We start from the raw sequence: 121,896 nt of genomic DNA, 5'->3' as shown, positions 1-121,896 counted from the left end.
TAGAGTTACACCCTCAGGAGGGACTGTAACCTCTGAAGAATCATAGAATAACAGAGTTGGAAGGGACATCCTGGGTCATCTAGTCCAACCCCTTTCACCATACACTCACAACCCTATTGCTCATCTACTGTAACCTGCCACCCCCTTGAGCCTTCACAGAATCAGCCTCTCCGTCAGATGGCTATCCAGCCTCTGTTTAAAAATTTCCAAAGATGGAGAACCCACCACCTCCCGATGAAGCCTGTTCCACTGAGAAACCACTCTGTCAGGAACTTCTTCCGGATGTTTAGATGGAATTTCTTTTGCATTCATTTCATCCCATTGGATCTGGTCCATCTCTCTGGGGCAAGAGAGAACAATTCTGCTCCATCCTCTATATGGCACCCTTTTCAATACTTGAAGATGGTTATCAGATCCCCTCTCATTCGTCTCCTCTCCAGGCTAAACAGACCAAGCTCCCCCAACCTTTCTTCATACGTCTTGGTCTCCATACCCCTCACCATCTTTGTTGCCCTCCTCTGGACACGCTCCAGTTTGTCTAAATCCCTGTCCAACTGGGGTCCTCAAAACTGAAGGTTTTGCCTGCAGAAGGTCCCAGATTCAAACTCCAGCATCTCCAGTTTTAAAAAAGGATCAAGTAGCCAGTAATGTAGGAAAATCACCACCTGACCCCCTGAAGAGCCACTGCCTGTCAGAGGAGACGACATAGATCAGGCTCCCTGGAGAAAATGGTAGCTCTGGAGGATAGACTACAGCAGGGGTAGTCAAACTGCAGCCCTCCAGATGTCCATGGACTACAATTCCCAGGAGCCCCTGCCAGCGAATGCTGGCAGGGGCTCCTGGGAATTGTAGTCCATGGACATCTGGAGGGCCACAGTTTGACTACCCCTGGACTACAGAGTCCTCCTCTCCCACAAGCCCTGCCCTTCCCAGACTCCACCCCAAATATGCCCAGGATTTTCCCGACCTGGAGTTGGCAACTGTATGACAAAAAGAAAGGAAGGGTAGAATAAAGGTATTCTCTTGATTTCAAAAGCAGTTTGCCACAAATTGTGGCCGTGTGTTTTCTGTTCAAGGTGGGGAAACATTTGCTGTCCTTTGGATCCTAAGCAGTGTGGGTAAAATGATTTTTTAAAAAAGAGAATACATCTCACTATTAAAAACATCTTCCACTTCTGAACCATTGACTGATCCAGTGCAGAGGAGAGGACAAAGAAACAAACAAAAGCGGTAAAATATCACTATTAAACCTAGTGGATAAGAAATGCAAAAAATAAAACCTCTTTTTAAAAAAGGAAACGATTTCATGCTGGCAATCAGGACACCGATTAAGTTAGGAGCCCAGTTTAATTGGCATTGTAGGGAATGGCTCTTGCAGGTGTGCCAGGGGGACCCATTTGCATTTCAGAGATGATTAAAACCGATTTGATTGCATTTCCCCTGCAGCCTGGCGTGCGAGGGCACAGCTGCCGCCTTTACGATGCCCAGGGTTCCTAAGAACGAAGGGAAGGCGCTGAGACGCTGTGTGGGCTCTGGGAGGACTTCTCCCGCCTGATGCCCGCCTCGTGCCTTCTGTTGCACGACTGGCTCATTGTCAGCCCCTGAGATCTCATGTTGTAAGGAACTATTTCACAAATACACACACAAAAGAAGCTCGCTCCAATGCCGTGAGCCCGGCTGCATCTGTTTATGTGAGAACCGAGTTGCTTCCAGGTGTGATTTTTAAAAAGTGAGATGAACAGTAATTGAAGTCATTAATTTGTGTTAATTCCTGGCAAACAATGCCACCGTGCCTAATCTTGCGGCGTGGAAAAGCGGGCGCTCGCTGAACAATAAGTCCAAATGAGATTCTCCGTCTTTTCCCTCGAGGCTGTAATTGCTGGGACAGAGTTGCGGATATAAAACAGAAGGAGAACAATAACACTGCTACTATTTACTAAAAATAGAGATGGTAGCAGCTTTGCTTAGAGGAAACTTTCAAGAGTATGCAACTGCTGTGGTTATTAGAAATATTAAACGTGTCTCATAGACACCCAAACATCATAAATACATGGGAGTGCTTGGCCAAATGCTTTAGGTAAATGCTGTCTTAAGATCTCATTTTCCTTACAGAGGAATAGTGTCTCAGATCAGTACTGGGTCCTTGAGAACATAATTGCTGGAGATGAAAATGAAAGATTGAAGGACCCGATAACACCCCTCTCTTGGGTCCTTCTCCCCTATCCTGTTTGGACCCAATAACTTGTTTTGTGATGTTACTTCACTAGGAGTTTCATTGTCCACTCCTAGGGTTGAGGATCTTCAGGGAGTGGCTGGAGATCTCTTGGGATTACAACTCATCTCCAGATGGCAGAGAAAATAGCTGGGAGAAAATAGCTGCTTGGAAGGCAGACTCTTTGCACTGTATCCCACTGAAGTCTCTCCCCCAAACCCACCCTCCTCAGGCTCCACCCACAAGAATTTCAGGTATTGCACAAGCTGGAGTTTTCAACCCTCCCCAGAGCCCAGATTATTAACCGCTGAAGGTAGGTTCAGGTCGGTCACTGGATTGGTCTGAAAACTGGTATAAAATGTTTTACAGATGGTACACAACACCTAAATTAATTGGGAAAATGTCTAAAGAATATTATGTTAAAAGTTGGGAATGTAATGAGAAGGTTGGCTACTTTTATCGCATGTGGTGGACTTGTAGAAAAAAACCAGAAATTCTGGATAAAAATTCATAGTATTTAAGAAGTAATGTTGAATATTAAATTTCCCTCATATGCTGAAAAGATGTTACCTAACGCCAGAGGACATTCCTCAAAAGGCTGGAGACTTCTTCTTCCATGCAACTACAGCAGCAAGAATGGTGGCAGTGAGACTGTGGAAACAACAGGAAACACCAAAAATGATAGACTGGTTGGACAAACTGGGGGAGTTAGCTAAAATGGCTGAATTGACCAGCCTCCTTCTCCTTCTCCTTCTCCTTCTCCTTCTCCTTCTCCTTCTCCTTCTCCTTCTCCTTCTCCTTCTCCTTCTCCTTCTCCTTCTCCTTCTCCTTCTCCTTCTCCTTCTCCTTCTCATCATCATTATTATTAATTTGATTTTACACCACCACTCCCATAACTGGCTCGTGGCAGTTAACAAAATAGGAACATCCATACAATTTACAATCCCCATAAAACAATTAAAACAGTTTACAACAAATGGCAAATGGTGGTGATCTACTATAACCATCCCCCCTCGTACTCGTCCAGGAGTACATTCCACTGGATAGGGGCCAGGGCCGAAAAGGTCGAGGCCAGGTGGGCCACCCGAGGCCCCGGGACCTTCAGCAGATTCATACCCAGAGTGAAGTGCTCTGTGGGGGGCATAAGGAGGCAGGCAGTCCCAGAGGTAGGAAGGGTCCAAGCCGCGTAAAGCCTGAAAGGTCAAAACCAAGACCTTGAACTTGATCTGGAAGCAAATTGGCAGCCAATGAATAATAGACCCTCAGAGGAATTCAAAGAACTATGGTGTTTCTATGCAGATTATATAGACAGATAGTTAATAAATGTATTAGATGAACAGTGAGCCAATAATTATCTATGAGTCAGACCACACCTGGAGTACTGTGTGCAGTTCTGGAGGCCTCACTTCAAGAAGGACGTAGATAAAATTGAAAGGGTACAGAGGAGAGCGACGAAGATGATCTGGGGCCAAGGGACCAAGCCCTATGAAGATAGGTTGAGGGACTTGGGAGTGTTCAGCCTGGAGAAAAGGTTGAGAGGGGACATGATAGCCCTCTTTAAGTATTTGAAAGGTTGTCACTTGGAGGAGGGCAGGATGCTGTTACCGTTGGCTGCAGAGGAGAGGACACGCAGTAATGGGTTTAAACTTCAAGTACAACGATATAGGCTAGATATCAGGAAAAAGTTTTTCACAGTCAGAGTAGTTCAGCAGGAACAGACTGGAAAGGGAAATTGAGGAGTTGCAAGTTATTATAATACTCAACACAATGGAATCCCCAGAACTGCAGGGGATATTGGTTTCTTATCTCATTACATACATTAACCTCATTCAGCCTTTACATTTGCAATTCTAATAATACCCCATACATATCGCTCCATAATGCTGCTCCACGGTATTAATAAAGCCCTAAGGGCAAGTCGGGAGGAGAAAGGGGCGGGCGCTGTCCGTGATAAAAACTTGGAGGGGCGAATCAGGAGCCGCAAAGCAGCTCCTGATTTGCCCCTCCAAGTGCCACTCACTTGGCCCCCAAGTAGCCAATGGGAAGGCGTGCTTTGCGCACCTCTCCATTGCCTCCTTCCCCCATCCTGCACTCTTGCCTCGCTGCGGGGGAAGGAGCAGGGCCACCGCGTGGAAGATGCGGCGGCCCTGCTTCTTCCCACCCACAGAGGCTCCCAACTTCCCCGGGGAGCGGGGAAGGATTCCCCCTCCTCCCAGAGCACCTTCCCCCAAACACGCCCACAGCGCCGGACTCCTGCGCATTGCTGACGCTCGCCTCGCTGCCCCCGGAGGGCCGCCTTGTGCCCCTCCACAGCCACCCTCCAACACAGGCCCAGCTAGGTGACTGCTCGGACCACGTCACCCACCACCAGTCCACCCACCACCACCCAAACACTCTTCCTATCCCGGTGACCCCCCCAAATCTCCCTCTCTACCGCTCCTTCCCACCACCAGCCACTCCAAAACACCGATGTCCCATCCCCCGCGACGCCCCCTTCTCCCTCTAGGTCAGGAGGACAGCTTGGTGGGTGATTTCCCATCTGTCTTTGAGGGAGGCAGGCAGGGCAAAGGAAAACTTCCTGTCTCCCTGTTGGGAAACGCCCTCCTCTCGCCAGTCTTCTTCCTGCCTCACACGAGGGAGCATGCAGACTAGACGTCTCCTGCTTGGAAGAGAATTTTTCTTTACAACCCTTGTTCCAACAATTTTTTCCTGCTCCCCTGCTCGCCTTCCCTCCTGCTATTCCTTTTTTCTTTCCTGCCCTCCCCTTGGTCGGTTGAGAGAAAGAGCAGAGAGTGACCTTGAAGCAGGGAGCTGAGCACATGGCTGCTTGTTAGCAGCGGCCATTTTGGATTGCTTCCCTTTTTGCTTTTTTCCTTGCATTTATTTTTCCCACTGCTGGGAGATGGCCCCCAGCAGGCGGGAACACAATTTTTCACCTGAGGATGAGCAACACTCTCAGGAGGCCCAAGAGGGGCCAGTTGACTCCAGAGATGCCACAGCCCCTGTGGCACAAGGAACCCTGGCGCAAGCGGGCCCCCAGGAGCAAGGACAGCGCTCCTTTTTCGCACTGGGCCGCTTCGGGACTGCGCCACCCCCCCAAAGTGGCTACGGAGAGGGGCCTGATCCTAGCACTTCCCCAGCGGGGAAACGGCAGAGCACCGATCCTGAAGGTCCACAACGTGTGAGACAGAACCAGCCTGAGGAACTGGGTAACGTTGAGTCTATGGGAGAACGTTTTAAATTGCCTGCTGAATTCTTTACCTTCAGGCAAAATTCTATGCAGGCAGAGATTGCTAGATTCGGTAAGCAAAGCCTTGCCTCTTCAGCCAGGATCTCCAGGCCCCGTTCCCATTCCTGCTTCCCTGACTCTCGATCCCACATCTAGATGGCCCACTAAGTGGATTCCAGGTTTCTCCTGTCTCAAGAGCTTGATTTGCCTTCATTTTTTCCTAAGACTCGTTCTGAGAACAAACGCAGATGACACAAGCTGGACGTGAGAAGATGGCCCACTAAGGCAGCACACACACACAAAAAAGGCCCTACTATGCCTCCAATTGTCGGCCTGAATCCTCTGAGGAGGAAACTGAGGCCAGGGAATGGGAAGAAGGATAGAAGGTATTATGGTCCCAAGGGCAGTGGGGAATTTTTCCTAAGATACAAACCAACTTAAAGAACTTCCCTTACCAGAATCCTTTGAAAGAAAGATCAGGGCTGAATGGGGAAAGCCTATTGTAACTAAACAGTTTCCTTCCTTTATCTAGCGTATGTGTGACATGCCAGAGTATGCTGAATCCATGTTACAGATTCCTGCAGTAGATGGTCCAGTGGCAGCATTGCAGGCTTTTGAGGATGGCGAGGGATATCTTCAAGATATCATGGACAGAAGGTCAGAGACTGCGCAGACACAGGGCCATGGCAATGGCAATTAGAGCTGCTACCACTGCCTCAATTGTTGCAAGAGCGTCCATGGCCAGGTGTAAGAAATTGCTCACATTGATTCCTGAATCAGAGGGGCGCCTCCAGGAAGGCACCAACAGGATCCTTAAGGCTTCGGTATATAATGCAGACGCTTCCTTAGATATAGTGGTCTTTGCATCCCGTGCCATGGCTTCTACACTGTGGCTAGACAACTGTTATGGCTCAAGGCCTGGCAGGCCGATCCACACTCTAAGACTCAAGTTACTGCTTATCCCTTCCAAGGGGACAACCTCTTTGGAGACACTCTGGATAGAGTCCTTATTGAGACGAGGGATAAAAAAAAGGCGATGCCACGGCCTACTAGGAGGGATGGCAAGCCCTTTCCATCGACCTTCCAGTCCCAGAACACTGGTCCCAGATTCAGACCGGAAGGAAAGAGGGGATCCTATGGATACAACTGCTTCAAGCAGGGCCGATCCAACAGAGCAGTGGGAGACAGTGGGCCATTTCGCACAGAGCTCAAAGTTGCTATTTGGTTGCCGTTTGTGAAAGCGCTACTTCAAGTAGCGAAATGTAACTAGCCGTGCCCGTAACGCACAGCTGCGGTTTTTGCGGAATTTGGCACTTTCACTTCTCGCCACTTTCGTAACCCACAGGCTTCCGGTTCTCCGTCTTATCGCTACAAAGGAGGTCCCTTTTTAGCGCTTCTGGCCTCCCGTGCCCGTCAATCAAACTGCAGGCACACCTTTGACCTCGACCCTAAAGCCGGACTTGTCGGGGTTCCCTTTTTTTTTAAAAAACCCAGGAAACCCCGTAGCAACGCGTTATCGTCCAATCATTGGCGCCCTTGGAACGTGTTTTCTATTGTTTTCTATGAACCAGATGCATTGACATGTTTGATTGGTTAATCCCCGCCCACAGTACACGCCCACAGGTTACCTGCTTATATGCACCTGGGCAGACACGCGGTCGGCCTCACTCTTTTGTTTGCGTAGCCTACTGCCCGCAGCACAGGTCAACGTTGCAATGGAGAGGCTTATTTTTCAATTGTTGGCTCAGATGCTCGCGGTGGTCCAGCGCATGCATACCGCCTTGTCGCGTCGGACGTCTGCTATCGAGGAGTACCGAGAACGTGTGGCCGGAACGATGACCAGCAGCAGAAGACGTTCTGTAAGGGCAACCATGGCGGCCAAGAAACGCTGGCAAGCTCTGGCAGAGGTCCGGTTCCCCAGACAGTTCTGGGTGGACGAACGATCCTCTGACTGGTGGGAGAATTTTGTGTGGACTCGCTGGGATGATGACCACTGGATTGCCAACTTCAGGATGTCGAGGGGGACATTTTTTGAACTCGTGGAGGCTCTACGTGGCCGCATGGAGAGGCAAGTCACTGGCATGCGGCGCCCCGTTCCAGTTGAAAAAAGGGTGGCTGCCGCATTGTGGTACTTGGCCACCCCTCAGTACTTCCGGACAGTAGCCCAGCAATTCGGACTCGGAGTCACTACGGTTGGCGATATCCTTAAGGAGTTCTGCCTCGCCATGGAGGCGGAATTGTTCAGCAAAGTCGTGTGCCTCGGAGACCGGCTTGGAGCGGTGAGTGTCATTCTATCCCCTTTGCCCCTTAAATTTTTTTTCTTGTTTGACAGGTCAGCAACGAAGACGCGATACACCCCACGCTGACATGCCATGGCTTATATTCTTTTCTTTCCCTTATTCCAGAGTATGGACGGGTTTGCCAGGCTTGGATTCCCGCATTGTTTTGCGGCCGTCGATGGAAGCCACATCCCTATCCGTGCCCCCGGGGGAAGCATAAAAGAGTACGGGAACAGGAAGGACTTTTGTTCTGTTCTCCTGCAAGGAACAGTGGACTTCTCCGGCCGGTTTATCGATGCCGAGGTGGGGTGGAGTGGCAGGAGGCATGATGCCCTTGTTTTCAGGGAATCCAACCTCAGGAAAGCCATGGACGAAGGGGTCTTTGTTCCAGGAAACCCCACCGCCACCATTGAGGGCGTGCGTGTGCCGGCGTTGGTCCTCGGGGACGGAGCCTACCCATTACGACGCTGGCTCATGACTCCCTACAAGCGGCCAAGGACAGACGTGCAGAGCCACTACAACCTCAGTCACTCCCGGGCAAGGAATGTAGTGGAGCGTGCCTTTGGACGTTTGAAGTCACGGTTCCGTTGTTTAATGTCACGACTCCATGTACATATTGACAATGTGACTCCGCTGATAATCGCATGTGTGATTTTGCACAACATATGCGAGGACAAGGGACATAACATCCCCTTCCCTGAGGACGAACCTGAACCTGTAGTCCTTCAGGATACACAGGACATCCCTGAAGCAAGGAGAAAAAGGATATATGCTGAGGGGTGCAAGGTTCGGGACGCCATAGCCACCCACATCTACAGAAACAGGAGGCGTGTTTAATTGTTTTTCCTACTCTGTTGTTGAATAAAGTTTTGTGTTCTTTGTTTAACCTTGTCTTGTGCGGTTTGTGTACTTAGCCAGCAAAAAAACGGGGATTATCTGGTCCAAAAGCACTTTGACAGCCCTAAATGCTAACTCCCCACTGAAATTGACAAACACAATACGGAAGCGCTGAATGGGGAAAGTTCGGGGAGGCGGGTAGCCAGGAAGTATTGGCGACCCCTGTCAAACCGGAGGATCAATCCACTTATGTTCCAAGGAATAATTTTATTGGTGGGCAGCTTTGATACATTTAAAATAGGGGTGGTCGATCGGAGCAACGCACGTTCGTTCCCTAACCGTCATTCCGAAGATGCCGAAGCCACGGAAGGGCTCCTTCTGGCAGCGCGCCGAGGCTGAGGCACTTCTGGAGCTTGTGCTCCAATCGAAAAGTGTTGGCCGCCTTATGGCCAGCACCCACTGCCACACCAAGGGTGCTTACCTGGTGTTGGCATCGAAGCTGAGGGAGAGGGGCTACGTCCGGACCTGGGAGCAGGTCCGGACAAAATTTAAACGAGTGAAGCTGGACTTCCTCAATAGTCTGGAACAGTGGGGGGGGATCCCGCAGCCAAGTGGGAGAACGGTCTTCCACGACCAGATGGTTAAAATATGGGAGAAGGCTGGGAAGCCCCCCCTGGACATGAGGAGGCATATGGGTGAGTGCTGCCCTCGTTGTGTTTTGCCCTTAAACATGCATGGAATGACTAGCTGCCTCTTTCCCCTACTGTCCCCAATGAAATTCAAGAAAGTATTTAGATGCTGTCAACCCCCTCTGACTTAGCCAGCCAGTACTGTAGAACCACAGAGCCTCTTGTGGCGCAGAGTGGTAAGGCAGCCGCCTGAAAGCTTTGCTCATGAGGTTGGGAGTTCGATCCCAGCAGCCGGCTCAAGGTTGACTCAGCCTTCCATCCTTCCGAGGTCGGTAAAATGAGTACCCAGCTTGCTGCTGGGGGGTAAACGGTCATGACTGGGGAAGGCACTGGCAAACCACCCCGTATTGAGTCTGCCATGAAAACGCTAGAGGGCGTCACCCCAAGGGTCAGACATGACTCGGTGCTTGCACAGGGGATACCTTTACCTTTACCTTTTACTGTAGAACCACTTTGGTTATGCGCTTAGACTCTAACTGTGGTGTGTCCACCAGCTGTGTTTCATCTCTAGTTTGTGTTCTTTTACTTATGATTTGTCTTTTTCTTTGCCCAGCCACACAATCACCATCCAAGCTGGCAAAAGCACCTGAGCGTGAGGAGGGGGAGGAAGAGGGACCTTCCACCTCGGGACAGGCTGCAGGTGAGAGTTTTATGTCTTTGAGGGAGACCCATGTGTGTGTACCCCCATGGAGCCATATGGGAGACCGCTGTGATGCTTCCATTTGAAGTGTGATTAAATTCTTTATTTGATTTCTATAGCAGAAACTATGGAGGCAAGGCTGCGTGCCATGGAAGCCAGGGTGACTGCCTTAGAGGCTGAAGTGGCAGACCTAAAAGGGGAGATGGAGCGGCAAAGGCAGCAGAGGGAGGCGGAAGAACGTAGGTTATGTTCCCCACTGCCCAACTCTTCTCACACTGTGGCTAAGGCCACTAAAAAGTGTATGCATGTAAACTAAAGAAATTTGAAAATATGTGTGGCACTAATGTGTACTTTTTCTCCCTCCCCACACAGTTAAGAAGAAGGAGGATGAGGAACTCTTCCGCCGCAAAGTCCGGGGGTCCGTGGGAAGGTTGAGCAGGAGAGTGAGGGAGATGGAAGGGGCTGGGCAGGGGAGCAGTGGGACCTGAGTTTTGTTTCCTGTTTGTGTTTTGGGGTAGGGGTTGGGGGGGGGTCCAAGTTTCATTCCCTAATGTTTTTCCCCTGTTAAATATATACTTTTGTTAAAAAAAATGGTTTTCCAGGGGGGTTGGGGGGTGGTGGTGCTGGTGGGGCTCCAAGTTTCATTCCCTAATGTTTTTCCCCTGTTAAATATATACTTTTGTTAAAAAAAAATTGGTTTTCCAGGGGGGGGGTGGTGGTGCTGGTGGGGCTCCAAGTTTCATTCCCTAATGTTTTTCCCCTGTTAAAATGTTTTTTAAAATAAAATGTTATTGCAAATTTTATTACAAGACTCCAGTGTGACTTCTTAAACTCGCACATATTTCACCCCACACTCCTAAAAATCCTTGAACTAACACCCCTCCAACCTCCAACCCACACAACAGTACCACAATATACACAATCACTAGAGAGGCCGCTTTCGGCCGTCCTGATTCTACAGTAGGGTACACAGAGACAGAGTCAAAAATATAAACTTTATTCAACAAACAACAAAACACAGATAACATGAAATAGAAAAACTGGGCCAAACTAGGAGGGGGAGTACTTGTCCGCTGGTTTTATTTTTCTCTTTCCGAGAATAGTCCTCCTTCTTGTTTGGGTGGAGGCATTCTGAGAGGGAGTCGGTGGGGTGGGTGCTGGAAGTGGTGGTGTTGGTGTGGGTGGGGGGGAGGTTGGCGGCGATTTGTGGAGGGTAGGCCCTTTCCATGACCGCTACCGCCCTCTCCATCAGTCTCCTTATCAGTCGCACCTCCTCCACGCCTTCGCGTAGGATTTGGTTTGTCTCCCTAAGGATTGCCCTCAATTTTCTCCCCTCCTGGGCAATGAGTGTGAGCATGGCTTGGTCAGCGGCCGCGGCACGCCGTGACTCCTCCTGGCAGTGCTCAAGGAGCCTCTCTCCCACGCTTGTCAAGACGGAGACGCGCCTCAGCCTGCCGCGTTCCCTCGTAAGCCTCTCCTCTGCTGGGAGCGCACCTCTAGGTGGTGGGCTGCCTGGAGCCAGGGGTGGTTCCTCCTCCTCATCTGAAAGAACCTCTGTTGGCAAAAAATGAGAAACAAAACTGTTAGTACCATCAATAAAGTCAAAACACACCATGGTGCCCATGGTGTTCTTTTTTGTCCCCGTGTTTTCCTGCCAAGAATTTAAACAATCCCCGGGGAGCACATGGTTATTGTTTGTTTGCCCATGGTGTGCTTTTACTTTTGCCTACTTTCACAGCAGGACGCTCAACAATTAAAAGGGAGCCCATGGTTAGTGCCTAGCGACATTGTCCTGCAGCTATGGCTCGAAAGGAACAGGTCATGCACGCTCACCATCTTGAATCTGTATCCGCCTGCGCCGGGCAGGAGGTCCAAGCACCCCAGGCTGTTCCTCCTCCTGTGTTCCGGGTATGAAATCTGCAAAAAAAGGAAAAAAAACAGATCTAGGACCAAAGGGTGGCAAAGCCAGCTTCAAAGCCTACACCAGCAACACAGAGGGACTCTCTTCTTTCTCTTAGCAGTGCTGCTGCCCTGCACAAACAGAAAAGCACAAAGCAGTTAAAACAGGCCCCCCCCCTATTTTTACTAATACTTACCAATGTTAGTTGATGCCCCCGAATCACTATCCACGTCAGGTGCTGCTGGAGACTCGAGGGGCCCCGTCCCTGGCAACTGTGTCTCTGTGGACAAGAGCAGAAAATAGTGAAAAATGAGCAAGCATACACCATGAACCACAAAGCAAGCTCCCAAAGTAGTGAGCCAAAGTACTGCAGAAGGCCTATGGGCGAGGCATGCAGCAAATATTTTGGGGCTGTTGGTTAAACATGACCGTTTCAAATACTAACCACAGCAAGCACTCCACAGCCTACCATCTTATAAAATATTTTAAAAATTAAAATTAAATTATAAAATTAAAACCGTTTCAAATAGTAACCACAGCAAGCACTCCACAGCCTACCATCTTATAAAATCTTTTAAAAATTAAAATTAAATTATAAAATTAAAACCGTTTCAAATAGTAACCATAGCAAGCACTCCACAGCCTACCATCTTATGCGTTGCAACGAACACACGAGAAAACGATGCCCAAACGTCAGAACACACATTTGCTCAAAATGAAATATAAAATAAAAAGAAAATTACTTACCGGAGGCAAGGGGCGTTTGCTCAGGAGCCTCCTCTGGCTCCCCAGGAGCGATGGCGATCAGGTCCAGCGTTACCGATTCCGCGGCTCGTTGCTGGACGGGGGGTGGAGGCCGAAAGCTGGACGAGGTGCCCTCGCCGGGATCCTCCTCAGCGGGTGGTTCCTCGACCGGGGCAGCCGGCTTCCGAACCACCTTAAGGCTCCTCCCGACGCGCTTCGGCCTGCCGGATCCTTCCCCGTCTCCGTACAGCGGGCGCTGCTCCTCAAAGTAGGGGCAGGTCACCTTTTCGTTGCCGGAACCCTTATTATGATTCACGGCACGCATGTACTCCGCCCTCAGTGTTTTGGTTTTGGACCGGCATTCAAGGCCGGTCCTGTTGTGGCCCAGGGCACGCATCTTGATGGCCACTTGCTCGAAGACCTCCCTATTCCTGTGCGAGGACTGGAAGGCGTCCTGGATTTTCTCTTCCGAGAAAATCGCGAGCAGGTCCCTGATCTCCGCGTCCCTCCAAGTTGGTCCACGGCCGGTTGCAGGGACGGACGACGCTTGCGAGGAAGATTCCATGGTGCCTTCGCTAGTAGCTGAGCAAAATGGTGGTGCAAGGTGCAGGGTGCAACGGATCATATACCTTCCCGCACACAAAGACAAAGGGACTAGCCGGCTCCTGATTGGTGGAGGGCAGCAGAGGACATGCACATTGGCCACATTAGGTCACATGTCACGTTCAAAACTCCTCGCGCGGGAACAGGATCTGCTCCTAATGGCCAGATTGGCGCCCTTGTTGTTTGACTTCTCGCATGCGCTGATTCGTTTACACGCGAGAAGAGCAGTTTGAACATGCAGCGGGAGCCATTTTAGGAAAATGTCTGCCATTACACAAACGCATGCCGGTGTTCAACCGAAAGCAAGTGCAGCAGTACTCTGTAGTTCCCCAATAATATTTACCAGCCACAGCATAAATCAACCAAACATGACATGTTACTGGCGTACGTTCGTTGGCACGCTCAGAGGAATGTTTTTTAAAATGAACGGGGGACGGCGACTCCGCTTGCCGGAGGTCTAGCCGCCAATGGAAGGGGTTGTCCGCACCCAAGCACAACCACGCACCGGGAACCACACAAAGACCCACTACACATAAACCGCCCCTCATGATATCACCTCGAATCATGTCTATTGAACCCCTCTAAGCTAAGCAGGAGACTGCGAGCGGCGAACGTTCGTTGGCACGCTCAGAGGAAAATTTTTTTAAATGAACGGGGGACGGCGACTCCGCTTGCCGGAGGTCTAGCCGCCAATGGAAGGGGTTGTCCGCACCCAAGCACAACCACGCACCGGGAACCACACAAAGACCCACTACACATAAGCCGCCCCTCATTATATCACTTCGAATCATGTCTATTGAACCCCTCTAAGCTAAGCAGGAGACTGCGAGCGGCGAACGTTCGTTGGCACGCTCAGAGGAAAATTTTTTAAAATGCTCCCTGTACGTTGACTCCGCTAGGACTGGCCGATGGTAGACGGGGTTTTAAGCTTTGGGCAAATTTTGGGAACGTGACGGTGTGTGCCACTGTGCTTGTGAAAAACTCTTGTGGTGTCCGGGCAGAATTTCCGAAAGTGATCGTGCTTGAAAGCCAGTCGCTGTCCCGTTGCCTCGTAGATCCCCGCTCGCTCGGAGAAAAAAAAAATGGCGAACAGTTCGCCGGAAGTTTGGAGGACAGGCTCTGGAGGAGGGACTTTGAAGAACCCGCAACAATGGTAACGCACAGGTCTTTAGCGCTACTGTTGCAGATTGGTTGCAGGAGTGTATCGCTATCCGGAGGGTGAATCCACTTTTCTGGATTCCCCTAAAAGCGCTACAACGAAGCGCTTTTTGCGGGTCGGTTTCAGGATTGTTGCAGATTGTTTACGACGTCGTGCGTTATGCCAAATTAGTAGCGTTTTCAATCAGCAACCATTGTGCTATTTTTAAGCCGTGGGAAATGGCCCAGTAAGTCCCCTAAAGCATGACTCACAGACGATTCCTGTAGGGGGGCGACTTCAGCATTTCAAGCAGGCCTGGATAGGTCACACCAATGGATGCTTGGGCCAAGGAGGTAGTACCTCAAGGTTACCTGTTTGCTTCTCTGCCCCCACACAGGTTCCTACAATCCCCAGAATCCAAAAACCCAGACAAGTAAAAGCAGACATTGGGCGCGATAGACCACTTACTGTGGATCAGAGCCATAGAACCAGTTCCTCCACAAGACCAGGGCACGGGTGTGTACATGTTTATTGTTCCCAAGAGGAATGGGGACTGTAGAGCCATACTTGAAAGTTTGTCAACCGGTTCATCTGGCTGAAGAGATTCCATATGGAGACTCTTAGCTCCATCACAGAGCCCTACAGAAAGACGAATACCTTACATCCCTAAACCTGCAGGAGGCGTCCCCATAGCTCAGAAGCACTGACGCAAATTGCGTTTTTGCGCAGGGGGGTGTCAGGTTCAGTACAGGTCCCTACCCTTTGGCCTATTAACAGCTCCGCGGGTAGTCACGAAGGTTCTTGTCACCGTGATAGTACTCCTGAGACAGGAGGTGATTAATGTCCATCCATATTTGATCAGGGGCCCCTCCTGTCAGCTGTCCACATTTTACACCTGTAGAACTATCCAGGTTCTGGAGCAGTTTTGTTTTTCTGGTGAATTTGACAAAGAGTTCAACTGTTCCATCTCAGACACTAGAAGATCTTGGAGTGGTGATTAACACAACCAAGTTAACTCTTTCCTCTGACAGCTGACAGTATCTTCAGGAAGCAGAATGGAGCCTCAACAAGTCAGTATTCCAAATGATTGCGAAACAGTTCGGCTACTCCATCATGGACCTGTTCACATCTCACCTAAACTTGCAGGTGGAGCCCTTCTGCATGAGGTTCTTTCATCCCAGAGCCACATTGACAGACACACTGATGTCCAACTGGCCAACAGGTTTTCTTTATGCCTTCCCGCCGGTTCCTGTCCTTCCCAAGTTTCTACAGGGAGTCAAGATGTTGTGAGCCGAGGTGATCCTGGTGGCTCCTTGGTGGCCCAAGCGCCCCTGGTTCTCCACCATAGTCCGGATGACAGGCAGCCCACATCTGACTTTGCCAACCATTCCGGACCTGCAAGTTCAGGGTCCGGTCAGGCATCCTCGGCCAGAGTGGTGGAGTTTGACCGCCTGGCTGTTGGAAGGTTGGCTTTAAGTAGGAAGGGTTATAGCTCAGCAGTGACCAATATCATTCTGGCCTCTAGGAGAGCTTCCACTACGTGTTTGTATAACTGTACCTGGAAGACCTTTGTACGAAGGTCATGTAGGAAGGCTATCAATCCCAGTGCCCACAAAATCAAATATGTCCTGGAGGTCCTACAGGAGGGCATCCATTCACGTCTCAGGTCTGCGACACTTCGTCGACAGGTAGCAGTCCTGTCTATGGTGTCGGGACAAGACGGGGGGTCACCACTCTTCCGTCATCCTCACATGCTACGTTTTTCTTAGAGGTGCAGCTCTTTCAGAGCCTTCCCCCAGACGTCATTTTCCCACAGGGCAGTTGAAGCCTTGTTTTGAGGCCTTGTCTAAGGTACCATTCAAACCCATTATGTTCATTCTTCTTTCAAGATTGACTCTCAAAACTGTTTTCTTAGCTGCCATCACCTCCGCCAGGAAGATTTCAGAGCTGGGGGCATTGTCTATTGACGAGCTTTGCATGTTTCACAGTTCCCGGACTGAGCTCAGGACAGAGCTGCTATTCAGACCAAAAGTGGATTCCAGGTTTCTCCTGTCTCAAGAGCTTGATTTGCCTTCATTTTTTCCTAAGACTTGTTCTGAGAACAAACACAGATGACACAAGCTGAACGTGAGAAGAGTTCTTAAAACTTACATCAAAGGGGACTGAGATCCTTAGAAAGACAAAAGGTTTGTTTGTGTCAGCGGCGCCTGCACAGGCAGGCCTGGCCATGTCTAAGGCTGCTATTAGCAAGTCCATTGAATCCTGCTTTGTAGAGGCCCATAGAATGGAGGGCAAGATGGTGCAAGAGGACATCACAGCTCATTCCCTCAGAAGTGCAGCTGCCTCTGCTGCTTTTTCCAACAGAACTCTGGTGAAACAGGTCTGTAAGGCAGCCACTTGGGCCACCCCTTCCACCTTTGTCAGGCACTATATGATAGATGCCTTGGAGGTTGTAGAGTCGGATTTTGGCCATAAGGTTCTACAGCGGGTAACTGACTCTGGCTAGAGGGTTCCTTATCCCTCCCAGTTGGGGACTGCTCTTGTACGTCCCACCAAGCTGTCCTCCTGACCTAGAGGGAGAATGACCATTGGATACTCACCGAGAAGGGTCCTTCTCCTCGTAGGTCAGGAGGACAGCTTGTCCCTCCCAGTTTCTTTCTAGCCAGAGCTCTTTTTATCTTGAGGAGGGTCTTCTTCTTGCAGGTGATCAGTTAAAGCAGGGTTGTTACCTGTCTGGTTCTTCGCTTCCTATGGCATTAAAAAAAAAAAAAAGTAAAGGGGGTGTTTCATGTTGGAGACATTGGCAAGTGTTTCTTATTAAACATTAGATGCGGAAGACTTCCTGTACCGTCTTCTTTTTGCCTTTTGTGTCCTCTCCTTATCTTAACCAAGTTTAATTTCCAGATGGACAGGGTTTTTCAGGGAGAGATCTCGGGAAGAATCTGACTGGCGAGAGGAGGGCGTTTCCCAACAGGGAGACAGGAAGTTTTCCTTTGACCTGCCTCCCTCAAAGAGAGATGGGAAATCACCCACCAAGCTGTCCTCCTGACCTACGAGGAGAAGGACCCTTCTCGGTGAGTATCCAATGGTCATTCTCCCCACCCGACCAACGCTGCCACACTCCAGCCCAACATACCCCCACACTAACCTCCCCCCAACCACCCCCGCGACCCTACTTGCCCTTCTCGATGCTGCCCCGTTCTCCGCCCAGCCACTCCACCGCCTAACGACGCCGCGCCCAGGCCATGCGGCCCGCAGGTCTGCTGCCATGACTCCCACTGACACCACGCATGCGCAGACTTCCGCGCATGCCTGGTCTCCATTGCCAATGCTCACCTGGCCCCGCCAAGACACCACTTCCACCCAACAGCCATGCACGCCATCCTGCGCTTGCCTGCCATCTCCGTTGCCCCCCAAACACCACTTGCCTCCTGCCAGCTCTACCCACCGCTGGACCCACCGACCCCCGCCCAACACACTTCCCTCACCCCTCCAGGTGGCTGAAGGGGCTGCGCTCCCTCCGTCGTTCGGGGGAAAACGAAAATGCCTTCACTGCCTTCTTTCCCTTACCAGGGCTGAAACCAACTCGGATTGCGGCACTGCACTGACATCTGGCCTGCATTACACAGGGTCGCACAACTCTTCTGTCTCCCTTTCCTGCCAATGATTCGGCACTCCTCAATTACACGAGGAGACCCACAGATCTTTGCTCTCACTCATCATTGTCTTTATTCCACCCACCCCCCTCTTGACAATGCTGACTTTTCCGGGTGTTCTGGGTCCCTGTGGTCACCTTCAGGAACTTGCCAGGTCCTTTATGCTGCACGACTGTCTCATAGAGACTCCAGGTAAGCCCAGAGCAGCCTGCGCACCCCAACCTTGCTTCACCCATTTTTACAAATGGGCTTTATTCCTAGTCTCTAATAATCCCCCATAAAAGCCATATAAACTCTTTATTTGATTTCTTATTTAGGGTAATAGATTTGAATAGTAGATTGTAAAGTAACATAATGAGTAGTAGAGTAGTAGGGGGGAAATTTAGAACTCTGATTGTATCGCCATCTTTTAATCTTTAATTTTTAATGTCAATGTATTAAGAAGTTTTTAGGAGGTGTACTGTATTTTATGGTCTTACTGTAAACTAGGGTTGTGCACTGAGGCCCCGATTCGGACCGTTTCGGATCCAAATTGGCCCGATTCGGACCGGTTCGGATACGAATCGGCTGAATCGGACCGATTCGGACCGGTCCGAATCGATTCGGGGCCAATGCAAGTCAATGGAGGCCAATGGAGGCCATTGACTTGCATTGGAAAGGCTCCCGAATCAATTTGGAGCTGTCCGAGCCGATTCGGGGCCAATGCAAGTCGAGGCCATTGACTTGCATTGGAGCCTCCTGAATCGTTTCGGACGATTCGGGGCCAAAGCAAGTCAATGTCTCCATTGACTTGCATTGGAAAGCCTTCCCCCGCCTTCCCCAGGGGCTGGGAGGGAGGGGGTGCAAGTTGCACCCCTAAAACCTCTTGGGGAGCTCAGGGAGGGTCTTCCCTGAGTCCCCTGAAATTTTCAAGAAGATTGGATCAAGGGGTCCAATGCTACGGGCTCCCAAAGAGGGTGCCCCTATCCGCTCCATTGGTTACAATGGAGCGTCAGGTTCTCTAGGCTGAACATGTTTCTCCATAGACTTCTATGGGGAATGTTCCTTGGGAGCCCCCAGGATGGGACCCCCTGGTGCAATCTTCCTGAAACTTGCAGGGGATGGAGGGAAGACCCCCCCCCCCAGAGCTCCCCTGCAAGTTTCATGAAGATTGGACCAAGGAGTCCCATCCTATGGGCTCCCAAAAGCGTGAGAAAAAAATGATTTCAGAACAAGGAAATTGGCAATTGGAAGAGGCCACCTGATCTAAAAAGAGCTACTACACAATTAAAGCAAGGCAGAAAAAGGTCACAGGAATATCACGTGACAACCCTGAAGACCGGTCAAGAAAAAAATTACACGGAAAAAGCATGAGGACAATAAACATGTCAACAAGGTCTTGACAAGGACCAGGCAGGGGGTCCAGCATTCCTCTTTATAACATTAGTGGGAGGCTCTGGGCCCATTCTGCACACATAGGATAATGCACTTTCAATGTGCTCCTGCCTCTGGATTTTCCTGTGCAGAACAGGAAAATCTCATTCTACAGGGTGCTGAAAGTGCATTATGTAACATGTGCAGAATCAGGACTGGTGCCATGTTGGTACTGATCTAAAAGAGAGTTCTTTCATGCTCTCATGTAGGCGCATGTTCCTGTTCAATGAAGTGAGGTTACACCAGATAACTTTCCAAGGGGATCTAGCAAAAAAAATATTGAAAACAGGAGCTGTCTTTTCCCACCAGAACGCAAGATACACAAATATTAATAAGAGATACAGATCATGAGTTTGCAGGCTTCGTTTGCATCCTGGGAAAGAAAAATACTCCTTGTTTGAAAGTCAGTGAGCCTGTGCATGCTCGGAAATTGTTTACCACTTTCCCCAGATGCAAACATAAGGCTGCTCTAGGCTTGATCAGCCAAGGCTGTCTGTCTCCTCTCTCGAATGCAAGCAGCAGGGGAGTATAATTTGCAAATGCCATTGGGAAAACGAAGAAGAGCCTCGATGATAGTTAAGACGCTTTTTTCCTCAAATGCAGGAACAAGCCTACCAGATCAAAAGGAAACTCATCACTTAAAGGTAGAGATTGCCTGCTCTTTGCCTGCTTCGGTAATCAACAAAAACGCCTGATGCCATTCTCTCAGACTTCATGAAGCCGGAATCCTGTGATTTAGACAGGCTGTGTTCTTCTCAGCTATTTGCATTCTGGATCACAGTCTCAGACCTAGCGATTTGTAAACTCCTTGGATTACAACTGGTCTCCAGGCAACAGAGGTTAATTCACCTGGAGAAAATCTCCACTCTGGAAGGTGGGCTCTATGGACCATTTATACATGGAGGCGGCCACTCTGGGCCACTGCCGATTCCTAGTGGTGGGGCACCATGCCCCACTGTGCCCCAAGTACACACGGGAGAAGAAATCCCCCGACGCACATTGTCCGCCCTGGAGCTGTCTGTGTGCACACACGACTCTGGGGCAGGAAGGTTCTGCCGCGCCTCACAGCAGCGGTGGCGGGGGGAGGGCATGCAGCTATCCCACCATCCTGGGGGCGTAGAAATGTCCCATTTGCCTCCGCAGCACCACGGAGCTGAATGGGGCATTTTGTGTCCTTGCAAGGATACCGTAGGTGTGGGGATGGAAATTGCACAGGCCTGCCCTGGCTGGGTCTCTGCTGACCGCCGCAGCAAGACAGGAAATGCAGGAGAATCTGTGTTCCTTTGCCATGGGCCACCTGAGGCCCTGATTTGGGCTGGGGTCATTAGGGAGCCCAGAGGACGGTGATGTTGTGCATTTGCATGGATTAGACCCACTGCCCTGTCACTGCCAGCCTGGCATTTCTGACTGGTGCATAATCAATCTACGTAGGCATTGGAACCTACTGAAGTCCCTTCTCTCCCCAAACCCCATTTTCTTCTTCCCAAAACCTCCCCCCAGATTGCCAAAACCCAGCGGTGGCAGCCAGAGGGCCCTGCCAGAGTGGATCCCATCCATTCCAGTGGCATTGTTAAAAGAAATCCTCTTGATTTCTCTTGATCCAGCTTCTCCCTGGTTTCCAACAATCTCTTTGTTTGTTTCCTCTTCTTAGGAAATCTGTAGCCTGCTTCCAATCAGTTCCATTTGCATTAAAGACAAATTTGGAGAGAGAAGGGATAAGGGAAATCTAACAGAAATGAAAGAGAAATTCATATTCTCCCAACCCAGCAAATGATTAATATCCCAGTTAGTTTCTTAAACCAAAAGGAGATGTTTCTCCACCTACAGGTGGAGAATTAACTGAACATTAATGTTCAGTTGTAGATTTAGAGTAAATAAAAAACACAATTAGCTATCTCAGAAACTCTGTTTAATCACCACTGAATTTGTTCTGACTCAAGCCGTGTTGGAGTTTTCATGGTTCTCTTTTTGTTTTTGTTTTTTTGCATTTTTAAACCGAAGAGACTTAACTGCAGAATACAGAGAAAGGAATTGTGTGGTGAAAGGAAAGCACATTATTGTCTCTAATTGTGAGTCTGGGTAGTATATTTGGTGACATTACTACGAACGATATTGATTCATTAAGAGAATTTTCATGGGTACTGCATGCATGAATATGTAAAAGGGAAACAGGAAATGTCGCTAGATGCTCATTTATTTGGCTATCTAATGCATAAACGTGTTCTTAAATGTGTATATTTAATTTGAACACAGCACACTGAACTTCCATACGCTCACACCATCAGTCTGTCGAGATGAATATTGTCTTCTCTGAATTGCAGGAGTCCTCTGGGGTCTCAGGCCAAGGTCTTTTGCATAATATATACAAATTTGCTCTACTTAGGCCTGTCTTTGAGCCTGATCCAGAAGCTACAGCTGGTGAAAAATGCAGCTGCTAGGGTCCTCACAGGAACGTCTTGGAGGGCCCATATCCAGCCTGTGCTGAGACAGCTGCATTGGCTGCCAGTTATGATCTGGATCAAGTTCAAGGTTTGGTATTGACCTTCAAGGCTTTACGTGGTCTGGGCCTCCCATATCTGAGGGACCACCTATCTCTCCCCGGAAAGCACTTTGCTCAGTGGTACCCACAGATTGGTGGTCCCTGGCCCTCATGAAGTTCACCTGGCCTCTCGTCAATTACTTTTGGACATAAAGGTCCAGAAGGAGACTTCTTTATTACCTGCCCCCTACTCTAGATTAAAATCATGGACAAATATTGCCACAGACCCTTATCTGGCAAACCAATATTCCCAATTATAGATGAGCCTTTTCCAGTGCAAGGATGGACAAACTTCCTACTTGGGAGGTGTCAGCAGCAACTTCTACACTTGAGACTTTGTTTATGTAGACAACCGCTGCAGATGTCAGATATGGTTTGGGTTAAAATCTGAATGGGAGTTGAACTCTCAGTATGCCATGCTCAGTTTCATACTGAGGGCAAGCACTGCAAATTGCCAAGCTTGGTCAGGTTGATGATGGGGGTGGAAGTTGCTGAAGTCCTGAGGAAATTTCTCCAGTTCTTCTTTCCAATGTGTCCAAATGATGGCAATATCATCAATAATGTTTCCTTCTGCCTGCAACTTGCCCTGGTGTGATTGTCTTCTGTGAATCTTGTCATCTCATCATATGATAGCCTCATTAAGTCATTTAAGGGAGAGTTCAGGCTAGATTTGTTCTAGAACCCACTTATTTGTCTTTTTAGCAGTCCACGGTATGCATAAAACTCTCTTCCAACACCCCATTTCAAATGAATCAACTTTCTTCCAATCAGCTTAGTTCACTGTCTAACTTTCACACGCAACCGTAGTCATGGGGAATGCTATGGTGCGAATTACCTTGATCTTGGTAATTAGTGAAACATCCTTGCCCTTAGGAACCTTTCCTAGTTCTTTCATGGCTACTCTCCCCAGTCTCAGTCCTAGACTACAAAATCTTGCCCAATTTCTATTTCTTCGTTTCCCACATAGAAGTTGTGTGATGCCCCAGGAGGCATTACTTTTGTCTTCTTGATGTCCAGCAGTAATCCTGCTTTGGCAATTTCTGTTTTAACATTCATAATCATAACAGTACACTGTGTTAGAATTCATGTACTTCATTCTGAAAATAGAATCTCAGTTAAAGTGGAATAGCTCTGAAAACTGCCCTTAAATATTCTCTCCAAGAGCACTGGACCATTTTGACATTAGTGCAGGCCTCCAAACTCCAGTGTGTTGGGATATCCAAATGTGAGCACCTTAACCAATAAAGCTGTATTTCCTAGTAACTGGCCTTCATAGCAAAGGTTTAGTCCTGGCTGAAGGGCCGCCATTGCTGAGCAAGAAAACAGTGGTAGATTTTTATTGAGCAGCCTACATCTCTTAAATGTACAGGGATCCAAAAGTGTAAATTTTAGTTTTCAAGGAAGCAGTAGAAAAGACTGCTGGACAACTGTGGGTGCCAGCTATCTCCACTGGTGCAGAAGGCTATCCCCTCTTGTTGGTGGATCTTGGTCAAGATGGAATTCTTCCTCCTCGTAGCATTTTAGATCTAGTGGTGAGGGAATCTTCCTTTGTAAAAAATAAAATGTCCATGAAAAAAAATTGAATTAAGAGACGAAAAGTAAAGGAATGCAGGTGCTAAATTTGCCCAGATTAGCTAATTTGATAATGACCATGGAAATGCTCCCTCTCTACATAATACAATGAGTGTTTACAACAGAAGAGAGAGCATTCTGCTGTGGGAAGCATTAGTCAATTTGGTAAATGTGGGCTTCTAATTGCTACAGTGTGCTTTTCTCACTGTCGGCATGACTGAAGATCTCTTCCCTTGGAGGGAGAGACCGATGATCTCTGCCAAGTGAGCAGTTCTTTGTACTTTAGCCTTATAGTAAACCTCTCTGTTTAATTGTTAGCCTTCAACCAATAACTTATTACATTAAAATTCCATGCAGGCAAAGAACAGTGGCGCTGTGTTTATTTCAGAGAAGAAATGTTAACAGTAGTCTACCAGAATAGTCTTAAATGAAATCCAGTGTGTGGGGTGGTGGTGGGGAGATTTTTCAGCTCAAAGGAAGCCTAGTTTCATAGAATCATAGAATCATAGGGCCATTCCGCACTGGGATCCATGTTGCAAATTGTTTGCGGAATGAAAAATCACCATTTTAAATAGTGGAATTCGTCATTATGCATACCTGCCTTTGTAGTGGAATCCAGTTGTGTTTCTATCGTTTCCCACAGGTTTCCGGTCTCAGCAAAAATTGCTAGCCAGGAAGCGATATTGCTGAGCTGTGTCCCGCCCCTGGCCATCAAGCAGCCAATGGGCGGCCGTTATCATGCTCCCAAACATCCCCTTTCCCTTTAAGGAAGGTTTAAAAAAAAAACACACACACACACACGTTGCAATGAATCTGCGTTGATTCGTTGCAATGGAGAGACCCATCCAGCTAGCAGGTGGTGTTTGAGCTGCCGTTTCATCGTTGCCACGCTCCCCCTGAGTGAAAAAAAAATACCCCCCCCTCACGGGCGCGATTTTCGGCCTAAAATAGTGTGAAAAATAAAGGGAAAATAAACCAGCAAACGGGCCTCTGTGTTGCTTGTGCTTGGTGACTTTAAACAGAGGGACTGCAGCCGGGGAAGCCTCACTGGGTAAACGAAGGCTTGCCGGTGTGTTGATCTCTGCTCGCTCGGAGAAAAAAATGGCGATCGCTTCGCCGGAAGATCAGAGGAGAGAGCCAGGGGGAGGGACTTTGCAGAAACCGCAACAATGGTAACGCACAGAACTTTTCCGCTAGTGTTGCAGATTGGTTGCAGGAGTGTAGCGCTTTCCGGAGGGTGAATCCACTTTTTGGGATTTCCCTGAAAGCGCTACAACGAAGCGCTTTTTGCGGATCGGTTTCAGGAGTGTTGCAGATTGTCAACGACATTGTGCATAACGGCAGAACTGTAGTGATTTCAATTTGTAACCATTGTGCTATTTTGGACGAATGCGGAACGGCCCATAGAGTTGGGCCATACAGGCCATCTAGTCCAGCCTCTTTCTTTTCTTGAAGGGGGGAGGATGATTGGAGATAGCTGAGGAGAGGGAATAAATCCCAGAGGCATAGAATCATAGAGTTGGAAGGGGCCACATAGGCCATCTAGTCCAACCCAACGCAGGATCATAGAATAGAATCATAGAATCATAGAGTTGGAAGGGGCCATACAGGCCATCTAGTCCAACCTCCCTGCTCAACGCAGGATCAGCCCTAACCATCCTAAAGCATCCAAGAAAAGTGTGTATCCAGCCTTTGCTTGAAGACTGCCAGTGAGGGGGAGTTCACCACCTCCTTAGGCAGCCTATTCCACTGCTGAACTACTCTGACTGTGAAAATTTTTTTCCTGATGTCTAGCCTATATCGTTGTACTTGAAGTTTAAACCCATTACTGCGTGTCCTCTCCTCTGCAGCCAACAGAAACAGCATCCTGCCCTCCTCCAAGTGACAACCTTTCAAATACTTAAAGAGGGCTATCATGTCCCCTCTCAACCTCCTTTTCTCCAGGCTGAACATTCCCAAGTCCCTCAACCTATCTTCATAGGGCTTGGTCCCTTGGCCCCAGATCATCTTCGTCGCTCTCCTCTGTACCCTTTCAATTTTATCTACATCCTTCTTGAAGTGAGGCTTCCAGAACTGTACACAGTACTCCAGGTGTGGTCTGACCAGTGCCGTATACAATGGGACTATGACATCTTGTGATTTTGATGTGATGCCCCTGTTGATACAGCCCAAAATGGCATTCGCCTTTTTAACCGCTGCATCACACTGCCTGCTCATGTTTAGTTTTACAATCCACAAGTACCCCAAGGTCTCGTTCACACACAGTGTTACCTAGAAACATATCCCCAGTTTAAAGGCACTCTTGGGACTGAAATTTCTGGTGGGAAATATGGGATGACTAGAGGCAAAGCCCGTTGTATCCAGGAATACAACAGGCACTAGAGCTTGGCAGTGGGAAGAGGTCTGTAAGGGCATGGGGTTGAATGTGTGTGTTGTGTGGAAGGTTGTGGTGTCGTGGAGGCAAATGAGGGCATGGGTGTGGATATATGGGTGTCAAGAACCTGTGGTGTGGAATGTCCATTGAGTATGGGAGAGGACTGACCTTTGGGAATTGTGGCATAGTGGTTACAGATGAGCTTTCCAAAGCCATGTCTTCAGATATGTGAAGGGGAAATCAGACTGGAGATTCTTCTTAGGGAGAGATTACATGGCAACCAATTCCTCCCAGTTCTGCATTCAACATCTGGATTTTTGTAGCTTGCTGTTTACTAACCAAAGAAGTCTCAAAGTGGTTTACAAACACCTTTTCCCTTTGTCTCCCCACAATAGTCAACCTGTGAGGTATGTGGGGCTGTGAAAGGTCTGAGAGAACTGGGAATGGGTCGCAGTGACCCAGCAGGCTTCAGGTGTCTCAAAGCAGTTTCCAATCACCTTCCCTTCCTCTCCCCATAGCAGCCTCTCTGTGAGGGTGTAGAGAGCCTCACTTGGAAGATGGCAACCCTAAGAGGAGGTCCCTCTGTGCACATCAGTCTTGACCTTAGTTAGATTTATGTACACCTAGGTAGTGTGGAATTCCAGAAGATGAATATACACCAATCTGGCAACCTTACCTCCTCTCTGCAATGTTTTCTTGACCTAAAATAGGTCAGGGGGTGCTAGGTAGCTGAGGGGGCATTACACACTTTTGTGGCCCCACTTTCAGACTTCAAGGAATATGTTCAGACCAGGGACAGCCAACCTCCAGGTGGGGCCGGGAATTGCTGCTCATCTCCAGACTATACGGACCAGCTCTGCAGGCAAAAATGGTTGCTTTGGAGGGGTGACTGTGTAGCATTGTATTCCCCTGAGGTTTACGGATGTCAGCTTCCAGGTGGGGTCTGAGAATCCCCTGCAAGTACAGCTCATCTCTAGGTAGTTAGGCTGAAGGGAAAGCTCTCTCCCCCTCACATGCATCCCTTCAAAAGGAATGCACGTGGCCCCAGAATCCACTTGGTTGCTTGGCTGGTGATATCTGCCCTTCTGAAGCCTGGAACCTACTGTTGGCAACTGCAGTCCCTGTTGTTGTCTGCAAGGCCAACTCATTGCCTACTAAAAGTGGATCACCTAGTTTCCCCCAAAGTCTCACTATCTCCTGTAAAGCTAACTACACTTGAAATTCTGGGCTACTTATGTCTTTGAGTTTTTATTTACCAGGCCCAGCTTGAAAAAAGTCACTTCAGTTTCCATGTCTTGCAGGATTGATATTGGTCTGTCTGTCTGTCTGTCTGTCTCTCTGCACCCCAAAATACAAACAGTTGCTGGTAAGGGCTGGCCAAAGCCCATAGCCCAGGAGGGACACAGCCGCAACCACTCCACCCCAACCACAGTCCCTGAGCCTCTACCATCCTCTCTAGATTGCTGCTCGTTTCTAGATTATAATTATCAGCTCTGCAGGCAAAAATGGCTACTTCGGAGGCCGGACTCTGAGGCATTGTACGATTTTAAGGCCCTCCTCCAAACCTCCAGGAATATCAACCCAGGGGTAGCCAGCCTCCAGGTAGGGCCTGGAGAGCTCCTGGAATTACAGCTCATCTGCAGAGTATAAAGATCAGCTGCCCAGGCAGAAAGGACTCCTATGGAGTTTGGACATGGTTGAGGAGAAGAAAGGTCTCCCACACAAGTTGTTGTGGAGCTGAAACACTTGAGGCCTACTGCACAGGGTTGTTGTGCAGATGAAACAGGAGGCAAAAGATGCAACAGCTTCCAGTTTCACCTGTACAACAGGCCTTCAGAGCGGCCTCACTTAGTTCTGTTTGCATTCTTACCAAGTGGTGCCAAGGCAGGGCTGTCAATTCCAGAGTATATTTCAGTGGGGTTTAATGCCAAAGAGCCATCTTCTCCAGGGGAACTGATCTCTGTAGCCTTGAGGTACTTTCCCATTACAGGGGATAAGTAGGCCACACCTAGGAGTTTGCCAGCCTCGGTCAAAGTACACTGCTTAACCATGGTGTCTTGGTCCACTCCTTCTCTGAGCTCTCTCGGAAACAATTGGATGAAGAACAGACATGGAGATGGCATCTTTAGCTTCTTGTTTTTATGCATCATTGTGATATATCTTGATTTGGAAAGCAGAGAGAAAGAGATTTAATTTGCTCCTGATGAGACAGTGTACAATTTAAACTACAAGAACAAGAACATTGTATGATATCTTGAAAACACACATGGATTTTCATTCAGTACACTATTTGCAACAGTTGGTTTAAAAATACCTGGTGATTTGCAGATGGGAGAGTGGGCTTAGGGATAGAAAGGAGCACTGTGGGCTATAATGGCATGTAGCCCACCTACAGAGGTCAGTTTCCCTGGAGAAATGGCTGCTTCGAGATGATACCCCACTGAGTCCCCTTGTCTCCTCAGGATCCATCCCGAAATCTCCAAAAATTTCCCAGCCAAGAAGAGCAGGCAAATACCGATGGTTTTCATTTGGCATGTTTGTAGTAGGTATTTCTCTTTACTGACCCAATATATTAATTTTATTTCACACTAGGAAAAGAAAAATCCTAATATCTTGACACATTTATCACTTGACAAGTGAGGAATATACAAACAAACCCATAAAGATAGCAATCAAGGAGCTAATAAAATACAAAACTTTATGAAAATAGACCATGATTCCACCTTGCGACCGGGTACTGAAGGAAAACCAGATATGATGTATGATGGTTGGTCTGTTTTATAAAGATCATTCAAACTGATACCGTGCCCCATAACAATATTACTTTTCAGGTGATAAATGTGGCAGTTAAAGCTCATCTAGATTTACTTAACCCATAATGGCCCTGGGAATCTTAACTCTGGGCCGTTCCGCACAACGACCAATGTTGCTAAATGTTTGCAGTATGCAGAAACGGTATATTTAATAGTGGAATTTCGTCATACCGCAAACCTTCAATTCTAGTGGAATATTGAAGTCCCAGTAGCGGTCTATTCATTCCCCACAGGTTTCCGGTCTCGCTGGAATTGCAACAAAAGAGGCAATATTTTTCTGCACTTCTTCCTGCCCCTGGCTGTCAATCAAACAGAACAGCAAATAAACTGTTTTGTTTGTGCTCCCGAAAAGCCCCTTTCCCTTTAAAAACTTCTTTTTAAAAACCCGCGAAACCCATGGGTGGGAAAAAGAAGGGTCTTCTACAGCCCCTGCCTACCCCGTCACGACCCTGGACGCCTGTCACTATGGATTTTATTACGGACCTTCCCTTTAGTCAAGGGAAAAGCGTGATTTGGGTTGTGGTGGACGCTTTCTCTAAGCAAGCCCATTTTATCCCCTGCTCCGGGGTCCCCTCGGCTTTGAAGCTGGCTTCTTTGTTCATCAACAACGTATATCGCCTGCACGGGATCCCGAGCAGGCTGCTCACGGATTGGGGCCCCCAGTTCTTTGCCAAGTTCTGGCGGGAGCTTTTGAAGCTACTGGGGGTAGAGCAAGCTCTTACTTCAGGTTACCACCCAGAGACTAATGGACAAACTGAGAGGGTGAACCAAATCCTGGAGCAATATCTACGTTGCTTTATTAACCATCAACAGGACTATTGGGTCTCCCTCCTCCCCCTGGCCGAATTTGCATACAACAATGGGGTGCACGCATCTACGGGAGTGACCCCTTTTAAAGCTGTCTATGGGGATGACTTATCTGCTGTGCCCACCTGGGACATTTCTTCCCCGGCCGCCTCAGACGTCCAGAAGTGGGCAAGTGGATTGTCGATTGCCTGGAGGAGGCGAAATGCTCCTACAAAGCCCAGGCAGACAAAAAACGGACTGCAAGCCCTGCCTGAATGGTGGGAGACTTGGCCTATTTGTCTACAAAAAACTTTCGGTGTCAGCAGCCTTCGCGCAAACTGGGGGCTAAGTTTGTGGGACCGTTTGTGGTGAAGCGTTTAATCAATGCTGTGACTGTAGAACTGTCCTTGCCTAAGACTTACCGGAATGTACACCCCATTTTTCATTCCAGCCTGCTGAAACGTGCTCCGCCCCCGGATGCCTGGCACCCCCCGTCTGCTGCACCTATTCCCGTCTTTATGGACAAGGACACACATTATGAAGTCGACAAAATTCTAGACTCTCGCTGGTATAAGGGGAAGCTTCAGTACCTTGTTGACCGGAAGGACTTTCCCATGGGGGACAGGGAATGGGCAGAGGCCGGTAACATCCAGGCCCCCAGACTCTTGCGGGCTTTCCATAGGGAATTCCCGCAGTGCCCAAGGCCTAAGGGCGCTGGGTGAGGGGAGGTTGTTTTTAGGTCAGAGGAATGTCAGGATCCGTCCCAGCTCTCTGTCATGATTACTGTTCAGTGAACCTGTCTGACTCCATTTTGTATGCTGTGTCTGTGTTGTGCCTTTGCTGAAACGTTCCCATGTAACCAAAACGTTCCCATGTAACCAAAACCCCTGCTTGTAGTTTTCCTTTGATTCCCCATTGCTTTGATCCTTGCATTTTCACACTGCATATTCTCCCTGCTGTGAAACAATGTTGCCCGGTTCCTGTAAACAGCTTATCAGCTAGCCTGAGGAACCGGCCTGACCAAGGCCGCGCTAACTTCAACACCTTGGCAGGAAGCCTGGGATGGCACCTGGGTGAGGGGCTCCCTCCCTCCCTTGGGAACGCTCACGTTTTGGGTGGGAGAAAAGTATTGATAAGTGCCTACTGTTCTTGTATTGAACAGATTTTACTTCGAACGTTATAGTGAACTGATCTACTGCCAGTTAAAGCTTTCTTCTTATAGAAGTTTTGGTTGTGAGTTTTGTCAGCGCTTGACAGGCCCAAACCATCCATTTCCACCCAAGGCAAGTCTCTTTTAATTACTTCTTTCCACAACTGGAAAAGTGTCTTCCATTAATCACTAACCTTAACATTTTTATATTTTATATATTTTATATATATGTTTTTGTGAATGACAACTTAACCCAAAGGACAGGTTTTGTTATTTTAGGAAAGGACTATCCAATCTTCATAATCATGTGGCATATTTGTTGTGACGCTGTTTACTAATTTACCACTAATTTACTCTCTCATGTCTGTACTTTTATGATTGTTGTTCCATTGTGTGAGGAAGTGCGCATACACACAAAAGCTCACACCTTGAATAAAGTTTGTTGGTCTTAAAGGTGCCTTTGAACTCACATTTTGTTCTGCTACTTCAGACCCACACAGCTACCCAAAAAGAACCAAAACGGCGGAAAAAATCCTGGAACCAGAACCACAAAACCCCAACTGAAGTCAGTCAGGACCTTAAAAGGTTGAATGTCTATATAAGAACATTAGTTAATTACAAAATTATATGACATTTATTGTGCACAACTTAAAATGATTTTTTAAAATTAAAAATATTCATAGGCTGCTGCAAGAACTAAGGACTGGTAAATAGGCATCTTCCATCTCAACTATTTGATTGACTGTGTTATTCTAAAGTAAGTTTCATGACTTTATAATTTCTTTCGTCAATTATTGACTTGGGCTGTTTAGGATAATCTTATTTTTAAATTCTTTTACAGGCTCTCATCTTGGTTGTTTTATTGGCTGCTGTACATAACTTATGTTTTATGAATAAGTGTGTGTTATAATTAGACCTCTGAAGAAGGCCTTACATGGGCCAAAACACGTTAGATTTACAGATGAAATATATATATATAGTGCATATAACACTGTTCTTGTAATAAGCAACTTCAAGTGATCTCCTTCAGCCAACATGGGTCTGTGCATTAAATTATTAGATTGCATTGTAAAGAGGGCTCAGGTGAGACTTATTCAAGTCACAGACGGAGACAGTGTGGTACAGTCATTGATTTAACCCAGCGACGTCTCCATCTGGAAATAATTGCTTTGTCTCCTTCTCATCTTCTCTTGCAAAGGTCTCATTACCTGAGATCAGCAATGTGCAGGCACATCGGTGCCCCTGTTTCCAATGGGGGAAGGAGTGTGGTTAATTTTAATTATTTTTCAGCGATACATACATATTAGAAGCGGAAGAGTGCTGATTTAAATTTAAGCTTGTCTGAAAACTGAGATTGACCTGTTGAAAGGTCCCAGTGTGTTTAAACAGATGACTGTATCTTGGAGAGATTTTGAATGGCTGGCGAGAGACGGAACATTAATCTGCCAAGAAAATCTCATTTATTACATGGTGCATGTGTGTGCATATCTAAACCTCATTTAGCAAATTATCACTCCATTACAATGGCATGTGAAGAATGCAATTTCACCTTTGGGTTTTTGCAGCAATCCTGGGTTTGTTGGTTTGTTTGAAGAAGTTGCCGCCAATTCCCTGGAAGAAGACTTGGCGTATCACTGCTAACTTTTATGGATCAGGCTATCACCAAACTTGAATGAGTAATTCTTATTGACCAGATCACCAACTTAGAAATAGCTTAACTCCCGCAACTAAAGGGATGTTTTAATGGAGACTTTTTTACTTGAGTAAGTTGAATTTATTGCGAATGGCCATAGGCTGGAACAATATAAAATGTTAACAGCATACCTTATTAACTTCATTGATACTCTTTCCTCTTCCCTAATGGAGACCCCAAGTGGCTCACATGTTCTCCTTTCCTCCAGTTTCTTTCTCACAACACTGCGGAGAACCAAATTTGATTCAAGTTGCACTTTTAAGACCAACACGTTGAATTCAAGGTTTACATTCTCTTATGCAAGCACAGGACTCAAACTTTGTCCTGTTGCTTCAGGCCAACACAGACGGCCATCTGAATAAGCAGACTTCCGTGGGAGAGTGGGGATTCAAACGTGGGTCCCCCAGATCCCAGCCCAACCTTCTAACTGCTAGACCAGGGGTACTGAACTGCGGCCCTCCAGATGTCCATGGACTACAATTCCCATGAGCTCCCAAAATAAAAATGGCGCTCTGGCTCAGTTCCTGGCAGTGTCATGCTAAGCAGGTCTATTTTGGCACCCCTCTTGAGTCTATTCAAAGGGGCTTTCTCTCAAGGATGGGTTCTTAGGATTGTGATGTCAGTCACAGAAGTGTGCTTTGGATCCCAGCTCAGGCTTAGAACAGTCAAGCAACATTTTGGCTCTCTTATAGTGTAAGCAGAATTGTTCTCTCTTGACGGACCAGATCCAATGGGATGAAATAAATTCAAAAGAAATTCTGTCTAAACATCCGGAAGAAGTTCCTGACAGTCAGAGTGGTTTCTCAGTGGAACAGGCTTCCTCAGGAGGTGGTGGGTTCTCCATCTTTGGACATTTTGAAACAGAGGCTGGAGAGCCATCTGACGGAGAGGCTGATTCTGTGAAGTCTCAAGGGGGTGGCAGGTTACACTGTCAGTGATAAGGTTGTGGGTGTCGTTCAGGGGGTTAGATGACCCATGAGGTCCCTTCCAACTCTATAATTCTATCCTAGAACGACATTGCTAGGAGTAAACTGCCTTGACTAGACCTGAGTGGGTTTCTGAGTAAATCTATTTCGGAAGGCACTATTGGTGCAATCCATGCTGGCTGCTAAAAGTACCAGAAAGAGGAGAGTTTGCGGACCTCTGCCTTAAAAATAGAGACATGAAGTACTAGTCACTTTTTAAAATCTGAATCTGATATAGATTCAGATTTGAGATTTGAGATGTATGTTGATCTGCAGACACTATGCTTTCTAGCAATGCCAAGAAATAAGGCACTTTTACATTGAACAGTCAAAACATGATGCTTGATATTGGCCTCTTATTATTCACAGTTATTCACACTCAGTTATTCACTAAACCAGGCTTCCTCAATTAGGGTTTCATGAAACCCCTGGGTTTCTTGACAGCCCCAGAAGGGTTCTGCCAATTAGGCAGGAGTTAATTTATGTTTAATATATTTGGAAAACACTTAGAAATGGCACTAGAAATTGCATTTACTTGAATCATCCAGGGCGCTTTTAAAATGTCTTTAATTTTTTAAAAAACTAAAGTAGTCAGTTCTCCTCATGTCAATAAAACTGATTTAAAAAACAACAAAAATAAAGTGTCATTCAATTTTTACATTTTTGAGAAAATGCATTTCTTTCTCAGGAGATCTCCAGCTGCCACCTGGAAGTTGGCAACACTGCAGCGGTGCAGGAGCCAATGTCTCTGCTGAGAGAATAATCCATTCCCACCCTGTAGGGCTGCAAGCTCCAAGTTGGGGGACACCTGGAGATTTGGGGGGTGGCTCCTGAGGAGGGGGGGGCTTCAGGAGGGGGGGGCTTGGCAAGGTTCAAGAGTCCACCTTCCAAAGCAGCCATTTTTGCTTGGTGAATTTATCTCCAGGCACGGCGGCTTCCAAAACGGCTGTTGCAGGCCAACGCCGCCAGCGCCGCACTGCGGGGGACGGGGGGCGGAGGCGCGGGCGCCAGAGCATAACTTGGCGCACACATGCAGGCATGTGTGTGTGTGTGCGCACGCTGAGTTACGCACCAGCGCCTGCACCTCTCCTCCCCCCCTCCACGGCGTGGCGCTGGCTGCGTCAGCTTGGAACAGCCAGTTTGGACACCACCCCGCACAACCCTAATTGGAATCCCAGGAAATCTCCAGGCAGGGCCAAGTTCTCTGTTGGGCACAGTAGGCACGGTGCCTTCGGCCCACACTGCTTTTAGGGGCCCATGAAAACGTTGTAACTTCATTTAAAATCAGAAGAAAAAAATCATGAGTAGAAGAAAATGTTCAAGGCCCATGAAAATCTGTCACATTCTGCCTAAAACAGAAGAGAATGTCGATATCCTTAATGTTATATGAAAAATAATGTTACTATTGATATTATTATGGTGGGAGGGGCCCAGGAAGGCAGAAGTGCCAAGGGCCTAGGCCAGTCATACTGCTGCTGAGTCTCCAGGTACTGCCTGGGGGCCTCCGCCCTCCCCTCGTGCCTTGTTTGGTTTGTGCTCCGACCAAGACAATATGGGGCAGTGGAGTCAGCTGCTTCAGGCCCCATGGCTGGACACCCTCATGGCATGGTTTCCTTCCAAAGAAGCAAAGCTGCTCCAGAAATCCTCACTCAGTCCATCCCAAAATGCAGGCTAGTTTTCCTGCTTGTTTGAGAGAAACTTTACGCTGGACCACACCTTTAATTTCATCATAAACATTTAAATGATCTCAGCAACATTTCTTGAAATTTAACAGAGCAGTTAGATTGGACACAGAGGGTCAGATTCTGGATGCACTTGCCAAATTCAGCCCCAGAGCAAAAACATGCTCAGTGTACAGACCAAAAAAAGAAAAGTATTTTTTCCTCTTCCTTCTCCTTTCTGAAGATCGGAAACTGTGTAACATTTATAGGCACTAGTAGGGGAATAAATCAGTTTTAAGCCTGTGTAACCCATTTCTTTACAGTTTTGTAACAAGGTGTACTTTCTTCGATTTTAATCTGCATACATTTGAGACTGCAGAAGCTCTTCAAAAATCATCTTTTAATGGCATTGCAATTTATAGACAGTAACTAATTTCAAACTTCATAGCACTTGGCTTTTATGATTATTCCAAATCATTTAAATGCAAATGAATTTCCAGAGAGAGAAAACACCGAAATGCCCTTGAGTGGCAACCTGTAACAGAACGGCAAGCGGAAAGCGTGGCAGGGATGGGAAGCAGCCTGGTGGGGTTTGACAGGAGGTCTGGCTAGAAAGTGTTTGCTGAAATCCAATTTACATTTCATTTCACATTATATTCTATTTACCCATTTTGCCATTTTAATATGACTTATTTACTTAATCCCCTGCTCGAAACCTCCTCCTCTGCCCAAAGAGAATCTTGTGGAAGGCCAGGAGAGAACTTTCCGCTTCCATCTCCTACACAAGCCCAGGCGCTTGCACAATTCCCGTGCCGTTCTGTGATCTGGCACATGAGAACATTCTGCTGGAACTGGCCCAGTGCTTCTGGAGTCCTACTAGACCTCTACTCTTGCCTGTGCCAAAATTCAGAGGGGGACGATACATGCAGAATGCAAAGCCAATAGGGTCAGGAATGAAGGGCTTCACTGCCCAATATACTGTCCATTGCTTCATCCTTCTGCCAGCTCCTGGCTCTCTCAAGCGGAATTCTGCTGAGAGTTCCTGTGAGGGTCGCCAACTCTGCACTGGGAAATTCCTGGATGTTTGGGTTGGAGCCTAGTGAGGGGAGGGGAGCAACCTCAAAGGGTATGAGGCCATAGAGTCCATGTGTCATGCCCGCACCACCTGTTGAGAGGCTAGAGAGTGCTATAGAGGCCATAGCTGACCTAGGTGCACTGCCCAGGCCAAGCCCCCCACCCAGGCTGCCTGCCATCAAGGATCGCATTGAGGATCAGGGCCAGCCCAATCCGCTAGATGATGAGCAGCCTGATCCCAGCCAGGCTTCTAACCAGCCTTACCTGCCAGCACTGCTGAGACCCACAGGGAAGGGCCCTTCCAGCCCTGAGGACTCGCCAGAGTGGCAGCAAAGGCAACACCGTGCAGGTGTGACAGCTGTCAAAAGATCAGCTCAGCTGTCAACTCACTGCCAGTAGCAATGGGGCCCAGCTGAGCTTCTTCCTCAGGTGAGGACTAGGCCCAACTGCAGACCCTCTAACTCAGGGGTAGTCAGACTGCGGCTCTCCAGATGTCCATGCTGGCAAATGCTGGCAGGGGCTCATGGGAATTGTAGTCCATGGAAAGCTGGAGGGCCACATTTTTACTACCCCTGCTCTAACTGAAGACCATTCCACCCAGCCAAGGTGTCCTTAAGGAGGTACTTGAGACAAGCCTCTCTACGGGTGCAGTGTGTGTGTTCCCTGCCCATCTGCCTAGATTCTTGCTATTCCAGTTTGCTAAGGGGAAGCCCTGTTTGGTTAATTCCTGGCTCCTGACTTTGGTTTGATTTCTTGAGTTCATTCCTGGTTCCTGACTTTGGCTTTAGCTCTTGACCTTGTTCCTGGTTTTCTGACTTTGGCTTGCTCATAGAATCGTAGAGTTAGAAGGGGCTGTACAGACCATAACATATCAACTAGAACAATATTTTAACAGGAACAGGAACTTTGAGACCCTTAGGTAGGTCAGTATATCCAGTCATGGAGCAGGGTATCTGAGGGGGGACCAGCAGATGTTGTTTGGTCAGTCGGCCTCAAGCAAATGCCTGGTGGAGAAGGTCCCTTTTGCAGGAATAGTGCGGAGTTCCTGCGGAATAGTGGGAGTTCTGGCAGGGCCCTGATCTCTCCATGGAGCTTGTTCCACCAGGTGGGGGCCAGGATGGAAAAAGCTCTGGCCCTCGTTGAGGACTGACATGTTTGTTAGTGAGAATCCTGGCTGCAGCATTCTGCACCAGTTGTAGTTTCCAGATCAATGATAAGGGTAGGCCTGTGTAGAGCGAGTTGCAGAAGTCCAGTCTAGAGGTGACCGTTGCGTGGATCACTGTGGCTAGATGTTCTGGGGCCAATCAGGGCACTAGTAGCTTGGCTTGGCGGAGGTGGTGGAATGCCAGTTGCGCTACCTTTGTGACCTGGGCTTCCATTGTAAGGGAAGCATCCAGGATCACACCAGGTTCCTGCCGTTGTGAATCACTGAGAGCTGTACACCATCTAGGTAGAGAACCATCAGGTAAAAGTAAAGGTATCCCCTGTGCAAGCACCGGGTCATGTCTGACCCTTGGGGTGACGCCCTCTAACGTTTTCATGGCAGACTCAATACGGGGTGGTTTGCCAGTACCTTCCCCAGTCATTACCCTTTACTCCCCAGCAAGCTGGGTACTCATTTTACTGACCTCAGAAGGACGGAAGGCTGAGTCAACCTTGAGCCGGCTGCTGGGATCGAACTCCCAGCCTCATGGGCAGAGCTTTCAGACTGCATGTCTGCTGCCTTAGCACTTTGCGCCACAAGAGGCTCTAGAGCAGTGGTCCCCAACGTACGGGCTGCGGCCCGGTGCCGGGCCGCGAAGGCCATGGCGCCGGGCCGCAGCTCCCTCTCCCCGCCCCCCCCTGCAGTAAAAAACTTCCCAGGCCACAAGCTTGCGGCCCGGGAAGCTTCTTACTGCGGAAGGGCGAGGAGAGGGAATCAGGGCCGCGCCCGCGCATCGTGCCTGTGCGGGCCGCTCCTGTGCATCGCGCGAATGCGCCATGTGTGGCCGAAATCGTGCATGTGCAGCACTTTTGTGCATGCGTGCATCTGCAAAAGTGCCGCGCATCCGCGATTTCGGTCGCGCATGGCGCATTTGCGCAGGCGCGGGCCACAGGCGTGGGCCGCTGCCCTGCCGGTCCCCAGCCTCAGAAAGGTTGGGGACCACTGCTCTAGAGAACCATTAACTTACAGGTAAATTCAAAAACTAAAACCCTGGGACAGACAATTGAAGGATTATGATGTCTCTACACTAATGCACAGGGTATATTAAACAAGCAGGAAGTCCTAATAGAGCAAGGAAACTGTGACCTTATAGGCATTACACTTTGGGGTCAGAGGCAAATTTCCTCCAGGCCAGACTGGCCAGGGTTTTTGGGGTTTTTGAAGAGGGGAGCATCATCTGGACATAGAATTGGGGTCATTGTGGTGACCAGGTGGTTGTGAGTTTCCTGTGTTCTAAAGGAGGGGGTTAGACAAGATTACCCTGGAGGTCCCTTCCAACACGTGATTCTATGACTCTATGATCGAGGAGTACAGTCCACACAGGACAAGCTTTTAAACACTGCCAAGATCACAAACCAGTGTGCAGGATCAAATTAGAAACTCACAAAGAGAAAACCACCCCAATTTGTAAAGAAGGGCATTACTATGCAACTGTTCTAGGACATCAGTGAAAATGCCCCCCAACCCTTTTCAGTTTAGTGATATGAGACTGAGGAAGCACCATACGGCTTCTGCCTGAGGACTCCTCCATACACATTGCAGCCCTGTGCAAAATGTGCCGGGGTTACAGGGGACTTCTGCACATTCATTTCTATGTGCTGGAGTGTTTTCTGAATTGTATTTTCTGAAAAAAGTATAATTATTCTTCTATTGGACTGAAGCAAGTCTGAAGGGCAGCAAAATGCATCCACAGTGGAAACGGATCTGTGTGAGGAAAGAAATTCATTGTAGGCCTTTCAGATGCAACCAGACTGCCTACAGCAGAGCCTCACAGAATTTGTGGCAAGCCATGAGCTTTATGAGTCACTGTTCTCTTCATCTAGCCCATCTTGAGCTATTAGCAAAAAGACTGTAATGCTGGCTTCATTTACTTTTTTCATGGGGGAAAAACAGCCAAATGGCCATTCTGATTATTCGTGGTACATAATCTGCTGCATGATGAAAACATCCATTTGTGAGAACAATGTCTCATTGTCAGTTCTTGGTAATCAGGAAAACAACACAAGCCCATCAGATCTCCTTGTGTCCCTGTGCAGGCATGTGATTACAAATGAGGCTTCTAGCAGTTTAAATTCCAGGTTATGAAGGCTTCATTGTGTTCAGAAAAAATAATGAAGTAGTGACACCCAGGCTCTTATAGGTATGTGGGATATATACGTGCTCTGGAACTCTTTAATCTGTCCACCTCCCCCCTCTCTCCCCCCTCACAAATACACACACACACACGTAAACTCCTTCCCTCCCCACTTCCCCGTCCCCTCTCCTTCCCTCTTCCTTCCCGGACCTGCTCCTGGTCCTTCCCCCGAGAGATACACACACACAAACATGAACACAAAGAGTCCTCCCTCCTCCCTCTTTACCTCTTTTCCCAGGAGTGCCCCTGCCTCCTCTGACCTGAGGGCAGCACCTGGGCCTGCACTGGCATCATGACCTGTGCGCTGGTCCCCGGAGGCCTGGAGGGCAGCTGCCCTGCCCCCAGGAGCCCTCCGGCCTCTGGCCCAGCCTCTAGAAGCCTCCGCACCACCCAGAGTCCCTGCCCTCTCCCCCTCCCCCCCTTCGTGGTGGTGCTGGCCTGCCCGGCTGCCGCGCTTCCCTGCAACTGCCCAGGCCTCCCCATGCAGCGTGGCAGTGGCCCAGCCTCCTCCTGCCATGGCACCCCACAACTCTCCCAGCCTCTTCTGGTGCACTTCCTTGGGCAGGGCTACGGACATCATGCCCATACCCATTTCTGTCCCAGTCACTGCGCCGGAAGATGTGTTCCACTTCAATAATAAAATCAAACCGCAAAGCTCCAAGATATATCTTTTATCCTCTTTTAATGTCCAATAGCATCTGCTGGTTTTTGTTTTGGGAAACAGAGAATTGACTATGCAGTGGGAGAGAGATGAAAAATCTCAGTGGTGTGTAATGGAGTGGCTGCTTTTCGGCCTGCAGCTCTGGGCTGGGAAATATCTGGAGATTTTGGAGGATGGCGCTTGCGGAAGGGGACGGACCTCAGCAAGATATAGGTCTACTGAGTCCAAAGCAGCCGTTTTCTCCAGGGGAGCTGATCACTGCCACTGGGAGGCCAATTGTCATAGCGGAAGATCTCCAGGTGCAACCTGGAGGTTGGCATCCCTATTTAGAGTGTGGTTCCGGAGGGCACAACCTGAAATGAACATCAGATACTCAAGAGCCTTCTGCTGAATTATTGGCTGTTTGTAACCCACTTTTGGCAAAATGCAAGCACTCACTTTGAGGTACTGCTTCTGCTCCCCAAATGTTAGTGTCCAAGATCTAACAGAGTTGTTTTCATTTCGATCATTAAGACGCACCACGCTTGATGGGGACGGCATTGCCTTGAAGCAGCCGAGACGCTGAAGAGGGAGAGCAAGAACCGCGACAAGGTCTCCTGGGGATTTTTAATCTTGTCTGCCTGGCTGCGGTGACATTAATCATTCAGTGATGTGTTCAGGCAAGGGAAGAGTTGCCCACGGGGTACAGAAGTTCCCACAGCGACAGCCAATGCGCATCATTACCCAGTGTGATTCCTGCAGAGGCAGGAATTTCCTCCTCTTTCCTTCTTTCTTTCTGGCCTTGAAAAATTCGACGACATTCACTGTTAGGAACAAGTGAAAGGAAATGCAAAATCATTTTTGAATTGGCCAGATTTGTTGGAAACAGGGAGACTTCTGCGGGGCTCTCGAAAGGACTCAGAGAAAATCCATTCAATGCCCCCTATCAAAGCCCAGCACACGGGGACTTCCTGGACCACACTGCAGTCCTGGAATGCTAAATCAGCGTATCATCAGTCTGAGCTGGTTGGCGAGAAGGCATTTATTAGATTTATTGATCTACGGCTCCAAGCCAGGAACAAACACTTAAAAACACAGAACAGTGCTATAATTATTACAAAATATTGCGAACCTATAAGTACTGGTAAAGATAGGGTCTCTAAAATAATATGAAACAGGAATGGTTTAAAGGAAAAATTAAATTACCAAAATTTGTTACAAGTTTCCAGTGCTAACATGTGTTTGACTTGTAAGCTACAGCCACAATATGTAGCTACATCAGTGTTATCACCTGAGAGGGGCATTTTGATTTTTCCTTCCTCGGATGCTTCAGGAGACCAAAGCAAAAGAGAAGCAATGATATTATTGCAGTGTACCATAAAGAGTAGATACCTAAAGAAAACATCTCTAATCCCCTTGAGGTGGCATGAAGAAGATGCCCAGCCTGGCTGGATCTGGACTTTCTTCCTGAATGAGGTCAGTTAGGAGGCCTGCCATCATAATGCGGGTTAACAGTATCCTCAACTGGCTTTACACCATAATGCTTTGGCCCAGGTAATCTGGTCTGGAACTTCTGATCTATTTCTGGACATCCCCTGATTTATTCTATCACCAATTTTTAGAACAGAATCCTTACTTTTTCTTGGATGCTTTAGGATGCTTTGGGCTGATCCTGCGTTGAGCAGGGGGTTGGACTAGATGGCCTGTATGGCCCCTTCCAACTCTATGATTCTATGATTCTACTGACAGAAATAGGCTCCGAGTTGTTGGGGAAGAAATTATATTTTCAATTATACCACCACTAGTAATTAAGCCCGCTGTAAAAAAAATACAGCGGGCGCTAGCCATTCCCAACCACCCTGGCAGCGCTACCCGGGCGGGTGGGAAGGGCTGCCCCCCCGAACTCCCCCCCCTCCAGGGAGAAAGGCTCCCCTGGGTCCGGGGAGGGCAATCGCCGGCTGTGCAAGTCCGCCCGGCAACCCCAGGCATCTGCCAGGCCCTGCAAGAGCCCCGCCATGTCTGCGATGCAGAGAGGCTCTTGCAGGGGCCGGCAGAAGCCCGCTCCCCCCCACCTGGCCGGCAGCCCCAGGCTTCTACTGGGCCCAGCAAGAACCCCACCGCGTCAGCGACGCAGCAATGCTCTTGCAGGGCCCGGCAGAAAGCCATCCCCCACCCGCCCGGCCGCTCTCGGCTTCTGCTCCTGGGGGCTTCTTCTCCTGGCCCCCCCCGGCAGCGACCCGGGGCCTTCTCCTGGCCCCAGGAGCAGCCTCGCAGCATCTGTGACATGGCGAGTCTGTTCCTGGAGCCGGGAGAAGGCCCCGACCTACCGCAGGGCCCTCCCAGTGGGGGTGGGAAAGGAACAGCTCCAGGCTTCTGCTGGGGCCAGAAAGGAACAGCTCCAGGCTTCTGCCGGGCCCACCCAGCCGGCAGCCTCAGGTTTCTGCCGGGCCCAGCAAGAGCCCCGCCGCATCTGCCTTCTCCGCCTTGACCCTAGGTGGAGGAAAGCCCGGGCCGGAGGACTTACCATGCGGGCTGCCTGCTCAGTCTGCGCGGTGAGTCCCTGGCCGGGCCAGGCAAGGCTGGGCCAAGCAACCAATGGGCGGCTTAGCCCTGGATGGACACTTGGAGGGCCCAATCAGGAGGAGCTTCGCGGCTCCTGATTGGACCCTCCGAGTTTTTATCCCGGACAGGGCCCGCCCTAACTCCTCCCCAGTAGCTCTTACCCTTTTATTTAATCCGCTCCGCAGCAGCGGTTAAGGATATTTGATGGTTCTATATTGAGATTATTGGGAATTATATTGTCAATGTTTTTAGGGATTGAATTCTGTATTTTTATCATATTATACTGTGAACTGCCATGAGCCAGCTTGTTGGGAGTGGTGGTATATAAATTTAATTATGAATGAATGAATGAATGAATGAATGAATGAATGAATGAATGAATGAATGAATCCAGTAGAGCTGCCAGCTCCAGGATGGGAAATTCCTGGAGATTTGGGGAGAAGAGTTCACAGAGGGAAGGTACAATGCCATAGAGTCCACCTTCCAAAGTAGCCATTTTCTCCAGGGAACAGTTCTTTGTCATCTGGAGGTCTTTTGTAATTCCAGGACACCACAGGGAGGCTGGCAACCATGATATCCAGTAAGGCCTAGATTATTGGACTCAAAATGATTTGCTTAAGTCTGTTCAGGTCCTGATTTGGGCATTCCTCCTTGTGTCCATGGGGTCGCGATGGGTTGGACACAACTTCGCACCTAACAACAACACCAACCTTGTGCTCCTAGAAATGAAAACCAGCACCTACAAATTTTAGCGCAGCTCCCATGTTGTAAACACTATTCTTGCATGTGCGTGTGCATGTGAGTATGTGCATATGAAAGAGAATTAAAAAAAAAACTTTTATTGGCATATAAAACTGTAAAAGAATAAAAATTAGGGTCAAAGACAATATTGGTTAGGGCTCAACAGAATAGATGCAGGGAACTCATATACAGAAAGTTGTTCCTATAATTCGCATCTTCATGGCACCTTGCAAAACTGTAGCCATGTTTTTTATTATTTAAGAATTGGTTTTATTCAAAAGGAAGGAAACCTTAAGAAGGAGGGAAGATTGTGCCATCCTCCGATATATGGGGGTGTGGGTGGGGTGTTTAGTTTTTACAGATTTAATGAACTTTAAAATAATGAGCAGAATTTACCAATGTACCTTTAAGATTGATCAAAATGTTCTCAGCTGATTATTCTATTCCATGTCAGAGACTCAGCCCTCTTTACACAGAGTCCAGAACTCCTGTGCCTGCCCTCCTTTGTTCCCTCCCTGGTGTATAGTACATTTTTACCGTTGCCTCATAGAATGTAAGCATGAATTAATGAAGGTTGTTTAGACAATGTGACTCAATCAGTACTGCTTTGTACTGCAGCCAAATTGAATAACTGAGGATATATTGAGTCAGAAAGTGCCAATGGCATCCTAAACTTAAAAAGCTTTGCTCTTATCTCTGAAGGACAGAGGGGTGTTCTGCAGTGAAGATACTTTGTTCACCTGATCCTTGCTTGCTATTCTGAGATGCTCACAATACCGTAGATGAGCTTTCATTATCTCATGCTGGCTGAGCTTTACTGGAAAACTAAAAATGCCATGGTTGAGTGTTGCATTGCATACCAAGCCACGGACAATTCCTGTCCATATAAATGCAGGCATCTGAAGAATCCTACAGTTTTGCCTCTCCTACCCCTGATCCAAGTACTGTAGTTTAACAGTTCCATACACATAATATTTAGGGGCTTTTCGCACGCCTTCAAAATCGCACAATGGTTGCCAATTGAAAACGCTATTGATTTGCCGTTATGCACAACGTCATTGACAATCTGCCACACACCTGAAACCGATCCGCAAAAAGCGCTTCGTTGTAGTGCTTTCAGGGAAATCCCCAAAAGTGGATTCACCCTCCGGAAAGCGATACACTCCTGCAACCAATCTGCAACACTAGCGAAAAAGACCTGTGCGTTAACATTGTTGCGGTTTCTACAAAGTCCCTCCCCCTGGCTCTCTCCTCTGATCTTCCGGCGAAGCGATCACCATTTTTTTTTCTCCGAGCGAGCGGGGATAAACGCACCAACGAGCCTCTGTTTAGAGGCTTCCCCAGCTTCAGTCCCTCCCCAGAGTCACTAAGCACCAACAACAGAGAAGCCCGTTTGCTGATGTATTTTCCCTTTATTTTTTACACTGTTTTCGGCCGAAAATCGGGCCCGTGAGAGGGGGGGGGGATTTTTTTTTTTCACTCGGAGGGAGCGTGGCAACGATTAAACGACAGCTCAAACACACCTGCCAGCTGGATGGGTCTCTCCGTTGCAACGAATCAACACAGATTCGTTGCAATGGGTGTGTTTAAAAAAAAAACTTTCTTAAAGGGAAAGGGGCTGTTTGGGAGCATGCTAACGGCTGCCCATTGGCTGCTTGACGGCCAGGGGTGGGACGAGCTTGGAAATAGCGCTTCCTTTCTAGCGATTTTTGCTGAGACCGGAAGCTTGTGGGAAATGATGGAAACGCAACTGGATTCCACTACAAAGTCAGGTATGCATAATGACGAATTCCACTATTTTAAATGGTGATTTTTCATTCAGCAACCAATTTGCTACAAAGATCCCGGTGCGGAAAGCCCCTTATTTATTTTATTTAGTTTTTTATTTTTATACAGCCACTCTTCCAGTGGTCTCGCAGGGGTTCACAACAGAATAAGAACAATAAAATACAATAAAACCCCTATAAAATACTCCTTATTCTGGGAATTTGCTCAATTGTACAATCATTCTCATTTTCCTTGCTTGGATATTCCTGTTGCTTCAGGGTGGGGGGGGTGTCTCCCTGTTTTGCATGTTTTGCTCTCTCCAGCTGTTTGATTTGTTATTGTATCACTATATGTCTGGGGGCCGGGAACTGACTTGACTGGGTTCGAGGTAGTTAATGCTTGTGTGAGGTAGTGATTAGGAGAAGTGGGTTCTTATCTGGAGATAGAACCAGGTTTAATTTCCCGCTTTCTCACATGAAGTTGGCTGGCTGACCTGGCCAATCACAATTCACTCAGAGCTTTCTCAGCACCACCTACCTCACACGGTGGCCCTTTTGGGGAAAAGAAAGGTGATTGTAAATTGCTATTAGTATCCTTAAGGTAGAGAAGAGCAGGGTATAAAAATCCTCCTCCTCCTTACAGATAGGGCAGGCACATGATAAAAGAGCTCGTGGAAAACTTCCAGGATTTTGTTGATTTGGGGGGATTTTCCTTCCAGTTTAGAGGAAACTCGGTCTAGCCACAGTGAAAGGAACAAGCAGGAGTCGTTTTTTTAAATCTTAAAATGAATGGGAGGACCCCAGGGACTGAAGCAGGCCAGATCTTCTCAGACTGTGACTGTTTCCGCACTACAGAGTTCAGTTTTGTATTTTTAAAGGGTCAACTTTTCTGTCCATTTACAAACTAAAATTTGCTTCTTTAGGCGCAGTCCCAAATTGCTCCCATTTCTATCCATTGCTATCCCGCTCAGGCATGAGCCAGTGAGCAAGTGGAGGGATAACTGGGAATCAGGAAGCACTGGGGAATGCAGAGAGACAAGAGAAAAAGGGGTGTTGGGGAAGATAATGGAGCAGATATTAAAGGGAGCGATCTGCAAACATCTGGAGGACAATTTGGTGATCCAAGGAAGTCAGCATGGATTTGTCTCCAACAGGTCCTGCCAGACCAACCTGGTTTCCTTTTTTGACCAAGTAACAGGTTTGCTGGATCGGGGAAATTCGGTTGATGTCATTTACTTGGATTTTAGTAAAGCTTTTGACAAGGTTCCCCATGATGTTCTGATGGATAAGTTGAAGGACTGCAATCTGGATTTTCAGATAGGTGGATAGGGAATTGGTTAGAGAACCGCACTCAAAGAGTTGTTGTCAATGGTGTTTCATCAGACTGGAGAGAGGTGAGTAGCGGGGTACCTCAGGGCTCGGTGCTCGGCCCGGTACTTTTTAACATATTTATTAATGATCTAGATGAGGGGGTGGAGGGACTACTCATCAAGTTTGCAGATGGCACCAAATTGGGAGGACTGGCAAATACTCCGGAAGATAGAGACAGAGTTCAACGAGATCTGAACACAATGGAAAAATGGGCAAATGAGAACAAGATGCAATTTAATAAAGATAAGTGTAAAGTTCTGCATCTGGGTCAGAAAAATGAAAAGCATGCCTACTGGATGGGGGATACGCTTCTAGGTAGCACTGTGTGTGAACGAGACCTTGGGGTACTTGTGGATTGTAAACTAAACATGAGCAGGCAGTGTGATGCAGCGGTAAAAAAGGCAAATGCCATTTTGGGCTGTATTAACAGGGGCATCACATCAAAATCACAAGATGTCATAGTCCCATTGTATACGGCACCGGTCAGACCACACCTGGAGTACTGTGTACAGTTCTGGAGGCCTCATTTCAAGAGGGACGTCGATAAAATTGAAAGGGTACAGAGGAGAGCGACGAAGATTATCTGGGGCCAAGGGACCAAGCCCTATGAAGATAGGTTGAGGGACTTGGGAATGTTCAGCCTGGAGAAAAGGAGGTTGAGAGGGGACATGATAGCCCTCTTTAAGTATTTGAAAGGTTGTCACTTGGAGGAGGGCAGGATGCTGTTTCTGCTGGCTGCAGAGGAAAGGACACGCAGTAATGGGTTTAAACTTCAAGTACAACGATATAGGCTAGATATCAGGAAAAAATTTTTCACAGTCAGAGTAGTTCAGCAGTGGAATGGGCTGCCTAAGGAGGTGGTGAGCTCCCCCTCACTGGCAGTCTTCCAGCAAAGGTTGGATACACACTTTTCTTGGATGCTTTAGGATGCTTTGGGCTGATCCTGCATTGAGCAGGGGGTTGGACTAGATGGCCTGGATGGCCCCTTCCAACTCTATGATTCTATGATTCTTAACCTAGTGGGGAAAGAGACACCCCCTTCAACAGGAGAAAGCGCCTGCCGATTGGGCCCTCCGCTTGCCATTCCGGCCCCAAGGGGCCAATCAGCCCCTTGGTACAGAGCTGATATTGGGAGGCGTGAAGCGCCTCCCGACCCCCCCCAACTCCGCCACCTTCCACACGCGCTGAACACTGCGCCAACCAGACAACCGCCATGGCCAGCCTGCTGGAGGTGGCCACTGGTGGAGGCGCAACGGGAGGATGATCGCGACCAGGCAGAGCTGCGCAGCCCACCTGGAGCCAGTCCGGCCCTGGGAGCCTTCGGCCGTGGCCAAGGAACAGCCCTGCTGTGTCAACAGCGCGCTGGGCCTGTCCCTTCGCCGCTCCTGAAGGCCGGAAGCCGCCCGCAGCCAGCCTGCAGCAGCCAGCCTTTGCACCAGCCAAAGGGACAGCCTCGCCGTAGTAAGCAGCCGCACGGCCTAATGTCTCATTTGCCCCTCGGGGGGGCCATGCTCCGCTGCTGCTTCCCCACCGCACCCACCCACCCAATGCGCTCTTCTGCCACCCCCACACAATCTCCCCCGCGACCCTTGATCCCCCACCGCTCTGCCAGTGTTTCCCCACACACAACCACACACACATCCCCAGTCACCAACCAACACGCTCTTCTCCAGCCAACCCCCCTCGCCCCCCCATGAGTGCTCCACCGATGCTTCCCTGCACACACAGCCAATGCGCTCTTCCCCCACCCACCTCCCTCGCCCCCGTGATCCCCCACCGCTCTGCCGACACTTCCCCGCGCACAACCACACACACACCGCCATCTTCCCCCCTCGTCCCCATGACCACTGGACCCTTCACACACACACCTGTCCCATCCCATTCCACCTACCTCCCTGCCTTCCTTCCTTCCTTCTTTCTGACTTCCTCTCTTTCTCAATCTCCTTCCTGTCTCTTTGTTTCTCCCTCTCACTTGCTTCCTGTCTTTCTACCTTACTTCCTTTCTCCTTTCCTTTTTTCCTCCCTTCTAGCCATCCCTTCAACCACCCCTTGCCCTCCTTTCTCCCTCCCATTCCTCCTTCCCTCTTCTACCTTCCTTTCCTACATTCTTCCTCCCCATCTGCTAGCACCCACTGTATTTTTTATACAGCGGGCTTAATTTCTAGTTAATGGATAAACTAGAAAGAAAGATTCAGAAAGAAAAGGCGGAAATGGAAAAGGAGGAGAAAGAAAGGTTAGAGCTGAAGCAAGAGTCAAAAATCCTGGGCTCTCCGAGATGTCCAAATGCTGTGGGATTTGCCATGTGTAATGTAATCTGTTTTGATTTGATTTCTCACCCCTTTTGCTTACAGTAAGTTGGCTGCCATTTTGTCCGGAGAATTCTACACGTAACTCACACCCCCTGGTTAGTTATCTCTCCCCCTCGCTGGACTCCCTACATTCCACACCTTTTGTAATCTATGTTCCCTCGGGCCAGACTGGTACCTGGGCTAGCCCTACCACCTCCTGATCAGTGGCCAGCCTCCACTGTGGCCATACCGACCATCTGCATCTCAAGGCAAAGCCTTGTGTGTGTGTGTGTGGGGGGGGTGGGGGGGGGTTGATGATCCAAAAGCAATGTAGGACCTGCACTGAGGGCCCCTCCTCAGTTCAAGCAAAGAGAGTGTTTGTTGCCACTTCAACGCTACCCAATAAAGAATGATTTTACAATCAGGAGTCTTGTTAGTGTCTACAGGGGGCAATCCTCACATGAGAGACCTGTACTTTGATTTGATTGCAAGAAAGAAAAATAGACAACATCAGCAAGAATTATTATGAACTGGAAAAGTTAAAAAAAATAGTAATGGCTGAAAACGAAAAAAGGAACATGAAGAGGAGAGGTGAGAGAAGACACAAAAATAGGAAAGGCAAGCAAATGGGCTTCGCAAGGAAGACAATTACTGAAGACAGCAACAGAATACAGGATGATCTTGATAGGCTCGAGAAGTGGGCTAAACAATTAAATGTAAAGTTCTGCATTTAGGTAGGAAAAACCAAACACACCAATATAAGATGGGGGAGACTTGTCTTGGCAGTAGCATGTGCGAAAAGGATCTAGGAGTCTATGATTCTATGAGTAAAACAGAAAACATGGGAAGCTGTTAAGCGTCTGAAGAAAAGTTTGCTAGCAGAATCCGTAGCAATGGAGGTGTGCTATGTAGTTCCCACTTCTGGGTATTTCTGAGAGTACATCCTTCTTCTCACTGTAGGCAGGTTCTCTACCAGGTTCTTCTAAACCAGTGGTTCTCAGCCTTCCTAATGCCGCAACCCTTTAATACAGTTCCTCATGTCGTGGTAACCTCCAACCATGAAATTATCCAAGTGTTCTTTCACAGAAATTAAACTGAAACTGACCAATGGGGTGAGGAACCATTGCACATGATTGTATATAAAATGTTTTCTTTTTTCCTGGGGTTTTTCAGTTCAGTTCTGCCTCTTGTTTCGCCATGCTGATCTCACTCTTTCCCGCTGCTCCAGACAGACGAATGCTCTATTTCGATCTACCCTTCAAGGCTGTTGTATGGATGGCACCCCCCCCCCGGCCAAGCTGCTTGCCCTGCCGTGATCCCTGTGAAAGGGTTGTTTGACCCCCGCAAGGGGGGTCTCGACCCCAAGGTTGAGGACCACTGTCTTAAGAGCAGGTTCCTACTTCCATTGTCAGCAGGCAAAAGACCCCTTCTTCCTCTGGGCAGCAACATATATATATATCTTCCTATTCCCCACCACTACGGGAAGCCCCGCTTTGCTGGGAAGTCTGGGAAGAAGAAGTTCTCCTCCAACCCCCCAGGTGCCTGTTTCTTTCCAAGGCTTATTAACCAGGGGTAGTCAAACTGCAGCCCTCCAGATGTCCATGGACTACAATTCCCAGGAGCCCCTGCCAGCGAACGCTGGCAGGGGCTCCTGGGAATTGTAGTCCATGGACATCTGGAGGGCCGCAGTTTTACTATCCCTGCTTATTAACATTTGAAAGGAGGTGAGATTTAAACTGTGTTCCTTTAAAATAGCAGGGGGCGGGGGCATTTTGCCACACTTCCCTATTGCTCATGCATTTCACTAATGACATCTGAACCCTCAAACAATGTCTTGTGTCCAAAGCATCAATTTTCTCCCAGGGAACTGATCTCTGTAGACTGGAGCTGAACAGTCATTCTGGGAGATCCCCGGGCCCCACCTACAGGTTGGCATCCCTACTCAGGAGGGGCCTGGAACTCTCCTTGGATCAGACACATCTGGGTCTCAAATGGGTCATAGTAGAACAGCAAACTGGAGGTAGGCACAGGCTGGGAGTCTTCAAGTTTGAACAGAAATTCCCACCCCACTCCCAGTCTGTCCCTAATTCCATTTTGCTGTTCTACTATGACCTCCAGTAGACTCAAGTTTGCAGGGTAAAAACCCAAGGGAAGCACTAAGTCCTGGAATGAAAACTCCCCGAAAGAACAGAAGCCACACCTGTCGCTTGAAGGATGACCTCGGGATTCTGTGGCTGTTGGGGGTTGCTTGGCAACCACAGCAGTATTACAGAACATTCCTAGCCTGGATTCCTGTAAAGTAAAAGGGTGAGGAGGCAGGAGTCGATGGGAGGCGGGGGCCCCAGAAAGGTTCCTGCCCCAATTACTGTTCCCCTGATGAAGGAGGCCTCGCCCATCAAAGGTCCAGGAGCAACTTCTGAAGACTCCGCAGGGGGTGGCTCTGGACCCTAAAGCCTGTGTGGACAACAGCTGCAGCCACCACATGACCAGACTCTGCCCTGGGCTGGCAGCCACCACGCAATGGAGCCAAACTTTTCAAGGAAGACTATGACAGGTAGCGAAGGAGGAGGGAAAGCTGAAGACAGGGGAACAAGGAAACGTTTGTTGGCTGGGAAGTGGAAAGTAGAAAAAGAAGGTATAAGGCCATAGGGCTCTGACTTTGCTTCTGTGGCTTGTATAGGTTTTATCATTATTGTCTTGACTGTGCTTTTCTGAAGTTCTACGAATATTGTAAGCCACCTTGAGTTCCACGAGGCAGAAAGGTGGCTCATAAATGTTTAAAATAAAATGAAGAAATAGGAGCAGCTCAGGAACCAGAAAAAGGAAGCAGCAGGGAAGGGGGATACAGTGGCAAAAGGGTGCTATGTGGTGATATACAGGTCAGCACATGAGAGCTGAAGCATAGAAATGAACCAAGATCTGTGAGTAGAGGAAAGAATCAACATTTTGGAGTGGTGAACTCTGAGACTGTGACACAGAAGCCACCTCATCGAAGGAAGACTTGTTGCCTCAGGGAAACTGAGAGGACAGATGCTCATTCCTTGCCAGCTGCTCCAAAGTGGGATGCACCTAGGACCATCACACAGGCAGATAGTGGGGCCAGGCTGGGCTCCTAAACAATCTTTGGGCTGCCAAATGACACTGCTCTACACTCTGGAGACTGTCCTCTGAATAGAGACAGACAGTGGTTCTAGGTCAAACGCTGGCACTAGAAAAAGACGCTTCTATTTGGAGCACCAGAAAAAGGCTCCATACCTTCTGCATGAGAAAATGAGGTTTGAACCACCACCTACAGTCAGGGAACTCTATCCTCTGAGCAGACCTATGCTGCACCACTGTCCAAAGCCTAATTATCCCACAGTGAGGGACCTCCAGCACCAAAACCAAGAAGAAGAGTTGGTTCTTATATGCTGCTTTTCTCTACCTGAAGGAGACTCAAAGTGGCTTACAATGGCCTTCCCTTTCCTCTCCCCATAACAAACACCCTGTGAGTTCGGTGGGGCTGAGAGAGCCCTGATATTACTGAAGAAGAAGAGTTGGTTCTTATATGCCGCTTTTCTCTACCCGAAGGAGTCTCAAAGAGGCTTACAGTCACTTTCCCTTTCCTCTCCCCATAACAGACCCCCCGTGAGGGAGGTGAGGCTGAGAGAGCCCTGAGATTACTGAATAAGAAGAAGAAGAGTTGGTTCTTATATGCCGCTTTTCTCTATCCGAAGGAGCCTCAAAGAGGCTTACAGTCACTTTCCCTTTCCTCTCCCCATAACAGACCCCCTGTGAGGGAGGTGAGGCTGAGAGAGCCCTGATATTACTGAAGAAGAAGAAGAAGAAGAGTTGGTTCTTATATGCCGCTTTTCTCTACCAGAAGGAGTCTCAAAGTGGGAGGGGGGAGGTGTGAGCTCCATGCCTGCATGTGTGCGTCTGCCGGCATGCCGATGCCCGTGCCTCCCCTCCTGCGATGCGGCACTGGCTGCATTGGGAGTGAACAGCCACTATGGACACCAAAGCACTCAGCCCTGTGCCGTGCCCTCTCCGTGGCCAGACCTCATGGCGAGCAGAACAGCTGTGCTCTCCTGAAGTGCCTGAACACTCTTCAAGGGCTGCTCAACAGCAAGCCCATTGCAGCACTCTAGCCCGGGCTCTCCTCCCCTGCTAGAGCAGCCTCTGCTGGCTTCCTCTGAGTGATGCAGAAAGAGCGCTTCAAAGGTTAAGCTGACAACGCAATTTAATTTCCAGCCCCAGGTACACAGTGATGACTCAGAGATAAATTTAGTAGCAGCCATTTACAAAACTGCCGGGAAAGGGAACATTTGCTTGACATCAGACGTAGGAACGTAGTTGAGCTAAATATGAACACACGCCATGGCAACAGGGAATCCCCCAGGGGTCATTACTTTTCTTGACATTCAGCTGTGATCCTGCTTTGGCACTTCTTGCTTTAACCGTCATCAGCATTAGTGTCAAGTCCTATCACTATTCTCTAATAGCAATTTTGTGTCATCCACATATCTCTTATTGTTAATATTCCTTCCATCAGTTTTCACTCCACATTCATCAAAATCTAATTTAACTTTCTTTACAATATGCTCTGGATTAAAATTCAAGAGACGGGGCAATAAAAGACTTCCTTGTCCAATTGGATTCCATTCTGTTTCTCCATATTCTGTCCTGACAATAGTCTTGTCCAGAGCAAAGCATTGTATAGCAGTGGTCCCCAACCTTTTTGAGGCTGGGGACCAGCAGGGAAACTGTCCGCCCGTGCATGCTGTGCATGCGTGCCTGTGCATTGCGCCTGCATGGCCGGAATCGCGCATGCGCAATTCCGGCCGCGCATGGCGCATGTGCGGCCCGGCTATGCATGTGCAATGCGCAGCCCTGATTCCCTCTCCTCCCTCCCGCAGTAAGAAGCTTCCCGGGCCGCAAGCTTGCGGCCTGGAAAGTTTTTTACTGCGGGAGCGGAGAGAGGGAGCCGCGGCCCGGCACCAAGGCCTTCGCGGCCCAGCACCAGGCCACGGCCCGCGGGTTGGGGACCACTGCTGTATAGCATAGCCTTTATTGGCATACAAGCCAGAGTACCAAGTCAAAGCACCTTGACTGGCATAATCATAACAAAGCATTTGTGATGAAAGACAAAGTTTTTCAATTCCCAATTCATTTGAAGAAAATCCTATGGAGGAATTTTGCAACAGCTTCGGTTACTTGATGGTTTTGATCCAATAAGAGAAAATCCACTATTATCGTGGGTTTGTGAATCTTGTTCTCCCTCATGAGAGGATTTATGGGCTGTTCTCTAAGATCGTTGTGCTGCTCACAAAAGAGCAGAACATGTTCCACCAACTCAGGTTTCTTTAACGAACATGTACAAAGTCTGTCGGCGTATGGGATTTTGGCATAGTGACCTTTACTCACTGCTGTCGGTAGGAGGTTTAGTCTTGCAAGCATAAAAAATAGTTTCAAGGAAGGAGATGTTAAGGACATTAAATACCCCGGGATCCTCCTTCCCGGAAGACAGATTTTGAAAAAGATGGGAGAGCATGTTGTGCATGCTCCAGCGACAGTGTTCTGATAATCAATATCTAAACAGTACAGTACAATTGTCAGCTACTTGGTTGAACAAACAGAAAATCAGCACTACTTAATATCAGATCGCATGCTTACAACCTTAGAAAACACCAAGATTTAAACAAAGCACATCCAGCATCACAAAAACACTCCTTAAACACCGTGGAACCCCATTGCCCTGGTGACAATGCCACCTTGCAGCGTTTCTCGAAAAGTTCCAGCAAATAGGCCTTCCTTACCTGTTCCGGGAGCCTGATCTACTCAGTGGAAGCTATTTAGGTCGGCTATCAAATAATCAGATGTCGTGGCACAATCTAGCATGCCAGATTAGAAGTCTGCACTCCTAACCACTACACCAAACTGGCTGGTTCTTATATGCCACTTTTCTCTACCCGAAGGAGTCTCAAAGCGACTTACAATCGCCTTCCCTTTCCTCTCCCCACAACACACCCTGCAAGGGAGGTGAGGCTGAGAGAGCCCTGATATTACTGAAGAAGGAGAAGAAGAAGAAGAAGAAGAAGAAGAAGAAGAAGAAGAAGAAGAAGAAGAAGAAGAAGAAGAAGAGTTGGTTCTTATATGCCGCTTTTCTTTACTCAAAGGAATCTCAAAGTGGTTTACAGTCACCTTCCCTTTCCTCTCCCCACAACAGTCCCTCTGTGAAGGAGGTGAGACTGAGGGAGCCCTGATATTACTGAATAAGAGTTGGTTCCTAGAGGCTACTTTTCTCTAACAGGAGTCTCAAAGTGGCTTACAGTCACCTTCCCTTTCTTCTCCCCACAACAGACACCCTGTGAGGTGGGTGAGGCTGAGAGAGCCCTGATATTACTGAAGAAGAAGAAGAGCTGGTTCTTATATGCCACTTTTCTCTACCCGAAGAAGTCTCGAAGCGGCTTCCAGTCGCTTTCCCTTTCCTCGCCTCACAACAGAGCCCTGATATTACTGATTTTGTTTTATTGTACACATTCAGAGAGTATTATATATTTTTCACAGCCAGTTCAATTTTATTTAATTTCATTTACTGTCACAGACCAACCAGTAGAAAACATAAGATTACACATATAAAATCAATCATAAATGGAGAAACACAGCCACTTGTTATTCTCTGAAATTTAAAAGGGGGGATTATTAAATTTGAAATTGACAATATAACACTAAAATTGTATTCAGTATTTAACCTTTTATAAGAATTAAGAACTTTATAAGAATTAAGAATTATTTTACCTCCTTTGCTTTGGGTTTAGGTAAAGAATTACTTGTATATAGGGTGTCTGTTGTGGGGAGAGGACGGGAAGGCGATTGTAAGCCTCTTTGAGATTCCTTTCGGTAGAGAAAAGTGGCATATAAGAACCAACTCTTCTTCTTCAGTAATATCAGGGCGCTCTCAGTCTCCCCTCCCTCACATTTTGGAATATGAGTTTTCTACTCCAAAAATTGTGATGATGTGTAACTGATTTTTAAAAAGAATATTCTCCTGCGAGCAGTAGATTGAAAGCCCCCAAGTAGCTTTGAAGACATCAGAAAATGAAAGGTTCATGTGCAAATTATACTTGAAACGGAATAAGCTTTCTTATCTAGACGCTGCAAATCTTTGATTCCTTACAAGACTAAAAGCGGATTCCTTTCAGATGTGATGTGCTAACAAATAAATGTACATAATTGAAAGCACAAACTGAAAAGATGGCTGAATGAAAGGAACACAGCTATTCTAACATTCATTCATGAGCCCTTTTCTGGATCAAACACAAAAATCATTTTGAATCGACTGCCTGCCAGTCAGCAAAGAAAACAAGGATTCCATGGGCCACTGGAGCTGTGAAATGCAGAAAGGGTTTGTCGTTCTGCAAACAAGTACTGACATTAGAAATAGGTGGACATTTTCCTTGTAAGGCTGATTCATCTTTACATCGTAACAAAGAACATAAGCATAGTCATGCTGGATTAGATCAGTGGCACATTAACGGCATAGTCCTATGCAGAGTTACTCCTCTTGATTCCTATAATGGCAGAATCCAATAACCCAGAATCCCACAAAGCAGAGGGCAGAGGGTACCCAGGTCTGGATTGGGAAACACTTGGCGCTTAGGGGGGCGAAGCCCAGGGAGGGTGGGGTTCGAAGAAGAGAGGGACCTGTTCAGTGCCATGCAGTCCACCCTCTAAAGCAGGGGTAGTCAAACTGCGGCCCTCCAGATGTCCATGGACTAGAATTCCCAGGAGCCCCTGCCAGCGAATGCTGGCAGGGGGCTCGTGGGAATTGTAGTCCATGGACATCTGGAGGGCCGAAGTTTGACTACCCCTGCTCTAAAACAGCCATTTTCTCTTGGAGAACTGATCTGGAGATCCCTAGGCCCTCCTGGAGGTTGGAAATCCTATGCCCTGCTCTTATGTAATTATTTTTTCTAAAGTGAAAATCACCAGGCTATTCAACCTGTCCTCAGAGGGAACGTGTTGCCACCCTTTGTTTATTGTTGGTGTCCTTAATTCTAAGCGCCTAGCCATTTACCTCTGCAGTAGTGGAGCTCTTGGCCATTTCAGCCTCCTCACTGGGGGACCCGTAAGTGGGAACATCCCAGCCAAAGTATTGCATAGCTGCTGCAGGGAAGTTAAATACCAGGCGCCTCTTGGCAGTGTTAGGCCTCAGCATGGGTGGTGGGATGGCAAGTATCATAGGCCTAATAGGAAACTCTATGGGCCATTCCGCATGAGTTCAATGTAGCAGAGTTCAATTAGTAGCAAATGGTAAACGCTACTAATTTGCCGTTCCTCATGACATCGCACACAATCTGCAACAGTCCTGCAACACTAGCGCTAAAATCGCTTCGTTGTAGCGATTTCCGGTGAATCCAGAAAAGTGGATTCACCCTCAGAAAATCGCTACACTCCTGCCAACAACCTGCAACACTTGCGAAAAAGACCTGTGCGTTCTTAATGTGGCGGCTGCAACAAAGTCCCTCCCCCTGGCTCTCTCCTCCGAACTTCCAGTGAAGCAATCGCCATTTTTTTTCCCTTGGAGCGAGCGGGGAAAGCAACGAACCAGCGAGGCTTCATTCACCCAGCGGGGCTTCTCCGGCTACAGTCCCTCCACAGAAGTGCTTTAAAGCTCCCCTAAGTCCCCAAGCACAACACAGCCCTCTATTTGCAAGTTCCCTTTATTTTTGCCCAAAAATCGCACCCATGGGGGGGGGATTTTTTTTCACTCAGGGGAGCGTGGTAACGATGACTCGCCAGCTCACATGCCTGCTAGATGGGTCTCTACCTTAGGAAGAATCAAGGCATATTTGTTGCAACGTGTGTGTTATTTTTTTAAAAACCTGTGCTTAAAGGAAAGGGGCTTTTCGGGAGCATGATAACAACCGCCCATTGGCTGTTTGTTTGATTGACGGCCAGGGGTGGGAACATGCACAGAAAAAATCGCTTCCTTTCTAGCGATTTTTGCGAGACCAGAAACCTTTGGGGAACGAATGAAACACTACTGGATTCCACTACAAAGGCAGGTATGCGGAACGCCGAGATTCCACTATTTAAAATAGCGTTTCCGCTTTGTGAAAGCAATTGGCAACATTGGTCCTTGTGCGGAAAGGCCCTAGGTTTTCAGCAAGAGCCGTGGTGCATGTGTGCTAGCACAAATGGTTCTCCCCTTTTCACCCCTTCCAGGCCCATCATTGGCCGTTTTGGGATGGGTTGGGTCAACAAGACTATATATAGTCATCACCATATATTTTTTTTAATTAATTTAAAAATTAATTAATTATTTTCATAGAATCCCCTGTTGAGAAAGCCGTCTATAAAAAGATTAAATAATGTAATGTAATGTTTCATGTATATGGCTCAGGGTAGGTAACAATAAAAATGATACGAAAAAGTAAAATACAAAATAGTTAATACCAAAATCCTAGCCAGCATGATGGCAGAAAGAGTTTGTAGTTCAGTATTGATCTGATCTGAAGATTTCTAGGCCCTAGACTCTAATCTGGTGAGTGAGGTTTGATTCCCCACTCCTCCTCCACATGCAGCCAGCTGGGTGACCTTGGGCCAGTCCCAGTTCTCTTAGAGATGTTCTACTTCTTTTGTGGGGAGAGGAAAGGAAAGGGGTTTGTAAGCTGTTCTGGGACTCCTCCAGGCAGTGAAAAAATAAAATAAAATTTATATTCCATTTTAAAATTGAATTCATTCTAAAAGGCCACCTGCCTCTTGCTGACGACAGAGTTCATCGAAGCCTGTTTGATGGTCGATGGGGAGGGTGGTTGATACGGCTGATATTTTGGGCAGGGAGGCCAGAAGAAGATCTTTAAGCATTTTGTTATAAACGTCAGGGTGAGGGGCAGACACAGAAGGCTGGAATTGTTTTCGAGGCTATTGGTGTACATGAACAGCCTTACCTTGGCCATGATCCAGCACCATCCCGCCCCTTCAGCAAGCATCAGAGGGGCACTTTATTTTAGAGCAGAGGTAGTCAAACCGCGGCCCTCCAGATGTCTGCGGACTACAATTCCCATGAGCCCCTGACAGCAAATGCTGGCAGGGGCTCATGGGAATTGTAGTCCATGGACATCTGGAGGGCCAGTTTGACTACCCCTGTTTTAGAGCATTGAACTAATATCTCCACCTTACGATTTCCTTTACCTTGTTTTGCATTGTTTGGTGTAGGTTACATTTCTATTTCAGTTTGGGTTTTTTTTATCCTTTAGTTATAATCACGATGAGCAATATGTCTAGGAAACAGGATGTAAATAATTGCAGAGAATAGCAGCCCCTGTGCTTGCACTCCACTTAGCAAAGTTTGAAGCTTCCCTTGTGACCAAGGACCTCTTCACCAACATAATTTAAGTGGCTGTGAAAAATCCGGAGGAAGCATTCCTTGGCTGCTCCGTGAAGCAATAAAATCAGCCCTGGATTAACCATTAAACAAAAGAAGCCAGGGGGCCTTCAGGGACCAAGGGAGGGGGCTTCTCGAAGGGGGGCTGGCTTATATTGCTTAGTGTTCAATCCTTAAAAAAAAAAAGTTTAATAGAGTTGTGGTGTCTGGCCTGGGGGATGGCCTGGAAGAAAAATTATTCTTTTAACCTTTGTTTTCACCTTCAGCACCCATTGAGTCTTAGCGTCTTGTCAGGCAATGGGAGAGCCAAAGGGCATCCTGACTGGGCTGAATTTAGGGCATCAGTTGGCCTTAATCTGGCCCCAGGTAGAATGCAGGTAGGCATGTCCTCCCTTTGGACTAATTTAGGAATTAGGAATTGTCTTGGATCATGTGTGACCCAACTCACAAGTTTCTGATTGGGATATGGAAATATATATTTTTATACAGCCCTTCCTTCAAGGCATTCAGGGCAGCATCCAATAATAATAATCCATATCATAATCATGCATGGTGCTCCCACTCTTCATTTGACTCTCATAGCAAACCTGTGGCAGAGGTTTGTCTGAGAATTAGTGCCCCATCTCTTCAGTAACATGAGACATTGCTTGCCATGCCGTTGTTCTCTGGGCTTGGGAGACGAGGCTGGAGAACCAGCTGGTGCTTCTGTCTCCAGCCAGGTGTCCAGAGGCTGAGTGCTTGTACCCTGTTCAGATTCTGACCTGGGCTCCTTGGCCAGTTCTGAGTCTGCTGGTGGTTCCTGTGGCTCCAGTGCTTTTCCTGGCAGAACATTCCACACTGCTTCTTCCTCGGAATCTGATGAGGTTGCAGCTGGCTGGGGCCTGGCAGTCCTGGCAGTATGAGCTCTCAGTCCACAATGGCTGCCTGATGTGGGGGAGCCGCAAGGCTGAGGCTGCAGGTATTGGAGACCCTGCATAAATGCCTCCTGGGCATCGTGCATATGAAGGGGTTAGCGCACAGCTACATCTGACGACCAGGCATGGACAAAGAAATTGCACACTGCCAAACCTGCCAGACAAGCAAGGCCTGGTGCAACCCTGGGAGACAATGCTGTTGACAAGACATGTTGACTTTGCAGGGACATTCCAGGCATTCTTCATGATGATGGACCTGCACTCCAAGTGGCTGGAGGTCATGCTGGTCACCACCATGTTGTCTCGGGTCATCATCAAGGCCGTGTCCCACAGACTGCCGAACACGACTGTGTCAGACAATGGGGCCCAGTTCACATGGTCAGAATTCCAGAAGTTTGTTTGTGTATTTATATTTTAAAACTTATATACCGCCACTCTCCAGAGACTCGCGTCAGTTTACAATAACAACAAAAGCACAGTAAAAAGGTAAAGGTAAAGGTATCCCCTGTGCAAGCACTGGGTCATGTCTGACCCTTGGGGTGACGCCCTCCAGCGTTTTCATGGCAGACTCAATACGGGGTGGTTTGCCAGTGCCTTCCCCAGTCATTACCGCTTACCCCCCAGCAAGCTGGGTACTCATTTTACTGACCTCAGAAGGATGGAAGGCTGAGTCAACCTTGAGCCGGCTGCTGGGATTGAACTCCCAGCCTCATGGGCAGAGCTTTCAGATGGCTGCCTTACCACTCTGCGCCACAAGAGGCTCTTAAAAGCACAGTAAAAGCCCCTAAAACACCCCTTAACACATTAACTAGATGGTGATCAATAAGAATTCTAATCCCCCCCCTGTCCCCGTTTAGCACATGGGTCAAAAAGCTCTTCCAGTGGGAGTGAGGGGTCTGATCTAACACACACTCATGAAATCTAACCTGTTCCAGCATGTCATGTCAGGGCCTTTCCACTCATCCACCAACTGCCAGGCCAAGACAGTGGTCCAGCCCATGAAGGAGACATTGACCAGAATCCTTCAGGCTGACTGGTCACAGAGGCCTGTGGAGTTCCTGCTCCAGCAGCACATCATACCCTGTTTGGCAACTGGCTGGAGCCCAGCCGAACTACTGATCGACCACTGGCTGACTACGACTCTGGTTCGGATCCACCCCCATCTCACATTGGCTCAGCACCCCACTCCTTCACTCCAGGACAGCCAGTCTACGTCACTGTTCCCGTCTCTTATCAGCATGTGGACTAGAAGAAGTGATGCTTGCCAGCCACTGCTGACTCTAGTCAAGTGTCAGCAGTGGCCCTGTAAACAGAGGTTCTAGATCCTGAGAATCCAGAGTCGCAACCTGCTACCCCAAGCACGAACATCACGGAACTGGTGGAACAAGCCATGACGCCCAAGAATGCCACTCCAGCCCCAGCAACAGACCCAGACATGGCCCCTCTACCTGCAGGACTTTATACGCCACTTGGAGGAAACGTACTTAAGAGGGGAGGGTTATGCAGTGCAACAGAGATCAAGAGATTAGATCCTAATGCTAGCATTGGGGATGTGTAAATACCACTGGCTAGCTCGCAGGATCCAGCCTGCTATTGGTTGTTATAATTGACCAATCAGGAGACTAACTTAGGGCCAATCTCATGCTTTGGTGTGAACCTCTGGACTGTATATAGGTTTGGATGGTGGGCTGTTGTTTCAGTTCAGTTGTATGCAATGAATAAAGAGCTGATGTTTTGGTACACAGGTGACTCCGTGCCTTGTTGAACCCCCTATTCAATAGACACTAATTCTTTAGAGCACGGGTAGTCAAACTGCGGCCCTCCAGATGTCCATGGACTACAATTCCCAGGAGCCCCCTGCCAGCATTCAGGACATCTGGAGGGCCGCAGTTTGACTACCCCTGCTTTAGAGGTTTTGAGAAGGCATGACAGAGTTTTTGGGAACGAAATTGAGTTCCACTTGGACCCACTCTTGGACAGCCCCAATTCCCTCTGACTATGTTGAACCTATTGTCCTGAACTCTTTTAAAATGCTCTGGCAGGAATAAGATCTAAGTTCTTTGTATTAAATTTAAAAAAAAATAGATCTTGCTGTTAGTAACCGATGAATTACTTTTTTTATTTATTCAGTTTGGGAGGCATGAGTTGCCATTAGCAAAGGGGTCTAGAGCATTTCATGAAAGTGTAATTTGCCTCATGTACAACAATATCAGTCACTAGCTATTTTATACCGAGTTCTCGAAATAAATATAACCTTCATTATGCTGCAAATTTATGAAAGGTTTTTGTTTTTAAAGTGTGCTAATGCGGAATATGAAAAGAAGCAAGAAGCCAGCTTGGTGCAGTGGTTAAAAATGACAGCCTCTAATCTGGAGAACCAGGTCTGGTGCATGGAGCCGGCTGGCTGACCTTGGGCCCGTTCCCATTCTCTCAGAGCTTTCCTGGCCACATTTGCTTCACAGGGACCTTTACCACACGGGAGGCTCCATGCCGGGCTGCCTCCGTATGTCTGAGCCAAATCAGGTTGCCCCTCCTCTTCTGGCTCCTTCACAGGGGAGCATTTGGCCTGCTGTACCTCGCCCGCCCCTGATTTGTACTCTTGCATGGCAGGAGGGTGGTGAAGTTCTGCTGAACTGCAGGGTGATGGGGGGGGGGGGGCTTTTGTTTTGTTTAAGAATGTAGTATTCTGTACAACGTAATACTGTGTTTTAAAACAAAGAAATGCTCCAGGCAGCTTTGCTGCACTGTATAGCCCAGTGGAGCCACCTCGGACATTTTTTTGTCCCTTCTGGGATGCCATACCCAGGTGAGGATGGGGAGGAGCCAGGCCAGAACAGTCCGTCTCTCCCCTTCCAGACAGCCATGGCCTGACATAGGCCCTATCGCTGCCCAGGGCAAAAACATATATCCATGTTCCCTTGCCATGGGGCAAATGAAGGCTTGAGTTGGGCCAGCTCATCCTGCCCCACACTCCTCTGAGCTTTATTGCTCTCTTAACCCCATACTAGCCTTGCCCCCCCAATTGGGTTTGTATAAGGTTGCTACTGTCAACCCATGAGGTGCCCACCCTATCCCGGAGCATCTGCCTTGCTCTCAGGTTGACCCAAGTTGTAGCTTCCAAATGAAATTTGGAATTCTGTAAAATTAGACCAATGTAGAGAAGTGACACATCAGTAGTGCCTCCAAAATATGCTTAAAGCTTATGCATAAGTTAAATGTAGTGGCAACTAATCTGAACACCATCAATTAAAAGTGTCTCTATGCATTCTCCTGTTCCACTCACAAGTATTTAGTTTATTGCTATTTAGAATCATCTCCCAGCAGAAGAATCATCTCCCAGAAAAAGAAATGCTGAAAGATTTGGTAAAAGCAAATCAACTTGATGGTAATCAATATCCAGCAGGCAGGCAGTAAGAGCAGCTGCAGTAAAACATTTTCTAAAAATACAGCACAGCAGATAAAAATTCAGTACAGCATTGCAAATAGATATCATACAATGCTGGTACCAGATAAACAACAAATAAATCAGTACAGCTGCAAGGAAAAAACAATGGCTAATTTGGGTAGAGAATAAGACTCTGACTTGGCTCCTATTTAACAGGCAAAGCTGTAAGCACCACTACCATCAAATCCCAGCACAAGAACCAACTCTTCTTCTTCGTGACCATTTCTGCACAAGGAATCTGCCCCTGGACAGCCTTCGAATGTTGATGGTTTTTAGAACCCCCTCCACATGATGTCTTTTTGGGCTCCAGGGACCATGTTCAGCGCCTCAGAAAATCCACCCAAACAGAAATAAAATCCTAAACAAAAAGAATCCCCTCCCCCCAAAAAAGAGGGGGGGGGGGAACTGTATCATTCTGGCATTTCTCCATAGCAACTCAACAGTATTGGTTTTTATTAAAAATGCATCTGTATCGTGGGATTACTGCATAGCAACATGGATATGCCTTTTTTAAAAAAAAATTAATTTGGGGGCTGTAGGGGGAGTTTTAGGCTTGCATTTAGGCTTAAATTGAAGAAAGTAGAGGAAAACAATAGGCCACTCAGGTATGAACTAAATCATATCCCTGAGGAATATACAGTAGAGATGACAAATAGATTTAAGGAATTAGCTCTGATAGACAGAGTGCCTGAAGAACTCTGAAGAACTATGGGCGGAGGTTCGCAGCATTGTACAAGAGGTAGCAACTAAAACCATCCCAAAGAAAAAGAAATGCAAGAAAGCAAAATGGCTGTCTGAGGAAGCTTTACAAATAGCTAAGGAGAGAAGGGAAGTGAAAGGGAAGGGAGAACGCTGAATTCCAGAGACTAGGTAGAAGAGATAAGAATGCCTTTTTAAATGAACAGTGCAAACAAATAGAAGAAAACAATAGAATGGGGAGGACCAGAGATCTTTTCAAGAAAATTGGAGATATGAAGAGAACATTTCATGCAAAGATGGGTATGATAAAGGACCAAAATGGTAGGGACCTCACAGAAGCAGAAGAGATTTTTAAAAGGTAGCACAATTATACAGAGGAACTATACAAGAGCGAGCTTAACATCCCTGATAACCACGATGGGGTAGTTATTGACCTGGAGCCAGACATCCTGGAATGTGAAATGGGCCTTAGGAAGTCTGAGCAACAATAAAGCTAGTGGTGGTGACAGCATTCCAGTTGAACTATTCAAAATCTTAAAATACGATGCAGTAAAAGTGCTACACTCAATATGCCAGCAAATTTGTAAAACTCAACAATGGCCACAGGATTGGAAAAGGTCAGTTTATATTCCAATCCCAAAGAAGGGCAACGCCCTTGACTATGCTAAAGCCTTTGATTGTGTGGAGCACAACAAATTGTGGCAAGTACTTAAAGAGATGGGAATACCAGAGCATCTTATTTGTATCTTGAGAAACCTATATGCAGGTCAAGAATCAACAGTGAGAACAGGGCATGGAATCACTGATTGGTTCAAAATTGAGAAAGGAGTTCGGCAAGGCTGTATACTGTCATCTTAGCTATTTAACTTGTATGCGGAGCACATTATGAGAAAGGCGGGGTTAGATGAGTCACAAATTGGGATCAAGATTGCAGGGAGAAATATCAACAACCTCAGATATGCAGATGATACCACTCTAATGGCAGAAAGTGAAGAGGAACTAAAGAGCCTGTTGATGCGGGTGAAGGAGGAGAGTGCAAAAGTTGGCTTGAAACTCAACATCAAGTAAACGAAGATCATGGCATTGGGCGCTCTCAAATCCTGGCAAATAGATGGGGAAGAAATGGAGGTAGTGACAGATTTTATTTTCCTGGGCTCCAAGATCACTGCGAATGGGGACTTCAGCAATGAAATTAAAAGACGCTTGCTCCTGAGGAAGAAAGCTATGGCAAATCTAGACAGCATCCTAAAAAGCAGAGACATCACCCTGCCAACAAAAGTCCGTCTAGTCAAGGCTATTGTATTCCCAGTTACAATGTATGGCTGCGAAAGTTGGACCATAAGGAAGGCCGAGCGTCAAAGAATTGAGGCTTTTGAACTGTGGTGCTGGAGAAGACTCTTCCGAGTCTCTTGGACTGCAAGGCTAACAAACCGGTCAGTCCTAGAGGAGATCAGCCCTGACTGCTCCTTAGAAGGCCAGATCCTGAAGATGAAACTCAAATACTTTGGCCACCTCATGAGAAGGAAGGACTCCCTGGAGAAGAGCCTAATGCTGGGAGCGATTGAGGGCAAAAGAATCATAGAATCATAGAATCATAGAGTTGGAAGGGGCCATACAGGCCATCTAGTCCAACCTCCTGCTCAACGCAGGATTAGCCCTAAGAAGAAGGGGACGACCAAGAATGAGGTGGCTGGGTGGAGTCACTGAAGCAGTAGGTGCAAACTTAAATGGACTCCGGGGAATGGTAGAGGACAGGAAGGCCTGGAGGATCAGTGTCAATGGGGTCACGATGGGACATGACTTCACACTTAACAACAATAAGGGGGAGTTTCAGTCCACAAGAGAACTGCTGTGCTGTGATTGGTGGCTTGCTGTAATAGACAAGCAAAGGAGTAGAGGGAGAAGTTTGGCATGTTTTCCCTTGGAGCCCCATCAGAAGGCAAAAAGCTGAAACGAAGCAGATGAAAATGCGGGAAGGGCCTCCCATGAGAAGGGCTGCAAACACGAGGTTTTCAAAAAACCCGTTTGCAAGCAGGAAGCAACCCATGTTTTACCCCTCCATGCAGAAATGGTCCTTCTTTTCTCTACCCGAAGGAGTCTCAAAGCGGCTTACCTTGCTCTTCCTCTCCCCACAACAGAAACCCTCTGGAGGAGGTGAGGCTGAGAGAGTTCTGAGATTACTGAAGAAGAAGAAGAAGAGTGGGTTCTTATATGCCGCTTTTCTCTACCCGAAGGAGTCTCAAAGCAGCTTCCATTCGCCTTCCCTTTCCTCTCCGCACAACAGACACCCTGTGAAGGAGGGGAGGCTGAGAGAGCCCTGAGATAACTGAAGAAGAAGGAGAGTTGGTTCTTAGATGCTGTTTTTCTCTACCCGAAGGAGTCTCAAAGCAGTTTACAATCGCCTTTTCTTTCCTCTATGCACAACAGACACCCTGTGAGCGAGGTGAGGCTGAAAGAGCCTTGAGATTACTGAAGAAGAAGAGTTGGTTTTTATATACCACTTTTCTCTACCCAAAGGAGTCTCAAAGTGGCTTACATTTGCCTTGCCTTTCCTCTCCCCACAACAGATACCCTTTGAAGTGGGTGAGGCTGAGAGAGCCCTGATATTACTGCTTGGTCAGAACAGCTTTCTCAGTGCCGTGGCGAACCCAGCTGGCTGCATGTGGGGGAGTAGGGAATCAAATCCAGCTCGCCAGATAAGAATTTGGCTCTCTTAACCACTACACCAAGCTGGCTCTACTCCAAGCTGGTTTACTCTATCTTCCCTTTAAATTTATATATCCATGTTGCCTTGCCCAAGGGCAAATGAGAGTCTGATTCAGGCCAGGCCTGGGACAGTTCCAGCCTGTCCATGACATCATGTGGAACTGGGAAGCTGCCCCACCATCGAACGCACAGTGGGTTGGGGCAAATCCCCAGTGCAGAAAAGGTAAAAGAGAGAGAGAGATCCCACTCAAGAAGATAACACCTACACACACTTAAGAGTGATATTGTGCCCCCTACTGTCCAGGCATGCTGAGTCACTCACTCTAACGCAGAGGTAGTCAAACTGCGGCCCTCCAGATGTCCATGGACTACAATTCCCATGAGCCCCTGCCAGGATTCGCTGGCAGGGGCTCATGGGAATTGTAGTCCATGGACATCTGGAGGGCCGCAGTTTGACTACCCCTGCTCTAACGTATGATCAATTCCTCCTCAAGTAGGTGCCATGCTCCTGATCTGGTGGTTACACAAGGAGAGTGTGTGGTCAGGCTTCTTCTGCCAGTGTTTCATCACTGTTTCCTTAAAGACTAATTGAGTCACTTCCAAGATCTTTTTCAGCCATGGGCAGAGTTTCTGCAGTCACTGAAGCCTGGGGGGGTGGGGGGTGAGGGAGGGGAAAGAATTGGGCAATGCAAGTGAACGTTATTGAAATTTTTTTGAAAGGAAACCTGAAGGACCTACGTGAAACCACGCTCTTCCTCAAAGGATGCCAGGGAGACTGATAGAACAAACGAAATATTTATTAACTTTGTAATGTGTTTAAGGAGAATTGGAAGAGAGTGAACATTAACCCAAGGGATACTTGCTGCATATCTAGTCAACACCATCCAAGCCATCACTCACTCGGAAACCCAATTTATGCTAAGCCCTTTTTAATTGCATTGTTGTGTACATTAACTCAAATCAAAGATGGGGCAGTAGGGTTTATTTTCCCCTGCTGGATTTCTTCAATTTCTTTTTATGAGGCTAAACATTTATGAAAACTGGATTCAAACATGAAAGTAACCCTTGCCCTATAAAAATATTTGTGTGCTTTAAGTGGGAAAAAGCCTCTTTTACATCATCTTTCTCCTATTAAATAAAAGGGTAAGGCCACCTGGGGAGGAGTTAGGGCGGGCCCTGTCCAGGATAAAAACTCAGAGGGCCCGCGGCTCCTGATTGGGCCCTCCGAGTGTCCATCCAAGGCCAAGCAGCCAATGGGGAGGCGCGCAAAGTGCCTTCCTATTGGCCCCTCACCAGGACAGACCAAAATTCCATTCACCCAGCCCAGTCTGGCTGCCAGTCTGCTCCTGACCACTGCAGGGAGAGGAGGTCAGCAGGGCTGCCAAGGGGGATGAGAACAGAGGCTTGGACAGGTTGTGCCAGCCCTATTCGCCCCAAGGCTGTCCTAACTGTCATGTCCGACTGCAAATGGCCTCAGAGCCCTGACAGAGCTGGCAGGAGGCTGCAGAGTGTTCCCCCTCCCCCCTCCCTTCAGGCCTGCTGCGAAGGAGCCTCTGACAGGCCCTGACTGAGGGGAGGGAGGCGTTTCCAAGAGCAACGCAGGGGAGCCTGAGGGCCTTCCTTTTGAGGGGGGGGGGGACTTTCCCCTTCTGCCAAACAGTTGCCTAACAGGGAGGCCACAGAAAAGCCCCTTCTCACTTAAAATACTGCTCTGCCTGGAGGTTAGACACAGCCAAGCCATGTGTCTTTCTTCTTTGCAACTCTCTGCAGATTTGAGGCCACTGCACTGCGTTATTCTGCAGATTAAACTGTTTTTTGTCTCCTGTTTCATCTGCACAACAACCCTGTGCAGTAGGCCTCAAGTCTTTCAATTCAACAACAACCTGTATGGGAAGCCTTAAATGTTTCTTCTCTACCACAACCCTGCCCAAAGTAGCCCTTTCTGCCTGGGGAGCTGATCTTTATACTCTGCAAGTGAGCTGTAATCCCAGGAGCTCTCCAGGCCACACCTGTAGGTTGGCTACCCCTGGGTTGGAAATATTCCTGGAGGGTTGGAGGTGGGACTTCAAAATCGTACAATGCCTCCGAGTCCAGCCTTCAAAGGAGACATTTCTGCCTGCAGTTGGTAGGAAGTTGTGCAGGAGTGTCCCTCCTGGCCTATGGGCTATGGCCAGCCCTTACCAGCAACTGTTTGTATTCTGGGGTGCAGACAGGCAGACCAGCATCAGTCCTGTGAGTCTGGAAAGTGCAGGAAAATCTAAATAAATATTTACAGCCTGAAACTGTAAATAGAGAACAAGTAAATGACTGGAGATATATAGTAACAAATGACTTATTGGCCTGGCAAATAACCTTGGGCTGGCAAATTAAAAAAAAAACAGTATAAAAAACCTTACTAAGGTCAAGACTGCTGTACACAGAGAGTCTTCCTCTCTTCCTCTCAGGGTTGCCAGCTTCCCTGTGAGGCTCACTACCCCACATCCCTCAAGTTCCTTTTATTTTTGGCCGAAAATCGCACCCGTGCAGGGGGGGGGGATTTTTTTTCACTCAGGGGAGCGTGGTAACGATGAATCACCAGCTCACATGCCAGGTAGATGGATCTCTCCGTTGCAACGAATCAACACATATTCGTTGCAACGTGTGTGTGTGTGTTTTTAAACCTGTGCTTAAAGGGAAAGGGGCTTTTCCGAAGCATGATAACAACCGCCCATTGGCTGTTGGTTTGATTGACAGCCAGGGGCGGGAACAAGCACAAGAAAAAATCGCTTCCTTTCTAGCGATTCCTGCGAGACCGGAAACCTGTGGGGAATGAATGAAACGCTACTGGATTCCACTACAAATACAGGTGTGCGGAACGCCGAGATTCATAGAATCATAGAATCATAGAGTTGGAAGGGGCCATACAGGCCATCTAATCCAACCCCCTGCTCAACGCAGGATCAGCCCTAAGCATCCTAAAGCATCCAAGAAAAGTGTGTATCCAACCTTTGCTTGAAGACTGCCAGTGAGGGGGAACTCACCACCTCCTTAGGCAGCCTATTCCACTGCTGAACTACTCTGACTGTGAAAATTTTTTCCTGATATCTAGCCTATATTGTTGTACTTGAAGTTTAAACCCATTACTGCGTGTCCTTTCCTCTGCAGCCAACAGAAACAGCATCCTGCCCTCCTCCAAGTGACAACCTTTCAAATACTTAAAGAGGGCTATCATGTCCCCTCTCAGCCTCCTTTTCTCCAGGCTGAACATTCCCAAGTCCCTCAACCTATCTTCATAGGGCTTGGTCCCTTGCCCCCAGATCATCTTCGTCGCTCTCCTCTGTACCCTTTCAATTTTATCGACGTCCTTCTTGAAGTGAGGCCTCCAGAACTGCACACAGTACTCCAAGTGTGGTCTGACCAGTGCCGTATACAATGGGACTATGACATCTTGTGATTTTTATGTGATGCCTCTGTTGATACAGCCCAAAATGGCATTTGGCTTTTTTACCGCTGCATCACACTGCCTGCTCATGTTTAGTTTACAATCCAAAAGTACCCCGAGGTCTCGTTCACACACAGTGTTACCTAGAAGTATATCCCCCATCCAGTAGGCATGCTTTTCATTTTTCTGAAACACCATTGACAACAACTCTTTGAGTGCGGTTCTCTAACCAATTCCCTATCCACTTATCTGAAAATCCAGATTGCAGTCCTTCAACTCATCCATCAGAACATCATGGGGAACCTTGTCAAAAGCTTTATTAAAATCCAAGTAAATGACATCAAACGAATTTCCCCGATCCAGCAAACCTGTTACTTGGTCAACAAAGGAAACTAGGTTGGTCTGGCAGGACCTGTTGGAGACAAATCCATGCTGACTTCCTTGGATCACCAAATTGTCCTCCAGATGTTTGCAGATCGCTCCCTTTAATATCTGCTCCATTATCTTCCCCACAACAGAGGTCAGACTCACTGGTCTGTAGTTTCCCAGGTCATCCTTCCTCCCTTTTTTGAAGATTGGAATAACGTTTGCTCTCTTCCAGTCCTCCGGGACATCTCCAGTCCTTAAAGAGGTTCCGAAGATGATGGACAAGGGCTGTGCAAGTTCTCTGGAAAGTTCTTTGAGTACTCTCGGGTGCATTTCATCCGGACCAGGGGATTTGAACTCATCCAATGCAGCTAAATGCCTCTCGACAACCTCTCTATCCATGTTAACCTGCCACCCAGACACTATCCTTTGGCTACGGCCATCTCTAGATGTGCCTAAACACTTTGACCTGTGGGAAAAAACAGATGTAAAATAGGCACTAAGCCTTTCTGCTTTCTCTGCATCTTCCGTTAGACTTTGTCCATCCGCACCCAACAGTGGGCCTATTGCCTCCTTTACTTTACGTTTGCTCCTCAACTGGAAAATATTTTCTTGTTACAATGGGCTTCCCTGGCCAATCTTAGCTCACTCTCAGCTTTGGCCTTTCTGATGATTGATCTACAGTGCCTAGTAACCTGTAGGTACTCTTCTTTAGAGCTCTGTCTTTCCGTCCACTTCCTGAACATTTTCCTTTTCTTTCTTAGTTCCTCTTGAAGTTCTCTGTTCATCCAAATAGGCTTCTTAGAGCTCCTGCAGTGTTTTCGTCTTTCTGGAATAGTCATTGATTGAGCATGCAATAGCTCTTGTTTGAGTAGCGCCCACCCTTCACATGCTCCCTTCCCTTCCAGCATTCACGTCCATGGTATGACACTCATCATGTCTCTGAGTTTATTAAAGTTTGCCCCACCGAAAATCCAACATCCGCGTCTGGCTACAAGCTTCCTTGGCCCCCCATCTCAAAAGGAATTCTATGAGGACATGGTCACTTCCCCCTAGGGTCCCCATCTCCTTCAACTCATCCACCAACTCTTGCCTGTTGGTCAGTATTAAGTCCAGTATGTCTGAACCTCTTATGGGTTCATCTACCATTTGATAAATGAAATTGTCAGCTAGGCAGATCAGAAAGTTGCATGACTGAGGACGCTTCACGGAGTTTGTTTCCCAGCACACATCTGGGAAATTGAAGTCACCCATGATGACAAGGTCCTGCCGCTTGGATATTTTCTCAAGCTGCTCACAAAGTGCAGCATCCACATCCTCTCGTTGGTCAGGCGGTCGGTAGCAGACACCAACCACCACACTGTTTGTTTTCCCCTCGCTTATTTTCACCCAGATGCTTTCCACTGTAGATATGCTCTCCTTCACTAGAATTTCCTGATAGGTAAGCCCTTTCCTCACATACAGTGCCACTTCTCCACCTCTTCAATCTATTCTGTTTTTTCTGAACAGTTCATATCCATCCACCATTACATTCCAGTCAAGAGAATCATTCCACCAAGTTTCTGTGATGCCTACTAGATCATACCTTTCCATCAGCATGAGAAGTTCCAGCTCTTTCTTCTTATTGCCCATGCTTCGGGCGTTAGTATAAAGACATCTGAATCCTTTTACTTTTGGTTCCCTATGAGCTGGCCTTGCCGGTTGGGCTGCCTCCGATAGTTTTCCTTCCATACACTCCCTATGTTGATCGTCTCCTTCCCCTAGTGGCTTTAGTTTAAAGCTCTCCTGATGAATCTCCCCATGTTCCTGCCAAACACATTCTTCCCCAGTTTCTATAAGTGTAGTCCATCAGGTGCTAGTAGGCCTTCTTCAAGAAAGCCTATCCCATGGTCCCAGAAACCAAATCTCTCCTGCCGGCACCAACTACGCAGCCAGTGATTCACCTCCATTATCTTCCTCTCCCGACGCATTCCTCTTCCCTTGACAGGCAAGATTGAAGAGAATACCACTTGTGCCCCCATTTGCTTGAGCTTCCTCCCCAGATCTTGATAGTCTTTTAATAGGAGCGATGGTATTCAGGGACATGTCATTCGTTCCCACATGGACCATCACAAATGGGTAGCGATCCGTAGATTTGAGGAGTTTGGGCAGCCGTTCTGAAACATCTTTAATTTTCGCCCCTGGCAAGCAACACACCTCTCGGGTTAGGGGGTCAGGCCCAGCCACATGGCGATCCATTCCTCTTAGCAGGGAGTCTCCAATTACCAGTACTCTCCTTTTTTTTTCTTCTCACCTCCATTTCCTTCTGTCCCCGTGGCCTCTTCCCTTTGTCTTGGACTTTGTTTTGGGACCTCTTCCCTCGTTGACCCTTGCACCTCCTCTGCAAGGGCCTGAAATCTATTCTGGAGCTCCAAAGGCCCCCGAGAACTGTCTCGCTCTTCGCCGTTGAGTCTTTTTCCGAACTGTCTGCAGAGGCTCCCTATTGTGGTCACTATTCCACTATTTAAAATAGCGTTTCCGCTTTGTGGAACCAATTGGCAACATTGGTCCTTGTGCAGAAAGGCCCTGAATATTTACTTTACTCCATCTTAAATCCCATGCTATAAGCAGAATACATTTTCATAATTTCCCTGCCTGAGTATCACCTGGACAGTGTTTGCACTGCAGAATCCAGGCTGAGCTGCATAAATAATTTTTTAGGAATAGCGAACTTTGTCATCTTTGCTAGATATAAGGATCGGGGGCTGCAATCAAGTCCCTGTTGCTTTTTTGAACTTCTGACAATGAGAAACAAGTTCCTACTGCGATTATTCATAGGGCTGCCTTAATCAGAATGTGTCATTGTTGTTACCAAGTGTCAGGGAACAGTTCCTATTTCACTCCCATGTGCCCAAACCAATGATTAAGAACGGGTGCAAACTGCGAGATGAGCCAGAAGTTGTGTTCAATTCTGGGGGCTCGGGAGCATGCACATGGTCTCAAAAGAAATCTCAGCGCTTTAGGGCATGGCTTGGAAAATGAAAACTACACAGAAAATCTGGTGTGCTAGACAAGTGTGGGGGCGATGTTTTCCAGCCTTGTAAACAGAAATAGGGCAGGGGTAGTCAAACTGCGTCCCTCCAGAGGTCCATGGACTACAATTCCCATGAGCCCCTGCCAGCATTCGCTGGCAGGGGCTCCTGGGAATTGTAGTCCATGGACCTCTGGAGGGACGCAGTTTGACTACCCCTGCTCTAAAGCTTGGCACTGCAGTCTGCCATAACAGAGTTCCCATCCATCTCAATGGAACTCAGATCTATGTGAGCACAGGACAAACATGTGTTTGCACTGTTGGTATTGTGGTTTTGGATAGTGAGGGTGTAATCGCAAAAGAGCTTTGCTGCCGCATGTGGTGGGGAGACTGCCAAGCTAGCTTACTCCACCAGGGGCTTTGCTTTGCCCTGGGCCCCTCTGGATTCCTCTTTCACATAGCAGGATTTCCCTGCTATCTGCTTCCTGGTTCCTGCTTTCCCTTTGTTTTTCTTTTCATTTTATTTCAGACACACATACACACTTTGGGTTGCAATAAGACAAGTTATTCCCCCCCCCCCAAGCTGCTTGGGAGGGGGGTTTCAACTTAGTTCTCTACCATTTTATCCCCCTCACCCCACACACTCACACTGTTTTTTTTGTTCTGGGGTAATCGATGTTTGTATTTACTGCCTACTCATTTTACTGCTCTCTATTTGAAATCTCCCCCTTTGGCCTGCTTCTCCTTCTGGCTACCTTCTTCTGGATGTGGCTACCTTTTAGGGTTCATCAGGCTATCTGCCTGCATCCACCTGCCTTGTGGGACTTGTTCCAGAGTTACTGGGGTACTTCCCTTAACTCCCAGCTCTCCATTTAACACCCCCACCCATACATACACATGCAAACATATACACTGACCTGCCCTGTCCACCTAACCATCCAAAAATCCAGTCTACAGTCCTCTAGTTTACCCATGAGAACATCTTGGGGAACTTTGTCAAAAGCCTTAATGAAATCCAGGAAAACAACATCCACTGAGTTTCCATGATCTAGTAAGCCCATCACTCAGTCAAAGGAGGAAACCAGATTGGTCTGGCAGGACCTGCTGGAGACAAATCCGTGGTGACTTCCCTAGATCAACAAATTGTCCCACAGATGTTTGCTCCATTATCCATTATCTTCCCTGCAACTGAGGTCAGACTTACTGGCTTGTATTTTCCTGAGTCTTCTCTCCTTCCTTTTTTGAAGACCAGGATACCACTTGTTCTCCTCCAGTCTCCAGTTCTCCAATAGGTCCTGAAGATGATGGGCAAAGGTTCCTCAAGGTCTCCTGAAAGTTCTTTGAGTACCCGTAGATACACACCATCCAGCCCAGGGGATGAACTCATCCAGTGCAGGCAGGTGCCTCTTGACCACCTCTCTGTCCATGTCAACCCGCCACCCAGACACTGTACCTTGCCTACTACCATCCCTAGATATGTTAGTGTTTATATTGGAAAAAAACAAAGAGAAAATAGATGCTGAACTTTTTTTCCCCTTTCTCTCTGTCTTCTGTGTCTCCCCTTCTTCATCCAACAGCAGGTTTATTGTCTCATTTATGTTTGCTCCTCACATATCCATAAAAGCTTTTCTTCTTATAGTGGACTTCCCTGGCCAGCCTCAGCTCATTCCCAGTTTTGGCCTCTCTGATGGCTGCCCTGCAGTGCCTGGTAACCTGCAGATACGTACTGCTCTGTCCTCCCCCCATTATTTGAACATTTCATTTTTCGTCCTTAGCTCATCCTGAAGTTTTCTGTTTATCCAAACAGGCCAGCTTGGCATAGTGGCTATGAATGGCAGCTTCTAATCTGGTGGGTTTGATTCCCCACTCCTCCACATGCAGGGTGAACTTGGGCTCTTTGCAGCACTGATAAACCTGTTCTGACCAAGCAGGAATATCAGGGCTCTCTCAGCCTCATCTCCCTCACAGGGTGTCTGTTGTGGGGAGAAGAAAGGGAAAGCGACTGTAAGCCACTTTGAGACTCCTTCAGGTAGAGAAAAGCAGCATATAAGAACCAACTCTTCTTCATCTTCAGAACTATCAGGGCTCTCTCAGCCTTCCCTCCCTCACAGGGAGTCTGTTGTGGGGAGAGGAAAGGGAAGGAAGTAAGCCACTTTGAGACTCCTTGTAGAGAAAAGCAGAATACAAAAAAACAACTCTTCTACTTTTTGGATTCCCTACCATGTTTCTATCTTGCCAGAATACTCATGGCTTGAGCATTCAGCAGTTCTTGTTTAGGGAGAGCCCACAAATCACTTACTCTTTTCGCTTCCAGCATTCTGGTCCATGGGATTACTCTCATCATGACCCTGAGTTTATTAAAGTCTGCCCTATGAAAGTCCAGCCTGACTCCGAACGTCTTTGACCCCCATCTCAGAAGGAATTCTAGGAGAATATGGTCATTCCCCCCCCCATCCCTCCCCTCCTTCACCCCATCCACCAGCTCTTTTCAGCTGGTCAGTATTAAATATAGTATGGCTGAACTTCTTGAAGGTTCTTCCACCATTTGACATTGAAATTGTCAGCCAGGCTTTTTGGACAAGAATTTGGTGCAGGGTTTTATTCGACCAGCCACCTCGCCGTTGGCCGCGCCAGTTCTTTTTGTAAAAAAGAAGGACGGTTCTTTGTGACTCTGCATGGATTACAGGGGGCTGAATGCAGTTTCCACGTGCAATGCCTACCCCTTGCCTTTGATCAAGGGTTTATTGGGACATTTGGGGAGGGCAAAATTTTTTACTAAGTTGGATATGCGGGAGGCTTACTACAGAGTGCGCATAAAAAAGGGCATGAATACTTGACTGCGTTTAACACGCCCTTGGGCCAATTTGACTATACGGTCATGCCGTTCGACCTCGCCGGCGCTCCGGGTGTGTTCATGAACATGATTAATGAGATTATGCATGATCTGTTGTACCAGGGGGTCCTGGTTTACATTGATGACATTTTTGTGTATTCTGACAATTTGGATGAACATGTGTCTTTGGTTCGAGAGGTGCTGCAGAGGCTCCGCAAGCACCATTTGTTTGCCAAGTTGTCTAAGTGTGAATTCCATCGAGACTCCGTGGAATTTTTGGGCTTCCGGGTGTCCAGTAGAGGAATTGAAATGGACCCTGGGAAAGTAAAATACTTGTTGGCTTGGGAACCCCCCAAGACACGCAAACAACTTCAGAGTTTCTTGGGGTTTGCCAACTTTTATAGAAAAAACATGGTTAGAATAAAAGGTTAGAATAAAAACATGGCAGAGAACAGGCACTGATCCTGACACAGGCAGGTCAGAAGGGTGCCTGACTGGATGCTTAGAAGAGCTTGTTTCCCAGCACACATCAGGGGAACTGATGTCACCCACAGTTAGAAGGTCCTGTGCCCCAGATATTCTATTAAGCTGCTCAAAGCTGAACTTGCTGTCTCCTTCACTTTTGTGGAGAAGATGTGCCCACAGTGCAGAGGACCCAAAGAGCTTTCTCACTTGTTAGCCTGAGATCCCAGTGGGTTTGATGTAAGCATCATCAGACAAGGTCAGACTTGGAGTGAGAACGAGATTCCTGGGCCACACTCTCGACCAACCTGCATGCTTGATCTTTGCCTGAGCCAGCCTGGTGTAGTGATGAACAAGTGCAGCAGACTCTAATCTGGAGAACCAGGTCTGATTCCCCACTCCTCCTCCACATGAAGCCAGAGCTCTCTCAGTTCTACCTGCCACTCAAAGTGCTTGTTCTGGGGAGGGGAAGGTCAGGGGAATGTTAATCACTTTACCCTACTTCTCTTATCTTGATATCATTCCTTGTGTGCTCCATCTTAAAACTATCTTTGTTTCAGTTTCCTAGTTTTGGTCCAAGTTTACTGATGTTTTATCGTACAATCATTTTATTGAGTTATTAAAATGAACCAGGCTCGGTTTTTTTTTCATTTTTGTTCTTTTTGGGAGGGGTGTTCAGCTTTTCTTCAAGAAGGCAAATGACCAGGAAGCTTTTCCCAAAGGCTTAGGGCTGAGAGAGGGGACCCAATTCTGGAGTCACATAATTTGTGACTATCACCTACAAAATTCTGGTCACTGAGGGGGGGAGGTAATTAAATTTAATTACCTATTCTATCTGGGTCAGATCTGAGGGATTCTTTGCCTGGTAAGTTCCCTTGTGTCTTTGAAAGATACTAGACAGCAACTGGCCTCCCTCCTTTTCCTTCCAATAGAGGGGGGGGGAAAGATTGTGTAAATTCCTAGAGCACTGAGTGAAGCAGGGATGCTGCTTCCAGGCCTCCACATTCCTGCATCAAGTAACAACAGTTTGATAAGGCTCTGCCCTCCAGGCTGCTAAACCTGTCCTACAGGTTCCAAGTAACGCAAATAGGAGCTCTCTGGGGATCTTTGAGCCTCACCAATTCACAATCAATATACGTATTTTAAAAAACTGATTGAATTTGGATGTCTGCCAAATGCCTTCTTGCTTAATCCCCTTAACATGGATTCATAATGAATCTTAATCAGGGGCATCGGATTATCAGACGCCAACACTGTCAGATGACTGGCGGTCAACTTAAGACGGCTGGGGTAATCAGTGGCCAAGGCCGGGGGTGGCAAACTGGTGGCCCTCCAATGTCCATGGACTACAATTCCCATGAGCCCCGCTGGAGAGCCACAGTTTGGCCACCCCTGGCCGAGGCAAAAGCTTCCAAAATAATCTAGAAAGAACAAAAACACTGAGCATTTTAAAAATCAATTTGTCTATCCTTTGTATGGTGGGCCTTATCCGTAAAAAATTTCAGAAAAGTAAAGAACAGTGGAATTTCATACACGTTTGGTTCCTCCACAATAAAGTGCATCAGTCCAGCTATTCCCAGTAAATGGAGGCCATTACTGCTGATGCGCTTGACTAAACTTTGCAGAAAACTTTCAAGTGGGGCTCACCGTCCCAAAGAACCGCCCAGCAGTGAAGTAATTGATTTAGGATGCTGTTCACTGAACTTGTGCATCACGGCAGGCAGCACTTAATGTTATCACCCAAATATTTTTGTCCTGGATCTCATATAAAATTCAGGATCAAATAAAAAGACTCTGCTGGTTTCATATACTGAAACGGTATAATCGTGAGATATACACTTGATTCATTTATGTATTCAGTTCTTTGCTGGGTGACTTTCAGCTAGAGAAGAAAACCTTTTGTTTTTGTATTTCATTTTGCCATAGCTGGTGGCCAAGCAGCAAAGAATATTTTCCTAAAAATAGTAGCATGACGCTGGAAGCAGGCTGTTGTTACACTGAAGTTAAGGTTACTGGATCCAGACTGGCAAGTTCTTGGAGATTTGGAAGGGGAACCTGGGGAGGGCAAGGGTGGGAAGAGGCAGAGACCTAACTCAGTGGGGCAGAAAATATAGAGTCCCCCCTCCAAAGCAGCTATTTTCTTCAGGGGAACTGATCTCTGTAGTCTGAAGATCTGTTTTAATCTTGGGAGGCCTCCAGACACTACCTGGAGGTTGGCAAAGCAACCTGTGATTCCCTCACCAGCCAAGCCTGCCAGAGATGCTTGTGGGGCCCAGAGAGAGGGGAAGGGGCTGGGACTGCTGTTGTGAGGGGCTGCCTCCCCAAGGGCCTGTCTCTGCAGGGCCCATCTCCCTGGGCCCCCGGCCAGTCCAAGGCGGAATTACTCAGACCATTTGCCGCCTAGTCTTGCCAGTGGCAGCACCACCTGCTTCTCATAAGCTGTGCCTGTTTTCAGGCAGTCTGGCCTCAACAGGTTAGCGTTGGCAGTTCTGGGTTGGGAAACACCTGGGGTCGATGGGGGTGGAGCCTGAGGAGGTCAGAGGTTGAGGAGGGGAGGGACTTAGTGGGGTATGATGCCAAAGCGGCCATTTCCTCCAGCTGTTGTAGTCCAGGTGCTACCTGGAAGTTGTCAACTTAGAAACAGGTACAGACTTGAAACAGTTTCATAATACTGACTTTTTATAATACCGGCATGTCCCTACGCCATCCTGTGATATTTTCCATCCATTAAAAAGACCTCTGAGTTGATTCCCATCCCAAGAATTAGCTGTCTGTACAGCTCACAAAGAGACCTTTAACTCACTGTACTTCTCCTGAAGCTGACCTTACATGTTGTGGGAGGCTGGTATAGGTTTCTGCCTCAGTCTCCTTTCATGCCCTCAGCAATGGCATTTGGAAATATACAAGGAACTACCAGGAATTGGGGGGGGCAGTTTCTGGAGAGGGCTGAGTTTGGAGAAGATACGATGTCACTTCTAGGTGACACTCTAGAGCAGGGGTAGTCAAACTGCGGCCCTCCAGATGTCCATGGACTACAATTCCTAGAAGCCCCTGCCAGCATTCGCTGGCAGGGGCTTCTGGGAATTGTAGTCCATGGACATCTGGAGGGCCGCAGTTTGACTACCCCTGCTCTAGACTGCTTCTCCTAGTCTCTTGGTCCTTACCACAGAGACTAGGGAAAATTCCTAGAGCATCACTCGGTGGAGGACATTTTTTCTCCCACACCGCAGGCAAACTGGTGCTGGAGGCCAGTGAAAAAGAGGCCTGTCTGATAGAAGTGGATATAATCAGGGAGTGTGGGAGCGATGTGGGTGGTCAAATGCCACAGTGACTGTGCCAGTATGCATGCCAAAGTTCCAGTGTGGGAAAGGAGATTTAAAGGTTTGAGATGGGCTGCCCCATGAATGAATGTATGTCACTTCTAAAGGAATGTGGAATAAAATTAAATTCTTGCTTTGACTCTAAACTTAAACTACTGCAATTTTTGATATTGTCCTGTGTTCCTATATATTTTGCAATCTGATCAAGGACAGGGGTGTTAGTCATGATTCTGAGACAAGCATGTGTCTTTGGTCACCTCTGAAGATAAAACTTAACAAAATTATTCCATTTCCCCCCACTGCAGGTTTTTTTTTTATCAGTACTGCAATACGTGGACATTTTAAAAACAAACAAACCTGAGGCTTGGTTACCACTCTGTTTGCCAACTATACTCATGTTGGAAAAGCGAAATAAATAAATAAATGCCAAACTAAATTATATACATGACTCTTGATAAGGCAAATTCTGCTCCTCATAAATATTTCATCAGAGTGCAAAAAGTATAAAGGTATTTGTCTTTATAGATAAGGCGCCTTGAAAGAAGGAATTGCTACAAGCAGAATTGTTACAGCAAAACAGGAGAGGAGTGGAATGAGATACCTGACTGGATTTTTCACTCAGGTATTTTATCTTTGGGTCATTTTCCAGGGCAGCCACCACGAATTATGTATGGGGATACCAGATCTCCCCCCCCCCCCAGGCCAGGGGCAGGAGATGTGAGAGTAGGGTTGTTGGACCCAGCTTGGGAAATTCCTGGAGATTTGGGCATGGAACCCAGAGATAACAGTGGGGTACAAGACCACAGAGTCCATCCTCCAATTTCCTCCCAGAGAACTGATTTTTGTAGCCTACAGATAGGCTGTAATTCCAAGGGATCCCCAGGTCTCACCTGGAAGCAGTCTGAGAACTCTCTGATAGACACTGTTCAGTGATGGTCCTGTATCAGATGGATTGTGGAGAGGGCTCAAAGGAGAATGAGAATGATCTGGGGTCTAGGGACCAGGCCCTATGAGGAGAAGAATGAGGACTTGGGAGTGTTCAGTCTAGAGAAAAGGAGGTTGAGAGGGGACAGGATTGCTATCTTATATGTATTGGAAAGATTACCACTTAGAGGAGAGCAGGAAGCGGTTCCTGTTGGCAGCAGTAGTGGCTTTAAACTACATGGAGAACAGTATTGGCTAGATATTGGGGGGGGGGATTTCAGAGTCAGAGTAGTTCAGCTGTGGAACTACTAAGGAGGGGGGGATCTCCCCAACACTGGTGGTCCAGCAGCGGCTGGACAGATCCTTATCCTGGATGCTTGAGGCTGATCCTGCATTGAGCAGGGGGTAGGACTGGATGGCCTGGATGGCCCCTTCCCGCTCTAGGATTCTGTGAGTCTAGTTCAGCCGTAGAATGGGCTGCCTAAGGAGGCAGTGAGCTCCCCCTCACTGGTGGTCTTCAAGCAGCAGCTGGACAGATCCTTCTCTTGGGTGCTTCAGGCTGATCCTGCACTGAGCAGGGGGTGGGACTGGATGGCCTGGATGGCCCCTCACTGGTGGTCTTCAAGCAGCAGCTGGACAGATCCTTCTCCTGGATGAATCATATAATAGAATCATAGAATCATAGAGTTGGAAGGGGCCATACAGGCCATCTAGTCCAACCCCCTGCTCAACGCAGGATCAGCCCAAAGCATCCTAAAGCATCCAAGAAAAGTGTGTATCCAACCTTTGCTTGAAGACTTCCAGTGAGGGGGCGCTCACCACCTCCTTAGGCAGCCTATTCCACTGCTGAACTACTCTGACTGTGAAAAACTTTTTCCTGATATCTAGCCTATATCGTTGTACTTGAAGTTTAAACCCATTACTGCGTGTCCTCTCCTCTGCAGCCAGCAGAAACAGCATCCTGCCCTCCTCCAAGTGACAACCTTTCAAATACTTAAAGAGGGCTATCATGTTCCCTCTTGAGGCTGGTCCTGCATTGAGCAGAGGGTGGGACTAGATGGCCTGGATGGCCCCTCACTGGTGGTCTTCAAGCAGCAACTGGACAGATCCTTAGCCTGGATTCTTGAGGCTGATCCTGCATTGAGCAGTGGGTGGGACTAGATGGCCTCTATAGCCCCTTCCCACTCTAGGATTCCATGAGTCTAGTTCAGCAGTAGGATGGGCTGCCTAAGGAGGCTGTGAGCTCCCCCTCACTGGGGGTCTTCAAGCAATTTAAGTCAGGAAAATGGACATGGAGCCAGTTCCCTTTCTTCATGTGCCCCAGTCCTGATCCCAATTAGGCTGACGGGCTCTCAGAAAACAGGAGACTACATGACATGGGTCTCCAACAGAGATGGGCAGAAACCAGTCCTGAATTTTCGGTATTTTGAGGCAAGCAAGAGTTTTGTCAGAAGTGTGTTTTTCTGCCATGGTTTGTATACTGGGATGTTCTTCTCTGTTTATTTGCACTGTTGTTTCCCCTCTGCCTGCTTTGATGGTTGCCTGTGGTTGCTTATGGCCCCCTTCCCCTTCCTGCAGCCCCGGTGCCATTTGGCTCCTCTTGTATCTCAATAAGGCTGCTCTGCAGCAGCCGCGTGTCCCTGGGCCTGTGGCTCTGAACCCCTTGTTCACCTTATAGCCGTTTGCTGTATCTTTCATGTTGCAGGACCTTCGTCCCACAAGAATTTGGTGCTCGGGGGGATGGGGGTGGGGAGATTGACATAAGCCTGCTCTAGTGTTTGCATCTCAATCTTGACAAAGTATTGCATTGGTTTACTCCCTCTACCCATTAAGAAGAAGAAGAGTTGGTTCTTATATGCCGCTTTTCCGTACCCGAAGGAGGCTCAAAGCAGCTTACAGTCGCCTTCCCATTCCTCTCCCCACAACAGACACCCTGTGGGGTGGGTGAGGCTGAGAGAGCCTGATATCACTGCTCAGTCAGAACAGTTTTTTCAGTGCCATGGCAAGCCCAAGGTCACCCAGCTGGTTGCATGTGGGGGAGCACAGAATCGAACCTGGCATGCCAGATTAGAGGTCCGCACTCCTAACCACTACACCAAACTGGCTCTCATCGATCTCTGCTTCGAGTCGAGATTCATTATTGGGGCAATGTGCAGAAACCTCACAGATTGCCAAAAAAACCTTTTTGGGGGTTCACAAGAAGATCCAGGTGACCAAAGCAAACCCCAGATCAGGGACTGAAAGGACTTCTATAGGTAGCCTGTAGGATACCAGGGGGTTGACCAAGACCTACTACATGATCTCTTTTTCCACGAGGACTCCATTGGGGAAGCAAGGGCGCAGATCTGCTCAACCTGCAGCAAGAGTCCAAAATGGTGGGACTGTATGCATCCAAGTACCGGAGGCTGGCAGGAAAGGTCCACGAATGGCCACCCCCATAAACCCGCAGGCAACTACTATGATTTCCTGGCCAACTTTGCTTGTTCTGTCCAGCCAGGCAGCTTTTGGCTGGAGCTATGAGCAACATGAGATATTCTCCTCTGTTGCTTTAAGAGAAAGGATACTGGGAATTGTAGTAGGCTAGCTCTTTCCTGTGTTCCTCAAATGCAATTGGAACTTAAGCCCAATTTCCTGGCTAATAGCCAAGGCGGGAAAATGCCCCTTCCTCTTTCTTCCCAAACTCTTTGTTAGTCTTCAGCCATTCCCACCAGATGGATGCCTCACTCTTTTTCACCAACCTGAACTTGTAAAGAATCACTTTTCCCTTAGAAGAACCTTTGCAATCGTGTAAGTCAGGGGTAGTCAAACTGCGGCCCTCCAGATGTCCATGGACTACAATTCCCAGGAGCCCCTGCCAGCGAATGCTGGCAGGGGCTCCTGGGAATTGTAGTCCATGGACATCTGGAGGGCCGCAGTTTGACTACCCCTGGCTGTAAGTGATGCCTAATTAAAGTGATCTAAAAACGTTTGGTTGGAGTTGAACCCTTTCTGGAAGCAGGTCTACAGCCACCTGAGCTGTGGGACAGAAGATTGCCCAAGTCGCTCTTCCCCTTACTGATCTACTGAAAACAAAAGGGGGTGAGTCAAAGCGACTCAGCACTCACTAGCAGTGGACACCCAAGTGCCAGCGGGCATCTGAGGAGCTGAAAAGCATGTCTACCTCAGAACAGGTGCCTGGGCATCCCAACCCCACAAGGTCCTTCGTGGACCAAGTTGGACTCTAGTGATGTGGCCTTTCTCCTCTTGCAGCAGGGGGAGAAAGACCACCTTGCACCCCTGTGCTTACCTTTCTAAAAAGTTCAGCAACACTGAGCGCAACTGGGCCCTGTGGGAGAAGGAGGCAGCCACCATTAAGGTGGCCCTTACCACCTGGAGACACTGGCTAGAGGGAGGGTGCCCTTTGATCGACCCCAAAATCTTGCAAACCCTGAATGAGCTGCACTAACTAACTGCCAAGGAAGTGCAACGGGCAGAGTTTTTCTCCCAGTTCTCATTCACACTGAAGGATGTGCTGGGGGGAAAAGAACCTCCGGCTGATGCACCATCCCACCTTTCTCACCATGACAGCCAATTAGAGCCAGTCGTGAATTTGGTCTTCTCCCCTGCCGACTTGGGATATAAAGATGAGTTTGGGGCTCTTTTGAATCTCTCACACAGTCCCCACCTTTTTGAGCTCAGTGTATACCCACAATTTAGCTGAAATGATGTATTCAAACAAAAAACAACCAGCGTGGTATAATGCGTGGAGAAATTGCCTTTCCACTGGGAAATGTTCAACGTGACCTTTTCTTCCCTGTTCCTTGTTAATTGGCCGGACTAACAAACAACGGATGGTCAATCACGCTCTACTTCCTCCTAGCAGGTATTATTTTGGAAATCCTAGAGAAGCCCCCAGGAAGAAAGTTCTTACGGGCCCTTATGGAAGAGGGTCTCATTTTGTGCTGGTAGGCGGGGTCTGGTGTGTTGCTGGTGCAGCACAATGCTGGATCAGTAGAGAAGCCTTGAGACATAACAGCTGCTAAGTACAGTTTCTAACCTGAAGCTACAAGGAAGCTGGGAGTCTGGCCCTTCCTGTGGGAAATCTTATATAATGGCCAATGGTGACCCAGGGAGAAAAACTGAAAGGAATGTCCATTGGCAGGGTCAAAAGCCAGAGGGTATCCAGAGTGGTGGCATGGTGATAAAGGAAATAATTGCAATCTTCTAATGGATCATACGGTTACTAGAAATTGGCTAAAGTTCTGCATATTGGTTCGCCTTGAGGTATTGTTCACTGAAAGAGAAAGATGCTTTCCACAGTCCCCATGGCCTCTTCCCTTTCTCTGCCTCCATCTCTCCTTCCCACCCACCAACAAATGTACAGTTTTCTACACTCTTGCTTTCACCTCTGCCGCTGAAACAATTTCTTGCCCCAGTGGTGGGTGTGGCTACAGTCTCTTGCTTTCTACTGGCCCACCTGATGGCACCATCTCCATAAAAAAAAAATGCTAGTTGATTTCCAGTTCTTGGTATCTCCTGCCCAGGCTGCTTCCATGTATCCTAACCATTTTGGATTGTTGTTTGCTGGCAGTTTGAGCCAGTTTGTCGTAGTGGTTAAGAGCGGCAGGTTCTAATCTGATGAGCCGCATTTGCTTCCTGGCTCCTCCACATACAGCCAGCTGGGTGACCTTGGGCTAGTCACATACCTGTTAGACCTGTTCTCACAGAACAGTTCTGTCAGAGCTCTCTCAGACCCACAGACCTCACAGGGTGTCAGTTATGGGGGAGGTGATTGTAAGGCCTCTTTGACTCTTTTGGGTAATAAAAAGTAGAGTACAAAAATTCCCAACTCCTAGCATTTATGGGTGAAAATGATAATTATCAAGTCAGATCTATGGCTCCTTCAGCCTGGAGCCCTGTAAGTCAAAAGCAGCCCAGGATGCCAAGAAGTAAAAAGGTTAAAATCCTTGTTTTATCAATTCGCTTTGTAGAGTGGCTCCCCCAATATGGATTTAGCTGTATGCTGACCTTTGGAAAAATATGCATTTTTTCCCCAGCTGTCACCCTATCAATGCCCCCAATCGAACAACATCATTAGAAAGGGCATGTGAGCTGGCGGACAGGCAGAGGGACGGTGTTGATGACTCATGATCTGACAATTCAGTGAGGAAAGTGAAGGTTAAAGCTGGCAGATTATATCAAATTGACCCAATCACTGCCATTACAATGCTACATCCAGAACTCTAGAAAGATGGTCTGAGGTGGCCATTAAAGTTTTATTTTTCCCCCACAAAAAGAGAACTGAACCAGAATGCCCACAACTGTGCAGTTTGCAGGCTTGGGTTTAAAACTCTTATGAACTGCACATTTATAGCTGCCTCTTGTGGTGGATAGTGGTAAGGCGGCAGACATGCAGTCTGAAAGCTCTTCCCATGAGGCTGGGAGTTCAATCCCAGCAGCCGGCTCAAGGTCCACTCAGCCTTCCATCCTTCCGAGGTCGGTAAAATGAGTACCCAGCTTGCTGCTGGGGGGTAAACGGGAATGACTGGAGAAGGCACTGGCAAACCACCCCGTATTGAGTCTGCCATGAAAACGCTGGAGGGCGTCACCCCAAGGGTCAGACATGACTCAGTGCTTGCACAGGGGATACCTTTACCTTTATGTCAGTGATCAACAGCTCTCACCCCACCTTTTACTGTTGGCCCCATCTGTATCCATCCAAGTGTGAAACCTTCCTGCAAGTGAAATGCTGCACTGGCAACTATTTTGAGTTTAACTCCCTGTGGAGCACTATATAACCCAACTCCATCGGTAGGCAAGCAGTCCCCAATGGGGTAAAGGTGCCCCTCTGGGTAGGGAAACAGCCCTTCTTCTGCCTGTGTTCTGCAGTCCTGTTCTGATCTGGACCCAGGAGGCACAGACTCCCTCAACACATCGGTCCACCCGGCCCAGACCCACACCAGAGTAAAAAGCACGGTCAGCCCCTGCACCTTGCGAAGTGATCTTTGTCAGTCGCTGACTCTCAGTGCAGCCTACCTCACTGAAGGGCTGTCATGATAAGCGTAGAAGCCTGACTGCTTGGGAGAAAGGCAGGATAAAAATATTGTTTTTAAAAGGGGCACTAACGAACTCTGCTCCTTACTGTCATCAAGAGGAATTTTTCATCATCATTTGCATATTAGTTAAAGCTGAAAAAGACATTGTAGCAGTCAGGAACTGTAATGGGAACATCTAAAACGGTGTTTCCCAACCACCGGGCCGTAGACCGGTACCGGGACGTGGCAGGGGGGAGGGAGGCATGGGTACCTACTGGCGCGCCTCCTTCTCCTCCTGCGGCGCGCGCTCGCTGTGACAGGAGCAATCGGCCACCTCCCAGCGCAGCGAGCGCCGCATTGCTGGGGGGGGGCGCAGGCGCCCACAAACGCGCAGGTGTGGACCTGCCGCGGCTGCGTGTTTGTGGGCACTGGCACCCACACCTCCCCCCCCCCACAGCATGGCGCTCGCTGCGCCGGGAGGTGGCCCATCGCTCCTGGTGCAGCGCAGGGGGGAGGTGTGCCTGCTGGTTTGCGGGTACCGGCATGCCTGCACCCGTGCCTCCCTCTCCCCCCCCCCGGTCCCCAGGTCTCCCTCTCCCCCCCGCCCCGGTCCCCAGCCCGAAAAAGGTTGGGGGACACTGATCTAAAAGTTACAATTGGTGGAGATTGGTCTTATTAGAACACCCAGAAACGTCACATCTCATAGATACCGTAAGTAATCTGGATAGGCAGTCAGCAGCTGATACCCAGTAGGGGCAGGTGTGGAGTTTGCTGTTGCCTCACCTGGTAGTGAAGTCTAGAGCATCACACCATCAACACAAGGGTGATTTCTGGCTCCTTTATAATGTTTTTTTTATTTTAAAGATACACAAGATAGACAAGGGATAACGGGGGGTGGGGGGTCGGCGGACGAAACCACCATCCAAGCTTAATAGACATGTTCAAATTTCAAACCTTTCTCGCTTCATCACCATCTGTAAACCGCTCCACGGGAGCGGTAAAGAAAAAAGCAGTAAGGGCAATGTGGGAGGAGTTAGGGCGGGGCGAGTCCATGATAAAAACTTGAAGGGACCAATCGGGAGCCGCTTCGCGGCTCCCGATTGGTCCCTTCGACTGTCAGTCTGGGTACAAACCCTGACAGCACATAAGCCAATTGGGAGTCAGGAAAGACAACAAAGGATCCAATCAGAAGGGGGGCGGTCGGCGGAGCCTTCTGTGGAGAGAGGGAAAGGGCTTTCCAGTGGGGGTTTTAGTTGTGGCCGCGGCCACGGGTTTGTGGGGCGGCGGCCCGAGCATTTCTCTTGCGAGGGGGGTGGGGGGGAGGAAAACGAGCCTTCAGCTGCACATGGAGCAGGCCCACCTCACAGGGTGTCTGTTGTGGGGAGAGGAATGGGAAGGCGACTGTAAGCCGCTTTGAGCCTCCTTCGGGTAGGGAAAAGCGGCATATGTTCTCTGTTCATCCAAATAGACTTTTTAGATCTCCTGCAGTGTTTTCATCTTTCTGGGATAGTCAGTGATTGAGCATGCAATAGCTCTTGTTTGAGTAGCGCCCACCCTTCACATGCTCCCTTCTCTTCCAGCATTCCCATCCATGATATAACACTCATCATGTCTCTGAGTTTATTAAAGTTTGCCCTACGAAAATCCAACATCCACGTCTGGCTACCAGCTTCCTTGCCTCCCCATCTCAAAAGGAATTCTATGAGGACATGGTCACTTCCCCCTAGGGACCCCACCTCCTTCACCTCATCCATCAACTCTTGCCTGTTGGTCAGTATTAAGTCCAGTATGGCTGAACCTCTTGTGGGTTCATCTACCATTTGATAAATGAAATTGTCAGCCAGGCAGGTCAGAAAGTTGAATGACTGAGGACGCTTTGCAGAGTTTGTTTCCCAGCACACATCTGGGAAATTGAAGTCACCCATGATGACAAGGTCCTGCCGCTTGGATATTTTCTCAAGCTGCTCACAAAGTGCAGCATCCACATCCTCTCGTTGGTCAGGCGGTCGGTAGCAGACACCAACCACCACACTGTTTGTTTTCCCCTCGCTTATTTTCACTCACATGCTTTCCACTGTAGATATGCTCTCCTTCACTAGAATTTCCTGACAGGTAAGCCCTTTCCTCAAATACAGTGCCACTCCTCCACCTCTTCGATCTATTCTGTTTTTTCTGAACAGTTCATATCCATCCACCATTACGTTCCAGTCATGAGAATCATTCCACCAAATTTCTGTGATTCTGTGATGCCTACTCGATCATACCTTTCCATTAGAGAAGTTCCAGATCTTCCTTCTTATTGCCCTTGCTTTGGGCATTAGTATAAAGGCATCTGAATCCTGGCCTTCCTGGTTGGGCTGCCCCCGTTCTGTCTCCTTCCTTATACTCCTTATGTTGAACGTCTCCTTCTCCTTGTGGCTTCAGTCTCCTGATGAATCTGCCCAAGTTCCTGCCAAACACATTCTTCCCCAGTTTCGATAAGTGCAGTCCATCAGGTGCTAGTAGGCCTTCCTCAAGAAAGCCTATCCCATGGTCCCAGAAATCAAATCTCTCCTGCCGGCCCCAATTACGCAGCCACTGATTCACCTCCATTATCTTCCTCTCCCGATGCATTCCTCTTCCCTTGACAGGCAAGATTGAAGAGAATACCACTTGTGCCCCCATTTGCTTGAGCGTCCTCCCCAGATCTTGATAGTCTGTTTTAATAGGAGCGATGGTATTCACGGACATGTCATTCGTTCCCACATGGACCATCAAAAATGGGTAGCGATCCGTAGATTTGAGGAGTTTGGGCAGCCGTTCTGAAATTTTTGCCCCTGGCAAGCAACACACGTCTCAGGTTAGGGGGTCGGGCCCAGCCACATGTGGCGATCCATTCCTCTTAGCAGGGAGTCTCCAATTACCAGTACTCTCCTTTTTTTCTCTTCTCAACACCATTTCCTTCTATCCCCGTGGCCTCTTCAGTTTGTCTTAGACTTTGTTTTGGGACCTCTTCCCTCGTTGACCCTTGCACCTCCTCTGCAAGGGCCTGAAATCTATTCTGGAGCTCGAAAGGCCCCGAGAACCATCTAGCTCTATGCCGTTGAGTCTTTTTCCTAACTGTTTGCAGAGGCTCTGTATTGAGGTCAATCCCCTTCTCTTCTTCAGGACTGGTTGTATCCTCTTTATTCCGAGTTGCACAGCTCTGGTCTATGAACTCCTCCCCTTCCTTAATTTGGGTCAGAGTAATAATCTTCTCTTCTAAGCCCCTAATCCTTTCCTCCAAAAGTCTTACCAGCATACACTTGGGGCAGATGTAGTCCATCTTGTCTTCAGGGAGGAAGGCAATCATGTCACACTCACTGCAGATGATGGGATGAGTGTCCTGGAGGTCCATTGTAACTTCTAGGTAGTGCAAGTACTAGGGAAATATAATCTACTGATTCTCATTGCTAGGCCAAGAACCCCAGGCTAAGAGCCGCAGGGCAAGAGCCCTTTGTCTCTCACCAAAGGCTGGCGCTCTGGCGAGGAGCAGCCCTTTTTAATCCTCCCAGCAATCACCTCACTCAGCACCACAATAGCCTCACCTGGTCAGCAGCAGCAGCAGCCCTCCCCGGCAGCTCTCTCCACGTGCTCTCAGTTGTCTGAGCTCATTTAGGTTTGCACTGTCTGCTTCAGTGACTCCATCCAGCCACCTCATTCTCTCTTATCCCCTTCTTCTTTTGCCCTCAGACGCTCCCAGCATTAGGCTCTTCTCCAGGGAGTCCTTCCTTCTCTATTTGCCATAGCTTTCCTCCCCAGGAGCAAGTGTCTTTTAATTTCTTTGTTGCAGTCCCCATCTGCAGTGATCTTGGAGCTCAGGAAAGTAAAATCTGTCACTATCTCCATTTCTTCCCCATTTATTTGCCAGGAATTAAGAGGGCCGGATGCCATGATCTTTGTTTTCTTGTTTTCTTGAGAGCCAGTTTGGTGTAGTGGTTAGGAGTGCCGACTTCTAATCTGGCATGCCAGGTTCGATTCTGCGCTCCCCCACATGCAACCAGCTGGGTGACCTTGGGCTCGCCACGGCACTGAGCAGTGATATCAGGGCTCTCTCAGCCTCACCCACCTCACAGGGTGTCTGTTGTGGGGAGAGGAATGGGAAGGCGACTGTAAGCCGCTTTGAGCCTCCTTCGGGTAGGGAAAAGCGGCATATAAGAACCAACTCTTCTTCTTCTTCTTCTTGATGTTGAGTTTCAAGCCAACTTTTGCACTCTCTTCCTTCACCCGCATCAACAGACTCTTTAGTTCCTCTTCACTTTCTACTATTAGAGTGATATCATCTGCACATCTGAGGTTGTTGATATTTCTCCCTGCAATCCTGATCCTAATTTGTGACTCATCTAACCCAGCCTTTCTCATGATGTGCTCCGCATAAAGCCTTGCCGAACTCCTTTTTCAATTTTGAACCAATCACTGATTCCATGCCTGGTTCTCACTGTTGCTTCTTAACCTGCATATAGGTTTCTCAAGAGACAGATAAGATGCTCTGGCATTCCCATCTCTTTAAGAACTTGCCACAATTTGTTGAGCTCCACAGAATCAGAGGCTTTAGCATAGTCAATGAAGCTGAAGTAAATGTTCTTCTGGAGCTCCCTAGCTCTTCTGGAGCTCCCTCTCCATGAACCTGTATGTTGGCAATTTGATCTCTAGTTCCTCTGCCTCTTTGAAATCCTGTCTGTACTTCTGGAAGTTCTCGGTTCACATATTGCTGGAGCCTAGCTTGTAGGATTTTGAGCATAACTTTGCTAGCATGAGAAATGAGTGCAGTGGTGCAGTAGTTTGAACATTCTTTGGCATTGCCCTTCTTTGGGACTGGAATGTAAACTGACCTTTTCCAATCCTGTGGCCACTGTTGAGTTTTCCAAATTTGCTGGCATATTGAGTGTAGCACTTTTACTGCATCGTCTTTTAAGATTTTGAATAGTTCAACTGGAATGCTGTCACCACCACTAGCTTTATTGTTGCTCAGACTTCCTAAGGCCCATTTGACTTCCCATTCCAGGATGTCTGGCCCCAGGTCAGTGACTACCCCCTCGTGGTTATCAGGGATGTTAAGCTCACTCTTGTATAGTTCTTCTGTATAATTTTGCCACCTTTTTAAAAATCTCTTCTGCTTCTGTTAGGTAAGCTTCAGTTTAGGTTCAAAATATTCATCCTTAACACTATTTCGCTCCCTTATATTTGGGAAACAGCTTCCTGGGAGGAGACTGTCCAGGACCCTGTCCGTCCAGGTCCACCCTGATTGGCCCTCCCCCTCCAGCTCCCACCCTCTCTCCTTGCCTGCTAGAAGTCTTGTAGCTGCGGCCCCCATTGCCGCCCACGAGGAGAGAGGCAGCGACAGGGCTCTGCGGCCCACAGGTATGCTCCTGCTGGGAGGGCGCCAGGAGGGAGTTTGGGGCCTCCCTACGGGCTGCAAAGCCCTGTCGCCACCGGCGGGGGGGGGGGGGGCTTTCCACTCCCTTTAGCCTGCTTTGTGGGCCAAAGGGAGCCACAACCACCTGCTCATGCCCTCCTGCCTGCTGCCCTTTTCAAAGCCCATTTTCAAAATGGGCTTTGTTACTAGTTTGTAATAAGACTAATCTCTGGAAATATCGCCTTCCAAAAGTTAGAAACCAAAGGACAGGACCACCACATATGTAGGAAAGTTCCAGTTTCCCTACAGCCTCTCCAACATTATCAGGTATAATACCACCTCCCATCTTTCATCTGTGATTTCATCAGTGGACCACAGAAACCCATATAATTATGCAGCAGTTCCTGGCATTCTTGGCCTGTTGAAGAAGACCTCCATCTTTCTCAAGGAAGCTAAAATGCTCCACATTAAAGATTTCACATCCAAGAAAGCAAAAGGTTTAGATTACTATGTTACACCCCAAATGACTGCACGGACAATATTATGGGATGCTTCCAAACCAATTATTTGAAAGAGCACAGTTTTTAAAAATGAAGATTAATTAATAGCAGAAATATCATCCCTGAAATGTCTTAATTGCAAAAGCTCACCAAAGAACAGAAAAAAACAGGTTTGACAGAAACAACCAAAAATGACTAGCTTATCTCAAGCGAACACATTTTGAATTTGGCAACTGAGCATCGAGGCTGGTGACACACGGTTCGCACAAAGCAAAATGGGGGAGGGGGAAACCCACAAAACAAACCGATCCTTTCAGCCAAAAGTAATAATGGGAACACCTGGTGCTTTCTGATACATTTAATGAAGACTTTGCAGAATGTTACTCCCGCTACAAAAATCAGTTGATCCAGACAGAAGAAAAAAAAGAGAGGTGCAGTGCTAATCAAGATTAAGGTGTTTTCATGCAAAAAGGCCCAAGATGACAAAATGTTTGTCTCATATTTGTAATAATTGTCTTGTATTTCTAATAATTCTCTGCTTCACGTCAGACCATCCATTTGGATAGGGGTGTATCCTCCACAAATAACTGTCTTCCTCTCTGTTAGCAGAGTAAATAAGTCGTAGATGTGCACACGCTGTATTTTAGGATAAAGGAGATAAAAGGGTTTATTTATGGAGCGACATAATGTGATAGTGCAGAGGACAGGCGTCTGCTCTACGTGGCTATCTAAGAAGAAGAGAGGCTGAAGCTTCCGAGAAGAAGCAGGATACGGCCCTAAGAGTAGCAATCTAGGGACAGCCAAGAAAGCACACTTAATAGGTAGAAAGGACCTGAACCCTCTGGCCCAGGGGTAGTCAAACTGCGTCCCTCCAGATGTCCATGGACTACAGTTCCCAGAAGCCCCTGCCAGCATTCGCTGGCAGGGGCTTCTGGGAATTGTAGTCCATGGACATCTGGAGGGCCGCAGTTTGACTACCCCTGCTCTAGCCTATCTAACAGCCCTCTTGCTTCCCCCTTCAGAGTCTTCTTCCCTTCTCATCTTTGTACACCAGACATTGTCTATTCCAACACTTTCAAGGGGAGGAGAGGTTGGAGGAAGGAGAGGGCAACCTGCAACCATAGCAACCATTGCACCCCACACAAACTTTCTCACCAGCTCCACGAGGGCCCCCGGGTCCTGCCATCGTGGCTGCTGGGTTAGTGCAGCTCTACAGTCTGCCATAGCCACCAATGATCATATTATCTTCCTTCCAGTAGCTCTTTTGAAATCAAAATATCTGCTGAGGAACATTTGCTGGTCTCCCATGAACGAAGGAAGGAAAAGTTGGAGGAAATTCAGCTCCTCCCCCCCCCTGTAATTGTTTTTCCTGTCACATTTTCCTGCAGATCGGGGGGGGGGTGCCCCAAGTTTGCAGAAACAACTGCTCTGGGTGAGTGTGGCCCCTGTCCATGGATATCTGCAGACGGGGCCATGCTTGAGACATAGATCTATAGATAACTGGCCATTTCGTGGCACCACCACGTGTACTGTACAAGATGCCTCATGTTCTTAGCAGAAGAGCGTCACTGTGGGCTAGAAGATCATGTGTCACAGAGAGAGAAACATTCACAGCATCCTTTATTTCAGAATCATCACAGCAGCTAAGAGGTGCTTATCTATAAATGTTCCTTTGGGCATCTGCCTCGCGTCATTGTCTGCCTCAAAGGATGTTTCTCCAGAGACAGTTGTCAAAGCGACAGAGAACGACCTCAAATTGCTTGCTTCCTACCAGAAATTGTGTGCAATTCAGGGTTTTGTAATGGTTTGCACATCTTAAACAACAAGCATGAAAGCAGGACAGTTTCTGTCAGAAATTGTTTTTGTGTGAACAAATGCGGACACTTTCCATTTCTTAAGTCAAATATGTCAGTCCAATTTGCCTCATCGATTCAGGTGTGCTGCTTTGTTTGTTTTGAAGTAATAGATAAAAGTCTGAGACCAGTGTCCCCTTTAAGACCAACAAAGTTTAATTCTGGGTATAAGGTATTGTCAAAACCGTGATTTATGCTTTTGCCATATTTCCTATTAGCGTGCCTTGGCCAGTTATCGATGCATGCACCTTCTGTAATCCATTGCTCTTGCTGGGTGTTGTCCAGGGCAGGTGTGAATGCAGCAAGCCTGGAGCCCGTGCTTCCCGCTTCCCAGGGTTGGGTGCTTCGGCGTCCCAAGTGGCCGCTCATGCCCAAAGCAGCCAGTGCCACACCACCAAAGGAAACGTGGTCGCCAAGGATGCACTGGCTCGACACGATCAAAGCCGATACAGGGATGACCATGAACCAACTAAAAGAAGCAGTCAGAGAGAGGGGAGCATGGTGAAGACTTTCCTATAGAATCGCCAAGGGTCGGACACGACCGAACAGATAACATCACCACAAATTTGTAAAACATTTAGTGGGTGATATGACCATATATGGTTATGTTGCCCCCCCCAGTGGTCTATGATGGGCCTGGAGGGGGTGGGAAGGGGAGGGGCTCTAAGTTTTCCAAACATAATCTGCATGATTGCACTATTTCTGGGGGTTCTCAAGCCTGAAGAATGTTTCAGGGGTTTCTCAATGGCAAAAAAATTGGAGGAAGAATGGCATACAGAAAGAAGGAGATAAACCCAAGAGGTAAGGGGCCAGAACCAATTTGGAGGCCGGGGGGGGGGGGGGACGACCATGAAATCCATGCAGCAAAGCCTCTTAGGAGTTAAAGAAAATTGATGAGAAACTAGACCTTTCCTTTTTCATTTCAAAAAGGTACCTCTACTGAATTTTTGAATTTTCATTTAAGTATCATTTATTAAAAGGTAAAAAAATCTTTAATCACAACTGTGAATAATATGCTAACCTTCCCTTCTATTCACTAGTGTGGAATTCTTATCTGTAATTTAGAGTTGCTACGGTTCCCCAAAGAGAGCCAAGGTGTGCCATGGAAGTGAGTGGTTTCTGGACGGCTGCCAAATGCCCAGCAGCCAAAGGGAGTTGGCGGGGCTCCCCGAAAAGCTCCAGATCTTGGCATTTTTCTCAGAGGAATACTGAAATTATTATTTTTATGGAACTGTGTTATGACACTTCAATAGATCACTTTAATGAAATGTAAAATTGGGGAGGGGAGGGTCAGCTGTGATTAATCAGAATGCAGTCAGGTTCTCCTAGGGTTGAAAGGGAACTCTTTTTAATAGGGTCAAAATAGGATAAATCTTTCATTGAGTACTGGCATATATGCTGCATTTTTATTAAATGCTTTTGAGCTTCTGTTCATAGTTATGGAACAAAAAAACTGCCAAATCGTCTGGCTGTGCAGCTCACAGCCAGGATCAAGCCTGGGGGAAAAATGTTGCATATATAGCCCCCTACAAGGAAGTTAACACAACCTGTATTTTCTCGAAGAAAGGCCTTCCCCCCTCCCCAAATTGGTTATAAAGGACCCAGTAGGAAGCCAAACTAGTAGCCTAAAAGTCTAAAACTGCCAGCTAATTTAATTGGACTTCCCTTTCCAGGATCTATCATCTTTTTCCATTAATTAAGTAAATGAAACTCTTTTAATTCAAAGACAAGCAAGAAACAAGCCTCACCTACCAACAAAATGCAGATAATAAGTCATTATCTGCAGAATGTGCTACTTTGGTATAGCCGTTTCAAGTATTTGTATTGCTCTTTTCTGCAAACTAATTTTCAAAGCAGTTTCTATTTATCGATGCCATTGTTACTTACAGTGTATTTTGAGAATAAGATGGCCAGTCTCCTAATTCAGCCCAGGATGCTCCTGGCATTATCTGATCTCCAGGCTACAGAGATCAGGACCCCCGGAGGAAAGGACAGTGTTGGGGGGTAGACTTAATGGCATCACCTCTGTGCTGATCTCCCTCCCTTTTCCAGACTCTGCCTCCTCTGGGAATGCCCCCAGATCTCCAGGAATTTCCCAAGAAATTTCTAAAGAGCTGGAAACCCTGCTAGGGACATACTAAAAAGTGTAGTGGTCAGAGTTTAAATATGCAAAACAGGGATAAAGCACCAAGCTGCTTAAAAGAAAAAAAGCACTTTGTTTATTATATTTGTATGCTGCCACTCCCAGCACAGCTGGCTTGTGGCAGTTCACAACAATAAAAATTCATACAATAACAAAACCAAAGATTCCAACCCAATTCCAACCCCCATCAGTCCAAATAACTGCCCCCCCATCCCCCAGACTATTTCATCATACACTGGCTCCAGGGCGATGGGCATAAGATCCAGGGCATATAGAGGAGTGGAAGACCTTCCAGATCCGTCTGGCCTCAACCAAAGGCCTGGTGGAAGAGCTCCGTCTTACAGGCCCTGCAGAACTTTACAAGCTCCTGCAGAGCCCTCAGCTCTACTGGGAGCTCATTCCACCAGGCTGGGCCAAGGCTGAAAAGGCCCTGGTTGAGGCCAGGCAGACTTCGTGTGGCTCAGGGACCTTCAACCTATTTGCCATTACAGAGCATGAGCTCCTGAATGTGTCATAGGGAGTTAGATGGTCCTCAAGCGACTCCAGGCCCACACTACGGATGGCCTTGAAGGTCAAAACCAAAACCTTGAACCTGATCAGGTACTCTACTGGTAGCCAATGCAGCTGCTTCAGCACAGGCTGAATGTGGGCCCTCCATGGTGTCCTAGTGAGGATCCTAGCAGCTGCATTCTCTGCCAGCTGTAACTTATGGATCAGGGAGAAGGGAAGGCTCATGTAGAGTGAGTAACAGAAATCCAGCCTAGAGATGACTGTCATATGGATAGCTGTGGTAACCTGTTCCTGGGACAGATAGGGCACTAGTAGCCTCACCTGGTGCAGGTGGAAAAATGACAGTTGGGCTACTCTCATAACCTGGACCTCCATAGAAAAGAAGGTATCCAGGATGACACCTTCGTTCCTGGTGGTGTGTAAGGTCTTAAGTTGCAGGTCACCCAGGCAGGGGAGATGCACTTCCTGATCTGGCCCTTTCCTACCAAACCACAGGACCTCCATCTTGTCAGGGTTGAGTTTCAGCCAGCTTTGCTGGAGCCAGATCATCATAGCTTCCAAGCCACTGGCAGAAGACTCTGGGAGGGAATTGGGGCAGCTACCCTCAAGGTACAAGAGGGTGTCATAACTGGTTGAAAGAGCATACTGATGACACCCCAATCCAAAGCGCCGCACTGCACCCCATGGAACTCCACAGGTGAGTTGGTAGCTACGCAACCTCTCCTCTCCCACCATCATCCTTTCTGTCTGGTTCCCGGGAAAGGAGCCCTCCTGCAAGGCTGTCCCATGAATTCCAGCCCTGGCAAAGCAGTGGGCCAACAACTCATGGTCGACAAAGCCAAACACTGCCAACAGATTAAGCATCATTAGAAGGGCTGACCTGCCTCGATCCAGCTGGCATCGGAGGTTGTCTATCAGGGTGACAAGGCCAGACCAGAAGCCTGACTAGAATGGGTCAAGGGCCAAAGTTTCCCCCAAGTATACTAGGAGTTGATCTGCCGCGGCCCTTTCAATCACCTTCCCCAGAAATGCCAAATGTGAGATGGGGCAGTAATTGGCTGGGATACAGGGCTCGAGCAATGACTTCTTCAGGAGTGGGCAAACCACTGCCACCCTTAAGCCCTCTGGGAAGTCCTCCAATGAGAGGGAGAGATGGACAATCCCCTGGAATGGCTCTCCTAACCTCCTGTCCCTTGATTTCAGGAGCCTGGCAGGGCAAGTGGTTGCCAATACTGAAGATAGCAACTTGTCCACTTTGGCTAATGAAAGCTGGCTGAAGCCATCAAACTGATTCTCACAGGATTACCAAGGGGTCTCCAGTTCCTTTTCTGTATCAACTGTGGCAGTAAGGTTGCAGTGGAGGGATGATACCTTCTCTGCAAAATACCCCGCCAAAGCCTTGCAACTCAAATTCAATTGGCACCCTCCATTGAGAGTGCTATGTGACTGAACTACCCCAAACAATTGTGAAGCTTGTGGGTGTGATGCAGTCAGCATAAAACTCTTGTTTAGCTGTCTTCATCCCCAGCACATATGCGCTTATAAGTGTGCGATAACAAGGTCTCAGCCTCGTTGCGAGACTTCCTCCACACTCGCTCAAGCTGTCCCACTTCCCTCTTCCGAATCCTCAGCTCCTTGGAAAACCAGAGAGCTAGTTTCTGGCAAGGGCAGAGAGGACACCGCGGAGCAATTTCATTGATGGGGCGGATAGGCGGACCTGCCAATCCTCCACCAGATTCATCAGCATGTTGCCGGGAGGTGCTGGATCCCGCAGAGCATTCAGGATTCCATCTAGATCCATAAGTCTCCATGGGCAACTGGTTTTACTGTAGTGTTATTTTAATGGGGGACTGAACCTAAGTGGGGTAACTGAACCTAAATTAGATAAAAGATTAAACACTGGGAGTCTTGTGAGGGAGGTTACCATTAGGTTTTTTCAAGTTGGTTGATAAATGGGGATTGGTGGATGTGCAGAGGAAGAACTATAACTATGAAAGACTTTCCCTCAAAATACATAGTTAATGGTCCAGATTAGATATGATTTGGATTACAAAGGATATTGTTTTAGATGTAATTTAAATTGAGATCATGGTGTCTCCCTGCCAGGTAAGTATGATAGAAGAGTGATAGAATTAGAGAGGCAACATGATCTCAACAATATTCAGGACCCACTTTTTAGGAAAGATCTTCTAATCAGGAACACCCAGATGCAATATCTAAGAAAAGTGGTAAATCCTGAGCACAGGAGATCCTTTACCCTCCTTTGTCACAATGCCCTGCCCTCTGCTTACTTGAGTGGGAAATTTGATGGACTCCCTCTCAAGGATCGACTCTGTATCTGCAATGAGGGTCAAGTAGAGAACACAGAACACATCTTATTGGAGTGCAAGCGGTATAATCATATTCGCACAGGTGCATTAGTACCAATGCTTATAGAATGCCCTCGCGACCTGAGAAAGCATCGCCTGCAAATATTGCTATCAGATACAGATAATTTTTTTAACCAGCAAAGTAGCAAAATTTGCGTGGCTAGCTTTAAGAACTAGGAAAGATTGGGTCACTCATGTATAGCCATTATAACTTTGCCGATAGGTCCACAGAACTTCTTATGTTTTTGGTTAGTAGCTTTTCTGGTACATCTCTTAATCTTGTCATTTGTTTTATATTTTAACAGCTTTACTAATTTTATTGCTTTTATGGCTCATTTTATCCTTTTAAAATAGTCAACGGTAGTTAATGATTCTAAATGTTGATTTTTTATGGTGGAGAAGTTTTATTGTTGATGCATTTTTAACCTTTTCATCTATTACCTTCCCTTTTACAAACTGCTATTGTATAGTAGTACACCTAAAATTTTGGACATTGACATGAAAACAGTATGGGATACCAGTAAAGCCTATAGTAGAGGCTTATCTATAGCACACAGTTGCAAATTTAAAAAGCTTAAAGATCAAGAAAGGTCAAAATTAGAAGATGCAATAAAAAAAATCAGGAAACATTTTTGCTGGCAAAACCAAATGATTAAAATATTTTACAACAATTTAAGCTTTTAAAAAAACAAATGGAATTCGGTGAATAACTAAATAAAGTATGACAACAGTAGTTTGAGCTGGAAAATAAACCGAGCAGATGGCTTGCTTGTAAATTAAAGAAGAAGCAACAAAATAAATTGATTAAAGGAAAATGGAAATATTTTAATTGAGAAAGAATTAAACAAGGCTTTTTGGATTTCTATTTAAAACTATATGAAAAACAGGAAATCTCTGAGGAGAAAAAGGAGAAATATTTGGGAAAACAGAATATAATGAAACTGAACCCAGAACTAGTAGAATTATTGAATAAACCTATATGCTCATAGGAAATTACAAATGTAATCAATAAACTAAAAGATAAAAAAGCTCCAGGGCCCAACGGATTATCAAGTGCATATTATAAAGTTTTTAAAGAAAAATATTAGTATCTTTGCAAGAGATAATGAATAAGATTATAATTGATGCTATCCCAGATTCTTGGAAGAAGGCTCAGATTAGGGTTATACCTAAACTTGAGACAAATGAAGCACAAAATTTTAGGCCTATTTCTTTAGTAAATATAGAATACAATTTTTAATTAATATATTGCCTAATGCAACCTTTCTTAGGGTTTCATGACACCTTGGTGTTTCTTGCTGGTCTTGGAAGGGTTTTCTGAAGGGGTGGGAGTTTATTTTTACATTTGTTAAACATTTGTCAGTTATATAACCATATATGGTCATGCTAACTTGCCCCACCCACCCAAAATGGTCAATGATGGACTTGGAGGAGGTGGAAAGGGAAGGGGCTTGGGTAGGCATGTATACAGCGATGCTTCCCAACCATATTCTGTACGATCGTGCAACTTCTAGGGTTTCTTAAAGCCTGAAGAATGTTTCAGGGGTTTCTCAACAGTAAAAAAGTTAAGAAAGGCTGGGCTAACTGGTTGAAAGAGATATTAGTTAAAATAATACATAAAGACTAGGTGAGCTTTCTACCTAGCTGTTAAGTTTAAAACAATATAAGGCTAATATTAAATGTAATCGGACATTATCAACAGAGACTGGATAAATAATTGCCCTTATTCTTTATTGATATGGAGAAAGCTTTTGATTCTATTGATTGGAGATTTTGATTTAGGAAGGGTGGAATCTGGTGGAACATTTAAAAACTGGATTATAGAGATTTATAAAGGAAGGTGGGCAACAGTAATAATAAATGGTGAGCTCAAAGAGAAATTTAGTACCCAAAAGAGAACGTGGCAAGGTTGTCCACTTTCATCTTTACTTTTTATTATGGCCTTAGGAGTCATTCATCAAGATAGGATTACAAAATTTTCAAAGAGAGGGGAAACAGTGGTCATGGGTGACTTCAATTACCTAGATATCTGTTGGAAGACCAACTCTGCTAAAAATGCAAATTCCATTAAATTCTTAACTTGTCTTGCCGACAGCGTCATTTCCCAGAAAGTAGAGAGGGGAACCAGGGGCTCTGCAATTTTAGACTTGATTCTCATCAATAAGGAAGAACTGGAAGATGAGGTGGAAGTAGTGGGCACACTTGGTAGCAGTGACCATGTGCTTTTGGAATTTTCAATTGTGGGAAAGGGAAAACCTTTACGTAGCCGTACATATAGACTTTCACAGACTTAAAGGTATGTTGCGTAGAGTCCTGTGGTCAGAAAGACTTAAAGAGATGGGAGTCCAAGAGGGCTGGGAGTTTCTCAAAAGTGAAATAGTGAAGGTTCAATCACAAACAATTCCCTTGAGAAGAAAAGATGGAAGGAGCCTAAGGAAGCAAAGTTGGCTCCATAAGAAGCTGTCAAAAGATTTGAGGAATAAAAAAGAGTCATTTAGGAAATGGAAGGAAGGCCTTATTACCAAGGATGAGTATAAACAAATAACCAATAATTGTAGGGGGAGTGTTAGAAAGGCTAAAGCTCAATATGAGCTTAGGTTAGCAAGAAATACTAAACATAACAAAAAAGGCTTCTTTAGTTATATTTCAAGCAAAAAAAAAAGAATAGGGACACCATAGGACAACTGCGAGGACAAGCAAGTGAAATTATAACAGATGATGAAGAAAGGGCTGAACTGCTTAACTCCTATTTCTCCTCAGTCTTCTCTTGTGAGGGAAATAGTGATCTATGTGGCAAAAACGTAACACAACATGGGGGATGGGAATGGTGGCCTAGGATCATTGCTGTAGCAGTCCACAAACACCTAGTTTCTTTAAAAGAAACAAAGTCTTCTGGGCCAGATGAACTTCATCCAAGGGTACTCAAAGAACTTGCAGATGTCATCTCTGAACCTCTGTCCATTATTTTTGATACTTCTTGGAGAACAGGTGAGGTGCCAGATGATTGGAGGCGGGCAAATGTTGTCCCTCTCTTCAAGAAAGGGGAAAAGGAGGATCTGGGTAATTATTGACCTGTCAGCTTGACATCTGTAGCTGGCAAAATTTTGGAACAAATAATCAAGCACTCGGTCCTTGAGCAGCTGGAACTGAGAGCTGTGATTTCTAAGACTCAGCACGGGTTTCGCAAGACATGTCAGACAAACCTTATCTCTTTTTTCGAGAAACTGACTACCGTACTGGAATGCTGTGGACATAGTTTATCTGGATTTCAGTAAAGCTTTTGATAAGGTTCCACATGATATTCTTGTTGACAAGTTGGTAAGCTGCAGTATGGATCCTAATTCTGTCAGGTGGATCAATAACTGGTTGACAAATTGTACCCAGAGGGTACTTGTTAATTGTTCAGCATCTTCTTGGAAAAGAGTGACAAGTGGAGTACCCCAAGGATTTGTCCTGGGGCCTGTGTTATTCAACATACTTATAAATAATTTGGATGAGGGATTACAGGGGATACTTATTAAATTTGCAGACGATACTAAACTGGGAGGGGTAGCAAACACAACTGAAGATAACAACAGAATACAGGATGATCTTGATAGGCTCTAGAAGTGGGCTAAACTGAATTAAATGAAGTTCAATAGGGACAAGTGTAAAGTTCTGCATTTAGGTAGGAAAAACCAAATACACCAATATAAGATGGGGAAGACTTGTCTTGGCAGTAGCATGTGCGAAAAGGATCTAGGAGTCTTAGTAGACCATACATTGAACATGAGTAAGCAGTGTGACTCAGTGGCTAAAAAGGCAAATGGGATTTTGAGCTGTATCAAATGGAGTATCGTGTCCAGATCACGGGAGGTGATATTACTGCTTTACTCTGCTCTGGTTCAGCCTCACTTGGAGTACTGTGTTCAGTTTTGGGCACTTCAGTTCAAGAGAGATGTTGACAAACTGGAATGTGTCCAGAGGAGGGCAACAAAGATGGTGAGGGGTTTGGAGACCAAGACATGTGAAGAAAGGTTGGGGGAGCTTGGTCTGTTTAGCCTAGAGAGGAGACGACTGAGAGGGAATCTGATAACCATCTTCAAGTATTTAAAAGGATGTTGTATGGAGGATGGAGCAGAATTGTTCGCTCTTGCCCCAGAGGGACAGACCAGAACGAATGGGATGAAATTAATTGCAAAGAACTTCCATCTAAACATCCGGAAGAAGGTCCTGACACAGCAGTTTCTCAGTGAAACAGGCTTCCTCGGGAGGTGGTAGGTTCTCCATCTTTGGAAATTTTTAAACAGAGGCTAGATACCCATCTGACAGAGGGGCTGATTCTGTGAAGGCAAAGGGGTGGCAGGTTACAGTAGAAGAAGAAGAAGAAGAAGAGTTGGTTCTTATATGCCGCTTTTCCGTACCCAAAGGAGGCTCAAAGCGGCTTACAGTCGCCTTCCCATTCCTCTCCCCACAACAGACACCCTGTGGGGTAGGTGAGGCTGAGAGAGCCCTAATATCACTGCCTGGTCAGAACAGTTTTCTCAGTGCCATGGCGAGCCCAAGGTCACCCAGCTGGTTGCATGTGGGGGAGCGCAGAATCGAACCCGGCATGCCAGATTAGAAGTCTGCACTCCTAACCACTACACCAAACTGGCTCTCAGTTTGGACCCATAACCAAACCTTTCCGTCGGCAAAGTTGTATGGGAGATTGAACAGTCTCCCACTAGATAAATGCATATGCCCCTGCAATCTGAACCAGTTAGAACAGTGGTCCGCAATTGGGATGTGAGTGTCCTGCATAGTGCAAGGGGTTGGACTAGATGACCCATGAGGTCCCTTCCAACTCTATTATTCTATGATTCTATGAGAGAAGATAGAAATATTACAGGTTTAAACATTTTAAATTAAAGGCCTATGCAAATGATTTAGTATTGATTTTGGAGGATCCTTTAGATTGCATAGATGTAGTGTTAGGAAAGTTGAAAGACTTTGAAGGAGTAACAGGTTTAAGAATGAACAAAACAAAATCAAAAATAATCGTGAAAAATATGGATAAGGAAAGTCAGAAATGTTAAGTAGGAAAAACAGTTTGCCAAATAGTTAAAACTTATAAATACTTAGGTATTATAGTTGCTAGTAAAAACTTAGTTTATTTCATGACTAGGAATTAAGCCCGCTGTGCTGTAAATTCAGCGGGTGCTAGCTGCGGGAGCGTGGGGTCGCGGGTGGCTGGAAGGCCAGGCATGGCTGGTGGGGCTGCTGGCAGTCGCTCTGGGGGCCCCCCTGTCACTCGGCCAACTCACCGTGGGCCGGACTCGCAGCAGGGTGACGGCGGCATGAAGGAGGCAAGGTCGGCAGCAGGCGGCCATGTGCTTAGGCGCGGCTGGCGAGGCCTCGGCGCGCCGCTGGCAGCGGAGCGGCTCGGTGGCAGCCTCCTTATGTGCGCGGGTATCTTGGGTCTGGCCAGCGAGGCCTCGGTGTGCCGCTGACGGCGACGTGTAAGTGGGAGTGTGGGGGTGGGGGTGGGAAGGGCGCGGGCGGCGGCGGTCGAGGATGGACGTAGGGGATCGGGGTGTGATGGGCGCGGGCTGGGGCGGCCGGGGACGGACGTTCAGGATGGGGGTGGGAAGGGTGTGGGCGGCGGCAGCCGGGAAGGCGGAGTAGGTGCGAGCTCCGTTGGCGGGGAAGGGCAGTCGCTGGGCAGAGGGAAAGTAGTTTTCCCTGAGTCCAACGGCGTGGGGCAAACCTCCTCCCTGGTGGCTATCTGGCGAGGATGGCGGCTTGGGGGGACTGGAGAGTCGGCGATGCGGCATTCGGGAGATGGGCCAAGTAACCAATTGGCCACTTGGCCCAGGAGTATCTCTCTGAGGAGTGAATCAGGCGCCTCTTTGCGGCTCCTGATTCATTCCTCAGAGTTTTTATCCTGGACAGAGCCCGCCCACTCTCCTCCCACTTAGCCCTTACCCTTTTATTTAATACTGCGGAGCGGTTTAAAGATAATTATGAGAAACTCTGAATAGAGGTTAAAAAAATCTTTAAAACTGTACAATATCAATTTATCTTTTATGGGTAGAATATCTGCAATGAAGATGAATATAATTGCCAAAAAATTTATATTTGGCTGGGGATAGTAAAGAGCATTGTCAATCATAGGGAAGAGCATGAGTGTATTTTCATGCATTGAATGTTTTGCCCACTTTGCAGTGATGCTAAGAGGGATATCCTTTGAGACAGAAGTCCAGGTCCCTGGCACAGGAAGTTAGCATGAGTCCTCAAAAATTATTTTTATTTTATTTATTCATTTGATTTGATTTCTATACCGCCCTTCCGTATTGCTCAGGGCAGTTTACATACAACATCATAGGAGATACATGGAACGAGTCAACATACAACATAGTCAATATATAACAATAACAACACAACACAGGATCTAAACAACAACTTCAGTGGTCCCAACAATAACAACATAACAAGCTAAACTCCCTAGAGAGGTCAGGCTGCTTCAGGCCATGGGGGGGGGGATGTCAGAGGTGGGTGGGGGGACCTGTGGTCAGTCTCAGGCAAATGCCTAGTGAAGGAGCTCCCTTTTGCAGGCCCTGCTTCACAGGCTATAGCTTTGCATTAGACATCTGCATTAACCATCGGAAGGACGATACACAAGAGAACACTGAGTTTAGAGCCACCACGACATGTTGATGGAGCAACGTCTGTGTGCTCATTTCCACTCCCCACACTGGTTTGTCTTGTCATATATCATGTGATTTTGGCATAATGATTCCTGCCTCTCTCCCTCTATATAGTTTTAATTTAGCGTTGATTCGTTTTAGCCTTCTACTGATTGATGGGCTGTTAGATTAACAGGGAGTTTATGTTGCCCTTGTTCATGATGGTATTTTGAAAACAAATGTTGGTTTCATAGTATTTTATTTGGGTATTTTATAAGGTTTTAGTAAAATTGGTTGTCTTTAGTGCCATGGAAGATGAGACCCTCCTAAAAGTTACTTATAATTTTTTTTTAAAGATTTTAGCAGAGGCAGCATGGAACACCACTAAAATATGAGAGTCAACAGTCCTGATTCATCCATGTGGCCTCTCCCTGTAGATTCCCTGTTAAACTCCCTGTTAAACTCCCTGTTAAATTCCTGCAGTATTTAATCCCAAATGCCGCCATTAATTAACGGAAGTGCCAGTCAAATTCAACAATGGGTGTTCTAAACTATTAATTAAAGTACATTAATAATATGAATTACTATCTTCATCCAAAATAACTGGCAGCCATGAGACTTATAACCCGTTAGACCTCAAGGTGAACTTGCCTGATGAGTATTTAGATAAATCACACGTGTCACCCTCCCTATAGAAGCACCAGGGATGCCATTTAGATGCTGCTGTGCCGGATGGAATAGATGCTTGTTTGTGTCAAGAGACGACCCAACTAATGTTCTGGTCTTCCTGATTTGTGAAGGAAACAAGGTCAGCTGCCAGCCTCTAGCTACGGCCTGGAAACCTCCAAGATTTACAACTGATCTTCAGATTAGAGTTCAGTTCTGCTGGAGAAAATGGCTGCTTTGGAGGGTAGGCTGTGTGGCAGGGTTTCTCAACCACGGTTTCCTGAATGGGTGGGAGTTAATTTATATATTATATATATACTAGGGGCAAAGCCCGTTGTATCCATTTACACACTCACCAGCCTCCTGCCAGCTCTGTCAGGGTTCTGAGGCAATTTACAGTTGGACATGACAGTTAGGACAGCCTTGGGGTGAAAAGGGCTGGCGCAGCCTGTGTTATCCCCCTTGGCAGCCCTACTGACCTCCTCTCCCTGCGGTGGTCAGGGGGAGACTCACAGCGATATCACCAGATTGCCCCTGGCTGGGCTGAGTGGGCGGGCCCTGTCAGAACATTGGCCCTGTAGAACTTTGGCTTCGCACCTCCCGACTGGCTGGAACTCTGGTCGGTCCTTTTATTGGGTGGTTAGAATTAAAGCCCATTGTAGCTGATGTCAAACCTGCTCTTCATTTAATTGGGTCCAGAGGAGAATAACACAGATGGTGAGGGATCTGAAGACCGAGACCCATGAGGAAAGACTAAAGGAGCTGGGTGTAGTTGGCCCAAAGAGCATCCGGCAAGTTTAGGATGGAGTCTGAGAGGATTAGGTTTGGATGGGGAACTATGACATGGTATAATACCAAGGAGCCCAACCTCCAAAGCAGCTATTTTCTATAGGGAACATCAACTGTAATTCTAGGAGATTTGACACCACTTGAGGCTGGCGATCCTCGAGCTACCCTCCTCATTTACAAACAACTCTTGTGCAGTAGCTAAATTGATCAGGCCACTGGAGTTTGAAGGGAAAGATGAAAGATTCCTTTGGAATCTATATAACATGTTACAATTGTGGGCATTTCTTACACCCTTTAAATGTAGTGAAATGCTTACCTTAGGTCAGGGGTAGTCAAACTGCGGCCCTCCAGATGTCCATGGGCTACAATTCCCAGGAGCCCTTGCCAGCATTCGCTGGCGAATGCTGGCAAGGGCTCTTGGGAATTGTAGTCCATGGACATCTGGAGGGCCGCAGTTTGACTACCCCTGCCTTAGGTAGTTGTTATATTCCGGCCCCTCCATATGACATCACCAACATGTATGCAGCGAAGCAGACCCACAGTGTGGGAACCGTGATTCAAACAGCAGGGACATTTGATGTGACTGGATAAGCACGCAGGATCCATCCTGCCACTGGATCCAGGGGTCTTGCAAGGAGCCAATCACAAGCTCCCGGGTAGTAGGCTAGGTTTCTCAGTTCAGTTGGTGTGATCTAATAAAGAGCTGATGTTTCATTCCAGAAGTGACTCTGCACCTTATTGAATCCACTATTCAAGAAGTCCCCCTGAAGAAACCACTGCTTTGGAAAGAGGCCTCCATAGCATTATATTCCACAGAGGTACCTCCTTGCCCAAAATCCCACCCAATACCAGCTCCAACCCCAAAGTCTCCAGGTATTTCCCAACCCAGAGCTGGCAACCCTATTAAAACTCTTAGTTTCTGAGTCGACTTGCTTTGGAGGAGAGACATATGAGCAAAATAGCCCTATTTCCTCCAATATCTTTGGAACTTTCACCTGAATATCTAAATTCAACTTTAAATGTTACAGCTCTGCTTTGCCCTGAAACCATTTTAAAATAGATATTACAGCAGGGGTAGTGAAACCGGCCCTCCAGATGTCCATGGACTACAATTCCCATGAGCCCCTGCCAGCATTTGCTGGCAGGGGCTCCTGGGAATTGTAGTCCATGGACATCTGGAGGGCCGCAGTTTGACTACCCCTGTATTACAGTATGGAAATCCAGGAAACAATCTTCTTAATGTGGCATGTATACAACACAAATTAATTTAGTTTAATCTGAGTGTTAATCTCTCCAGTGAAAGTCCCATTTTGTAAGGTGCTGCTCAGCATTTCAATTGATGTGTTTTGCTGTACACTGTTCTACAGATAGAAAGCTCAATTAGTTTCTGGAAACTAAATTAATTCTGTAGTAATATAGAATATATAAAATAATTTGCACATTATAAAGCTGGGGGGGATGATACCTACTGAAGCTGCACTGACAGAATTTAAATTAATACAACCACAATTCACGCTCTTGTCCAATTTTTCAACTGCCAACATGACCAAGAAATCATCAGTAAAATCTCATTACTGAGTTTAAACAAGTGGAAAGCTGCAAAAACTGACTGTATATTTTGCTACTTTCTGTGGCTTTAATCCGATAAACAGTGCAACATTTTAAGGATTTAAAACTTTGCTTTGAAACTTAATTTTTTCTCAGTGCCAAACGCCCTCCAGCGTTTTCATGGCAGACTCAATACGGGGTGGTTTGCCAGTGCCTTCCCGTCATTACCGTTTACCCCCCAGCAAGCTGGGTACTCATTTTACTGACCTCGGAAGGATGGAAGGCTGGGTCAACCTTGAGCCGGCTGCTGGGACCAAACTCCCAGCCTCATGGGCAGAGCTTTCAGACTACACGCGTGCTGCCTTACCACTCTGCACCACAAGAGGCTCTAATTTTTACATTAGCAAAAGAAAATAGACTAGCATTAAAAGAGCGAGAATTTATTTATTTGTGTGTCTCATGTGATGCTGTGGGTTGAAGTGTCAGACCTGAGAGATCCAGACAAGAAAGGAAGAAAGGAAGAGAGGGAAGGAAGAGAGGGAGGAAGGAAGGGAGGGAGGAAGAGAGGGAGGGAGGAAGAGAGGGAAGAATGAAGAAAGGGAGGGAGAGAGAGAGAGAGAGAGAGAGAAAGAAAGAAAGAAAGAAAGAAAGAAAGAAAGAAAGAAAGAAAGAAAGAAAGAAAGAAAGAAAGAAAGAAAGAAAGAAAGAAAGAAAGAAAGAAAGGCACTGTCTTGGGAGAAGAAGTGCTAGTTCCTTCCCTATTATAAATCTGCTTCCTCTTACCCATTCTTCACCCAACGTCCTTTGCCAGTGAATCTATTTATTTTTCTATGTCATGGACGTTCCATCATCTTTACTTTTCTGGTTTCTCTGAGCCCAGTTCATTCACTGCAGTTTTCATGTCCCGTCTCCTGTAAAAGAAGAGAGCGTGACTCACAATAAGGGTTGCCAGCCTCCAGGTGGGTCCTGGACATGCCCTGGATTTACAACCGTTCTCCACACTACAGAGGTCAATTCTCCTGGAGAAAATGGCTGCTTTGGTGGCTGGCCTCTGGGGCATTGGACCCCATCGCCAGATCTCCCAAAAATTCCCAATGACCGTTTATGCACTGGGAACTTCACTGCCACATCCCCCTGTCAGGAGCACAGATCGGGGGTGGATGAGGTACACCAGGCCAAATGCTCCCCCATGTTGGTGCAGGCAGAGGTGGGGCAACCTGCCACGACTAAAACTCCAGCCTGCAGCCCGGCATGAAACCTCCAGTGCATAAATGGTCAATGTGAAACTCACAAATTGGGGTTTGATGAGGAAAGAAACCTCAGTGGATATCATCAAACTGAGCCCTCTAAAGCTGCCTTCTTTTCCTCCAAGGGTGCTGATCTCTATAGTCTTCTGTAATTCCAGGAGATTCCCAGACCCCACCCGGAGGTTTGCAACACAATGTGAGCCCCATTATTTTCCTCACAAATATCCTTGTTGCGGTTTTGTCAAAAAAGGAGGGGGAAACATAAAAACAGTCATTTATGCATTCTAAACTCCTTCTGGTTTCCTGTCAACTTCTTATTCAACCCCCCCCCCCCCCCCGATTCCTTGTGTTAACTTTCTAAATTGCTAGCAGTTTGTTTTCTGAAATGCAAACTATGCTGTCAACACTTGTTCCACCCAGGGTTTCTGCAAACATGCATCCTTTCCTCCCCGTTTTTATTTATGATTTATTCTCTTCACTGAGCATATTCTATTTGCTTTCTAAATTGCTAGGTGTTTCCTTTTTTCTGGATGACTAGCAATGCTGTCAACAGGATTTTCATTCTTCCTCCTGGCTGGATTTCTAAGTTTGCATTCAGGTCTTTAATTTCTCCTAATTTAAGTTCCTAATATTTATTTTGGCAGATTAATTAGCCCACTTCTAAAAATCACCCTTTCTGTAACAAAGGGATTCCTTCTTCAAGACCTTCAAATTACACCTCTACAAATGTCATCTTCATATTTATTTATAAGAGAAGCAAAGCAAGGGGTAAGAAAAAGACAGCTGGGGTGGTTCTTCTTCCCCCAAAGGAACACTGAAAAACAGGGGCCATTCAAACCAACAACCATTTAGAAACAAAGATACTGTTTTTTTCTTCTGAAGGGCTTCTGTGACTTTGTAGGAACTGGGGTTGCCAGCTCTGGGTTGGAAAATACCTGGAGATTTCAGGGATACAGGAGGGCAAAGTTTATAGAGAGTTCAGCCATTTTCTACAAGGGAACAGATATCTTGGTCATTTTGAGATCAATTGTAACGGCAACATTGGTTGCCAGTTCTGGGTCAGGTTCAATTTCTTAGTATTGACATTTAAGGCTTTCTCAACCAGAGTTTCGTGAAATCCTGGGGTTTCTTGGTGGTCCTGGAAGGGTTTCCTGAATCAGTGGGAGTTAATTCGTTTTTGATGTGGAACACATCTCCTGGCATGGCTCCTGGGATGGAAATGGGTACGGACATAACGTCTGTAGCCCCCCCCCCAGGGAGCGCATGAGAAGAGTACTGTGTTCAGTTTAGGGCACCACAGTTGAAGAGGGATGTAGAAAAACTGGAGCATGTCCAGAGGAGAGCAACAAAGATGGTGAGGGATTTGGAGACCAAGACATATAAGGAAAGGTTGGGGGAGCCTGGTCTGTTTAGCCTGGAGAGGAGATGACTGAGAGGGGATCTGATAACCATCTTCAAGTATTTAAAAGGCTGCCATGTGGATGGAGCAAGAGTTTTTCTCTCTTGCCCTGGAGGGATGGACCAGAACCAATGGGATGAAATTAATTCAAAAGATATTACGTCTAAACATTTGGAAGAAGTTCCTGACAGAGCATTTCTCAGTGGAACAGGCTTTCCATCTTTGGAAATTTTTAAACAAAGGCTGGATAGCCATCTGACGGAGAGGCTGATTCTGTGAAAGCTCAAGGGGGTGGCAGGTTATAGTGGATGAGCAATAGGGATGTGAGTCTCCTACATAGTGCAGGATGTTGGACTAGATGACCCATGAGGTCCCTTCCAATTCTATCATTCTATGATTCTAGGCTGGGGAAGCTGCTGGGTGCCATGGCAGGTGGCTGGCTGGGGCAATATGGGCTGCTACAGGACGAGGATGGGCCAGTGCCACCTTGCCTGAGGCCTGGGCAGCACATGGGGCAGTGCAGCAGCCAGACGGGCCAGCACCATCCCACCCAAGGCCTCAGATGGTCATATTGCCTGATAAATGTTTAACATTAAAAAATGGTCATGTTGAATCTCCTTCACCTCCCAAAATAGCCAATGGTGGGCCTGGATGGGGTTAGAAGGGAAGGGGGTCTGGGTGAGCACGTACAGAGCTGTGGTGGTGGAAAGTGCAGTCAAGTCACAGATGACTTTGGGTAACCCTGCATAAGTTTTCAAGGCAAGAGAGGATAACAGGTGGTTGACTATTGCCTCCCTCTGCCTAGTAACCTGGACTTCCTTGGCCTAGTGAAGGCCAACCTTGCTTATTTTCAGATAGGGCTAGCCTAAGTCATCCACATCAGGATGAGAGAAAAACACAGATGCATTGCCCTTGCTTGCCTCTGACCGTTTATGCACTAGAGGTTTCATGCTGGGCTGCAGGCTGAAGTTTTAGTCGTGGCAGGTTGCCCCACTTCTTCCTGCACCCACACGGGGGAGCATTTGGCCCAGTGTGCCTCATCTGCCCCTGATTTTTGCTCCTTCACGAGAGCTCGGGCAGTGAAGTTCCCAGTGCGTAAACGGTCTCTGTATAGCAACCCGAGACTTCCTTCCATCCAATTACTTATCAGAACTGTCCCTGCTTAGCTCTTAAGATTTCATGCTAAGAAACATTCAGAGGTGATCTACAATTGCTTGTCTCTACACAGAGAGCCTGGACTTCCTTGGTAGACTCCCACCTAAGAACTAGTAGCCAAGACCAGCACTTCTTATCTTCCAAGGGATGAGGAGATTGGGCTAGCCTAGGCCATCCAGGTCTAGCCAAGAGATGGACAGGTTTGCCATTGCCTGCCTCTGTGTTGCAGCCCAGGACTTCTTTAGAAGTCTCCCATCCAAGTACTCAATAAGGTCAACCCTGTTGATCTTCTAAGATCTAACGAGATCAGGCCAGCTTGGGCCATTCAGGGCAGGGTGGCCTAACGAGCAGACCCCAACCATCAATGTTCATGTTTTTTTTTAAAACCCTTCTGGACATCAAGCATTTTTGAACAAACACCTTCTCCCAAGACTAAAATGATCAATTGACCATCATTGCCAGATAGCTAGCATTGAAAGACAACCATCTTCTTTCTTAAGGCCATGCCTTTTCCAGGCTCTTGGCTTTTATCTGAATGAAGAAATGCAATATTAGGATCTTCATGGTATTCAATCTATGTGAAAGCTATCTTCAGTAAATCATGCACGAGGAAAACAGGCATTCAAATACTAATGGGAAAATGAGTTGAATGCCAAAAACCTTTTGGGGAATGGTTGAGCTCTTCCCGGTAGAACATTCTACTATGTAGACAAAACAGAAAATAATATCGTTTGTGCTCTCTGAATTGCATACAAAACAAATGATGTTAAGGGAACAATCTTGTCTATTTAAAACACCCATGTTTGTATTTTTAGACAGCCCTAAACAAAATTTCTGTTTAGCCATCCCAGTTAATTGTAGGATTAACATTTTTTTTTCCAGGAACAGATTGTAAACTTCAAAATGGGGGGAAAGATCATTTTTAGAGAGGGAACTGGGGCAGCTGTCAGTGAGCCGAAATTAGCATAAATTTGCATAACAGATGTACAGTAAGGTGTCTATGACAGACAGTCGCTGAATATTAATGACACAGACCGCAGCATCATTTGTGTTCGGCTGTCTGCTGGGCATTGAAACTGCCGTGCTATTTGCAGAAGACAAAAGAGCGCAGCCGCAAAAAGATGCACCTGATACATCGATGCATCTTAATTTATGACATCCCTGTGAAAGCCCTTGTGGTGTGATTTGGGGATTGCAAATAATTCAGCAACGAAGGAACTAAGTTGTTATCTATTCCATCTCAAGCCAGCTATTTCCAAAGAGAAGGGGGAAGGGCAGCTTTTTCTCAGCTGCCTTAAGGTCTTACTAGAACAGGGGTAGTCAAACTGCGGCCCTCCAGATGTCCATGGACTACAATTCCCAGGAGCCCCTGCCAGCGAATGCTGGCAGGGGCTTGTGGGAATTGTAGTCCATGGACATCTGGAGGGCCGCAGTTTGACTACCCCTGTACTAGAACCTTACTCAAGCTTACACAATTAACATCTACTAACAACTCCTTCCTAATCTAATACTATTTTTATGCTGTTTGTAACTATTGTAAGGCCTCTGAGTACTAAGGGTAGAAAGGCAGGGTAGGTGCCCTTTAATGAACAATAAAAAGAAATATCAAGAGAACAGCATTTGCCACGTACAGAATCCCCCATGCTCTACGTTCAGCGGTGGAAACAGAGTTGTATGCCAAATAAAGATTTTGAGGGAGATCTGCACTGCGTTGCTTAGCAGCTACAATACTTATAAAAACAGAAAGGAAGCTAGAAATTTTGGGGGCAGGAGGAGACGGTATAGAATGATTCCTATGAGCCGCTGCCTAGAGGCAGGGTAACCAAGTCCCCTCTGGACACTGGTGGAGTTAAGGGGCACAGGGATACCAGATACATAGGCCTGATTCTGGGCCTAAGCAAGATTAGCAGGCTGGAGGCTAGATCAGAATGACAAATAGTTGATCATTAAACATAAACTTGAGGTCGCATGCAGACAACTCACTCTCTACTTGTTTGGCCCTCCCTGGGGTTGTGCTGCCAACAGGGAGAGAGCACTCTTCCAATGAGGGCCAATTGTGGAGCTTATCTGTCCTCCAGGTGGAAGAAGTGCTGGTCTCTCTGAAAGGCCCTGTTGCTGGTAAGTTGCCCTATCCTCAGCCTTTTCTCACCCTCCATCTCTGCCAGACAAGGGAGGAAAGCCAGCTGCTTCCTTTGCTTCCTGTGTTGCTCTCAGGTTTTAGGTCTCTGCTGGAAGAAAACAGGATGACCTGCCAGGAAGGCAGGAAGAATCAGTATTTCAAAAACAGAATGCCAAGGGAGATCCCTAGCTACCGCCCCATTTCACACCTGGCATTCCTGGGGAAGGTAGTGCATGAAACTTCAGTCCTTGAACCATTCCAATCCAGTTTACGACCTGCCCAAAGGTTAAGACAGCAACTGGTCACTTTGATGGACGATCTTCAACACCAGCTGGACTGAGGCAGATTGTTGCAGCCTTTTGCCATAATGACCATAATGACAAAAGTAAAACAACTAAAACAAGTGTGCTCACAAACAAATAATTAAAATTAATCCAGGCTAAAAATATTAAAGCTTAAACGAAAAAGATTTTTTAAAATAAAGATAAAAAATAACATCAACGACTCTGGGTTGCATCAGAGACAAACCTTCTCCTAATAAATATGAATAATAGTATAAATGTGACTACCTCCAGTGTAACTGTCAGGAAGACATCTGCCAAAAGAAACTTACTTCAGTCATCATCTGAACCGGAAATACGAAACAGTATTTGATTCAAACTAGGTTGAATAGAATCGTTGTTGTTGTTAGTTGCAAAGTCGTGTCCGATCCATCGCGACCCCCTGGACAATGATCCTCCAGGCCTTCCTGTCCTCTACCATTCCCCGGAGTCCATTTAAGTTTGCACAGACTGCTTCAGTGACTCCATCCAGCCACCTCATTCTCTGTCGTCCCCTTCTTCTTTTGCCCTCGATCGCTCCCAGCATTAGGCTCTTCTCCAGGGAGTCCTTCCTTCTCATGAGGTGGCCAAAGTATTTGAGTTTCATCTTCAGGATCTGGCCTTCTAAAGAGCAGTCAGGGCTGTGTGGGGGGGAGGGAAGCAGGGCTGCGCATGAGAACGCGCATGCGTGGCCCGGCAACACAAGCGCGTTTGCGGCTGCTCATGGTGCAAACATGCATGTACGGCCGTGTATGCGCGGCATGCATGGCCACGCGATCACCCTCCCACCACCGCCAGTCCACAGCCCTAGAAAGGTTGCGGACCACTGTTCTAACTGGTTCAGATAGCAGGGGCATATGTGTTTATCTAGTGGGTATCTAGTTCAATCTCCCATACAAGTTTGCCGACGGAAAGGCTTGGTTATGGGTCCAAACTGAGAGCCAATTTGGTGTAGTGGTTAGAAGTGCAGACTTCTAATCTGGCGAGCCGGGTTCGATTCTGCGTTCACACACATGCAACCAGCTGGGTGACCTTGGGCTAGTCAGAGCACTGATAAAACTGTTCTGACCGAGCAGGAATATCAGGGCTCTCTCAGCCTCACCCACCCCACAGGGTGTCTGTTGTGGGGAGAGGAATGGGAAGGCGACTGTAAGCCGCTTTGAGACTCCTTCGGGTAGGGGAAAGCGGTACATAAGAACCAACTCTTCTTCTTCTTCCTCCAAGTAAAGGCCTTTCTTAATGTAGCCTTGACTAAATAATTTGGGCTGGAATGGCCGCTCTGGCAGCTGAAGTGCCCAACCCTAATTCGGATAGCCAGAGAAGCATCTATTAAGCTTTAGCCTAGGGTACTATTCTGAAATGTTTGGTTTTTGTGCCAACTCATGATCACATGCAGCATCCTTCTCCAGGACCCAGGCCTGGGTTTTATTGAACTCCCATGATTTGTATTATAATACTGAATTGCACGAGTTTTCTGTTGCCTTAAGAAGGAAAAAGAGCTCTTCAGTGTAACTGGCCCATACAAGTTAACTTCATCCAAAGAGTTCATTATTTTAATTTTTTTTAAAAATTAAATTACATAAAAAAAAAAACAATAGAATTTTTATGATATGAGAAGTAGCTGCCAGAACCTACCCTAGGTATAAAATCAAGCCAATTAAAATGGGCTGTTTATGAAAGAGCTCTATTCTCTTTCCGCGCAGCCCTGAACCTGCATCGCTACAATGGCTCCTGTTCATTCAGGGCCTTGAAATGAGGTTAGGAAGAATGGAGGCAGCATCTGTCTCTTCAAGGTCTGCTCCACACTCATGAATAATCATCAGCACCAGCTTATCACTGTCAGATTAGAGGTTTAGTATTACATTTTACCTCAGCCTGATCCAGATGGCTGCCAAGAGATTTCCAAGCAAATGAACTGTGAGGCCAGCTCTAATCAAGAAGCGTTTTATTGTTCATGCAGACGACTGCATCCTGGGCCCTCACAAAAAGTGCTTGGCTCTGCAGCTAACAAACACTTCAGGGCCGGGGGTCCGGTTCGCTCCCACCTCCCGGCCCAACGGAGGCCCGTCTCAGCTTAATATCCCTCAGCAGTTTGTCGATATCGTTTCTTTTCAAGGGAAATAAGCTCAGCCAGTGACCCTTCTTTTATCAGTGCTTAATTGAGAGTGGAATTTGCTGAAGCATTCAATTCGCCTACTAAATAAGTGAGTCAGGAGCCACGGAGTTACTTTGGGCAGAACAAGGCCCGGCATTTCGACACGCAACAGTGACAGAAAACGACAGCCCCACATCAGGTTCTTGCCACTCTACCCTGAAGATCTAGAGATGCCAATCTCCAGGTGGGACCTGGGGATCCCCATGAATTACAGCTCCTCTCCAAAGTACAGAAATTAGTTCTCTTGGAGAAAATGGATGTTTTGGAGGGTGGACTCTGTGGCCTTTTACCCCACTGTGGTTCCTGCCCTTGACGGACTCCATCCCCAAATCTTCAGGAGTATCCCAACCTAGAATTGGTAATGTTACCCTCCACGTGCACACACACCAGTGTCCAGGACGGACCTGGTGATCCTGGCCAGGTCATATAACGAAGGGTTGCTGTCCTCAAGTGGTCAAACTTCTGGAGATGATTGGGGAACCAAAAAATGGTGGGATTTGAGGAGGGGAGAGGTCATAAAGTCCACCCTAAAAAGGTGGACTTTGCTCCAGGGGAATTGGTCTCTGTAACCTGGAGATGAGCTGAAATTCTGGCAGATCTCACCTGGCAATTGGAAATACTATAATCGCATGCATTTCTCAACCACCCATCTCAAATGGTTGCTCTGATAACAGGAATACCTGGGAAAGCACTCAAAGGTGTGTCTTCAAGTATGAAGGAAGTAGCTGTCACTCACAAGGCAGCCATTTTGCCTGAGCGGCACATCCTGGTCCACTGACGAAAAAAATGGACAACTTGGTAAACATGATTCTGGCAAACGTCTGTATTCTAGATGTGATGTGGCAAAATTCTTCCTGATTCATTCTCACATTCTCAACCTGACACCTCACAGAGAGGGTTGCTGACTTCCAAGAGAAACCTGGAGTTATCCTGCTATTGCAACTGATTTCCATATGATCAAGATTAGTTCCTCTGGAGAAAATCATAGCGTTGGAAGGGACATCCAGGGTCATCTAGCCCAACCCCCTGTACAATGCAGGAACTCTCAACTATCTGCCCAACCAATTTACAATCTCCCTAAGTGCATAAAATCAGCATTTCTGTCAGACGATTATCTAGCATCTGTTTAAAAACTTCCAAAGAAGGAGAACCCACCACCTTCCGAGGAAGCCTGTTCCACTGAGGAACTGCTCTGTCAGGAACTTCCTCCAGATAGCCAAAAATTCTTTTGAATTAATTTCTATCCATTGGTTCTGGGGCAACAGAAAACAACTCTACTCCATCTTCTATACCAGTGGTCCCCAACCTTTTTGAGGCTGGGGACCAGCGGCAGCAGGTAGGGCGATTACATGCGCGAAAGTGTCGTGCATGCGCGATTTCGCCTATGCATGGCACATGTGCGCATGCGCGGTCCTGCTTCCCTCTCCCCCCCTCCCACACTAAGAAGCTTGCCAGGGCGCAAGCTTGCGGCCTGGGAAGTTTCTTACTGCGGGGGGGGGCGGGGAGAGGGAGCCGCGGCCCGTTGCCGGGTCGCGGCCCGGTGTTTGGGGACCACTATTCTATATGACAGCCTTTCAAGTATGTGGTTATATCACCTCTTAGTCATCTTCAGGCTATAGAGATGAAGATCCCACAACCTTTCCTCATATGACTTGGTCTCCAAAACACCATCTTTATAGCCTTCCTCTGGACACGCTCCAGTTTCTCTAAATCTTTCTTCAGTTGTGGTCTCCGTGAGGTCTAACCAGAGCGGAGTAAAGTGGTAACATCACCTGATCTGGACACTATATTTCATTTAATACTGCCCAAAATCCCATTTGCCTTTTTAGCTACTGAGTCATACTACTGACTCATGTTCAGTATATGGTCTACTAAGACCCCCAGATCCTTCTCACACATACAACTGCCAAGAGAAGTCTCACCCATTCTATAATGATGCATTTGATTTTTTTCCTACCTAAATACACTTTTCACTATTAAAATTCATTTTAGCCCCGTTTTCTAGCCTGTCAAGATCATCCTGTATTCTGATTCTGTCTTCTGCTGTGTTTGCTATCCCTCCCAGTTTAGTGTCATCTGCAAATTTAATAAGGATCTCCTCAATTCCTTTATCCAAATAATTATTGAATTATATTGAATAACGCAGGGCCCAGGACAGATCCCGAGGCACTCCCAATAACTCCAGGCCGCGGAATCCAGCGCCTCACCGCGGGAGGGGGGAGAGGGTGCATGACCACGCACCCTCCCCCCCCCCATGGTGAGGTGCTGTCTGCGGCAGCCTGGGGCGGCCAATTTGGATACAGCCGCGCACAACCCTAATTGACATCTCTTGAGGCAGTGCAATCTGTACAATACACTGACCTGAGTAATTACTGTGCATCAAATGTGTTTTATTATCATCCACTTGGACATTTTTCTCCATCTTTCAAACCAGAGTACTCGCTTTTGTCTGCATTCACACAATGACTTCCTCTGCTTTTCAGATTTCTCTCACCCTCAGCATTTCCTTATTTATTTATAGATTTAGAAGCTGTCCTTCTCTGGCAACAGTCTTGGGGCGGCTAAAGATAAAGATAAAACCCCTACATAAAATTTATAAAAACCATTTGTAGTTAGAACTAAGTTATAATTCTTTTAATCCTCTGTCATTACTTCCAAAGAACCTCGGATTGAAGATTAAATAAATTTAGTTTATTTCCCAGGTTCAGATGGTTCACTCTATTTATGTATTTATCATTGATTTATTTGATTTATATGCAACCCTCCCAGATTGGCTCAGTAAAATCCACAGTAAAATCACACTAACATAAGTTAATTAATAAGATTAAAATCTTTTAAAACTTTCCATAAACCAGCAGCAGCATCTGTATAATATTATTTCTGACATTCATTGCACCAAGTAGGGTCCAGAATTGAAAATGTCCTGGCCCTGCTTCAGGCCAGAAGTACTTCCTTGGGGCCAGGGACTCCCAACTGGTTGGGATTTGTGGAGCAAAATGCTGCTCAGAGCACACAGGCAGAGAGGCTGACTCTTAGGTACACTGGGTCCAGACCGCAAATGGTTTTAAAGAAGGGTCCCCAACTTGAATCTCGTGGTCTTCGTGCAGCCCATGACCTCTTTCTGTGGGCCCTCCAACCTGCTTGTCTGCTACCATCACCCTCAGGGCCTTTTCCCTCAGATCCATAAAGTTCTTCCTGCCTCAAGAGGCACCATCTACTGCTGTTCATCCTGCCCCTTTCTTGCCAAAAAAACAATAGCAACGTGGTTTGTTTGGGTCTTCATGGTTCCTTCTGTAAAACCCCCCCCCTCTTGTTCTTCTCCTCCATAATAGCATTTTGGCCATTCTAGGTGCTTTGCTAGCCAGCAAAGCTCAGGCACCCAGACCACTCAGCTTGTTAACTCCCCCTCTCCATGAATGACCATGTGGAAGCTATGTCTGTATATAAGGAAGGTAAAATCGCTGCGTGAATGGGTTCAGGAGTCGTCCAGTCTGCTTTTATTTTTTGTTATTTTTTATTATTTATGGGATTTTTATACCGCCACTCCCAGCAATTGGCTCCCAGTGGTTCACAACAGTGTCATAAAAACAATATACAATATAAAATTATACAACCCAGTTTATAAAAACTAAACAATCCCCCAACAGGTAAAATGGCAGGACATAAAATAACTCCTCTCTCCACAAACAAACTGTTGTAATCGGTCAGACTGACAATATAGATATTAGATATAAGTAAGTAATAATGGGGCCATCCTCCAACAGCTCATGGCGTTGTCTAATACTGAGCACTAGAGCCTGGGGGTCAAGATGGGGTGGGCCCCGATCTTATACCCCGGGATCCTCGGCCCAGACTCAACCAAATGCCTGGCGGAAGAGCTCCATTTTGCAGGCCCTGTGGAACTCAGAAAGTCCCAACAGGGCCCACAGCTCATTTGGGACCT

The 121,896-nt window shown here is 47.3% G+C and overlaps 1 protein-coding gene across 1 annotated transcript; it reads left to right on the top strand.

Moving 5' to 3' along the window:
- The first annotated feature begins 7,312 nt into the window (after positions 1-7,312).
- Positions 7,313-60,850, top strand: LOC143819693 (uncharacterized). Its single transcript, XM_077301598.1, has 6 exons — positions 7,313-7,720; positions 7,847-8,506; positions 29,224-29,609; positions 29,876-30,066; positions 60,184-60,337; positions 60,817-60,850. Exons 1-6 carry the CDS (start codon positions 7,313-7,315, stop codon positions 60,848-60,850), a joined length of 1,833 nt encoding a protein of 610 aa, XP_077157713.1.
- Positions 60,851-121,896: the final 61,046 nt, after the last annotated feature.

This window comes from Paroedura picta, chromosome 10 (genome assembly GCF_049243985.1).
Source record: "Paroedura picta isolate Pp20150507F chromosome 10, Ppicta_v3.0, whole genome shotgun sequence".
Lineage (NCBI taxonomy): Eukaryota > Metazoa > Chordata > Lepidosauria > Squamata > Gekkonidae > Paroedura > Paroedura picta.
This window is presented reverse-complemented; position numbering and strand designations above follow the sequence as displayed.

Coding starts and splice junctions, on each gene's coding strand:
- LOC143819693 (XM_077301598.1), top strand. CDS start 7,313: ATGGCGGCCAAGAAACGCTGGCAAGCTCTGGCAGAGGTCCGGTTCCCC. Junction 7,721..7,846: donor TCGGAGACCGGCTTGGAGCG/GTGAGTGTCATT, acceptor CCCTTATTCCAG/AGTATGGACGGGTTTGCCAG. Junction 30,067..60,183: donor CAGGGAATGGGCAGAGGCCG/GTAACATCCAGG, acceptor TTGACTTTGCAG/GGACATTCCAGGCATTCTTC.